At 42.9% G+C, this 144,179-nt stretch overlaps 6 protein-coding genes across 9 annotated transcripts; all 6 read right to left on the bottom strand.

Moving 5' to 3' along the window:
- Nucleotides 1-1,077: 1,077 nt before the first annotated feature.
- Nucleotides 1,078-26,416, bottom strand: klhl24a (kelch-like family member 24a). 2 transcript variants are annotated; one of them, XR_014600829.1, is made up of 9 exons: nucleotides 26,179-26,416; nucleotides 24,202-24,319; nucleotides 23,242-24,086; nucleotides 20,614-20,798; nucleotides 15,438-15,556; nucleotides 7,744-7,932; nucleotides 5,498-5,686; nucleotides 4,134-4,656; nucleotides 1,078-4,095 (listed from the first exon to the last, which is right to left on the bottom strand). XR_014600829.1 is itself a non-coding variant. In XM_084058171.1 (8 exons), the coding sequence occupies exons 2-8, from the start codon at nucleotides 24,274-24,276 to the stop codon at nucleotides 4,456-4,458; spliced, it is 1,803 nt and encodes a 600-aa protein (XP_083914297.1). In that variant the 5' UTR covers nucleotides 24,277-24,319; nucleotides 26,179-26,416; the 3' UTR covers nucleotides 1,078-4,455. The 2 variants fall into 2 exon arrangements, 1 of the variants encoding a protein (XP_083914297.1); XM_084058171.1 differs by having other exon boundaries at nucleotides 1,078-4,656.
- Nucleotides 26,417-27,613: 1,197 nt separating this feature from the next.
- Nucleotides 27,614-30,083, bottom strand: LOC311044984 (putative G-protein coupled receptor 148; the record flags this gene model as incomplete). The annotated part of the gene is made up of 4 exons (XM_084056793.1): nucleotides 27,614-28,015; nucleotides 28,887-29,049; nucleotides 29,451-29,711; nucleotides 29,815-30,083. 4 exons carry the CDS (start codon nucleotides 30,081-30,083, stop codon nucleotides 27,614-27,616), a joined length of 1,095 nt encoding a protein of 364 aa, XP_083912919.1.
- Nucleotides 30,084-34,138: 4,055 nt separating this feature from the next.
- On the bottom strand, nucleotides 34,139-35,587 carry LOC311045266 (putative G-protein coupled receptor 148; the record flags this gene model as incomplete). Its single annotated transcript, XM_084057074.1, has 1 exon — nucleotides 34,139-35,587. The coding sequence occupies one exon, from the start codon at nucleotides 35,585-35,587 to the stop codon at nucleotides 34,553-34,555; it is 1,035 nt and encodes a 344-aa protein (XP_083913200.1). The 3' UTR covers nucleotides 34,139-34,552.
- A 1,784-nt stretch (nucleotides 35,588-37,371) lies between these two features.
- On the bottom strand, nucleotides 37,372-41,278 carry mterf4 (mitochondrial transcription termination factor 4). The gene is made up of 4 exons (XM_084057073.1): nucleotides 41,160-41,278; nucleotides 38,979-39,411; nucleotides 38,687-38,871; nucleotides 37,372-37,776 (listed from the first exon to the last, which is right to left on the bottom strand). The coding sequence occupies exons 1-4, from the start codon at nucleotides 41,184-41,186 to the stop codon at nucleotides 37,384-37,386; spliced, it is 1,038 nt and encodes a 345-aa protein (XP_083913199.1). The 5' UTR covers nucleotides 41,187-41,278; the 3' UTR covers nucleotides 37,372-37,383.
- Nucleotides 41,279-42,125: 847 nt separating this feature from the next.
- Nucleotides 42,126-68,375, bottom strand: pask (PAS domain containing serine/threonine kinase). 2 transcript variants are annotated; one of them, XM_084057176.1, is made up of 22 exons: nucleotides 68,291-68,375; nucleotides 63,307-63,500; nucleotides 62,683-62,897; nucleotides 61,816-61,986; nucleotides 61,153-61,290; nucleotides 60,724-60,858; nucleotides 60,234-60,408; nucleotides 59,070-59,251; nucleotides 57,832-57,928; nucleotides 57,615-57,716; nucleotides 56,818-56,998; nucleotides 54,897-55,084; nucleotides 54,128-54,251; nucleotides 53,271-53,806; nucleotides 52,761-52,891; nucleotides 49,997-50,164; nucleotides 49,750-49,875; nucleotides 49,225-49,359; nucleotides 47,167-47,366; nucleotides 46,243-46,376; nucleotides 45,649-45,807; nucleotides 42,126-42,987 (listed from the first exon to the last, which is right to left on the bottom strand). In XM_084057176.1, the coding sequence occupies exons 2-22, from the start codon at nucleotides 63,494-63,496 to the stop codon at nucleotides 42,815-42,817; spliced, it is 3,660 nt and encodes a 1,219-aa protein (XP_083913302.1). In that variant the 5' UTR covers nucleotides 63,497-63,500; nucleotides 68,291-68,375; the 3' UTR covers nucleotides 42,126-42,814. The 2 variants fall into 2 exon arrangements, with proteins under 2 accessions (XP_083913302.1, XP_083913303.1); XM_084057177.1 differs by having other exon boundaries at nucleotides 45,655-45,807.
- Nucleotides 68,376-70,469: 2,094 nt separating this feature from the next.
- Nucleotides 70,470-140,202, bottom strand: kcnab1b (potassium voltage-gated channel subfamily A regulatory beta subunit 1b; the record flags this gene model as incomplete). 2 transcript variants are annotated; one of them, XM_084058537.1, is made up of 14 exons in its annotated part: nucleotides 70,470-70,604; nucleotides 71,034-71,122; nucleotides 74,518-74,638; nucleotides 74,736-74,830; nucleotides 74,916-75,036; nucleotides 75,521-75,606; nucleotides 82,860-82,946; nucleotides 87,404-87,447; nucleotides 91,470-91,514; nucleotides 93,346-93,390; nucleotides 94,827-94,906; nucleotides 96,288-96,325; nucleotides 99,645-99,688; nucleotides 140,177-140,202. In XM_084058537.1, 14 exons carry the CDS (start codon nucleotides 140,185-140,187, stop codon nucleotides 70,503-70,505), a joined length of 1,008 nt encoding a protein of 335 aa, XP_083914663.1. In that variant the 3' UTR covers nucleotides 70,470-70,502. The 2 variants fall into 2 exon arrangements, with proteins under 2 accessions (XP_083914663.1, XP_083914662.1); XM_084058536.1 differs by lacking the exon at nucleotides 140,177-140,202 and adding an exon at nucleotides 114,926-115,149.
- Between the last annotated feature and the right edge of the window lie 3,977 nt (nucleotides 140,203-144,179).

The raw sequence follows: 144,179 nt of genomic DNA, 5'->3' as shown, positions 1-144,179 counted from the left end.
CAAACCACAGACTGATTAGTGCCGAACTTCTAGTGTTGTGCATGCTACCAGTAGGACGACATGGAAATGAATCCTGAATATATTTTTTTACTTTATTTTATTCTAGTAGTCAATGGAAGTTGTGCTGACTTTGACCAAATATGGAGATGACTGATGTCAATCATGTCATAATACTGATGCCATATATGACTCGGGTATAGACGGGACGTATAACATCCCGAAGCCACACCATTATTAGACCTAGTTTCTCTAGTTGTACATACATGTGTATTATCCCCTTAACTTTCATTTAATCACAAAACTATCACATCAACAGATACTGTTTATTGCAAAAGTAATATGTCATAGTCCCACAATTGTAGAAAGAAAGCATGCTGTTGTATTATTGTTCATTGTTGATCTGCTGGTAAGCAGCTGTAGGATGAGAGGGATAAACGTAGAATGACTGTTCAGGTTGTGCTGCATCTTTTGCAGTAACAAGTGCTGATGGTGGCACCTCCTCACTCTTCATGTGCTTTTACGTCCAATTTCTGTACAGCTGTTTGTGCTTTGTGCATAAAGAGATTGTGATTGAAAGACTTGGAATTAATTTCTTCATCAATTGGCATCAAGTTAAGGTGAAGGATTCTTAAGATTCCATCACCGTAAATAGGTCTCATAACACCACATGCAATTAATGTGGTGATTTGAGGCCTATGGGTGTAAAGCGACGCACGTGGAGCCAAATGTCTTTTTAATTTATCACTTTGCCCCACTGATTTCAAAGTAATATTGTATTTCACTGTACAGTACATGGGGTTTGCATTTCCTGCTTCTAAACCATGATGTGGACACCTGCCAACCTACCACCTAATAATCAACACGAACACGCTGCTAATGATAACATAGTGCATAATTCTTGGGAATTCCACTGGCATCTCTTCTTTCAGCCCTAGGCTAAGAAAAAAGGCAATCAAGGTGAACTCAGTCAGACATACGGTAAACAGAGGATAGTACAGTAGAGACTAGATAACTATCTAGAGTGATTTAACTGTTTAATATATACCTCTGACCAATAGGCAATAGACAGTGAACACATTTTGGCATAAAGAGAACTTTTTATTGATGCTTCGTAGGTCAGCCATTACATTTAGACATACTGCCACACTTTTTCTCTGTGAGCTAAAGACAATAATCAAAGGAGAAAGAGACGTTAAAAATATTGCATCACGTAAATCTTTCTCATAATGTAGGTTATTATCAAAAATACGGACACTGTGTTCTGTCTTAGTTTATTCTGTTATGAAGGCACATTGAGGCATCATCCCCAAAAGGGCAACTGAACACCTCTGTCACGCATGCAAGTAAAATATTTAATCAATGGAGTTTCAATATAGTCACCTTTGAGATTGGATCTTAAACCACTTTGGATTAACACATTTTCATACTCCTCCTCAATTACATTTCCAAGTTTACCCAATCTGCAGCCTGAGACATCACATACAAGGCAAGACCACTTAAAACATGGCAAACATTCAAAAAACCCATCAATCAGCAACACACATCATCCCAAAAGTCACCACAACAAGAACAGAACGTAAAAACAAATTAAACAATGTATGAAAACCGCTAATATTAAAAATCAATAAATCATAACTGTTACAAAAAGGACACAGTTCATGTCCTGTATAGAGTAAATACTCAATGAAGTCAGAGACGCACACACACTCACACACACACACTCAACCTCGCTCTCTCTCTCTCTTTAACTTCCTCTTGCCCGTCAGCCTCCGCCGGTTGTCTGTCTAAAGCACTGGCTCTCAAACTTTTGTTGATACGTAATAGGCCACGGACCCTCATTTGATTACATTTTGTCTCTGGGATTCCTATCTGAGATGATAGATTGACGATAATCATATTATGACTTAGTTCTGACTTAGTATGACTTAATTCCTGTGTCTAATAGGGGAGATAACAGTGGAAAATGTCAAAGGTATATGATTAGAATAGTCATTTTCATTAAGTAAATTATATTGTTGAAATGGCATCTTGTAAATAAAATATAAATGACAGCAAACTTCTCCCTACTTTGCGGGGAACCCCTAGGATCCCCTTAAGAACCCCTGGGTGTCCCGGGGCCCTACTTTGAGAAACACTGCTCTAAAGTTATCCCAAGTATGGAAGTGGCAGGGAATGTGGGTGGCCTGTGGCCTGTGGGGTTCTATAAAGTTTCAACATTTCAGGTATCGCAATACACTGAGCCACTCCACAAAAAATGTCTGGAACTTAAACGTTTGTTATACTGTAAACTGATATGCTGCCAGCGTCTTTGCCAATCATGGTTGACTAAATTGTTCTTTAAGCCTAGTGTTGCACAACACTTTTTTTGCTGAAGCATGCATTAGCCTTTAGGCTTTGTATTGTACTTTACACTCACAAACAAAAAACACTAACCCACTATCCTTAAACCAAAAACTAAATATTTAAATTCTCCCACTCTGTCCCACTGTTGTTCTCTTGAGAGCTATTTTTGTTATTCAGACAGTAACCAGCGGGAGGTGCTGATAGCTCCTTTCCTCTCATTCACATACGTCACATGAAAGCAAAGAACATTTACTGATGCAGTAAAAAAAGTAAATCAAAATCATATTTACATTGTCAAAATTCTATTTAACAGGATTCTGTCAAAGTGCACAACTGGGGCTCTTGGTTACAAAATAACGACCAAAAACAAACAAATCAATTTAAATACATATATTGAATAAAGAAACAAAAGGTTTCAAAATTACCATATTCACAGCAATATCTCTAGTCTATCAACACCAATAGTAGTAAAACGTTACTTTTACTGCTCAGGATCCAAATGGTTCAGATCCCCTCTACCGCACAACACTCAAGCATCCTATGAGAGGTATAGCACAGGATGTCACCTTCGCTGAATGATACTAATTTATACCTGGAGGTGGCATTGATTTTTGATACAAGGACTTGTAGGCATTGTGTAGCAGAGTAGCCCTGCCCGTAAGCCCAGAAGCCTAATATCTCCCTTTGGTCAGGGAGATAATCCCCTTTGGATGAGTGGTAGATGTTTGGTTTCCCATGTGGGAGACCTGGGCTCATATTCAGGTGGTCAAAATGACACGAGGCAGAGTGATAGTAGCGAACCATTTTATGTGCTACATAAACTACTTAATGCTACAACTAGTTGATAAACCTCGGTGGCGATAATGTGTCCAGACGGAACAGTGAAAGTCACATACATACTGTACATGCATGCACACCATTTATTCAGAGAAGACTTCGAAGTTTGATCTGCAAAGGCTTCTGTTGTCTACAAATCACCCATTACACCCAGTACACCAAAGTACAAGTCCAAAATACACTCACTAAAAGTACTTACATTATAATAAATCATCCAAATGTAAAAAACAAACAAAAACAAGTATAATTTAAGATATAAAAAAAGTATGTGTGTAATGATGATAAGAAAAATAATGATAATATAGCATCATACAGATTAAAGGGAGGTTCGACTGTGAATTCTAAAGCTTCAGGGGCTGACACAGCGGAAAAAGTAATAACAGAAACGGACACGAGAGGTGGAACAAGGTGATAAAGTGACATGGGGAAACAGGAAGTGAGAGGGAAGACCAAATAGGAAAAGGAAGCAGAGAAAGAAAAGTTATCTATTAGGTCCGGAGCACAGCCAGGGAGCGAGACTAACGGAAAACATAAGAGAATCTGTGGCTACCTTCCAATACTGTGATACAGCCTCCTTTCTTTATCTCCTTTTCCCTCGCCACTGAGGTTCAGAAACACCTCAGCCTGTTGACACAAGGCATTTCAAGTATCATGGAAAGGAAATCAAGGAATAGAGGATGTTTCAAAATCCTGAATATTTCCTACCAATTTTATGGAAGTAGCATGGAGCTCCAATGTACATGACAGGTGGAGTGCAGGAGGTACAGAGGTAGGAAACGTAGATACTGATAAAAATAAAACGTTCTCTCTCTGACCCCATTAGTGCATGATTCTGCAAGATGCGCGACAATTTAAACTTGTCAAAGATCGAGATCTTAGATTGACTTCATATGACACAGTAATGTGGGTAAAGCGCTATGTTTACTTTCAACATGCAGTCCATTACAGATGACGGATAACCAGCTTCCACAGAACTTTGGTAAAGCAGGTTCTGCTGAAACCTGCTTTATCACACCACCACCACAAAGAATGCTTCCACATGAAGCTGAAAGGAAATAAAAGATCTGAATAGTTACTAAATGGGCCTCTTCTACAGAATTGCGTTGGTGTATGCGTGCTTATCTGCACAACCGTATGCGTGTGTGTGTGTGTGTGTGTGTTTGTGTGTGCGCAAGTGCGCGTGCGTGTGTTGCAGAGCTTGACCTTAAAAGAGCGCTTAAGTTAATTTACAAATGCACGTGCGCATGTGACTGTGCGTGTGTCTGTTTATCGTGGTCAGGGCTTGTGGAACTTCTCGTTGTAGCGGTGTATGGTGACACAGCCATGGTAGGAGATGGGTCGGGGCATGGCTGCCACCCCTGTGATGATGCCTGTGGCGGGGTCGTAACACAGGATAGTGTCAGAGGCTTCGCCATTCTCCCCTCGCCCACCAAGAATGAAGATTTTCCCATTACACACAGACATGCCACAGCTCTCCTGCAAGGAGTGAGAGATGGAGGGACACACAGGGGAAGAAGAGGAGATACCTTAAACTCTTTACCTGTCATTGACGAGATTTCTCGTTTTTCTCCGCATGGCTCAGCCAGCCGTCGACGAGATTGACGAGATTTTTGAAAAAATTAAAAATTAAAAAAAAATATATATACATTATTATTATTTTATTTTTTACATTTTTTTGTTTATCACAAAGGAAGCAGGAGATAACGCGATGCGAAGATTTTCTGCTCCATTCACTTCAATGTTAAAAAATAAACGGAGACAAAATTCACATGTTACCTATTTTTGCAATGTTATTCTCTGGCAGGGAAGGGGTAGATTGTGTATATACTCTGGCAGTTAAAGAGATAATGGTGGCTGTAGCATAAATTGTATAATTTAGACATTTAGCTCTTATCCAGAGCACAGAACACTAAAGAGTAAGATCTGAGTAAGTGGCATGAACCCTAGTCAAACAACAACAGGCTAAGTTGTCAAGTAAATAGCCCCGTCCTTAGCATCTGTGAACAAGGAAACATCTATTTAAATAAACCACATAGCAGATGTGAACAAGAAAACAGCATAAATCGACTGTAACTAAACAACATAATTGTACATAATTATGTGAGCAAGTAACCAACATAACATACATCTGTAGATAACATGACCTAGCATATATCTAAATAGGCAACAAGTACTGAAAGAAATAAGGAGTGCTAGGGGATGAGTTGGAGTCTGAAGAGGTACAAACAAGGATTCTATTACTGTGTTACGCATGAATCAAGTAGCAGTAGACGGATGAGAGTGTAATGTGCGTTAGTGCATGTGTGTGTTTTGTTACCTGTTTGCTGAAAGTGTGCACCACATGCATCCAGTAGTCCTCCATGGGGTCGTAGCAGAATATTGACTTGGTGAGTCCGCCGGAAACATAGACCATGCTGTTCAGGGACACCGCGGTGATGCAGCGCCTAGCGATGGGAATGTTGGCTCTGAGCAACCAAGTATTTGTCTCTGGATCATAGCACTGGACCTGTAATGAAAGCATTGACTTTTGTTAAAATAAAATAAAAGAATAAAAATAACATGCAGTATATTTATGAATGCACACACAAGGTTGATAATATCATGTGACCAGCACACCTGCAACTGTTACCTAGCTAGTCTACCACTTAGCAAGACTACTTCTGGGATATTGGGCCCTGACAAATATTAAGCTTTGAGTTTCATGTCTGCTGTCTAGTTTAGTGTTCTGTCTGAGTCTATGTTTTGCAGTGTACACAGTCAAATCCTTAGTGTCCACTTAACTCAGAAAAGTGGACACATGGAACCAAATGGACCCTTACAGATACATTTGGTTTCATTAGTACACTCTTCTTAGTCAAATCAACACTGTGGTTATTATTGCGTACTTTGCTGGTAATTTTTTTTTTTTACAGTATATTAGGTCATGACTGCAACTCATGCCAAAGCAAATTCTTTGTCTGCAGTCTGCACCCTTCAATGTCAACGCTGTGGTAGTGATGGAATGCCTAGTACTCTCATATCTGATTCTGTGGTTTGACTCTTGCTTTATACACACGACATGGGCTTGCATTTAACCTGCTTCATTCTGTCCCTTTAGTTCCTACAACTGTGTCACTCATAACCGTAGCTAAGGTGAACATCACAAATGTCATTGATTTGGGTATCATTGATTTTGGGTATATGCTAATCGCCAATGGTAGTCTGTGGAGATAAGAGCCAGACAGAGGACATATAGAGACAGATATAATAACAACATCAGGCAGCAAGACACTGCTGCCTTTGTTATCCTGGCCCGCCTGCCATTGTGTATGTGTGTGTGTGTGTGTGTTTGTGTGTAAATGTGCGTGTTCTCCAGAGAGCACAGACATACACAAACACAGACAAAAAGCTATTCCAGGAAAGAGAATGTTCCTTCTATTGCTTCTAAAGCTTTTGTTACAGCAGATCTTCTTATTGACTACCAGATAAGAAGATGAGATGTCTGGGTAATTAGAAGGTAATGACACCAGGGTATCCCATCTTCAAGCCTGTCTGTACTGCTATCAATCATTCGGTACAATGACACTGCTGGCAGCTCTTATGGTACAAACAAAGTTAAGCTGTCTCTACCGACCGTTCAATCTGCACCAACCGGTCCAAAATGTCCTGAACTAATAGCATAGAATTTACCACAGGAACTTGATTAGTAAACTGTGACACCAAAATTCCCTCCGGGGATCAATAAAGGTTTATTTGATCTTATATCAAAAACATTTCCAGCCTTTAACCTCTAAAAAGGCATTCTATTTACCTTTCTTTACCTCCCACTGGCATTCGTCACAAAAAACGTCACAGGCATTTGCCCCATCTAACTTGAAATACTGCTCAGTGCATAAATGATCATGGTGAATAAGTCGGTGAACAAGGACTGATGTGGTTTTACTCGGTCTACTTCATCTGAATAAAACAAACCAGCTATGATGTGGCTTGTTATGACATCAGGCTGTAGGGGACATTTGATGTGTATGGGCAGGGTTTTCAGTTTTGTGTGCATATGCATTTAGAATGACATGAATGTCAACTCCAAGGTCAAATTCATTTGACGACAGGTGTTTAAGTTCACACTGGAGCGTTACTGTCAGTCTGTTTCGTCCCTTTTTCTTCATTAGATAGATACAGTCATAATTCAACCTCTAAACCAGGGGTCTTCAACAGGGGGTCCGGGACCCCAAAAGGGTCCTCAGAGCTACTATCGGGGGTCCGCCAAATCTTTGTGTGATAGGATTTAGTTTTTTTTACATTAACCACTTGAACCCTAGAATTCCTTTTCTGAGGTGAACATTAGCCGAAAATAGCAGATCTACAAGCTCTCCGCGAGGCGTTGAGAGCTTGTAGATCTGCTATTTTTGGCAAAGAGGCTATAGGTGTAGAGGGAAAAAAGAGCAGACTAAGTTAAAAAAAAAACTGAAACACAATTTTATACAATATAGAGTAGGGGGTCCCTGCTTCATCTCTCTCTCAGCTAGGGGGTCATTGGCCTGAAAACGTTGAAGACCCCTGCTCTAAACTGTGGACCATGCCCACCTTGTCTGAGCAGGTGTTGTCGTCCGGTCCTCCCCCGATGACAAAGAGCTTGCCGGCACAGCTGCACACGGCTGGAGAGCTGACCGCCTCCTTCATGGGGGCTACTTCGGTCCAGCGGTTGGAGAAGGAGTCATAGCACTCCACGCTACTTAGACGACTCTGGCCGTCGTAGCCGCCGACCGCGTAGACCTGGAGAAAAACACAGACAGACACAGACGCAGACACATGAGGCTTAAAGGATGAGATGTGATTGACAGTGAAGCGTATCTTATAAGCGCTGATAAGCTTTTCTAATTAACCCATGTACGTTGAGAAACTACGCGTGAATCGCACACACGCAACTGTAGAATGCGGATGCATGCACATGCGTGTTGTTGGGGTATTTGTCACTGTACAGTTGCACATACGTGACATTTGTCCTCTGCCTTTAACCCATCCTAACTATTAGGAGCAGTGGGGAAGTGCCATAGACACAGGAAAAACATACACGTGCGCACCCACTTAGACATGGAAACAAATAGAAATGTACACAAAACGTCATGGTCTGCTGCTGAATGAGACATGTTTATTCAGGGCCTCTACTTTCTGTCTACATACAATGCTTTGCACTCTGGCAGCAGTAGAACCAGTCCATCTGGTGAGCGGCAGAGATGATGTGATGCTAATATCACAAATGCCGCCATGCGTCTCTTTACTAAGACCGATCTCGCAAACAAGAAACACTGGCCCGGATCTGATAAACTAGAACTTCAACTTTACTCTGACCTCACACACACGCACTCTACACAATGGCACCATAATCCTTTGATTTTATCACAGCATTCTGTCTTTGAAGTCTGACAACTTTTTATCACCCAGGGCCAGAGGGTCAGTAACCCGCTTAAAGACTTGTGCAGTGCATGCTAGGTGAAAGCTTGTTGACATAATGAGATGTTGTCACTATGGTTTCACAGTCCCCATATTCCCAAGGAAAGTTTGTGTTTTGAAAAAAATCATGTCAGGTATATCATCTTTTTATAGTCTGATATGTAAGTGTTCGGTGGCAGATTGTATGACGCTCTGTGAATGTTGTTGGATAGTGGCCAGGTGATGAACTCATAATCAGCGAGTGGGGAAAAACAACTACCGTCGCTCTGGAGAGGAAATGAGGGCAGGATCAGGAGGAAGAGGAAGAGACTTTTGAGATAAGATCTCTCATTTTAGAACTATTATATCTTTTAGTGAGTGAATAGTGTCACAGGTTGAACTTTTGAAATGAGTGTAGGGCATGATGACATACTGTACAGTAGGGCACCAGCTTGTGGTAGAATCTAGAATGCATGCAAAACACTACCTCAAGGCTGTTCATGTCTTTCCTCTACACCTCCTCTGTAAAGACAGATAAAAGCAGGGGCAACTGCCTGGAACACCTGGATATTTGCATAGGCACTGAGCCATTTTAGAAAAGTACCGTCTTTCTCAACTGAAAAGTAGAGAGGGGAAACTCCAGCAAGCCATGCGTTTCATGTTTGTTTGTCTTTATGCGCGCGCCAGCACTAAATATGGCTGACAGCTAGGAGTAAGACAAAAGCCCAAAGTTTATATATGATAACCACACTGTTATTAGCAGAACAATAGGATAGTAAACAATTTCGAGACAGACTACTTGGGTATTTAGATAGATACAGGCAAAGACTAAATCTGACAGCTGATTGTGTGTGTCTGCGTGAGAGATTGAGTGGAGTTAAGGCAGATTAAGAGTGTCTACTAAATGTCTAAAACGTAAATTGAGCAAGAGAGAGATGGGGTGGGGGGGCAAAATGGAAATTGAGAGAGAAGCACATGATTGTGCCGATGAGCCATGTCGTGCTTAAGACAAAGGGACACTTCTCTTCCCCGCTGTCCCTGACTCTCAGCTGAGGACACCAAGCACCCTGTTGTGACAGGAGACCAACACCCTCACAGAGGAAAGGGGAGTGTTGGATCACTTTTTCCTGTTTGTCAGCAACAGTCCGCAGCTCCGCACGCTGTCGTCAAATCACCCCCCACACACACACACGCTCTCGATACATGATAGCAGAGTATGGTACATCAATACAGCGGCATTCCACACAGGCATGACAACAATAGCACGTACTACGAAGGGACTTGAGGTAATGTGCTCATCACATAAACATCAGGCGTAGTGTGATGTATGACCTCTTTAGGGCAGATTTTTGCTACTAACAGTATATAAACACCTTCATTAAAAGCTGTGATGACGGCAAACTGATAAATGGTTTCATTAGCACACACGTGATCGCATAGAGTATATGCCTATTTATACAGACGCATGCTCAGAGTGAGAGAGGGTGACAGAGAGGCAATGAGAGAGAGAGAGAGAGAGAGAGAGACTGTGATAATGTAGCAAATGTCTGAGCACAGAATCATTCTAGGGAGAGCAACAAGTGGTGACCTATTTTATCTAATACGTACTCTCAGGACCAGTCCAACAGGACAACACTGAAGGCAGTGTGTGTGTGTGTGTGTGTGTGTGTGTGTGTGTGTGTACACATGGGCGTGTGTTTATATTTGCACAAAGATTTTTGCTGTGTCCCCGCATAATCGCTGCTGCCGGGCAGAAACCTATCTCCATATTTTACTACTTACTTCCGTCATACTACAGTGACACACAATAGAAGTGCTTTTTTTTGCTATTTTAGGATTTGAATCCTGAAAAGTAATAGTTTTGGACATATGAGGTTTCCACCCGACAGCAACATGCTAGAGTCTCTAGACACAGCAAGGCATGTTGTTTGCTTACATAGGAAGAATGTTGCACACAGTGCAATCCCTGAGGACTTAAATTCTGAGGATTTGGGGGTCCATTTGGGTCACGTTATACACTCTCAAGAGTTAAATTAAAAAGGAGAGTTTTACTGTATGCTGATGACTGATTTAAAGTATGCCTTTGCGTGTGTGTGAGTGTATGTGTGTGTGCATTTGTCTTGCTTGCTATGCGGGCTTGTTGACAACACTCAAGTTCAGTTCCTCATACCCTCAAGCAACTGGAACATGAAAAGAGGAAATTACATACTGCATCCGAAAATGAGTGACTGTAATCACTGGGGAGGGGGGGGGGGACAATAATAATGGATGTTTAACATTGTAGAGATCATTTCAAAATGAGATAAACAGATAGACTAGTTATGGGATTAACTAAGGGCATCACAAAGGATGTGAGACCTCTGAAAGGGACTTAGAAATCTAAGCTAACTGTTGGGAATCAACAAAACAAGGAGAGAGAGCGAGAGAGAGAGAGAGAGAGAGAGAGAGAGAGAGAGAGAGAGAGAGCAAGAAGGGGATTGTGGAGCAGGACGAGACGACTCTCATCCTGCTCCACAACATGTGCTTCAAAGGAAGTGGTCTGAGATGAAAGACTCTCATGGGATTTATGAGCTCTTCTTGGAATGTTTTTTATCCAAGAAAGTGTGTAAAATGTATGCATGAATGCGTGTGTGGGTGGTCTATGTTTGTGTGCGTGCTTGTGTGAGTGTGTGTGTGTGTGTGTGTGTGTGTGTGTGTGTGTGTGTGTGTGTGTGTGTGTGTGTGTGTGTGTGTGTGTGTGTGTGTACGTGTGTGTTTGCATGTGCGCGTGCATGTGAGTGTGTGTGTGTGTGTGTGTGTGTGTGAGAGAGAGAGGAAGCCATTTGCACTGAACCTTCGCCTGTGTCTGAGTGTCTAGTTCACAGACACTTAAATACGACCTAATGACAGGTCCGGTGTTGTTTGACAAGGGAATTAGCTACAGCGTTTTAGAGTATTTTTTGCCAGAAGCAGAAAAACAATCATTTGTTTTCTAGGGATAGAGAAGTGGACGGTCCACTATTCTTGGAAACTTATGTCACACCAGCAACATGTACACAAGTGTTTCCTTCGCTGAAGCCAGTCTGCTTTTAGGAGACACTTTGATTGCTTTTCCAACTAATGTTCAATTATTGCAAATGAGTGAGCTAAGTATCACATTAATCTGACCAGGTGTAGTTTCATTTTTTTTTTTAATCCTTCACTCAAGCGTGGGTTTAATGTCTGTCTTTTATAGTAACTGTGTGCCAGACCCGGCGCGTGTATGGATTTATGTATACATGCACGTGCATGTGTGTTTACCGTTTCAGTGGTTAAGGTAGATAAGCCTTCTGGGTGTTGTTTTGTAGAAGGCACGGTAATATAAGACCAATGCAGTCTGGCCACACACGGCTCTCTAGGAGCCAGAGGAATGTTTTCGCAATTGCTGCAAATCACAGCAAACCGCCTGTGTCGTGCCCTTACTGACTTCATCCCATATGGCACTGTTTCAGCCCCAAACCTTCCAAGAATGCCTGTAGTAGTTTGCATTCGTTCATTTGTGTATGTGTATTAGTGAGTGTGTCTCTGTCTCTGTAATGCGTGTGTCTGAGTTTGTGCGTAGGCGTGCCATCACGTTAGTGTGCCATGCATGCCAGCATGTGTGTTTGAGACGTCGACTGCTGGTTTGCCTGGTTTTGTTCGCCTAAGTGAGCGGTGCGTGCGTTAGGCCTGGCTCATCTCCAATGCACCGCCTGCTTTGCCTGAGACAATAGAAGCCTGTCCCTCTCTACACATTAATACTCAGATAATTACGCTTTAGGAGGTATGTGTGACACGCATTAGCAATGGTCAATGTGTTTGTTTTGCGTTATGATGGCGCTGACAACTGGATTGCCCCTGCGGGATCAATGAAGTTGTGTGTGACTGTGTCTCTGTGTCTGTCCTCCTCACTCAAATGTTTGTATTCAAGTAAGACTGGTGGACCTTGTGACACATATAGTGTGTGTGTGTGTGTGTGTGTGTGTGTGTGTGTGTGTGTGTGTGTGTGTGTGTGTGTGTGTGTGTGTGTGTGTGTGTGTGTGTGTGTGTGTGTGTGTGTGTGTGTGTGTGTGTGTGTGTGTGTGTGTGTGTGTGTGTGTGTTTATAGCTGCATTAGAAGCCTGTGTAGCTATGTAAGGCTTCTGCAGGGTATGTATTCTTGCGATGGATGAAGCATGATATGGGTCAGTAGACTGGGAGGTGTGAGGTGTTGGCACACATCCATAGAACTCCAAATGCCCTCCAGAAAGCATGTCCACCCAGCAAAGTACTAGATTCATGCACACTATAGAACTGGGATCACTGTCAGATCAGAAAACAGAAAATGTGACTTAATAGTGACTTAGTAATTGAAATGTGGTGGTTGAATAAGCATTCCTGTTCAGAGGTAATGTACAGGGCATCCAGGTTAATAAGCACCAAACAAATGACTGCTTTTTCTGAGCGGAATTAGTGGGAAATCGGGAATTAGTTCAAAGTCCACTTGAATTTAACTTCCATTTGTAAAGGAATCTAATAATTGCATCAGCTCCACTGTTTCACTAACTGACTCATTGAATGTTGTGCTTAATTTGAAACTAGTCTTGTGGATCCGGGTTGAGGGATTAGATGAGCTGGCCTGATAGTGTCCAAACCCTGGGGCAACACATGAACATTACAGTTACTTGGAATACAATAAGACACATGGTGCCAAATATGACGGTGGAATCTAGTACTGCAGCTTCCTGGTTTTCGTTTGTCAATGCGAGTGATGAGTGACTTATGTCTATATTTGACGGTCAGCACACCTACAGTACACTACTGTCAAACATGACTATAAATCTTAGCCGGTATGTGTGACATGCATTAGCAATGGTCAATGTTTGTTTTGCATTATGATGGCGCTGACAAGTGGAATTCCCCTGCAGGATCAATAAAGTTGTGTGTGTGTCTGTGTCTCTGTGTCTGTCTGTCTGTCTGTCTATGAATTGAATACCAAGGCCCTCATTGGAAACAAGTCCGCAAGGACTTTTATGAACGGACCTGTTAGACAAAGTATTTTAAATGTAAATGTGTTGTTTTACATTCTTTTGCCTAATAAAATATTCAATCAATCAATGTCTGTCCATCTATCTAACAATAGAGAATAAATGCTGTGCTATGAACATCAAATGATTGTTCAAAATGCACTTTTTGTTGATAGTGCACACTTCACTCCTCACTCAAATGTTTGTATTCAAGTAAGACTAGTGGACCTCGTGACACATATTGTGTGTGTGTGTGTGTGTGTGTGTGTGTGTGTGTGTGTGTGTGTGTGTGTGTGTGTGTGTGTGTGTGTGTGTGTGTGTGTGTGTGTGTGTGTGTGTGTGTGTGTGTGTGTGTGTGTGTGTATATAGCTGCATTAGAAGCCTGTGTAGCTACGGTATGTAAGGCTTCTGCAGGGTATGAAAGAGTATTCTTGCAATGGAAGAGAGAGAGAGATGAAGCATGATATGGGTCAGTGGACTGGGAGGTGTGAGGTGTTGGCACACATCCATAGAACTCCCAATGCCCTCCAGTAAGTATGTCCACCCAGCAAAATACTAGATGCTATAGATAGACTCATGCACACTATTGAACTGGGATCAATGTCGGGTGACAACAAAAAATGTGACTTAATAGCGACTTAGTAATCGAAATGTGGTGGTTGAATAAGCATTCCTGTTCAGAGGTAATGTACAGGGCGTCCGGAATAATAAGTACCAAACAAATGACTGCTTTTTCTGTGTGGAATTAGTGGGAAATCGGGAATTAGTTCAAAGTCCACTTGAATTTAACTTCCATTTGTAATGGAAGTTAATAATTGCATCAGCTCCACTGTTTCACTAACTGACTCATTGAATGTTGTGCTTAATTTGAAACTAGTCTTGTGGATCAGGGTTGCGGGATTAGATGAGCTGGCCTGATAGTGTCCAAACCCTGGGGCAACACGTGAACATTACAGTTACTTGGAAGACACACGGCGCCTTTCAACAAAAGGCATAGTCAAATATGACGATGGAATCTAGTACTGTAGCTTCCTGGTTTTCATTCGTTAATGCGAGTGATGAGTGACTAATGTCTGTATTTGACAGCCAGCACACCTACACTACATTTACTGTCAATCGTGACAGCGTAAATCTTTGGTGTCTTCAGAAACTATGTCCACATAATACAGACAGGAATGTGTGTTACAGAAGGACCTAAGTCAAACAGATGTCATTGGAGACGCTATAAGAAAAAATAAATGTGCATGTAATTCTAGAAACTTCCTGATGGTGTAAATTACTGAGTATAATATCTGGGTTGAGGTATTACGAAACAAAAAGGTAATGCATGAAATTTCACACTGCCTGCATTGTTAATGTCTGTAATACCTTTGGATTACTTCCCTTGAAGCTGTTGGCAGAGAACTCATCTGTTTATTCTATCCTATTTGTCCACATTGTGAGGGTCCTTTACCAGTTAAAGCACATGGACACCATATTGGAATTGTATAGTGTGAGTGATTGGAATTAAACAAATTGACAGATAAACACTTAGAAAGAGGGTTAAGGCATTTATAGAGACACATGGAATTAAAGAAATATAGATGCTGTCCATGAGACAGATAGATGGACATCTAGACAGAGAGACCAGACATATAGGTACTGTCCATGAGACAGATATGATATAAAGACTGCTAGATGGACAAGAGACTGACAGGAATCAGTGGAGGACTGAGTTCTCTCCTCAGTCTGAGGGAGAGCTAAGACACTCGAAACGTCACCTGCTAATCTGCTAATCTATTAAATGAACTATGGGATCCAGTCAGTGTGCGGACTCTGTTTTTTCGTTCTGAGTTCTCTCCTCACCTTGCCCAGTAGGACAGCCATCTTGTGTCTCCAGCGACCCTTGTTGAGAGAAGCAACTCTGATCCACAGGTTGAGCTGGGAGTTGTACATCCACACATCTCTGCTGTTGATACGACCACCTACAACACAACACAACACATACATTTCACATATTTGAAACATTCATGGTGTCATCATTGGCACCAGGTGCTTTTTAATGGGTAACTCCCATTTTTCCAAATAATTTGGTTATGAGTCCATCTGAGCCCAGTTTGAATCAAAAGGCAGGAACATCACAAACATTCCTGATATTAAGAACATTACACAATAACACAACATATCACCGTTTTAATCAATGGAATAAATGTCATTACCACAATGAGGAACTCCAATTCTCCAGTCAACCTCATTAAAATAATGAATAAATAGTTGAGTTAATGCTTGGCTGGTAATGGCGGATTATGCATTAAATGACAAGGTCATGCGACTTTTTTTGCTAACTAGATCACATTTGACAGCTGTCTTCTTTGACTTTTGACCAAAGCTAGTTGCCCTGTGTTAGCCTGATGATCAAAGTGTCCCTCATTCACTCTGGCTAAATACAGCTCAGAGCAGAGGCTCAGAAGCTCAGAGAAAGACACAGCTGCCAGTGGGCTCTTTATTCACTCAAGTCTAGTTTATACTTTGTTGGTTAACAGTGTGGCTTGCCGAAAAAAACAGATTGAAATAAATGTAACTATCCATTTAGCTCCATTTAGTTATTGTGGGCAAGCCACAATGTCGTGCAAGTGTAAATTAGGCTACAAATACTCATAAGCAAGCATAACCCTAACCTTAACAACAACCACAACTAACTCCATCCTTGACCCTTAAACTAACCCTAACCCCTCCTCTTAACCATAAACTTAATTCTTTACTCCTAACCTGAATCTTTTACTAATAGTAAAGCTATCTGTAAAACATCTTTACATAAAACACACACACAGACACACGCACGCACGCACGCACGCGCACACACACACACACACACACACACACACACACACACACACACACACACACACACACACACACACACACACACACACACACACACACACACACACACACACACGCGCACACACACACACACGCACGCACACGCACACACACACTCCTTTGTTAAAGTCAAAACAGCAGTTAGTGTATTTCCTCCTCTCTATCTATAGTCAAACAAGTACAGGAAGTGCTTATTGCCGATATCAACAGTAAGCAGTCAGAAAACCAGGTTAAAGTTTGACCCAGTCACATTTTGAACAAGTCCTAACAGAGCACCTCTTTCACTACCTGCTCCTCCACCACCCCCCCCCCCCCCTCTCTCTCTCTCCGCCTGCCTGTTGATCTTCCACAGACTGCATTAAAGGGCGATCTCTCTAAAAACAAAAGGGTAGTGCTGAACACATTCAGCTTTCTAACAGGGCCTGCTGGAAGACATGACAAAGATATAGGCTCAACATAAAAAAAATAAGAACCAGGAAAAAGGAAAGTATGGTCAGTCGCATGGGAAACTTATGTGTCTTTTCAGACAGAGGGAAAACACTATGTTATCTGCCAAAGGATATCACAAGTCTAGTACAGTATCATCTGGAAAACTGTCGAAAATAAAGTATCTGCAGCAGACGTACTGGCTTCTACCCAAGAAAAAGTTCAGGAGAGGTTGTAAACTCAGGAGAAGAGAGAAGCTTAAGCCTGATTTATACTTCGTTGCACGGCGGTGTCAGGCAACAAAGTATAAATCAAGCGTGTACAGTTGTACAGTGTCTGTAGTCACAAGCACCACATGCACACATACATGTTTATGTGTGTGTGTGTGTGCTGTGTGTGGTTAACAAGACTCATAGCCCATAAACAATAATGTCTGCAACAAGCCGCGTTATTTCACACAGAGACAATAATTGAATCATGGTGGTACCAGTTCATAAATATTGAAAATTAATATCAAATGTCGTGCCTTCAAATTACGCCTCTCCCTTTAAACTCCGATACCCTCCAGACAGAGAGGCATTTCTGATGCGACAAATAAACAACTTCATCATCTAGAAGATGGACTGATGAGTTCGTAAAGAAATCTAATGAAATCAGTTAATCCATCACACCGCAGCTTTGTGCTATTTAGATTGGGTGTTTTCTTCTAACTTACAAGTGGGTGGCTTTATGAAGCAATAGCCACGACATTAGGAAGGCCTACCCGTGAAAACAAAGGTGTCTGGTTCTCTTTTGTATCTCCATTGCATTATAAGATAATTAACTTACAAACGCAACAGGTGTGCAGACAAACAGGCGTGTGTTCCATCCTGACAATCACAGCAAAACACAGTGAATAGCATCTGTCTCATCCTCCTATCAAATGTCATCCTTCTTTCATGCTCACCCGTGTTACGGTTAAAGTGACTGCTGGCAAGTGGCTACCTGAGTTAAACTCAGGTAGTGTTATGTAGGGTAACAGAAGGAAAAGACACACTAGATCATAGAGGAAAAATATCTGATACATACTGTATTTGTTGTACCCTGGAAATACCTGTACGCTTTATTTTTCAAATATTGTGGCCCCTCAAAATGTATTTCTTCTCATACAGGAATGACAGGAATTTTGCTTATGCTTTTGTGAAGATTTGCATAACTCTTCAGAGTCCTATGAAGCTATGAATGCTTGTTAAAAAGCAACAATGCTTATTATCGCCCCCCCCCTCATTGCGAGATGGTTCTCAGAAACAGTTGTGTTCCTCTTGAGAAGATTACTTATCTTCTGAGAAATGGGTTTGACAATTATTTTAAGATTTGGCAACCTTATTTGGATTATATGGAAACGTTGTCCCAACCTGTATCAGAGAGCTATCTCAGTCTAGATCTATTATTTCTTGAAGCTACTTAATGTCTATACAGTAGATTTGTCTCTTCTTGTCGTTCCTTTTCTTTTCTTTTTTGTACCTTTATTTTTGATTATGTTTTATGTCTTACCAGTCGCCATCACTGTTATTGACAGTTAAGCGGGTTGTTAAGGGGAACTGTTCCACAGCCATCTCAGAATCGAACTCTGCCTACATTCCATCATGTTGTGTCCTGGGTGTCACACTGATTGCGGTTTTCACAGATTGCTGACATTTGCTATTGATAGCAATTATCGACCTACTCCCCTGCTGCAAAATCTGTTGTGGTTGTTGGGGTACAGAATTTGTCACTGTACATTTTGCAAATACATGAAATTCGTCCTCTACATTCAGCCATCCTAACTGAAGTAGTTTGAGGAAGCAACAAGAGACGTCATGCCACCTGTGATTCTAGATTGTACGTACTGTATGCCACTGTGTGACGTTATGTGAGCACACGTGCCGCTGCTCTGCGAGCTTATGATACATTATCCACTAACATTTGATTAAGTATAGTAGAGTCGAATAGCACACTACCATTCCATGCTTCGACAACAAAACATGATACCAAAGATATATAAACGTATCCCCCTCCCATCTCTATTTGAATTACGACCCAACGCCTCTGCTGCCGCAAATAAATACCACAATCGCCCTAATGAGGGGCTTAAGTGTCAAGCTGCTACAATCCCCTTTCTGGTGTGAAATGTGATGTGGTTGATGGTGTTGCTGACAGTGCTTTGTTTGTATTGTGCAGCATGGATGTGGGAGAGACAGTGGTGTTTGGGGGTCCCACTCCCATGGCAGACAGTGGAAGGATTTCATATCCCCCCCAAACCCACCCACCCAACCCACCTCCCCTCTGAGGATGATCCTATTTCAGACCACAGTTAACTGCAGCTGTGCTGTAGGCTGGAGGGCTGCCAAGTTATGCACGCCAGCCTCCAGAGCCAGAAAGATTTTGGGGAGTCTGAGACAGTGAGTGTGTGAGAGAAACAGAGAGAAGTAGGTGAAGGATAAAAAAACAGGAAAGTGAAGAAGTGGAATTGGGACAGGTAAGGGGGAAAAAATAGGGAGCAATGAAAAAGATGGACTGTCATAAAGCAATTAAGAGGGAGGGAGACGGAGCAAGAAATGTTGACTTTTCCATGTACTGCTTGCAAGGTGATTGATAGCACACACGTGAGGACCTGGAAGGGAACAGGAAGACATAAACACTACAGTCTCACACTTAAGGGGAGAACACACAGTCTCTCCCCCAGGCTCTCTCTCCATCCCTCTCTCCCTCCCTTCCTCAGTCTCTCTTATTTTTCTTTGTTCAAAGTGAAGCAAGTTTGAACAGGAACAATCCTTGCCAGCACATCAGGCTCCTGTAAAGCAAACCCCTCTCCCCTCTTTGTTTTCAATGTAACTGAACCATATAGAACTGTGTTCACATATGAAACATAAATCAATCACTCGTGAATTTCGTAGACACAGCCTTCTTTATATAAAAAGGACTAGTATGCACAGTAAAATCCTCAGTGTTCATTTAACTCTGAGAGTGTAAAAATGGATAAAGATTGACTTCACAGGTCCTTATGGACCATGTCTTACAGTGGGTAAACTTAGATGGAAGAGAGAAAATCTGTGCTTTGGGGTGCTTGTAATGAACATCATATGTTATTAGTTGGATATATGACGTGATGCTGTTGTCATGTTTAATCTACTCCCTCTAGAGAGGTTTGCGCCATACTTGGCCTACAAACAATTCCCACAATGCAACAGTCAGGCCCAAGGGCCAGAAAAGCTGTGCAATATCCCATATTTAGGTTCATTTTTAATTAGGCCCAACCTACAACGGCTGATTCAGAAGAGGAAAAAAAACACACACAAGATCCTAGAAAGCTATGAAGTGTAACTTATATGGAAGGCGGGAGATCCTGCGTGTTGGGCCAATAGGATCAGAGAGAAGGAGTGAGCTCGCCAATAAGGTCCACCATTGGCGGTGAGCCTGGAGAGTGCATCCAGATGCTGCGCTCACATTTTCCTTTGACTCAGACGGGGTAAAATAACAGGGCAACCGGCCATCTTATTACAGCCTTTCCTGTGGTTCCACCGAAGTGCAAATGGTTGCACAGGCAGAGGGAAGAACCATGTCCCCTAAGACTTTAATTGAAAGCTTTTATAGGGATGAGACAAACGACACTTCAGCTTAGAGAAGCGTGACATACATGGGAAATGACATTTGCAAAACAGCGTGTCAATTCTGCCTCATACAAAAACAAATAAAAAGTCCTGCATTGGCTTACCTGAGACCAGAATGTCATTGCGCAGGGCGCACACGGCATACTCTGACTTTGTGAACTCAGGCAGCTTGGCCAGTGACTTCCATTCTCCTGTGACTGGGTCGTAACACTCAGTGTAGGGCAGGTTGAAGCCCCCCACCCGCTCACAGCCTCCAACCACCACAATCACCTCAGAGAAGCCTGTCGACCTACAGAGAGAGAGAGAGTGACAGAGATACACAAGAGTAAATATTACATAACGGGAAAGAGAAACAAAACAAAACCCCCCCAAAAAGCGATGACAAGATGAATTACAAAGGCATCACACCACAGGAATGTACACATTACAACCATGACATCTCAACAAGTTACTCAACACAACAATCAGTATGAAAAACATATGCTTAGCATTGTACAATAGACTGGAAAATATCACGGCGCATATATCAACACGCAGAGGGAAAGGTGTAATCAAGGAATCCCAGGGAGTTGTTTCAGGGCAGGTTCAGATTGGTGCACACAGGCATAATTCTACTTATCTCAAGGCAAGGTTACCTCAGATCATAATAGATCATAATAATAGTATCGTTACAGGGTACAAAAATAAACATGCGTGGCACTGGATGGAATCTCCATTACCCAGGCTTTGCTTTCCCATTTCCATGGCCGTTCAAATACATGCCATGGTCTTACAGTAACTTCCTAAAAAGGTCAGAGTGCTAGCACACTGTGCAGAAACAACTAAAAGTATCATACCAGTGGTTCCCAAACAGTGGGTCGGGACCCATTTTTATGGGTCGCGACTCGCAATTAAATATCCCTTATTTCAAATGTATATATATTTTTAAAAATGGAGAAGTAGTGCAAATAGCAGATCTACAAGCTCACAAGCTTTTGCAGTGGCTATATCAGGTACACAGTAGGTTAAACACAGGTTGGGCATTGTTAGGGTATCACATACAGTAATTGAATAGATAGAGTACCCCAGGTGTGTTCAGGTGTGTGAACGTGTACTGTACACTATGCCTGTCTGCATCTCACATTGAGAAAAAGAGGCCCGAGTGAGCCTCTTAGACCCTGTGGTGTGTGTGTGTGTGTGTGTGTGTGTGTGTGTGTGTGTGTGTGTGTGTGTGTGTGTGTGTGTGTGTGTGTGTGGGGGGGGGGGGTTGTTCCAAGAAAAGATGGGCCCTGGCGGAGCAGAAATTGCAGAGAAACATATAAGTCATCTGTTTGTGTGGAGCAGGAGGATCAAGCCCCTGGGGTAAGAAATGCAGTGTCTGCTCTGGTGCCTGTTTGGCTGGATCTGATCAGATCTGCCTGGATACTGACACAATACGCCTGAGCCACACGTCACACACACGCACACACACACACTGTATGTCTAACCGACACCATGCACTGTTCCCGCTTTAACCCTTACAAGGGGGGCCGGGATGGAACGACAGCTGTGCTGTTGTCAGCTTAACATGGCGGGGAACCATAAGCCTCGTGCTACCGTACACTGTGTCTTACCCATTGGATTTGAATCAACTATAACACACTATATAACATAGGGTAGACTCACACACTAGGCTCTAAATAAAAGACAGGGTGGTGTAAGCGAACAGGCGAGCAATACGTCAGCAAGGGTGAGTGACACTTCTGGTACGACAACAAGACTGAACGTTTCATGATTGCTGTTCTTGCAACATGGTATTTTTCCCCCCCCCTGTAAACCAGGCTGTGTATGAACAAGCCTTGCCTCCCGCCTCGTGATCCATTTTCATTTCAAAATAGCCAGGCTGTTAAACAAATCTGAGTCAATGATAGCTTTGTTTGTTCAACACACAATAACTGTCTTTTTTACTTTCTACATCTCTCACGCACGCACGCACACACGTGCGCACGTGCATGCACGCACACTACGCACACAGACAACTTTAGTTTACACATCAACCAAAAACATTTCAAAGGTTATTGAGTTTTTATGAACATGTTGAAACTTCAAACCACATGCTATGCAGAATAACACGACACAGCGTTGGCTGGGAAACATGCTTTCTTATCTCTCTCTGATCTGTCTTCACAGTGGCAGACCTAAAGGCCTACTCAAAAGCCTGATGGAAAAGTAAAGGTCTATGGTGTTTTATTTTTCCTGGCCAGCTAGTTACTTTACTATTATCCTGTTGTTGGGTGACTAGGGTTCACACCATTTACTCCAATCTTGCACTTTGTAAGATGCTCTGCATATGAGCGTCTGCTAAATGTAAATTGTGTGGTTTAATTAATAACATTTTAGTTACGGTTAGGCACCGTTTGTGTGGTTAGGATTAGGCATGGGATTGGTATGGGTCTGCCATTCACCAATGTGGTGCACTGAGAGCAGTGCATCTTTTTTTTTATGCCTTTATTGATAGTACAGTAGGTAGACAGGAAACGTGGAGAGATGGGGTGTAACACGCAGCAAAGGCTGTCGGGATCGGAACTCGAACCTGCGACACGCTGTCAGGCTACATAGGTGCCTAGGCGGGCCGAGGGCAGTGCATCTTGCTCCAAAACAAAACTAGAGAAGCGTCCCCTTTAAAGTTGCCGTTGCTTGATTACAGCTAACCTGTGTCTCAGAACTCTCTTAAGGCCATTTTGGTTCTGCCTCCTACATATAGTGAACCTTACCTGCGTGGGCGTGTTCTGGGTGACATCATTTCATTGCCCAGCACGTGGTAGCGCCGGGCCTCGTGTAGCAGCTGGTAGCACTCTGGAGCATTCTGGATGATCTGGTCTCCCTCCACGGTCTGGACAAAGTAGTTGGGATGCAGCAGGGGCAAGCGGACGTGATGCAGCAGTTCCTTGAGCATGGGCTTCCTCTGCTCCATGGCGTGGTACACCCAGCGCATCACCGACTCAAACACTACTTCCTCCTTCAAAATGGCCAGCTCGTCACTGCAGATGTACTCTTCCAGCTCGTCCATGCGCAGGTCCAGAAACTCCTCGTGCTGAGCCACCTCCGAGAAGTTGGCGAGGCCATAGCTGCGGCAGCGGCTAGCCAGCAGCTTCAGGGCATGGGCGTCTGCGAAGCGCTGGATGCCCAGGCAGTTGCAGGGGTCCAGTTGGTCCTCCAGGAATTTGGCGCAGGCGTCACGCAACGTAGTGATCTGGAAGAGGCTGGAGGTCTCGAAGAGGAACTGGACGTTGTCACAGGTGATCTTGGCACGCCCAGTGTAGACGTAACTGAGGAAGGAGTCCATGGCCTCGGCCAAGATGCCGTTGATTTCCACAAGCATCTCGCGGCTCTCGCGGTGGTCATTGCAGAACATGGCGCGGAAGTAGGAGGAGCAGGCGGACAGCACCGCGCGGTGGCAGGGGAACTCGCGGCCCTGCACGCTGATGACCACGTCAGTGAATAGGCGGGTGTCGCGGAACTCGTTGAACACCTGCAAGATGGCCTCTGAGTGGGAGGAGCCAGAGGAGAAGTCAAAGACATCCTGGCTGGCTAAAGCTTTGGGGTCCACCTCAAACACCTTTGGAAAGAAGCAAAACGTGTTTTAAAAGATGAATTCTGTGACATTATTAATTGTGGCAGTCACTGGCATGTTTTTTTCTGTGTGTGTAAAAAGTTGCGTTTTGTAGGATCACCTTGCGTTTGACAGCAGGAGAGTCTCTGGTCCCAGAATCCTCCCTGTTCAACCGCCTACCCAGGATCAGCACCATAGCTACAGCCTCTAATGTGGACCTTCTCTATGCCTTAGGGGACCTGGGGATGGACAGCAGACAACACAATGCTATTGTCAAGAACAATGCATCTTCAAAATAATACTGTGGCATTAATTAACGTGTCATTAACAAATTGAATTATACATTTTAATATGTTATATATTTATAATAAAGGTGGAAGAAAACAAGTCACATGAACAGTTGCCAAGCAAGCCCCTGGGGTAGTGCTAAAGTGTCTAAATAATGGCACTTTCAAGGGGAACAAGAAACTTGAGCAGCTAACAAATCTGCCGAACACTTCCTCCGGCTGCTGTGCAACAGTTGTGTCCTGCGGCACAATACACTGGTTGAGAGTGATGATGACAAAGAGAGGCTGGCGGGAGAGGGATTGTGCAATGGTTGTGAGGCAGGCCGACCTACATGTCAGTCAAGTTTGTTTTTATAGCAGAGCTGGGGGAAGGAGGGCCAGCCAGTCGTGTTTTGAACAATGAACTTTGAGGCCAGCTCCACAGATTACCTTTACACAACTGTTCTGAAATAAACAAACCCGTAACACAAGCTATATTTAGGGCCCGGCCCTGAAGAGATGGGGTGTTTATTTTTGGACATCTACTTTAACATGTTTTATAAACGCTCTCCTAACATCAGATTTGCGTCTTTACGCTTGGTTGAGACTATTGAAACTAAAGTAAAGTTTGGAAACTTACACTTGTGAGTATAACTTGCTTCTGCAACATCAAGATCAGTTATCACTGTGGGCCTCTACACAGTCACATGTGGCCTGCTGTAAAAGTCTCTTACACACAAGTCTGGCTGTTGATCAGCTGAGGTCATTTTATTTTTGCATTGTTTTGACTTGCCTCAGTAGTAGTAGCAAACTCGCACTACGACAACGCACACACACCTTGAAATCAACTATAAAGGACAGGTTTTGCCATAGGTCTCTGACGCATGACTTATTTCCCTCAGATAATGTCAACAAACACCACATGTTATGCTTTCTACTCAACACCTGGCCCTAACCAATGAACCATAGACAGATAGACTGAGAAAAAGCAAGCTAAGTAAATAGGCATGGCAGGCAAGGCAAGTTTATTTCAACATGGCAATTCAATGTGCTTTACATAAAACATTAGAAGCAAAAGAAACACATTATAAAAGGATATTGGAATTCAGTAAAAAGTTAAGAATATCAAATAAGACAAAGTGAGAATAAAATATATATAAAGGCAGCTGCCCAGAGTTAACATCGAACACCTATAGACAGGAAATAAGAAAATAAATGGCACATAAAATGTTGTAGTTTTTTTAATGTTTTGTAATATGTTTTTTTTTGTAGATCCCAGTAAGACTAGCTGATTGCCATGGCATCAGCTAATGGGGATCCTTTTCAAATAAACATAATAAACCACCATTAATTAGACAAATGTATTTTTCGGTAATGATCAAGTTCAAGTTCAAGTTTATTATGTCCAAACTGGGCAATTTATGTTACAGCAGATAATAAGAAACTCCAAAACACAGTAAACATACATACACAAGACATAAACATAGACATGATAAAAGACTAAAAAGACATTTGGCTGATTAATCAAGAGCAATCTACTGCTCTGTTTAGGCCAGCTAGATAGATCAGATACCTGAAATCAGAAAAACACTAGGTAGGTTATACTGTAGGTATACAGGCTACAGCAGGTTATCAGACAAAGGAAACATGCCAGCCTCAGGTTGACCGACCGTTATTGGCAGTGTACACAAAAACAACAAAGGGAAGTCGTAGTGGTGTATAATATATTTGGAATAATCTTATTCTCTACAAACGGGGATGATAAAGCATTGAAATTCTCAAACATACATAGAACTATGTCACGATTTAGCATTCAGGACCAATAAATGTACCTGATCCAGAAGTTTCTAGGTGAAGCTTCCTCTTCAGTCTGAAGCGCAGTAAACAAAGAGTGGTGAAAAAAATAAAAGTGTATCCTCCTGGAAATGTCAATAAACGATATTATCCAATGTGTGCCATCGAAGAGTGGAGAGGAAACACAGCAGGTTGTTTTCTAAGTCCCAGACATAGTGACTTGGTTGTGTGGTGGTAAAAGACAATAGAACTCTAACTATCTGTCAACATAAAACCCATATATAAGTCAGTTGAGTGCAGAAAAAACATCCCAGTCTACCGAGTCAGCTGGAGGTGGTGGTGCATTGTGGGTAATGTATTTCATTTGGAAGTGCTGTCCCATAATTATGGGTGGCAAAAAAACACCACTTCCCAAAACTACCTGGATCTCCACGTGGCTGTGCTTTGTTTGCAAACAAAACTCAACCAAAAGTTTCAACAAGAACGATTGAGCAATACCTTTCTCAGAGAAACATACTGTTTTTCACTGGATCAGCCTTTATTCGAACAGATTTACAACTTTAGAGGCAACATTGCATCTTTTGCCAGTGTTGTTTTAAACAAACATAACATTTGATAAGAAAACATAATACATAACACAAGTTATCAGAAACAGGCATGCAGTAATAGGCTACACGTATAGGCTACATATATAGGCCTATTTATATAAAATAGCTCTTTACTGGCCCAATAGCATAATCAGGTAGGCTATAGAATCCATGAGGTTCTATCCGAGTTGAACAAAGAGATTTTTTTCCAGGTATAATATGATATGAGCCATGTGCATATGGCATGTTGGAACATGATATGCACTTTTTCCCCCCGGTGAGGATGGAGGGAGGCGGGGCCTAAATTAAACAACATGGCAATATCCTTATAATCTTGCACAATATTCCAGAGCAGAAACGTAGTTCTTAGAAAGTGCTTAAGGCCTTTATCTTTCACCCACTTCTTGAGCCTAGGTTTTACAGTGTTTATTTTATCAATGGTGACAAAATAATCGGTCCCCTATATGCAACATTACATTACCCTCTAGTGGTAAAGGATGGTTACAGCAAAAGTATAACCTCGATACCTCATAATCACAAAAACAAAAACAAGACAAAAAAAACTAATCATGGCCAGTAAATGGATAACATATAACCAGGGTGCATCGGCTTGTGATGGACATTTTTGTCAAATCTCTTTTTGCTATGGACATAGAACATGAGCGGTCAGCCGGTCACTAATATTACTAGAAGCACATAGACCTATAGCCCTAAATGTACACTAATAGACTTCAAATGTGCCATGATGTCTATGCCAGTGTACTACACATAAAAAATTATAGTATTTCTGTATTAATTAAAAAAGTGTCCATATTCTAAAGAAAACCTGGACACTGAAAAGTCAGCCACTGGCTGAATACATGCATTAATGCAGCATAGTTCAAGTCTATTCCGTGTTCACAGGAGTGACTGCTGCCTGCTTCTTCAGACCGTAAAAGCTGAGCACGGCCCCTCGCAGCTCCCTGTATCTCAAGCTGTACATGATAGGAGCCAGGACCTTGGGCAGCATCACCAGCACGTTGCACACAACCAGGGACACCCACAGGTCAGCCTGCGGATTCAGGGCACCCTGGTGGCTGTAGAGCAGCAGCTCAATGGCCAGAACCAGCATGGGACAGAAGGACAGGAAGAGGTGAAGATAGTGCATGAGGAAGGTGCCTTTGGCCCGGGACGATCGTTCACCTCTCCAGACACGGGCCATGCGCGTGCGCCAGTGCAGGACCACGTAACCAACGAAGACCAGTAGTAGGATCAACATAATACCCGCCACGGTCAGAAGCATAGATATCTAGTGTGTATATGGAATAGACAATAGAGTGTGATTGGTCAGTATAGGAATTTATCAACTATTGTGCATGAAACATTACAGTCAAAATTAATACAGTACAGTAGAACAGAGGCCTTTCACTGAATGCTTAGAATGTCCATTCATTTATGTTGGAAGAAACAACAGTTGCAATGTGCAAAACAACTGGTATGTGTTGAAATATTAGTTAACAACATAAATGTAATAATGTGGTGTCTGATTACTGGATCTTGTGAATAAGTCACAGTGCAATAGTAATGTATGCTTTAGCAAACGTTTTTACCTACCCTACCACAGCACATAAATTGGCCTTTTCTTTTGAAAGTGGTTACGATGGTTTCAGGCAGCCATACTGGAAGTAAAAGAGCTATACAAACATTCTGTGCATGGCCGCTATAGCAGCAACACACAAGGTTCCAAAAGACAATGATACTTTTAGAAAATCAACACAGTGAAATAAAGTGCAATATGTTTTCACTTTGGCCAGTATAGGCCTATATGCAATTAAGTAGCCATTTAGAGCCAGTGCACCAAGTTTGTGGTTTTCTTTAAAAGAAACTGTATACTTTTAACCACTTAAGCCCTATAAACATCATACAACGAATTGCAAAAATAGCCTCACAATGCATTTTTGTTTTGAAGATTTTGGCCTATAATGACATGCCCAAATAGCCAGGTAAAAAGTGGTTAATACTATCTCTAGCATCATTACTGTATCTATTCGATGTGTAAGCCAAATTCCTTGTACTATATGTGCAAACCCCACTTGGCCGGTGAAGGGATTTCCGATTGCGAGAAATGGTCAAATGGCAAACTCTAGCTCAAGTGATATTCTGATTGTCAAGTGATGCACCTGCATGGGTGTTGAGTGGCTGACTGTGAGAACCAGGAGCAGAGGCAGAGAGCAAATATGGAGGGAGCAAGGTGCAGTAGCGTTGTACCACATGAACACCCCCACAGAGCCTGCTGGAAAGACCACCGACACTGCCCAGATCACCACCACTGCTCTCTTGGTCCTACAGAAAGAGAGTGAGTGAGTGAGTGTGCGTATGAGAGAAAAACAGAGAGAAGGGATATACATACACAATAGACAAAAATAAATAGAATTATAGAATTGAGTTTGGATAGGAACATAATAAAATGTAATCTGATAAATGTTTCCCCTCATTGGATCAAATTGGTATTCTGACCTGAAAAGCTGGAAAGACAGGGAAACCCTGTTAAGTGAACAAACTCAATAGCACGGATTACTATCTTAAACAATATCCCTTACACCACCTTTGAGAAAAGAAATCTGAACAGAAAGACTGATACGGTATTCGATAACAGAGCAAAAGTGATGACAAACAGAGAGGGTTAAATGGATAATGAAAAACACTGAAAGCCAACATAAAGCCTTGGTTGCAAGCAGCAGTACCTGGATACGGGCCAAAGGGCAAAGTAGCGCAGCGGGACCAGCACTGCCACAGTGGTGTCTAGCACCATGGCCTGGGTACTGAGGATCCCAGAGCTGTACACCGCCCCCAGCAGGAAGAGCACGGTTGCACAGGCCCAGTCGGACATCAATACCCCTGCTGTGTTCAGACAGGTACTCAGCACGTACCCAGACACAAAGAGCAGGTCACCAAACAAGGCATTGGCCAAAAGGAGATAACGTGTCTCCTGGCGCATCTGGGGCCTTGAACAATGCCATAAAACATAATAAATGTTTTGAATAAATATGACATACTTCCTTGTTTATTTCCAGGCTAAAATGTGTTTGTGGAGTAACTGTGACTCACCTGGTTAGGATCTTGGCCAGGATGACAGGACTAACCAAGCAGACTGCCAGGAAACCTAAGATGGGACCCAACTGCAGTAACCTGGAGTGTGCCGGTGGCAGGAAGACATGCCATTCCTTGGTGAAGAGCTCAACCTGCCTCAAGAAAAGATCAGTGCCGTTGAACAGACGGATATGTCTCTGAAGCTGTCTCTCAGCACGGCCAGAGCTGTTGTACCAGCTGCCAAAGGCACACAGCACAGACTGAACAAGGTCCTTTTCACTCGTCATCACTGTAAGCCAGCCTCAATCTTCTCACCTCAATCCATCCACCTTCCCTTCCTAGTAAGGCTGTTAAGCAAACCAATTGTGCATTTTATGATAGAAGCATGAAACTTTCAGGATATCATCTACATACCCCAAGGTTTGATTTCAGACATGGAAGCACTTTCAGATTGACCTCTGGTGCCCTTGAGCGGTCATTGACCTCAGAATTGCATTTTTGCCACTTTTTGCCCCATTATTCTCCATTACAATAATATATGTGCTTGTTAAAATGACTTTTTTGTTCTAATAAATGAAAAATGAAACCTAATAGTCACTCTACAGAAGTGGTGGTTACTACTATTATGATAGTTCTGTTATGACATTGTTATGACATTCAAAACATCTAGGAGAGAGAGAGCAGCAGTAAAATAAAGAAAAACAACATTGGTAAGAAAGTGCTAATGCATTCAAAGTGCAATATAGGTACAATGCTATTCAAAGGTGCTATTCATCTCATTTTGGTTTTGGTTTTGGGGGCAGTATATGGTGAGCGTTCAGGGTTCTGATGGTTTGGGGGAAGAAACTTTTGGACCGCGTACTGGTGCTTGTCCCGATGCTCTTAAACCTCCTACCAGATGGCAGGAGTTCAAGGATATGGTGGGAGATATGGTACTATTTCTGTCAGAAACCTGTCTACCAGTGACATCGATGGGGAATCCAAGCTAATATAAACGGCAGGCTTTATATTCCTGGAAAGTTTGCATGCTATAATAGAAGCCATTGTTCTCGCATTAATAAAAAATGAAATTAAAGAATTGAAATCTTGTTTGAAATGACCAAACCTGCCTACTGATGATGTCACTGGTAAGCAACTGTCCACAGCCCTCCACTGAGACACAGACAAAAATGGTACCATAATGAGCATGAGTGAGTACACTTAGAATCATAATCTCACACTCAATGGTCTTTTTCACTCTCTTCATCATCTCTCTCCTTATTCCCTCCAGCCTCCTCATCTTTGTTGTCTTCATCTTAGACCATGGCAAAATTCAGACTTCTGCTTCAGTAATGCTGCTCAAGTGGTCAGACATGAGGTCGGGGGGTACTTAGGGATTAAGGGTCTTGCTTATATACACCCGACACATTGTCAGGGCTGGGAATCGAACTTGGGACCATCTGTTTCCCAGGTGGCCTCTCTACTCATTCAGATATGGCCCTCCTTCTTGTGAATGGGTTGTAGTGGACCTCACCTCCTTCACAATTACATACATAGTCAGTCTTACAGAATGGTATCTGCAGTTTATTTCGCTGCGTGCCTTCAATGCTCTGTAGCTGCAGCTGGAGCCATTGCCAGGGAGTAAACAGCGGGCATGACAGCCCCTCCTTTAGCAACCTCCTACCCGAATGTAGTGATGTCTCTTTCTTCTGCAAGTGGCTCGCTCTGATCTGCAGCCTTCCACAAAATGACCTGCAGATGAACATGCAGTATACTGTGTGCAGAATCATATTCGTATGTCAATATAATGCGAAGAAGAACTCTGCACTGGTATCTTTTAGGTCACTGTGCGTGGCATCAAGTTCCCCAAGCACTGTATTGAGACTAGTCATTTCTACAAGTACTTTAAGCATATACCTGGCCCTTCTCACAGGATAGGAGACAGTATCACATCCTAACAGGTTCTTGGAGGAGGACAACCACAAGCATCCGATAAGCACAGTGTATTTTGTCCAGGATTTACCATTGAGAATGAAGCCACCGCAAGCAATGCTTTTATCCCAGAAATGTTCATCAATGTTCCACTGCAACCAAGGAATGACATCGGAGTGCCAGTAGGCATCATGCCGGGATGGATGATGGTAAATGGACTGCATTTAAACAGTGCCTATAGTCTTCCTGACTCTTCAAAGAACTTTACAATGTACTTCATATTCACCCATACATTCACACACCGATGGTAGAGGAAACATACAATACCCTTACCTGCTCATTGGGATCAGTGTCTTGCTCAAAGACAGGAGGAGCCAGGGATGGAACCTGGAACCTTCGGATTCCAAGAGGCTGCTCTACCTTATGAGCCACCCCGCATGATGCCAGACTTATGTCGCACTTCCAGTCACTCAAATGGATTATACATGTCATGACATAGAGCTTGAGGTCCAGTGTGGGGTTCATACTTAATGGCAAAGATCTTCAGTGATTTCTCAAGGTGTACAAGGGTTGTGAGCACAGGATCCGGGTGAGAAGGTGGAGAATCGATACATGGACATGCATCCAGATAAATTGCTTTTTTTTTTGGCAAGAGATTAATTTCTGGTCTTTCAAAAATAGACTTAGTCTCTTAGAGCACCTTTCTAAATTGGCTACAAGCTAAAACATGACTATTTCCTGGTTTGGGGCCTATTTCATTGGTTCTCAAAGTGGGGTCCGGGGACCCCCAGGGGTCCTTGAGGGAGTTCCAGGGGGTCCCCAGCTAAATGATAGATTAGGCACCAAATGGACCCTTATGGGTCTGTAACTCTGAGAGTGTACAAATGGAACCAAATGGACCCTAACGGGTCCATTTGGTTCCATTTGTACACTCTCAGAGTTAAATTGACATAGATTTTACAATATAAATTGCAGTCCAAGTGCTAGAAATGCCATTACATGGGGGTCTGTAGCCCTAATGCATGTCAAACTGGGGGTCCTTGAAATTAAAATGGTTGAGAATCACTGCTAGAGCCGTTAAAAAAATTCTCTTATGGGGGTCCCTGGCATATCTTTTGAAATGGGGGTCCGCGGGCTAATAAGTGTCAATTTGGGGGTCCTTGACATGAAAAAGTTTGAGAACCACTGGCCTATTTATTACATACTTTATGCAAATTGTGCAAATGAGGAAAGGTTGCATGACTTCACCATGATAATAGATGCATTTCTGGCCATCACAAACATGGACTTTGACTCTTAAGTCACCTTATAAGTTAACTGGATGCAAAATGTTAGTCATTTCCAGGTAATTAGCTCATTAAGCGATTCATTTGCTGATTATGCCTTATTACTCAAACTCAAACTTTAGATGACATTTTAATCATAAAGGTTTACAGAAAACAACATTTCTGGGTTTAACATGGGCCTTATGGGGGTTTCCAACATGGTTTGACAGCCCGAAATGTGTACAGCCTCTGACAAGTTTCAGAGGTCAATTCAGAAATGCTTCCACGTCTGAAAACAAACTTCATGATATATAGAAACACTGTATGGAGTGTCATGCTTCTTTCATAAAATGCACAATACCTTCCATATGAGATCTGCCCCCTGAACGCTCACCATATACTGCCCCCAAAACCAAAACCAACATGAGATGAATAGCACCTTTGAATAGCATTGTACCAATATTGCACTTTGAATGCATTAGCACTTTCTTAACAATGTTGTTTTTCTTTATGTTGCTGCTGCTCTCTCACTAATAGATGTTTTTAATGTCATTACAATGTCATAACAGAACTATCGTAATAGTAATAATCACCATTTCTGTAGAGTGACTATTAGCTTTCATTTTTCATGTATTAGAACAAAACAGTCATTTTAACAAGCATATATATTATTGTAATGGAGAATAATGGGGCAAAAAGCGGCAAAAATGCAATTCTGAGGTCAATGACCGCTCAAGGTCACCAGAGGTCAATCTAAAAGTGCTTCCACGTCTGAAATCAAACCTTGAGGTATGTAGATGATATCCTGAAAGTGTCATGCTTCTATCATAAAATGCACAATACCTTCCATATAATGAGCTTAACAGCTGTACTATCCTGGCTGGACTGACACTGGCTGAGAGGACCTTGTTTTTCCTAGCGCCTCAGACCGTCAAATCGATTAGCCATTTGATAACGGTATCCCTGGACACCTAGTTTTAGGCAAACAAGGCTTTGGGGCATATGGAGTGAAGTGCTTTGAGATGGTGGTCATAAAAGTGGGCCAAAGTGCTTTTACATGGCCTTTTACCTAACAATGATAATTTTTTATGGCTTCTTTTTTTTTTTAATCTGAAATATCCTGTGTACAGAACATCCCAAAAAACGAAATAAACTTGGACTACAGCAACGTTTTGCAGAGTTTTAATTAGGGTTGTTTAGTACTAACAGGTCCTTCAAAACTAATACAAGAAAACTACTGTACAGGCCTCCACAAAACACCATACAAAACACTGAATGAAGAAACAAGGATCAAGGGATAGTTACCAGAAATGGTTCCACTACAGGCAAAATACTTCAATATACGTCATGTTGAACGAAAATGCCACATCACACAATAAAGGATTTGAGGTGAACCAATCCAAACCACAAATGCAGAACAGTTTTCACATTACTTCTTACAGTGAAATGCAGAGAATATACACACAAAATAAATACATGACACCAAGAGCTGGATTTTATTAGTGAGGTTTAACGTGTCTTTCCATCAATAGTTTCATAGATGTGTGTATGACTGACACACAAAAGGTAGAGTTCCGCGTCTAAGCCACAGTGGTCTGACTGAGTCTTCTGCCACGGTGCAACTGCTGCAGCAGCGTGTCGGAGATCTCCCTGTACCTCAGTCCAAACAAGTAGGGAGCGCAGGCCCGGGGCAGCAGCATGAAAACACACATGTTGCTCGTGCTGATCCACACTCGGAGATCATGACCTATCCTATCGTTGTGCAACAGGAAGAGCTCCACCGTGAAGACCATCCCGGGGCAAAAGTAGAGCAGGAGCAGGACCCCGTGAGCCAGTAATGTGACACGGGCTCGGGAATAGCGGTTCTGCCAGATGCCTTGGGTCTTGGTCACCATGTAGAGGCGGATGTAGCAGTACAGGATGAGAGTGGTGCAGATGATCGCTCCGACGGAGAAGTAGACGTGCAACCTCACCATTTCTCCCCCCTCTGTGAAGCCGAGGGAGATGAGGGCCAGGCACAAGGCCATCTTGGCGGGCGCGTCCTCCCCCCTCCTTACCTCCGTCACGATCGCTAGGGAGACCGGGTACACAGCCGACAGCACCCACATCCCTACCAGGATGCGGTGGGTGCGGGCGGGCGGGAGGAGGTCGCGGTAGTGGAGAGGCCAGCGCACCGCCGCGTAGGTATCCATCACCATGAGGGTGACGGTGAAAATGGCGGCGCAGTAGGCGGTGACAGTGGCCGCCGTGAGCACCTCGCAGAATTGCCGCGGCATCTGTGCTCCCAGGTTGTTGCAGTACACAGTGATCAGGTTGAGAATGAGGAAGAATGTGTCCGCCACCAGGGTGTTGGCCAGCAGCAGGTAGCGGGTCTCTTGGCGCAGGGCACGGGACAGATAGATGCACACCAGAAGGACAGGGTTGGCGATCAACGTTGCCAGCGTGATGACAGTGGCAGGAATCATGAAGTACCCCAGGTGCAAATCCTGCACAAGCTCAACCCATTCCTCTGTGAGGTTGACCATAATATTATTCATGACAGCAGTCATCTGGTCTTGCTGGTCCGGGAGAGAGGAGGGAGCCGCAAGGCAGTTTTGTATGTCAAGAGATGTCATTTACTTCTCTGATGGCTTCCTGCAGATGGAAAAACGAATTTGAAATAATGTTTTCATCAGCAATTAAATGTACAATACACAAGCTCCAGAACTTGAAAGGCCCACTAATATTTGCTTATGGTTAGGCAGTAGTGGTTACATTAAACGAAAAAATTAAAAGTCAATTTAAATTTGGAAGGCCAGGCAACTTAATTAACTCATGTGAGTGGCCAAACATAGTTGTACACCTGATGGAGATTCATCACTCAGAGCACACAAATAGACATTATTAAAATCTACAGCATGTGTACTTTCATTAGTCCATCATGATATATGCTGTTTAAAGTGTAGACAGAACAAACATGTCGTCCATTACTTATCCATTACTAACTGGGCCAAAGACACATGCATAAAAGAAAACTGCTGTTAGGATAATTAGTCTCTCCACACCCAACCTAGTAGAGCTAAATGATAAAGCCTTTGCACGCCTTGCAATCTCAAAAGTGCAGGACATCGCACACCTATTCAATCACCAACATACCCTAATGCCTTTCGGACGCTAGTACTGAACACAGAGGCGCAGAAAAAGCTTTGGGAAAAGCCTGATACCCGCAGTCATAGTCGCCTGAAACAACAGGCCTCGCTGAATAGGTCTGTGTTTGTACTGCTGTTTGTCATTTTATGTTGTTATTGTTTTATTGCCGCGTGCTGCTGTATGAACGGTTGTCTGATATGCAAAGTGATGTGGAAAGGAATTTCCACAAAGTCTAAAGTCTAAAACATTAATTAAACATCTCCAGCCTGACTTTTAATAAGCCCTTATCCAGATAAGTATATACAGTACATCTATTAATTAAACTAATTTTGCATTATTCAAATGAACAAGCAAATTAACTGCAGCAAAAACAAACTGAACTTTGTTCCATTTTTGTAATTAAAAATAAAAAGTACATTACAATATATACATTTAAATGGAAGATTAAATTATGCAGGTTAGAGGATGAAAATATCTTTCACTGGACATAAAATCACACTAAGATCTAAGGGGTGCCATCAAATTACAAAAACCAAGGTTAAACCCTAAGTTATAAGTCAATTTTGGCTGGGCAACAATACAAACTACCACGATGTTACCACAGTCTATACAATAACTCATTTCCTTCCATGTTCGAATCCTCTTCCCACATTGCACAGGTACACCTATTGACAACATTATTGATTTACATTAGGTAATGTTTGGTTGAAATCATTTCCCCTCAACACAAATAGAGCGTGGCTTTTCTTACCTGTCGTCCAGAGCACAGACATGTGAGAGCTGCTGATCCATTAGACATAGTGCTTCAATAAATCAATGGCTTCTCTGTATGACTTTGGTCGACCACTAGCCTTATCTGCTGATGTAGTCCCTGTTGACTCAGAGATAATGCAGGGATGTAGAAAGCTACGGCCACTTAGATGTCACATAGAAACAGGGTGGCGCTTTAAAGCACTTAGCTCTTCACATTCTGCGCTGTGGGAAAAAAATATACCTAAAACAGAAATTTAAACACCAGACATTGTTGCCATGCCATCCCACGTGGACATGCTCCTAAGTATCCATGCTGGCCTGTTAACTGTATATGGAGTTGTTTACATAATCTAAACAACTCCATATACAGGATTGGAATTTGTGGTAGCAACTACTGATGAAACTAAACAGTTCAAACTGTTTAAATATATTTCTTTATTCCTTTTAGTGTTAATATACCGTTATGAAATACATATATTAACTTTATACTGTTATGAAAATGTCCCATTTCTTTCAATACCCCATGTCCTCATTTCTTTCTCTTTTTCAAGTATCCACTCCTCCCTCCCCCTTCTTCCTCCTCTTCCTCCTCCTCATCATCATCATCACTACCACTACCAGCGTCCATGTCCATCTCCTGCTGCTCTTCTTCCTGCCATTCTCTGACCATCAGCTTCCTAAACACGTCGTACTCTTCGGCTGTCGCCTTAGCGACATCCTCAAGGTAGGTGTCCTGGTCAACTGCGAGGATGTCGCTGAATTTGGGGTTTAGGATGAGGGTCTGTCCTTTCTTGTCTGGAGTCTGGTACAGGCCCCTACGCTCCAAAAAACTGTGGCGACAGCGCACCTCCTCCAGACTGAACCGAAACAGCTTCGACTTCACCATCTCCTTCTGTGCGACGCCCATGCGGAAGTAGACATACTGCAGAAAGATATGAGGAGGAGTGTGTTAATGTACAGTGCATCGTTAAAACCTAAGTGTCCAAAATGAAAGCAGCACATGAAAGAGAAACACTGATATAGTGGAATAAACGTAATTCCTGTTTAACATATATTTTTGGCATTTTATGCTTTAACTAGCAGAGTGCATTGAACCAGGAAACTGAGGACAGAAACAGCATTATGGCCAGTGCACTTGACCCACCAGGCACCCTGGAACATACTTATTTCCACAGCATATTTCAACCAAAATCATGTATAATTTCACTCTCCGTTCATCCCCTTATAATCTGTAACAATAGAGACATATCAGCATTGGTTCATAAATTAATGTGATAACGGATAAGTCATATCAGCCAGCTCACACGCATAGGTGTGAGCAATCTAACATGACCATAAAAAAACGTTACTGTATTTCATAATAATGTGTGTATGTAAAAACAAGTCATATTTCTTTCAATCCTGATCTAGAAGGAAAGTTAAAATATTAAGTTAATGTTTAGTCAGATTTAGAGGAAGTCTTCAACTTGGTGGGATAACATGGAACCAGTGATCTAGACAAGAACACATCCCTCATTGTTTGAACAGTATTTGATGTAATTGTTTTAATGATTTATTTTTTCATTGACTGCATTATTATCTCTTGTTATGTATGTATCTATTATGTCTTTATTCTGTTTTATTGTGCTATTTTCTGCTTGTTTTCAAGTGTATTGTGATGGTTTCAAGCAATTAAATCAAATCAAAATCAAAGACTGAATGCAACAGCTTCAATTCAAATACATTGCTTTATGTCATTTCGTTAAATATAGTAATGACAAAAAAGAAAAAGGGGAAACAAAAGAAATAAGAATGCTGCTGCCATTTATCCCCCGTTAGTTCGTGAAACTGACCTGGAACTTGTACTCAAGCTGACCCAGGTCCTCGTGTACCACAGACGGACTGTCTCTGAGGATGTTTGTGGCCTGCTCGCCAGTAAACAGGCACTTCTCTCTGAAGAACAACACCACGCATTTGACCCTCTTTGCTGTCAGCGTCAGGATCTGGGGGTAATAGGATACCACTCTCTGGAGACTGCCTGAATGGTGTAAAGGAAGATAATGCTGTGATGTTGACCTGCAAGATGTGTTGCAAATACAGTCTGTCTGGGTTATAAAATTACACAAAGATTGTGATTGCACCTACCTTCAACTAAGCCTAATTTCCGTAGGTTCGCTATGCGCTGCTTAAAGTGGGAGTCCTTGAGGCGGTAAAGTTCTGGACATTTCTCAAGGACCTTCAGGACAGTTTCAGAGTTGAGGCCCAAGAGTAAGAGAGCTGACAGCGCTGTGAGGGCATGTTCTGCAGCATTCTGTCCCCTGGCATTGGACACAGCATCATAGACCTGTTCTGCCTGGGTGTCCGTAAAACCCATGTCAATTAAAGACTGCAGTGACAGCTCTGTGACCGGCTGCCCAGGTAACAGAGATAGCTCTTGGTTGTTGTGTAACGACTGCAGGGTTCCCTGGTTAGGAGAGGAAATGAGTCTGCAGCAGACAAGTTGTGGTACATGACATATCCCAAATCCATTCCGACGGAAGAGTTGGGGTGTGGTCTTTCTCAGGGTCCATCCAAGAACCTGCAACATAGATAGATAGAACAAATGGACAGTGGTGGAATAAGTACTAAGATATTTTACTTAAAGGGCAAGACCACTTTGGTAGAGGTTTGGGTTGTGTAGTTGAAAAAGAATAAAGTCTGCACACTGGTGGTTGCGAAAAGCTCCAGAGTTTTATTGCTCGTCAACGTTTCGGCCTGTTCAGGCCTTCATCAGGACATATATATGATATATGTCCTGATGAAGGCCTGAACAGGCGGAAACGTTGACGAGCAATAAAACTCTGGAGCTTTTCGCAACCACCAGTGTGCAGACTTTATTCTTTTTCATTTATACTTTGTTTGTCTAAGCACCTGGACTTGGGATGTGCGTGCACTACCTTCTTCATTGGGTTGTGTAGTTACCTTGCCATGATGCAACTCCAAAGGTGGGCAAGATATCAAAAATAATTGCTCCATTGATTAGAAATTGATAATTCAAAATATGCTCCTCATTGACTTACATTGTACGGTAAAACAGCTCTCAAAGTCACTCTTTTAGCACATAAACGAACACAAACAAAGTTGATTCAGACAATATAGAACATCACCAAACCCAGTACTGTTTTTTTTTTTTTATAAAAATGTCAACTTCCTGTTGATTTTGACATTTTTAATAAGTAGAAAACCTGGACTGGATCTGCGGATCCGGATCCAGATCTTTAAATGGTAAAATCAACAGGAAGTTGACATTTTTATTTAAAAAACAAACAGTACTGGGTTTGGTGATGCTCTATATTGTCTGAATCAGCTATGTTTGGGTTCATTTATGGGCTAAAAGAGTGACTTTGAGAGCCGTTTTACCGTACAATGTAAGTCTATGAGGAGCATATTTTGAATTATCAATTTCTAATCAATGGGGCAATTATTTTTGATTTCTTGCCCACCTTTGGAGTTACATCATGGCAAGATAACTACACAACCCAAACCTCTACCAAAGTGGTCTTACCCTTTAAGTAAAAGTAGCAATAGCACAATGTAAAAATACTGTGTTACAAGTACAAGGACTGTGTTCAAAATGTTACTTGAGTACAAGTACAAAAGTATTGGCATCAAAATACTTAAAATGCCAAAAGTACTAAAATGTTTGAATAGCAGATCTACAAGCTCGCATTGCGACGCGTTCTGAGGTTGAATTTCGGCTATTTTCAAATAGACTATTTATAAAATAGGGCTCAAGTGGATAATGTATGTTTTATAATATAATAATTTATTTCTGCAAAATAACCAACTCAAGTTTTCAAATAAAGGTAGTGGAGTAAAAGTACATTTGCCTCTGAGATGCAGTGGGGTGGAAGCAAAAGTATTGAAAATTGGAAACACTCCAGTAAAGTAAAAATACCTCAACATTGTACTTAAGTACAGTACTTGAATACATGTACTTAAGTTACTTTTACACCACTGCAAATCGACACATTAGCCTACTAGTAATTTACGACCCAAGCCTCTCTAATAGCAAAGTCATTACATTGTTTTGGATAGCCAGTAGAGAAAAAAATAGTCATTGTTGTGGATTGAGACATTGTAAGTGTAAAAGGTACAAGGTAAACGCAGAGATGTAATGTTAGCAACTGAATATCAAGGTTATTGCGGTAGGTTGCGTGCTGACTTACTAAAACAAAACGTCTGTGCGATATTCAGAAAACACGTGCTTGATACGATGGGAAACCTCTGTTCTGATAACAACAAATAAACCACAAAATGAAGATTTAAAACAAATAGTTCACTGACCTGTCGTAAAGGAACAGCAACACTCATGGTTGTCCGTCTAGGAAATACGTCCCTCTTTCAACAAGGCATAACGTGGCCAACGTTCCGGTATTAAAGGGTGCAGTGTTTTTATTTTGTGCTCGAGTTAAGTTAAAAAGTGTTTCCAGTAAGATATTTCCATAGAGGTATAATATAACGGATATTTCACTTTCACAAAAAAAATTAAGAAACAACTCTATGGTGACCACCCGCTTATATGTTGCTTGCGTCTCTACCACCACGCAATGACAGTCATGCAATGACGTCTCGCTGACGTAATTCCATGTCAGATAATTGTAACAGTGGACAAAATGCATGTTTATGAGAGAAAAATTTGGAAAAACAAAACAAAGTAAGAAAGCAAACCTTTTAATTTCAAGGACCCTCATAACTCTCAGAAGAACCCATTTGGGTTCCTGGACACTTCGGTCAGGGCCGGCCCTAGGATTTTCGTGGCCCTAAGCAAGATTTTTTGGGGTGGCCCCCCCCAAACACCCCCATTATAAAATCATTGTCATTTTTTATTGCATACTAAAATAATAACGCTAGTTGTTGGATAGGAGATACATGACATAATTACAATATGAAAGTAAAAATTAAAACAAAAACAAAAAAAAAAAAAACTTGATGGAGATAATCATAATATGCTTTAAACTTTTAAAATGGCACCAAAACATAAATAAGTCACTTACCTTTCAATTTGTTAAGAAACTAATATTTGTATTTCCTAGAAATGTGAACATCCTTCTTAGTGGAAAACATCACTAACACAAACACAAAGTGTTAGTGAGGTGCCCTCAAAAAATCATGTTGGGGCCTTATTGTCATTATAAAGTATGCCTAATTCTACTACTGGTGTCTACATTTTTAAGTTATATTTTTGAAATGGAAAAATATGAGTCAACTCTGGGACAAGATCGAAACGAGAGGGTTGAGTTAAATTTGTGATAAAATATTTATTTGTGTATAGTAGAATAAATAGATAAAATATTGTAAATATATTTTCAACTTTGACTAATTTTAATAAACACAAATAAAACAAAAACACATTGTATTAAAAATGTAAGATTAAAAAGTATGTTAAGTCAACTTCAGACAAAGAAAAAATGATTAACATATTGACTCAAAAAGCATGACAAAAAAAGAAAAGCAATGCTGCTGGGTCAAGATGTTCTTGCATCATTGTACAGCCCTCAGTGATAATCAATAAATACACATTCCAAGGACATACAATGCTGTACATTAAGCTTCATCTTTACGTTTGGCAACAAGTCCTGTAGTCTTCAATCGCTGTTTTCAGTGCACGATGTCGTGCACTGAAAATAGAAAATCTACAAGCTCACAATGAATCACGATGCGACGCATTGTTAAGCTTGTAAATCTTGCTATTTTTGGCATGACAAACGACAGATTTTCCCTGTTGATGTTGATCATCTCGCCAAGACTCTTTGTACAGCAAAAAGAATATATGCAAGCTTGTCGATTGGCTATTTTCAGCGAGTGACACCATCGTACGACAGGCTTCAATGTTGGATAGACGAAACAAACAAACTCAGTGCAAATTCATTGAAGGGAAACCAGGAGAGGATGCGGTCACCACAGAATGTACATTTGCTGTTTTTGTAATTCCAGTCACTTCAGTCGTCACAGAGGTATTTCCGGAGCTCAGTTTCGAGAGCCTCCATGGACATCTTCTTCTCGTCCTCGTCTTGCTCATCATCATCGTCAGGAAGAGTCTCGTCACCGGCGTCTGGAAACAGGCCCTGCCCCAGGCTTCCTTTAGTGTTTACCTCTTGGTACTGTGGTGAAACTGTTGAGAAGCAAAAGCTTTAAGCAGAGAAACGACAAATTTGACACACAGCTCATGCTGCCACAGCATGACACCAGGAAACACCGCCTATGGCCATGGATGCGAACTGCCTATTCCCATGCAAGGGGGCGGGGCTGGCAGGGCTGGAAGAGAGTCAGCGCACTGAAGTCAAGGCACTAAGGCACAGACTACTGTGTTGTTGACGGACAAGGATGCATGCTTATGAGAAACAAACAACACAAATAAAACATTACATGACAAAACAGTTGCGTGCATTAACGCAAGATGAGGATAAAGGAAACATTCAGTCTAAATCAGTGGCGTTCCCAGAAATTACATTTAAGGCAGGCGAGATTTTTTTTCTCTACTCGGGGAAAAAATCTCGGCGGAAACAAGTTAACAACGCAACACTGACTACAAAACTGAAAAACGTTAATAAAAACAATATGCAAGTATAATCAATCAATCAATTATTCAGCAGTGGTCTCTTCATGTAGTAGTTTAATGGTTCAAGCTGCTCTCATACTCAGAGCCCCTTTTATGCCTGGTGAGTACAGGTGATGGCCCAGAGACCCCCACACCTGGCACTCCTGGCACCCCATGAAGATAAAGGCAAACATTTGCATCACTATAGTATAGGCGACGTCGCTCTGCTGTTTGGATACGGTAGTGATTAGCTGCCTGCCTGCCCGCGTGAATGGACGAGGTCCGACGGCCACTATTCTCTTTGGATTTTTTTCACTGCCTGTTTTTCAGTCTTTTACTTTATTTTCTAGGGGAGGCTAGATTTTAGTTGGGCAGGCGGCTGCCTGCCCTGCCTCTATGGTGGGTACGCCACTGGTCTAAATGTCCAGCTTGCTAATTCTCACCTACTACTACTACTTTTGTATTAGAAACTTTACATTTCTCTAAATATTATCAGTGCATCAGTGAAGTCATTATTCAGTCCGACTTCACTGTAGCCTATAGTAGCCATAAATGATATTCGTACTTAGGCTGTCCTGAAAGTTTATAATATTTAGAGAAATTTAAAGTTTCAAATACAAAAGTAGTAGTAGTAGGCGAGAATTAGCAAGCTGGACATTTAGACTGAATGTTTCCTTTATCCTCATCTTGCGCTAATGCATTATTATTATTATTTTTGTTGTTTCTCATAAGCGTGCATCCGTTGTCCGTCAACAACACAGTAGTCTGTGCCTTGACTTCAGTGCGCTGACTCTCTCCCAGCACCGCCAGCCCTGCCCCCTTGCATAAACAATATGGGAATAGGCAGTTCGCGCCATGGATGCCCAAAATGCCAGGTAAATGAAAGAGCAAGTGTAACTTTTGAGCAGTAAAGTTGATAGCTGAAAATCTACGCAAGTAAAATATATTTATTTTAGTTATGCCATCATCATTCTTGTGAAGCATTTTTGTTCTCATTGGTGAAGTATTTATTTTATAATGCTCACCATTTCCATTTAGCCAAATGAGGCATAGACCATCGCCACATTTGAAAATGCACACAAGCACCTCCACCACATCATTCAACTGCACACTTAATATCTTAGCAACGATAGCTATAGATTGGACAGGATAGATTGGACAGATGCCATTATTAGAGTATATGGGTGCGTTGCACCAACAAGGATGAAATTAAATAGAGTTTAGGGCTAAGCTAAGATTTGTTGATGCAAGTTTAATTGTAATGGCTTCTCAATTTAGTTTTAAAACTTGAATGAACAAACCTTGGATTAATGATGAATTCATTATTATTTTTTGTCCCGAGCATACTTGATTGAGGATAATTGTTTAAAACTAGAGTTTCGGGGGCTACGCCCCCCTCAACCCCAGCCGCGCACGGGGCCCAGCGGAAATCAGCGGGGCCCAGCCGAAATCGCCGGAGTAAAACTGTCCAAAAGAAAAAAAAAAAAAACATTTTGGGGAAAAATGTTAATATTTATTTTTTACTTGGTGGTCCGCCGACCCCCTGTGAGTGTTGGGACCCCCGGGGACCCCCCTGGAACATGGCGGCCCCCTTCGGCGGTTGTGTGTATCGCGACGCATTGAGAGCTTGTAGATCGGCTATGTTCAATCGATTGCAACCTTTATTGTGAAGGAACGACCGGAAGTGCTAAGCTATTCAATTCCGTGTGACATAACACTCTGAATCCGTCGGGCGGCCCGGCGATCTTGGTGAGCATGCGCAGTGCTGATGCAACTTACATACAGACAGACAAACATTCTGGCGCATGACTGCGCATGACTGTAGATTCCAATTGTAAGGTAGATAGTTTCTTTATTATGTATCAGTTTGAATTTTATGTCTAGAGAGATGAGACAGAGAAATTCAGACTTTAAATTATTTGAGAAGCATTTAATGCTCGAGTTCATGGCCCAATACAAAGCAGTAATTGAGGATAAAAAGATACATGACTACCAGTAGTTATTGCATAGTTGGAACAGCAAAATTCCTCTTACTTTGATGTTTGATCCTATCTTCAGTTCTTGTGAAATATAAATCTAAATTACACCCAGGTTTAAATTTAATTTAGGTTAGATTTAATGCATGCTTAAAATGTTGCGCAACAAGATTAACATAAAAAAATGTGATTTAAACTGGTTTAGTAATTAATCCTTGTTTGTGCAACCACTTTACTTGCTTTTGACTGTAGTACTCACCAACACCAACGTGGCTCCGTCTGTCACGAACCACCTCGTTCCAGCTGTACTCTGCCAGGGAGATAGGCTGGCTGATCCAGGACTGAAGCAGCAGCTGATCCAGAGTCATCCTCTGGCTGGGGTTGGCCTCCATCAGGCCCGACAACACAATATTCAACTCTGGGAGAACAGAGAATGGCAGAAAATACAGAGTAGTTAGAAAAACATTTGTATGCCTTAAGTAGTTACACTATACAATACCCACAAGCACCACTTTGTTACTAGACTACTGAGCAGTGGGCACTCGTGTCTGAAGTGGGCCCCTACCATATACTGTTTAGTGTATATTAGCATGCTGCTGCTATGCCTGTACTGAAATGAGGACAGAAAACACTACAACACGTTCTTATCCCCTCCTCAGGTTCTAAAAAGTTCCCTGGAGCCCAGCTTGAACACAGCGTAGGACACACAAATATGAAATAACAACCACACATTAACATCCACAGTGACAGAAAAAGCTTCATGTTTTCCTACCAAAGTGGTTATTTATTTAGTAGAATTTGTAAGCTTCATGTTTTCCTACCAAAGTGGTTATTTATTTAGTAGAATTTGTACCTGCAGACACAGGGAACGGGGGCTTCATTTTGGCTACCAGGATCTCTTGCACGCCACAGAAGGGGTTCTCACTGAACAGTAGTGTGAACAGCAACACCCCCAGAGACCACATCTCCAGCTGTGGACCCTCGTAGCTACACAGGAGGAGAAATGCAAACAACTAATGGGTGAAATACGCAAATGATCAAATGTACAATAGTGCTTGAAAGATAAGCACAGTTCTTTCGGTTAAATAATTCAACACATCAGACATATTGTTTGTTTAACTATTCAGCATCATAGACATCCTCCATACGACATAAATATTGAATATTACTGGCAATTCTTACATTACTGCACATATCTAGCATCTGCAAGTCCCATGGCTCTTGTTTATAGTACCAATGAAAAAAAATGAAAAGAAATACAGTACAATGTTCAGTATAAGCTCTGTAAATTTGATTTTAATATCCAAAGCATTGAGCATGAAATGAATAAACGGTTTAGGGGAACCACTTGCCTATCAGAGCAAACAGAGACAAACAGCTCATCCTTCCTTCATAAATTTCGAATTATTGCCTCATTATTGTGTTGCAGTGTGTAGTAGTGAGAAAAAAACTAAACAACAAGTCAAATGGGTTTCATTTGAAAATGCATTCGATTTAAAAACTGGTTATGCAAAGGAGATGTATGTACACAGATGTATGAAAAAACATACCATTCAAGCCATTTTATACTTTGTGAAAAAAAAGAAGTAGTGAAAACAGCCAATCTAGGCACTCACAGGTTGAAATTGGTTACGCTTTTTTGAGACCTTTCACCTATAATGCCAGATGTCCAAAATAGCGATGCCAAGGACAAAGTGGTTAATGAACTGGGTGTATCGTGTGTGTGTGTGTCTGTGTCTGTCTGTGTGTGTGTGTGTGTGTGTGTGTGTACACGCACGGGTTTCCTCGCAGCACCTCCGGGGAGCAGTACTCTAGCGTGCCACAGAAGTTGTGGAACAGCTTCCCTGGAGCTAGCAGGGCAGCAGAGCCAAAATCTATCAGCTGGATGTGGAAGCACTTGTCAATGATGATGTTCTCATCTTTAATGTCCCTGTGAAGGATGTTCCTGTTCCTCAGGTGGAACACAGCAGCCACCACCTGACAGAGGGAATAAACAATCATGAGATGAATAAAAGAAATGTATGCATTAAAAAAAAGACACTTGATCAAATGGAACACTCCATACTATTTCCTTGACTGCAAATCTACATATTGACCTAATAAATACAACATTGCACAACAACTTGGGCTGTGGCAGATCTAGACTTTAAACAAGCAGCAAGCTTGACAATTCAATTCTATCTTTATTGCAGACTCAAGGTCCATATCACATACTAAATGACAAAAATACAAACAATAAAAAAATAAAATAATAATCAGTCCAACCTAAAGCCAGTCCAAATAATTCTCACAGGCTGTTGCGCCAATGTCTCCACATCATGGAAGAGAACCGATTAGAACTCTTCCCAGGGTTGATTATATCACAATAACACAGTTCTCAGACTCTTCTAAACGACACATGCATTTGTACATTCAGTTTCTTAAAAGAGCTTGACAGGTAGGCACCCCCAAGTTAACAAACAGCTGCCTGGTGCTGTGCCATCTTTGTACCCTCAGCAGCAACCGCAAAGCATCATTGTATGCAACCTGACACTTTTTGTGTGGCTCCGAAAGGCTCCCCTCCACAGACACAACTACAAAACCTAGACCCTTGTAACCTGTGCTCCCAGGCCTCCCACTTTTTCCATGTCTGAGTACTCGCCAATACAGAGACGAGTATTAGTATTTCACATTGCTATTTGCATGGCAATGACCAGGAATTTTCCCAGGGCCCATGATAAACCTTTTTTCAAGGTATTATGTTTGATAAATAGGTATGTGCATTTTTGTGACAAGCCATGCACTGTGAGTTCTTCCTTGGCCAGGACCAACCTTTCCACCAGGTTTTGTGCAAATCCTTTGGAAACGTGGGGCTGTCCCTTTGGGTTATGGGAATGATATCTCTTGTAAACACAGCTCTTTACAAAGTTGTTTTTACAGGTGACACGTGGCAGAATGCTACTCGTACACCTTAAAATAGTCATGTTGGACCTTACCCTTTAAATAGGGCTGGGCAATTAATATTATATCAACATTGTGATATAAGGCTAGATATCGTCAGAGATCTTGGATATCGTAATATTGTTTTATGGCATAGGTGTTTGCTATTCCTGGTTTTAATGGTTGCATTATAGTAAAGTCACAATTGATGTCATTTTCTGAACTTATGACTGTTCTAGCTGTTCCATTAATTGTGTTTACCCACTTAATTATTATATTATGTCCATATCATGTCCATATCACCCAGCCCTACATATAGAGACTGAAGTCCTGACGTCACTCATCCCCTGGGTCACAGAAGTAATTTCTCTATGGAGAACAACATTGGGTCATTTTCTAAAGTTAAAGTTAGCATTTGCTCGTCGTCAGTTGATGCTTCATAGCCATACGGGTCAAACCGCCATGCTCATTTGTTTATTTTTGGAACACAGTTCTTATATGATGCGATATTAAAACACATCTATGGGAATTCGGAATGGGGGGAAAAATAATTGACCTAGGTAGGATGCGTAAATTACATCAGACTTCGGTGCTCTATAGCATACGAAGGTAACATTCAGCAGAAATCTCAATGCATTGACACTTGGATTTTTTTGTGTGAGACATGAACAAATATTTTTAGTTTTGGTGAATAGCTGTCAAATTAAAAAACTTGATTAAATCCTTGATATTCCATGACTTGGACAACACATTGACTAAATTAGTCAATTTAACCTATCTGGAATAGACTTTTAAAAATTGACATTCCAGAGTTCCACAACCCGTGGGAACTCCAGAGACATGATAGAGGGATCAGAAAGGGCATGAGCTGGATTTGAACACATGATATGGGACTTTGGTCAACATCTCCTAGTACCTGTCTGAAGATGTAGCTGGCCAGGGGCTCATCTAGCCTTGGCTGCTTGTCTATGAACTCAAAGAGGTCCAGACCGTCTCCGTGTTTCTCCATCACCATCTGGAAGTAGTTGCCATTCTCAAACACCTCCAGCACCTGGTGACATGGAGACATGCATGTATGCGAGCAAAAAACTTAAATCCAATGACAATCAGAATTCTCTTTATTTTTCAGCATGTGGGTTTCTTATTGCATTTGTAAAGATGTGCCAGTCTGCCAGATGCGATCACAGAGCATTTGAGTGTGATCACAGATCGTGTACTGAGAGAAAGGACGTTGATAAGACTAAGATAAGATATCATTTATTGTACCACAAGGGAAATTTGTATTGGGCTCCAAGCCACTGGATTACACAACACACTTGTCAACAAGATAACAATGCACATGCATAATATTAGTACATAGACAACAGGCAACGCTCATTTATGAAAAACTGTTGTGAATTCAATACGGTAACTCCTATTTGGAACAGCATCAAGTGGTTACCTTGACAACGTTGTGGTGCTGTACTCGCGTCAGTATAGCGATCTCTTGGCTCACATGTCCTAGCATGGGGTCATCCACCCAGCAGTCATCAACTATACTGGCCTTCTTGATGAACTTCACCACCACCTACAAACGGGATACATCGTCCTCATGAAGCAAAGTAACAAAAATGTTCCACATACTCAAGTTATTTTTCAGTAGCTGGTACAGTAGCTCTTTACCCCTAAACTGTATCTGCGGTCTTTACCTCTAGTCCGTCACAGCGCCTCGATGCCTTCCAGACGAAGCCAAAGGCTCCTTTACCAACTGCTTGCAGAGGCTGGTACTCTTCTTCAAACTGGCCGTCACAGGCTCTGGACTGGTCCAGATCCAGGGTTGAGCGGAGAGCCTCCCCATGAATGGACTCACCAATCCTCTACAAAGTAGAAGACAAAAAGTGAATCTCAGGATCTAAATTAGAATGGCGTGGCTCCAATGTGGATCAAGGACTTCATGGGCCCACCTGTGATGTCGGTTATCTATGATATCAGTCATCTAGGACATATCCATATGATGTATGACTCCAAATTCGCGTTTCAGCCTGATCAGAACGTCATTGACTTCCATTATAACTGGATATTATTAAATATTTCAAATGATAAAACGTGAGAAAAAGAAATTAGTGGAGGTACTTCTGTGGCCTACTGAAGAAATGTGGCACTCATCGGTTCAGCGGTTTTCAAGATCAAATCCAGTTTCGCCAAGCAGCGATATTTATGCACCTCTCCTGTTCCCAAGTTGGTTTCTTGGATTGTAGATCGGCTACTTTCGCACATTAATTCTACATAAGCTGGTAGATCGGCTATTTTCACCAGTCGGCGTATGGATACAGTGGAAATGTTCGGATACAATAACATGCCGTGGAGCAACAAGGTGAGGTCACAGATCAAGGCAGGCCTCAAGCAGGCCTCTATGAGGAGGAAGGAGTTGTGAGTGACGTAGAAGGAGAAGAAATAACTGCAGCCTAAACATCGGACGCCAGAGGTAGCCAGAGGAGAAGCTGGGAAAGTAAAGAAGACACGAGTCGACAGAGTTAAGCGAAGCACAGAGTTACGCTGATAAGTGTTTAGAATAGCTCTCTCGTATACCATTATTAATTCTTGTGTGTGTGAAACATAAATTGAGCTATTCAATGACTAATGTGATGTATTATTGTGATCTGCTTTGATTGTTTGTGTTATGTGTATTGTCACTAGTTATAGATGTAATGCATGTCTAGTTGAAACTAAATTAAGTTGAAGTTAGAAGCACTAATAAGATGTTCCCATTTGTAATAGTAAACAACAGATAACCGTCAGATCTGAATGTTTAACCATAGCTACGGTGTTAACTGTGTAAGCTGAGTTTTGTTGGGGAAGCCGTGTTATTGCAAACAATGGTAGGGATTCCCAAACATTGTTAGAGAGTCAAACTGCCTGAAGAGGCTGTGGAATTCAAAACATGTCGTGTCCGACATCACCCAGCAGTAGCGAGATCAAAGTTAACTGTAACCTTTAACAATGAGATCATGTGTAAGTTTGAAGCTTTGAAGGTTCAAGGCCATAGACAGGTGCAAGGCCATGGGGTTTGCGTCATAGTAACCTTGAACATTTTCAACTTCACATTTGACACAGTGACTTGACCCAACTTCACATTTGACCCAGTGACTTGGAGGTCAAGAGACTGGGGGCAGAAAGCCGTTTTGAGATGATGTAATGGTTAGTGAGGATGATTAAGAGGCAGGTGATAGGTAGAAGGAATTACTTTTGACAAGGTCATCAGGGGTAATACAAGTGCTGCACAACAGGTGCGTGAGAGGATTCCAACCCCAAGGAGGGACGGGGCACTCCTGCCCCAAGGAGGATGAGTCTTTGCGAGGAGAGTCAGGAGACATCTACTGCCATACTTAGAATACTTGCAGGTTCAGCTCAAATTTCTGGCATTGTCCATCTTTTAGCTTGAATAGCCGTGCGTCTCTGGTAATATTCATGAGTATGACTTATTGTGTCATACTTAGGATATTTTCAGGTTCAGAATCAGCTGAAAATTGTGGCATCTTCCGTCTTTTGGCTTGAATAGCTGTCTGGCAATATTCACATAAAGTATAGCTTGTCAACAGTTTAAGAATATGTGCTCCATCAGGAGTAAATGACCCAAAGTCGGCCAAACCTCCTTTGAAAAAGATTAATGGAACCACCAGCTCTATCAGACTATTCAGGCCTGAATAGCAGGAGGCTGTCAAGGTCGAGAAGGGCTTGCAAACCCTTTATCCACCTATTTAAAATGATATTATGTTATCAAGAATCAGACTGGTAGGGATATTACTTTTCATTTGTAATGACTATTATACTGTCTGATCTTTACTCTGTATCGCAAACCCCTTAAATAAATATTTTAAATACATTTTAAATATTTTTTTCTGCATTTAAAGAGAAGTCTGAATAGTGTTCTATTCTGTCACAATGGATTTTCTCCATTATTCATTGTTCTCCTGGTTATACTGTAAAACAATATTGTGTAGCTTGTGTATAAACCTCACCGGTTACCTTGACCACAAATACCTCCTATGAGTTGAAAATATACTTGTTTCATAATATTTTATGAGACAACCAACAACTAATCCAAAAGAAAAAATCAGTAAATTGTGGTATCTAAAGACAATCCTATTTACGGGTGTAGTATTGTTTTAAGATTGAAAGGGGGGGAACCATGAAACATGTATAAAAACGGGATATGTGGCTGTAGCAATCTCATCAAATGTTGTCATGAGGCCCATCATGCCCTGTAGTAATAGCGGTAAAGAGTATGGACATAGATGGATTACCTGTTGCACAGAGGGTCTCATCAAAGTTCCCAAGAAGGGAATCTTGTGTCGGATAACATCAGACATACAGACAGACGCTCCTTCTAGCAGAGCCACGCCGTAAAAAGGGTTAAAGCGATAAGGAAATATGCTCTCATCTTGTTTCCATGACTTGATGCCCACCACCAACCTCTCCTAGACTTGCCCCGGATACATCATGCAGAGAGGTCTGCACCAGGCTCTGGCCAGGCCTGCTCAACCATACACAGAACGCAGCAGTGCCGTCAAGGAGGTCGGCCCGGAGTACGTCACACAGCACGTCTAAAGACCGCACATGATACAAGAGGTCAGAAAAAAAATGACATATACAAATCTAATCAAATCTAGGGCTGCAACTATCAATTATCTTCTTAATGGTGTCGCAAAATAAACAGATGTACAAGCTCAAGCTGTGAACTTGTAGATCGGTTATTTTCACTATTTTTGAGATTGTTAAACTTTTCGGCCTATGACATTCCCAAAATAGGGATAGATAGAATATTAATCCATCCATTATTTTCTTTAATTATTGATCAATTAATCCATCCATTATTTTCTTTAATTATTGATCAATTAGTTCGATTAGCTGTTGCAGCCTTAATCATGTCATGTTCATCAGACAATATCATTGACAGTTACTGACTGCTGCTGTAGAACAGACCTATTCTGGTGCCATCCCTGTGGTATGCATTTCCATCATATTGGCCCTCCAGAATCCGCTTATCCTCCAATGACGAGGTGTTCCCCTTTTGTTTCTTTGGAGTGGACGTGGCAGGAGCTTCTGTCAGAACCTGCTCGACGGCGTCTGTCGGCGCGCACGGCATCTCGTTGAGCTGCCCAATGTGAATTGACGAGATAGCTCCCCACTGTCCCTTCTCCCCCTCTTGTTCCTGTAACGGAACGCTTGTGGTTTCTGCCGGAGCGTTCCGGACAGGCTCTGCCTCCTGGACGGAATAGACCGGGTACGGGGAGGGGGTGCGCAGCAGCTCCGTCGTGTTGCAGGACGCCAGAGAGCGTTCGCCGCCATCGCTGGCCTCCGCTCCTCCAGCGCCGTTCTGCAGCTCCACACTGCCACTCAGGTCCAGGTCTGCCATGGCTCGGGTCACCAGGTCGCCATCGGTGTTGAGGTCCAGGAAGCAGCTGGCGGAGTCGTCCCGGCCGTGCCCGGCAAACTTCTCACAAAAGCCTGAGGAAGACCTGGGAGAACAGTCCGGTTGTATACAGATTATACTGGGGAACACTGAAGTAGGGGTGCAAGAGTTAATTAGTTAATTAGCTTTCAAACTGTTGTGCAACAAAGTATAAAATAAGGCTTAATTGTAAAAATGTGTAAAAAAAATAAATATATATATATTATTCAATCAATCAAAAAATTAACTGATAGAAATAGTCGCTAAAGAAATTATCGATAGCTGCAGCCCTACACTGAAGAGGGACAAGATGCCAAGAACCACACCACGGCCAACTAGTTGAACCAAATGTCCTGCACACACGTATTTATCTCAGCATCTTACTCACCTGCTCTCCATGGAGATGACCTCAAAGCTGGAGACCTGGAGGACAGAGAGGTCGGCTCTGTGCTCGTCTTTGCCGGGACAGGAAGATGTACCACCCGGCCTAGCCTGGCCATGTCCAGCCTGGTCTGAAGGACAACAAAACACTCCAGATGGTTTCATAATACAGACTGATCTTTAACTCCTTTTGAAGACCAGGAGACTCGAGCCCAGATTTTCTGGAAAAGGGCCCAAACAATACATCGGCTGGCTGATATTGGCCTATCACAGATACAGTATATTGATACCTGCGTATAAGTTGTCCAATATGAGTCTATATGAATTTTAACAGAACATAATACAGAAAAAGATGTTGGCATTTTTTTTAAATGTCTCTTAAGTTATTATTTTATGTATTTATTAATAATGATAGTATCTTCCTCAATGGGTTGCGTAATCTTCTGCTTAGCAACATTTTATGTTGAATGGAAGCAGAATGCAAATGCTGGGATGTAAAATTAAGTGTGTTGGGGTTTGGGGGATAGTGGATACAATCTCCCTGAAAGGCCTTCAGAGATCACTAGACAAGACTGGCGATTTTGGCAATTTTGTTTAAATTATTTTATATTGACAATAACCCAATTGTTTTAATAAACATGCTTTTGAATACAGTTTGTTAAATTAATTGGAATAATATCAGTCACACACACACACTAGTCTATTTAAAGTGCTTAACTATACTTGCGGCAATTCCTATATAGGTGTATCTGGAAAACCTTACAACCTTGTCATACCTGGAAGAGGGTGACCATTTCTCTGAGCCTGTTCTGGAGGATTAGCGGTGTTCAGGCAGAGGAAATCTCCCTCTGGTGGCTCTACCAGGAAGAAAGTCTGTAAGAGGGCCTGGGTGGAGTCTCCATCTTCCAGCTGCCAGGTAGACATGTGGCCTGCTCCCTCCACTAGCTCTGTAGTGTCATCAGCCCTGGAACAATAAAATAAGATTACCATACTTTCAAAACATGTCACTTAACAGATGTTAACTTCTTCTTTGATGCATACATATAGGCTACCGATATATTATTCACAGATAAACTGTGGGAAATATTATTATTATTGTGATAATGGAAATTCACACAGCCAATAATATGGCACTTTATAAGGGTTGGTTTGACAAGTTATGTAAACAAGTACTATGAGCTTAGAAGTGCATACAGCACAACCAACTGCTTTGTCCTCACTGCATGTAAGGTACAGTATAGCCCCTAACACATCAACATCCAGCCAAGGGATTCCGCTAGACCAGTTCAGTCTGGGCACCACCCCACTGAGATGAATTGTTTAGAGAATTAAAGTATGTCAAATAATTATTATTATTATGAGTTAAGCTCCGCCACAAGGTCGGTCCAGGTACTGATTTATGTGTAAAACATTTTTTTATAGGCCTATCCCTGTCTTGTTTCATTTCTTGAGTTATTTTGATCCAGTCTTTGCATCTCCCAGTCCTCTTCCGTCCATCACATGCATGTCTTACAAAAGGTGATCGATCGCAAGTTCCAGACCTGCAGGTCCTGGGAGTTCCTGACTGCATATCGCCTAACTTTTAACTATTCACCCACACACCCCAGAATGGACCTAATCATGACACCAGCAACATTTTTTATTCATTATTTTCTTAAATAATCCTTTGATTATGTTCTGGCCTACCATCTAATGGCTTCGAAAAATTTGCCCAGGGGCCATACTTGCCGACCCCAGCACTACAGGTTAATATATCTTTAATTGAACACATTTTTAACAGTGACTAATCAATCGTTGATGAATCATTAGCATCCCCATAATAGACCCAGTTCTTTATTTTGAGCTTTTACTCATCAAGCAAAGCATTTGGTCACATTATGGTTTTGCCCTTATATTAATACTAGATTTTCAAATCCAGTCCTATAATATTGCGCTGATCAAAGTAATGGTAACAGGGTTACAGCCATTTGAAATGTTGGGCACTGCTGTAACACAAGTGGCCCCTGGCCAGTTTGGTGTGGATTGGATCAACAGAGTGCCTGTGGCATCCAGGGGCCTCCGGGGGCCCCTGATGTGGCCCCTGGGGGCACACGTTTGGTGGGGATCGGACCAACGGTGCGCCTTGCAAGTCTGCATGTTATGTCTGCGACGTCCACAGTCGGTCAGCCTGCCCCCCCATCCTCTAGACGAGTTTAATAGAACTAGAGGTTTGTATAAACTATACAAAAAATTGTTCCTACATTCCATGTCTAAAAAGGTATTTTTTCTTATTGTGATTGTTAACATTAGGGATGTACATGAGACAGACACACACACACACACACAGACAGGGCGAAAACATATGGAAACGCAATCGAAAACACGTAATCTCCGTCCCCAGCCTTTGGCCTGGCGGATTAGGCCGACCCTAAAATTAGGTACTGCAGTTAGCCTTTGGATGGCAGTATAGCCCATCCAAGATTAAATAAAAAATGTTACACGTATTTTTTTGGGGTTTTCTGCCTTTATTTATAGTACACAGTGGAGATTGACAGGAAACGGGGAGAGAGACGGGGAGTGACAGGTGTCAGGCTGCATTAGAGCCTATATGTGGTACGCACCCGGACCGCTAGGCCAGCGGGTCGGGTGCCTCTGACCCATCTCAACTAACAACAAGATGTATAAGAGTGTAGTAGATACATAATGACCTCTACTTACATAGCCACGGGTGAGGAGGCTACAGCGGGTGGGTACAGCGTGGACGGAGCACTGCTCTGTATCTCTAGCCTGGAGCTGGTTCCAGTGAAGATCTTGCCTCGTCCTTTAGAGGTTCTGTCCAGCCCTGCCTGCTGCACCATGGCCATGTCTCCAGCTACCAGTGAGGAACACTCTGGGAAATCTAGAGGAAAAAGGAATGTTTAAAGAGGTTCAAACCCATAAACAGTAGAAATATACAAGGACAAAGGGCTAATACATCCTATAATGACCCTGAAATCAGAAATTGCTGTACTAGTTCCGATTATACTTTCCAGGTAAAAACATTTAATGTAAATTTGTACTACCGTGGCAATATACTTTAAAAACAACATCACGATATCCGTGGGTTGATTATGTCTCGCTACTGTCCAGGATTTATTTGGGCGGCCATAGCTATGGGTAGACAGCCCACCTGGGAAGCAGAAGGGGTCCCTGGTTCAATTCCCGGCCCCAGCAATGTGTTGAGGTGTCCCCGAGCAAGGCACTTAACTCCTAACCCCTGCCCCTCCCCTCCACGCTCATTTGAGAAGCACTCAGCTGGGTGAAGCTGAAAATTGAATTTCCCCCATGCAACAATTTGACATTGTAGCTCCATATACATACAGACAGACAAGCGTGTACATTTTTATCTCACTGAATTTATCAGATTGGAGACAACACAATACATTTTCCCCAGCACTAGCAGGACTGAATTCAGAAGTAGACACATTATACCAATACTTGTTTTCTGAGGAAGAAACTATAAAATGTAAGCAGACCTCTCCTATCCTGGGGCTTGTCTCTCTCTGGGAGTGTGTGACAGGGATGGCTGATGGGGCTTCCAGCAGCCGTGTCAGGCCCACCTGGAAATCTGCAGGGGTCTGAGAAAGTAATCCAGTCAGTACTACCTTTTCTCTTTCAGACTAAATAACTTACAAATCAAAGCAGTTCCAACAATGAAACACTAGCAGAATGCCCAATATGAAACATACTGACCTGTAATGCCCTCCAACCCAGGAGAGGGAAGGTTACTGCCACTTCTTTCCAAGTCATTCATCGTTGTATAAAAACCAGGCATCAGGAAAGTGACTGACTGAGGACACAAGCAGAGTATTTATGATTCCAGCTGAGAAGCAAATTTTAAGTGGACTTATCAAATGCTGCACAAAATATCAGAATTAGGCATGTTTCCTTGGCCATGCCTCAACTGACTGGATGCGCTTCATGAGTGTGTACTGTGTAGCTACAGAGACACGCTACAACCATCGGGAAAAGGAAAAGTTGCCACATCATTATTTATTCGACAGAATGACATAATACCTTTATCCACCAGCTCCATTTCCATTGAGCGGTTCTAAAGTGATACGTCATAACTGTGGATAAATGCAATTCAGGTCGAGACAACAGACACTCAACAAGCTAACCCAGTGGTTCTCAAAGTGGGGTCCAGGGACCCCCAGGGGTCCTTGGGGGGGTTCCAGGGGCTCTGCAGCAAAAGTTGCTAATACTGCATCGCAATCATTTTAACCACTTTATCCATTTATACGTTGGCTATTCAAAAATAGCAGATCTACAAGCTCACAGCGCGTCACACTGCGAGCTTGTACATCTGCTATTTTGGGGTCCCGACCGTCCATGGCACAAAATATTTTCATATGGGGAATCATTTTAGGGGTCCTTTGACATGAAAAGTTTGAGAACCACTGTGCTAACCTGTATCCTGAAAAGCTAAAGCCTAGTTTATACTATGTAAGGTAAGCCATGGCTTAGGGCTGGGCGATATGATTTCAAAACCATATCATGATTATTTAAAACTTTTGCCTCGATTAAGATTAATGAACAATTATTTTGGGAAAAGAAAGTGAAAATATGTTCGCCTTTTGTGTACGCCACCATTGCACAAAGTATAATACAGGGTTAATCAGACTAATCAATTATAAACAATATTAGAACTTTTTCATGTTCCCGTTGATATACAAGACATTTTTATAAAAACTTGCTTCTTGATTATTGGTTCTAAATATCGGTTTTGATATATTTTTGGTTAATTCCTCAGCCCTACTATGGCTCTGGGCATTTACTATATTCAACACAGCAGCTCACTGACAAGCGTCCTGTGGCTATGGCAACGGTGAGAGCCTGTTAGACACTTCAGGAGGTATGAGCCAAGTGGCTCATAGCCTGTGAAACGTTCCAAATTGCGTCAATGAAAAAAAATTTGGCTCGCAGCTAACCTTTCCCAGCAGCTCCTCCTTGCTGTAGCCAAACAGGCTGAGGGCCAAGTGGTCGTGAACGCTGCGAATAGAGCCGTCAGGGTGGAGGACAAGGAGGCCGCACAGAGGAGCATAAACCCACACTGTACCCGAATACACCAGAGCAGAGCCTGAAGAGAGCAGAACGCTGTCCTCTTTGACTTCTAAGGGACACACACAAACACACACGTGTAGTGGATTTAACATATTCACACAGTGGCCATTTTGCTCTTACAAAGTCTGACGGGTGTGGAATTTCCCGCAGTGACTTGACATGATGACATTGCAAAATCATTACTTTAATATACAGAAGCTATTGGGTCACAAAGCTCGAAACACTAAAAAAAATCTAGCTACTTGCACAATTATTGATTCATGCCAACTTCTGCAGATAAGAGCCTTCGCCAACGATGGCTTTAGCAGCAACTAGAAATTTGCTTTATATAACACTCTAGGGGTGCCTCAATTGAATTGATCGCAATCGGCAGATATTCTGTATATGAGATCGGAGAATTCCGATAATGGTTTCCAGTCAGATTTTTACTAAATTATCTCTCTCACAAACACTCTCTGGTCATTGTACTGTAGCAATAAAACTCATGCCATGTGAGCTTGTTAACATAATGATAACGTAAGCCAACCTATTGAAGGACAAATAAAAGAAAACAGATAACCTATGGTTTCACTCTGGGAGTCAAGTTGATAGATGAACATGTAAGTGGAAACTGAATCTACGGATATAATAGGCTACTAATCAGCCTTTAGATTGTGGTAACTACCTATCCATCTCGCCAAATCCTGTTGCGCTACTTAGGACGCACGTACATAGTTTTGTTTCCATAATGATCCAAGTAAATATTGTGGAAGAAAAAAATAAAATGTGGATGTTTTAAACACAACTCAATTTGTTGGATGAAATGTATTTAATTGAAAACTGTTAGGCCTATAATACTGCTATAGCTGATGGTATAACAAAAACAAAAAAACATTGCTATCAGCAGTGTACCATAGGCGATTGGCATCGGCGTACAAAATAAAAACGTTATTGCGGCATCTAATATACCCATTTCTTCAGAATAACATGATTGAACATACTGTATTATAATGTTTTGCAGGCTTTGAAAATACAACATTATCTTATCTTACCAGAGGACATAGGAGTCTCATCTAACACAGGAGTCTCATCTAAGTATGAGCAGCTAGTCCCGTTGTTCACCTGCTGCTGAGACCTCCCACAAACTACTGCCCCCTGTAGTTTGATACACAGGGGGTTCAAGGTACCTCCTCTTCCTTGACTGTGCACTTTCTGAATCCGTAGCATCTAGTAGGAGGGACATTAGAGTTGGAGGCAAACAGTGAAAACATACTTAATTAAGCTTGAAAGTCTGTTTTAGGAGAATATCAGAAACCTGAATAGGGGAACAACTACTGATGACACTGCTTAACCGGTAGTTCAGTGCTACAGGAAGTTCCGATAAGTAGGCTGAACAACACGTGGCCCTGTACTTCCTTAAACAATTTTAGCAGTTAGCTATTTTCCAGGCTTTATGTCCTTGTGAGATGGAGATAAAATTGGGAATGAGGTTAGGGGGAACATAGGGAAGGCTTGATGCTTATGAGTATGAGGTGTGCTTACTTTGGGCAAGGCGTGGCTGTGAAGGTGGATTTGTAAGGAGGGCATTAGCTCCATAATAGAAACTCCTTTTAACTCCCCAGCATGAAGGTATCCATGGAGATTGGCAAACGCGGTGTCGCAGGTGAGAATACCTCCCTGGAAACAACAGAAGTCAGCTTGGGTTACAATATATCTGCGGGATAAACATATCTTGCAATTATTTCGCTAAATATTGTGCAGGGTGACCACATGTGCATTTTCCACCAAGTTACATTTAAGACATTTTGATAGAGATTAAAATGACATATGAGACCAACGTCATCACCACAATTAGATCAATTTCATCAGTAAAATAAACATAAATGGGGGACCGTGGACTAATGCATATCAAACTGGGGTTCCTTGAAATAAAAAAAAGGTTGAATCACTGCTATAACGCTGTGTACTTACATCTTGTGAAAAGGAGACATAAGTTGATACTCTCTCCACGTGTTCTATCAGGACAAGGCAGTGTTGGGCCCCATTCTGTGATGGCTTGCAGTTCCAAACTGACACTGGCATCTCTCCAGACAGAGTCACAGCATCCAGCTACAGGAAACATGGAACAACAAACACTCTCACTCTCCATTCTTTTTTGGCATCTGTTGTTGTTTTGTATCCTTTATTCGATTTTTTGTGTCAGTGTAATGGCGCAATAGAAAATGCTTTCTGTCCCCCAGGGCTCTATACTAGGTCCATTAATATTTCCCTCAACAACTTCCCACAACAAATCTCTTTCCTGAAAATAGCCTACAAGCTCACAACGCGTCGAGTTGTGAGCTTGTAGATCTGCTTTTTTGTCGAATGTTCACCTCCAGAATAGGGACGCTAGGGTTCAAGTGGTTAAAATGTGTCTGAATTATCCCATCATGGGCAGTGTTGGGAGTGGCCAGCCAGACATGAAAATGAATTATTCATTCATTCACCAACATGTATGGACACCATTTATATTCAGTGACTGAGATGTACACATCTGAATATAAAAGTGTTTAGTGATATCTAAATGATTAATTTGGGGGAGAAACCTAAGAGCTCAATGAACTGCGAAACATTAAAAAAAGAAAAGAATCATACCACTTTTCCAGACACATGTACAATCGTCCCGTCTGGCTGCAGGCACTCTTCTGCCAAAGATTCTTCCGGGAACTGGTTGGTTTTCTTCAGAACAAAGGGCAGTGTTTTTCCAAACAACTCATCAGCAGAGCACTCAAACAGTTTGCAGGCCTGCTCATTAGCATCCACGATCTGTGAAAAAATAAATAAATACACATTTTCAGGAGAAAAACACTGATAACTGTACTAATTCAAGAATCAACAGGGGCTTGTTTGTCATACAGGTACAAGCAGCAAAAAGTTGGTTCTGCAACAATAATACTGATTAACAAACTAAAAATAAAAACAAGAAAATCATAGATAAGGATTTTTTTTTTATACATGAAGAATAGGTATGATAATTGACAGTGTGTTTCCTTATGGAGGTTCTATAGTTACAGTACAACAATAGTGCATGTCATGAGTTGACTAGTCTCGCGTAGCCAGACAACTATTCCACAATCTCTGAATGCTATACAGAGTCTGGAACAACAACTCCCAAAATCCAATAGAGGAAGCTGGCACTTCCGTTCACGAAAATATATTTTAAAATATCTTTACATTTTATTATTTTATTTCCATTTCTGCTAAGCAGCAAGCTAAATATACTTAGATGATTTGTATTTATATTAGGATAAATTTGCGCGACTGTAAAGACGAAACGGAAGTGGGGAGGAGGCTTCATATCCGGTTTATATTCTAATCATGATCAGAGCTTCCGAGTCCCAGACTGTATGACCGGAAACATTTGAAAATTGTGGGAGGCAACAGTCTGGCCACGCGAGACTATGAGTTGACTGACTGAATAACAGCACAGTGCAGCCCTGTATGCAAGCACACATACATTACCTCTTGGGTTTCAAGGTCTAAAGTCAGGATAGCCTTTTTTGGGTTGAGCACAGATGGGAGTGCAACATTTCCAGAGGTTAGCTGGCTGAACAGGCTTTCCTCCATCTCTGACGGGGTGGGCGGCCGAGGCAGGGATGCAGTGTGTGAGGCTGGATGGAGGCTGGACATTTGGATGTTTCGTGCCGCTACGGAACTGTATGTGTCCAAATAGTCACCTATTGAGACAATTTGGTGGCATGCTTTGTTTAAGCTACCTGAGAGTACCTCAATCCACACAGTAATATCCTCAGTGTTGATTTAGCCATTTGTACACTATCCTAGAGCAGTGGGGTCCTTGAAGGGCTTCCAGGGGTCCCCAGCAAAATTATTGATAGTTAGGAGGAACCAAATGGACCCTTATGAGGATGTAACTCTGAGAGTAAATATACCAAACTGGGGGTCCTAGAGTGTACAAATATAAGCAAATGGATGTAAGGGTCCATTTGTTTACATTTGTGACACTGGACACTCAAGAGTTAAATTAAACACAGGATTCTACTGTGCAGCATGCAGTTAACTTGTGCTGTTTTTTTTGGGACAAAATGACCAGGCTGTGTTATACTGACCGTAAAACTTTACACTGACCTGCTATGAAGCCAGAATAAGATCCCAACGCCAGCGGGTTTTTCCTGTGGACTGGACGTCGAGCGCAGGGATAGGATTTATTCAGGTCAAAGTCATCTTCAGGAAGGAATTGGGAGGAGAGGTCATGGACCACACAAACTGTGTCTCTACCGTCCATCCGCCACCTGGCCACTGCTCCAAAATGAGACATTGTGCTGCAACATAATAATTACAACTGATGAAAAAGAATGCATGATGCATGCGATAGATATAGCTACTGTATACTATTATAAGTTAATGCTGTAATCTTATTTTAAGTGGTTTGAGGTGGACTCCCTAGTCCCTATTGAGAAATTTGAGTCAGGTGGTTCTCAAAGTGGGGTCCAAGGACACCCAGGGCAGGGGTCCTAGGTTCCAGGGGTCCCCAGAAAAATTAGGTTAATAATATACATCGGCTATTTGAAAATAGTAGATCTCTCTGCCAACTTCACACCTTGAACACTTGAGTTAAGTTAGACCTAACCTCAGCAGACTTTCCACGGCGTAGGAAAGCCTGGTATTCCTTCTAAACTGAGCCGTGTGAAAAATAAAAAAAACTATCATGTTCCGGTGGTGGGTTCCAGTTGGCGTCGCATTGTTTTTGTTCCCCACATAATGCGAATCAATTAGTTTAGTCTCGCTACGAGTTAGAATATAAGATGAACATACCAAACCATTATTATACCAAACGAAACGATTATACCAATTTAAACCCAATTTTAAACTTGGGGAATCATTGTGGAGGTGCACGGCACCGGAGGTTCCGGTCGTGGGTTCCAGCCGCCTGATGACGTAGTTATTTCTGTCCAGACCGGATCAGAAACCCAAACATTTTTTTGATCCCAGGCTAAGTCAGACCTACAAAAGGTGGAAGTCAATGCCTCTGTAGACTGAGAGAACGAGAGCAATCCATGGTCTCGAAGGGCGGATCCAAACCCAGGCGCCCGGAGCAGCCGCGTCCTCCGATTGCTTCACCAATCTATGTCCCCGCCCCCCCCCCACCCCCGGTCTGTGCACGGAGCAGGCTGACGTCACCAAATTTAGAGCGACGCCCCTCTGCACTCTGGTTGGTTAGGAGTTAACAAGGTCCTAAGACCATCGTTCCTGCACCGTTCGCCCAGGCTTTTTTCTTTTGAAACAAAAAAAAAGGGTGGGATTCCGAGGCTAATGCCTCTGTCACTGATATGTAGAATTTATGTGGTAAAAATGAACACTTTGCCCAGATCTTTTATTTTTCAATGTATCCCTTTGTTCTGGCCTAACAATTTTTCAAATCAATAGACCAAATAGTTTCTAACTTCATATGGGATGGGAAGGCACCCAGGGCGAGAAAATCATTACTTCAAGATAAGGCTGAACGATTAATCGTTTTCAAACCGAAATCGCGATTTGAAACCACGCGATTAGCTAATCGCAAAGGCTGCGATTTTTTTATTTTTTATTTTATCATAATAAATAATTTTAATATTAATATTAATCCCAGAGCACCCGCGGGACTTGTCTCCTTCTCTCCAGAGTGGCTGCCTCTCTCTACAGGGAGCGAGAGGGCAGGCCTACAAAAGTATTGGTATCAAAATGTACTTAAAGTACCAAAAGTACTTATGTTTGAAAATAGCAGATCTACAAGCTCACAACACATCGCATCGCGGCGAGTTGTGAGCTTGTAGATCGGCTATTTTCAAATTACCTATGTATAAAATAGGGCTAAAGTGGTTAATGTAGGTTTTATAATATTATAATTTATATCTGCAAAGTAACTAGTCACTAAAGTTCTCAAATAATTGTAGTGGAGTAAAAGTACAATATTTGCCTCTGAGATGTAGTGGAGTAGGAGTTAAAGTATTGGAAATTAGAAATACTCAAGTGAAGTATAAATACCTCAAAATTGTACTTAAGTACAGTACTTAAGTAAATGTACTTGGTTACTTTCCACCACTGCGTTATGTATTCTGAGTTTTTCACTTCCAAGGAGTAGTAGTAATACAATGTACAGTAGGAGAGGACTTTGGCTTGTGAGACAAAAAAGTGTTACATTTTAGTTGAATGTTAATCTACATAAACTAAATGCTGGATATCAGTAAATATGCTTCTGGAGCCATAAGTGAAAGACCTACTTATTTCACTGCTGTGAATTGTTTACACAAAATGGTAATTATTTGTTTAATTTTATTTTTATTTTTATTTATTGAACTTCATTTCAGAAAAAGCTTCTCTTCTTGAGCCATACGTTAATGACTTAACAAGTTCAATGTTGGGTTGTTTACAAAAATAAGCTATTTCTATTCCAGCTAAATGTTTGAATATATAAATGGGGAAAAAAGTACTTGGAAGATACATGTTGGAAGCAATGAAGCAATTCATATCTTTTAGTTCGCATCCTTATTTATTAGAATCTAGAACAGTAAATAAATGGTATGCCATTTGGTAATGTTCCATTACTTCCAATTACTTTTTAAACGTACACAGTGAATACTAAACTGAAGCTTGACTTTAAACAATTTTTTATGATTTTTTTTATTTTATTTTTTATTAAAAAATCGCAATCAAATCGCAATCGCAATATCGGTCAGAAAAATCGCAATTCGATTTTTTCCCAAAATCGTTCAGCCCTACTTCAAGAGTTCAAATTGAATGGCGGTCTTGCGTTCCCAAATTTTCTGTTTTACCACAAGTCAGCTCAAATTCACAAACTAACTTACTGGCTCCACTCCCCACAGTCATTATGGTGCAGGTTGGAGGCACAGCCATGTACCTCATCCTCCCTAATGTCACTACTACTCACATCCCCACTAGGATAGGATGGGTGGAGTCCTTCCTGACTGATCGGGTACAACATGTCAGGGTGAATAAAGCAATATCTCTCCCTATTACAGTACAACCAACACAGGGGCTCCGCAAAGGAGCGTGATCTCACAGGTATTGTTCACTCTGTACACAAGCGACTGTAGGAGTGACTCAGATAACACCTGTATTGTTAAATTTGCCGACAACACAGCTATTGTTGGTCTGATTGAGAATGATGAGATAAGCTACCGAAGAACAGTGGTCATCCACTGTTCTTCGGTAGCTTATCTCATCATTCTCTGTTTGCTGGTTGGTGCAAGAGTAACTTCCTTCAGTTGAATATTAAGAAAACTAAGGAGGTTATATTTGATTTTAGGACTAGTGCTCATGATGCACACCAGCAAATAGTCATTGATGGGGATGGGGTGGAGGGCTGTTGAGGAATACAAGTATTTGGGTACAACAATTGATTCCAAGCTGACATGGAATTCCAACACTGATGTCATCTATAAGAAAGGTCAGCAGAGGCTGCATTTTATGCGCAGACTGAGACAGTATGACGTGGAAAAAAGTGTAATGGTACTCTTCCATCGAGCCTTCGTGGAGAGTGCACTGACTTTCTGTTTTGTTTCCTGGTATGGCTCATTATCATTGGTTAATAAGAACAAATTCCATAAAATCATCAATGTATCCAGCAAGATAGCTGGGGTACGACATGAGAGTATGGCTGCAATGTATGAGACCCGGGTACTTAGGAAGGGGAGAGCTATTGCTAGGGATAGAACGCACCCGTTATACAGTCAATACCACTTTACCATCAGAACGACGGTACACAGTGCCAATGTTGCAGGCTAGGGCTTCAAGATCATTTGTCCCTACAAGCTAGGACTCCTGAACAAACAGGCCCCATCTCAGTTCTGTGCATAAAATGTAATGTGATGCCTCTTGAATCATGACTGGTGGCCTTTTCTAGCTTGTATGTATTTTGTATTAATTTCCGCAAGGACAAATAAAGTATCTATCTATCACTACCACTCAACCCGTCCACGTTAACAGTGAACCCAGTGGTGCGAGCCTGTTTCAATTTCGCTGTCTGTTGGGAGGACTTTCTGACTTTTAAACCCCATCAACAATCACTCATTTCGAAAATATATGACAAGCTTATGACCTTTGACCATCACCCTGTGGTTAAAGCCTGTGCAGCTTGGGAAGAGGAGCTGGGATCACAGCCCACAGATTTTACAGACCAGTGGGTGGGAGGAAGCAATACACAGAATACGATCAAGCACACCTTGTGCAAGACTAGAACTTATACAGTTTAAGGTATTATTACACAGCGTCTGATTGCAGTGAAACTTTGCACGCATAGTCGCACTACGTCGACCTGTCCCACTCATAGTTAAAAATAAGGGTCCCACTGTATTTGGTATTCCCTATTAAAAATATGAATACAAAGATATTGAACTAATGTGGGAACTATTTTAATATTTTTTAAACATTTTAACAACACAAATCTTCTAAATCAAAATAATTCTACATGGGGGTCCGCGGCCAAATACATTAGTGTGGGGGTCCGTCCTTGACGTTTGAGAAGAGAACCAATGGGTACACACAATCACCTAGGCTACTGGTTGCCAAGAACTAGTACTGCCTCAAGCTCATAAACGCCATCTCTCCCTTAGTCCCCTGCAGGATTCCGTCTTGATTTATGGGTTGTTTGCATGCATATAACTTTACGTCAGTGGTGGTAAAAGTACTCACATTTTTTACTTAAGTAAAACTATCAATACCGCAATGTAGAAATACTCCGTGTAAAAGTACGGAATTTAAAATGTACTTGAATAAAAAAGTACAAAAGTATTGGTATCAAAATATACTTAAAAGTAATACAGTACTCAAATATGCAGAATGTCCCATTTCACAAGTTTTCAACATGTATAAAAATCTTTTGAAAATAGCAGATCTGAGCTTGTGGATCGGCTATTTTCAAATAGCCGAAATATCTATCACTACGGCTCACAGACCTAGTTTATTTGCCATCCACCGTCTCGACGCTCCATGTTTGTTTGACGTCTCTCCAGCAACAGGCTGTGTTGTTATAGTTACTATATGTTTAAATGATAGAATAGGAGGCAGAAGATGATGCGAACCATTCAACCAGACCGATATATAGTTGACTTACCGAAAGATCAATAACAGGTCTGACGTCTTCTTTTCAACAGTAAACAAAGATCATTTACGTTCGTCCTGCAGCAGCAGCAGCAGCAGCAGCAACACCGCGGGTTTCAAGCGCGGGTCAAAAACCTTCAGGAAGCAACAGGAGCCAATCAATGAGTCGGGTTTTGAGGAGTTTCCTGTAAATTGTCCAATGAACGGTTATCTTATGATGACGTACAGAATGACGTTCAATCTGGAGTCAAGAAGAGTGGAAACTTGAATGTTATTATGCCACAATAACAATCAGTGTCTATACTCTATAGCTTTCTCTATATAATAATAATAATAATAATAATAATATGAATTTACAATTTATAAATATATAATAACTTTTTGTGTTGGCACAAATCAAAAGCCCATTTATTTTTCCCATAGAGATTTCAAAAAATATTTATATTAATTATTTTAAGCCTGGAACCTAAGCCATCCAGGCTCCTGGTGAATCATGACCATAAAACATTTGATTCTGAGAAAGAAATATATTTGAAAACCGCAAAACAAAGGGTATTTTTAAATATAGTTTATAGTATATATAATCAAATATAATTATTTTCATCGCAGAATCAAATGTTTTATGGTCATGATTCACCAGGAGCCTGGCTTAAAATAATTAATACAAATATTTTTCGATTTGTGGAACCACAACATGGCCGTCACTGCTATGCCCTGGCCTATTTATATCAGATTTAACTTGATCTTACTAACTGACCAACACATTTTACTTCGACCAGTGAATACAAATTCTATACATGATCCTGTTAACATGAGAAAACACCACACACGATAATTGTAGGGTATTTATTTGTATATACAAATATGATGCACAACACCAAAAATACATTTTGAAGACATTTCTTTTTCTTTTCAGTAACATTGCCCTATTACACAAATTGGCTTGGAGAAAGCAGTATCTTTATTAGCTTCATGGCTCTGTATTTTAAATCCACAGACCCACCCTTCGGAGTAGGCCTACTCTAGCCTGGAAACCAGACGAATCTGCCATTGCAAAAAAAAAACATTTGCCCTCGGCAGATTTGGTCTGGCACCGCTCAATTGTTATTGGATTTCACTCCCTCCGAGGTAGTGAGGGACCAATCAGGGCCCAGTATGCAATTTTTTTTTTTTTTTTGGGACCTTGGAAATGCAGGTTCCACACAGAGATATCACTGCGAAGATATTAGTCTGGCCATGCCAGGCTAGGCCTACTCACTTCCCCATGTTTGACTGTACAAATGTTCTTCTGAAGATACAGATTCAAGTTAAATGAATCTAAAATTATCACAACTGACAGAATGTCTGGCAGTTAACATTATGATACAGTTAAGGGGCACAGATTAACTGTTTTGATGCATGCTAGTGTTTTTAAAAACAAACTGCCTTTTTGCATTGCAAATGACAGATCATATGCTTATCCTGACAGCCGCTTATCAAATAAGGAAAAAATAGAACAGTCAATAATACAGCAATACATTTCTGTTTAGCTCTTGGTATTGTAGCAACACAATTGAGAGCATGAGCATGTTCAGTTCATACTGAAAATATTTATCACATTGACGAAGGAACAAGGGGAGGGTTTACACACAATCCAGTCTCCTGTTTCCAGGCACAATTACAGTAAATAAATACATTTTTATTACTTTTCACATAACACCTGGAAGCTATTCTCTGGCACACCAACCAATAGGATGCTTTGAATCCAAAGGCCTCAAAACAGATTGATATGTTTTAGTGTGTGTCTTAAGCCACAGGAACTTGTCCGTGCGACAGTCCATCAGTTTGTGTGTAGTAGCACAACCATCTCTGTGTGAGATTGTATTCACAACAGATAATGCAGCTTTTGCTGCCTTGGATGTAGACCAAGGTTACTGTTTGGAGCAGAAGAGAATTGCATACCAGTATTCTGATTGGCTGGATCTTCTAACATGTGGTTGGACTGGGTCCAATGTATGGCTGAGACAGCTGTAACATGCATGCTTTGTCAAAGCGCTCATTCTACAATAATGAGTACTGGTTGATCTTCGTACAGACAAGGAGCCAAGCAAAACAGTCACTATGCAGTCACACACTCAGTCATACGCACGTCGCACACACAAGCAAGGTTGGGCACAGACTTAATGTGCTATGGCTGTGAGGACTGAACTTTATGCTTCTTGGTCACAGTTCTCATAGGATCCATCTCAATGGTGATTCTTAGATTCTGAGTCCTTCTTACTGTGAGGACGATTGCCCAATATGTGATCCATTTCTGACGCAATGCTCGCTGTCATCTTTGGAATTACCTGTGATGTACACAAAAAAAGGGAAGAGCACACAAGTTTTCATCCCATCAGGCGTGTGACTGTTTACTCCTGCTGCTGATACCCTACATCTGGTTGGGCATTAGTTGTAATGGAGTGCTGTGTTGTAGGCAGAAAGGACACCCAAAGTAGTGCACTTGACCAAGGGTAGAGTTCTCTCTGTTGTGTGGGTTAAAGTCCCACATGTTGTAGTGTATAAAACCTCTTTTACAATATGATACTCCTGATGACTCTGATAGTGTGAGAGAAAAAGTTAAACGACAAATGCAGCCTGACATAATTTTGTCCATCTTATTTTTTATTTCTGTATGTAGAGCGACTTTGGGTAACAAGAAAAATGAATGAGATACTAATCTCAATCTAGACTTCTAGTCTTTCAAGTGTTGTGCAGTTATGAAATGTCCTTTGTACCTGTATGGCTCCCAGGTTCTCTGTGAGCTGGGTGGCATTAGAGGATCCCAGTAGCACTGAGCTCACTCCCTCGTTCCTCAGGCACCAAGCTACAATTCGTGAGCAAGAAATAAAGTTGGCGTTAGTAGCAGTATTTTCACCAGAGTGTAGTCTAAGCTCAGCTCAAAAGCCATTGTTTTGTTTTCAAGGTTCAAAGAAGGAAGCTACGGTATATTTCATGGGAATGCTAACGTGATGCTTTATTCTTAAGCTGCAGTCCCTGAGCTTGTGTCCCCAGCTACTTCAAAACATTGTGCTGCTAAACTTGTTTCTGTTTTGACTGGTATTCTTTTATTGGTCTTTCAAACTGTGTTAAGTACAAGGATGCTTTACATTTGCAGTTAAAATTCCTGTGCATAAAGAAGACGTGATTACAGGCCTGTTGCCTTAACAACTGTTGTAATGGAAGTATCTGGGCACTAAGCGAAGTATCTGTCCAGTGCTGTGCAAGATCCCAGTCAGTTTGTATGCAGGGCAAATAGGTTGGATGATGGATAATGTTGTATATCTCGATCTCCACTCCATCTTGCACAACTGTTCATCGACTATTATCTAAGCGTTTAAAGGGTCTACACCATGAATTTTAACTTTTTCTTCATTTTTGTGTGTTTTTGGTCTCCCCCACCTCTCTTCTGTTCCAACAAATACCCGACTTCGAGCATGCAGGCTTTCATAGGCTATCTGTGTTTTTTATGTAAATTGGTCTGAAAACAGTCCGTCAGATTTGTTCCCCCACCCTACGTCACGTCTGGGAACAATTCCTCCCGTTTTTCAGTTCTAACCAAAAAAAAAAAATCCAAAAAAAAAAAATAATATATTTTTTTTCATTTTTATTTTTTTTTAATTTTTTTCTTATTTTTTTTTTTTACTTTTTCCACACAGAACCAGGACATAACATGCATACAAACTGGCTCAATAGTGCCCCGTGCCAAACAGGACAATGTGGTATTGCAGGTGAAAGTGCTTTATAAGCCAGAGAGAAGTTAGTTGGAATGAGCATATCTGAGGCTTGATTTAGGCTCAAACCTTTTGAAAAACGTTTGAGGGACATAAACAATATGATATCAAATATTATTATTATTTTTTAAATTAATGGTGTAGCTCCTTTAATACAATCACACCCACACACCACAGGGCTACTGTACAGTTATGAAAACCTTTTGCATATGAGTTTCCATCACTCTCTAGGCTCTAGAGAGGACTTCGTATTGAGCAGAATACAAGTTGTCAATATCAACGATACAGTATTTTCAAACTCATTGGCCATTAGCAAAGGTGCCCCTCAAGGTTGTGTCCTGTCACCTCTGCTTTGTTATACATGACACTCTGACACTGTAAAAAAATGTACAAGTGGCACCAATGGCCTCGTGGTTAAGGTGCATATCATAAGCTCTAATGCAGCCTGACAGCGAGTCGTGGGTTCGGGGGGCACATTTTAAAGGTCTCCTCTCATCCAGCCAACCGCCTATTCAATTATTTCCCTTCAGGTAAAATATTCTTTAATATCTCGCCTCCACAATAGCACTTACCCTGAAGCAATCCGCTATCCGCATCCTAAATGCAATGCTTCACCAGTTATGTAAATTGTAAACTACTTAAACACAGGCCTTTTAATCCATCCCTTAAGGGCATAGCATAGGACATAATATGGGATGGTGCAATACTATAATGTGGACAATCTTTTATGTATTGATTGAGTAGTTATTATGTTCTTGTTATCACTAAGCACACCAACATTCACAATCAACTGTAAAGTAGTTTTTTGGCAATATATTTTTGAATGTTGAAGGAACATTACACAAGATTGCCTTTTTTACTGTTATTATTGCCATGAGCATCACTGAACTAGCAATAACAGTAAAGAACACACTCTAAAATTATAACATTGTGACATGGTTACAAATTAAGGTGACCCTGTTTAATTAAAGTTATTTAACATTTGAAAAATACACATTTAATGGCAATGTTAGCGAGTTTGTTAAGTACTAGTTCCTTTTCCTTACATAGCAAAGATCCCAATATCCTTGCAAATCAACATTAACTAGAAAAAGTGCTCCTCGGAGCACAGGTCTCCGCCAGGTCAGGTAGGCTATTGTGGCCTCCTGGTGGCGCTATAATAGGTCAACGTGAAAAGGGGGCCATTTCTTCTTAGGCCTTGCACGACAATCGGACACTGACTGCATTCATGATTTGAGGCATTTTGTTAAAAACATGTGTTTCGCTAAATTAGACCTGTTGGTGGCGCTATAACAGGCCAATGTTAAAAGGGTGGCATTTGTTCCTCAACATAATGTGAATATGCATGCAAAGTTTGAGCGCAATTGGATGGTGCGTTCATGATTTGCGGAATTTTGTTCAAAACAAGCCAGTACTGCAAACTTTAGATGTCAATCTTAGCCAATCAGTATGGAATATGAAAAATCAAACACATCCGTCATGATCACATGACTATAGAGATCATGTGTACCGATTTGTGTGAAATTTGGATAAAATTGGAAGGAGTAATATAAAATGTGTTTTACATAAGTCGGCCTCCTGGTGGCGCTATAAAAGGCAGATGTGAAAAATGCAGGGCAAAGGTTTTTCCTTGACCTCTAGGGAGTTTGCATACAAAGTTTTACACAGATCGGTGCAATTATAGGTAAAAACACGAATCGGCCTGTTATAGCGCCATGAGGCTGATTTGAAAAAAATCCAATGGTAGTTCTTCCTCGGCCTAGTGGGAATGTGCGTGCAGAATTTCACGGAAATTGCATGCTGTGTTCATGATTTGAGGCATTTTGTTCAAAACGGAGCACTCCTGCAAACTTTGGAAGGCATTTTTAGCCAATCAGGATGGAATATGAGAAATCTGAAAGACCCGTTTCGTTTAATGACTATAGAGATGCTATGTACCGATTTGCAGGATTTTTGGACAAAATCTGTAGGAGTACAATCAAAAAATATGTTTTGCAGAAATCGGCCTCCTGGTGGCGCTATAAAAGGCCCATGAGAAAAATTTGGGGCAAAGGTCCTGAATTGGCATCCATGGAGTGTGTGTGCACAGTGGCGCTGTGATCAAGCCAACGGTGGCAGAGATTAGCTGGTCACAGACGGACGGACACACACACACACACACACACACACACACACGGACGGACGGACGGACGGACGGACGGACGGACGGGGTGGAAAACATACTCTCTCGCCATGCCTTTCGGCCTGGCGGAGACAACTAGACAGATAAGCATGTCAGTAACCATTGAAATGGGTTGATATATTTTATTTCCTAGTTTAAATTAATGGCATACAGATGCAGTGATGAGGCATATTTAATTTGAACATGGCTGAGATGTACTTTAACGTTATTTGAGCATGGCTGGAAAGCCTATTCCAGCCATGCACTTTGATTGGTATTTTCCATTATACAATGGGAGCGTATGTAGCATTGTACAATGTCTCTTACCTATGGCTAGCTGTGGCAGAGTGCAGCCCAGCTTCTCGGCGATGAGAGCTAGGTCCTTCAGTTTTGCCTGCTGTTTCGTGCCATCCTCGCTCACTACCTTATCCTTCAACCACTCGTAATGCTGAAGCAAATAGAACAGTAGTAGAAACACTGGAAATGGTGTGATCTCTATACAAGGTTGATACTTAGCAAACATTTATTAAAAAAGCTGTTTATACCTTCATCGATGCCCTGGAAGATTCTGGAATACCATTCTCATATTTCCCAGAGATGATTCCACTGGCCAAAGGTGACCAGGACACCACACCCACACCTGTGATTGGACAACAACAAATATGAGGAGGATATGCAAATATTTATTTACTTCTTCTTTCTTTTTTTTCTCAGATGCCACTTGCCTATCTTGTGATAAAGCTCTGGTAGCTGTGCCTCAACCTTGTCCCGATGGAAGAAGTGATACTCAGCCTGCTCACACACCGGAGGGATGAGATTGAACTGCCTGGCCACAGAGTACGCCTCCTGAACACGTGTGAAGGAGGAGAGAGGAGATGGGTGGAGGATGAGGATGAGAGAGAGGATGCGAGGATGGGTCCAGGAAAAATTTGAGAGACCTTTTCAAACTATACCGTAAAACCCTTATGGACCCTTGATTGCATTTGTACACTCTTCAGTGTTAAATTAAAGCTAAGGATTTCCCACAGATGATATTAGCATGTTTACTGTTGCGACATTTGACCTTAAAGTTTTGATGGGCATGTTATGGTAAATATAAAATAACCTCTACAAGCTACAAGCACTTCTCAACTCTAATTTATGCTTTGTCACATGATGTTGAAGACGTTGAACTGATTCTTGGCAGCAAAAGATTGTTGCAGTGCCAAAAGTTACACAGCCCAGCGATGCAACAACATGCTGCAGTCACAACAGTACAGCGTTGTACAGTGCTAGAACAGACTTAAATGTGCAGGAGAAGCACAAGGTGATTCTCTGCTCTGCTACTCACCATAATCTCCATGGAAGACCACCGTGATGTTCCCCAGTACATAGTCATGCCCTGGTTGATCAAATGTGTCATCGCCCTCACTATCTCTGTAAGGACAACAAACACCATGTTGCAGTTAGCTTCATTGTCAGAAAGTCAGCAGTGGGTGGCGCCACTAATCCTTTTATTTTGGCAGAGAGACTGTTCAATAATGCACCTGACTTAACCACTATATAGCCCTATACAGTATATTTCGTCGTATGACAAATAGCAAAAATAGGCACCAATAGCACCACAACGTATTGTGAGCTTGTAAATCTCTTATTTTAGCTATTTGTGATATATATACTGTATATTATTTTTTTGTATTTCTTTTTTGGAACACTTTGGAAAAGGAAAATTGCCCACCAGGGTTAATGTGGTTAAAGGGCGTTATTTACTTTGTCGTTTAGAGGTATACAGGCACAAGCAGACAACCACATATTATTGTTTTGTATTCTGCTCGTATTTTTCATCGGAAGAGATTGAGAGAGTTATGGACCTCTTCAGTTCAATTTAGGCTCATTACATTGTGATTGAAGACATTGGCCAGGATGAGAGGCTCGATTAGAGACTTAAGAAGAAGCCATTAAAAGCAGCCGGCCTGCAACTTTAGTGGTAAGAGGACAATTGAAACTAACATAATGGCATGAAATATGTTCTGCTTTTGTTCGGAAGAAAAGCACACTCTTTGTATAGATATAAAGTTATATGAACAACAGGTATTGATTGAGTCATATTATTCCATGTCCCAGAATGCTGCATGGAATCACCCTTAGTGGGTTGTTTTGCTTGTGCCTGTGGGTCAGCAGGGTAATTACTAGTGATGACTGGTAATAGCTGATTTTCAGCATGGGCACATTTTGTTTGCAGAGGTAGTGAAGTGTGAAAGCAGACCCTAAAGCCTAATTTGTGCTTTAAGCCTAATTTATACCGTGTGAGACAAACCCATAGCTCAGGGCTCATAGTGTATCTCTGTAAATGCCCAGAGCTATCAGCCATGAGCCATGGCTTGTCTCACACAGTATAGGGTAAATTAGGCTAAAGCCTAATTCAAAGCCAAATCTAATGGGCAATGGGTTTTAGGCTTAACTCACTGCCTTAAAGACACAAGATAACTGAAAAACGAATTTAACTAAATAACTGCAAAGTTCTTACCACCAATAATGTTGAGCAATCCAATATAACGATAAAAAGGATATGCACATCCCAAAACCAGAATGGATGGGTGCTTGCTTGGTCCAAAAATATCCAGTGACATAGAAACAGAAATATCTGCACACCAAATTTATAGCTCCCATTAAAAGGATTTTTAATTTGCAAAAGTGGCTTGGCTCGAAACATTTCAAAATGTGCAAATCAAAAATCCAAGGACATGTCCATAAACATCACACAGTTGAGTTAGCATTGTGATACGCATTTCATCCATGTGCTGTTTACACAAATCACCATTATGAAGTTGCCCTACGACAAGGTGAAAAGTACATTTACATGATTGCTTCACACCTGAATTGTCCTCATTATATGTGAGAATGAGAGCAGAAAGTAGAGATGAGCCCACAGCACTGTGATTAAAAATAGTGATTCACTATCATAGTCGGTTCTCTCTCCTTCTTTCTGTACTGAAAATGTGTGAGAAAGAGAGAGCAAGCAAGCCAGTGTGTGTAGGCGACACACGAGAGTGTTCCGAGAGAGAGCTGGAAGAAAGCGAGGGAGATCGAAGATTGGAAGTAAAAAGCGAAAGACAGCGAGCCAAGGCGGAACCTTGACACCCACGCCGCTTATCTGGAGGCCATGAACGTGGGACGAGGGGTTTATCTGAGGTGAGGCTCAGTGCTACCATAGCGCGGTCAATGACGTACTTTTGTAGGCGGAAGGAGGAAGTTATCATCTTTCCTTGGTTTCCTCCCAGATGTAAATAAAGAAATTACAGGTACAGTACTGTACATCACTTTCTTGGTCCGGCAATTCGAGGTGGCAGGCAGATTTGTCTGCACTGGCAGGTAACAGAGCCAGAAGTTTGACGGAATGCATTGAAGTCAATTTGAATAAACAATGAGAATGATTGCGACCTTTGTCAAATAATCGTTTTATGGAAAATAAAAGAAGACATCACAGTTTTGTGTGTGTGCGCGCACTGTTCTATCATATCTGTCATTTCTATCATATCTGTTCTATCATGTCTGTTCTATCATATCTATCATATCTGTCATGCCCCTGGTGTTAAAAGACCTTGAGTTTCTAACTGTGGCAGTATGGGCTGTCATCGCAAGACTGTCAAGTGTGTTGACAGGACAAGGGTTATTGACCCTCCTGTCTCGCGATGACAGCTCATACTGCCCAGTCAGATACGTACTCTGGGAGTACCAGAGAGACGGCGACCCGTGGTGGAGAGGGTTGGCAGCCCAAACCACTTCTTCCATGAGGAAGAAACAAAAGCTACAGGTTGAGGTGAAACCTGCAGGGACGGTTCAATCCATCAAGGCAGAGTGAGATGTTTGTGCCCAGCAGCAACGACGACGCAACGCACAGAAAATCCCCTACTTCTGGTCATACGAACGAGGAGCCGGGCCCGGAGGCAACCCACAGTGCCTCCTAGTGTTGCCAAGACCAGCTGCAACATCTCACCCAACCTGGCCTGGCATTGGCCGGACTGATGGTGTGGATTCACTCACATACTGCCACGTGTGAGCGGATCCGCGTTGTCGGTCTGGCTAGTGCCAGGCTAACCCTAACCCCTAATTAGCACTGTCTCTAACCCCCAAGAGACAGTGGGAGCATTACCATGCCACTTGAACACAGGCCGGGGTCTGATCAGCCTCGGTCGGGTTGCCTGGAGGAGGGTGTCTGTTGCAAGACCCAAAACACCCAGTGACTCCAGGTAACAACACTGATGATGTGTCCAAGTTTGTGTATCAGTTGATGTTTTATTAACTGTGCTCTTTTATTTTCCTGAACGGATTATTTGACAAAGGCCAAAATCAAAAATCAAAAATTGTATTTATTCATAAGCATGTCCACCCGGGAGCAAACTTCCGGTTCCAGTTTGCCTCCCAGTGCCTGCTATGTTGTCTTCTTTTTCATACCCTCCTTCGTACTCTCCTAGAGTAAAAAAGATAGGTCACACAGAACACTTTCTAGACACTCCTGGATGTTGTACACGCCAGGGGTTTTACACCTCTGCAGCCTACTAAAATAGAATACACTGCTATAGGCATTCTAAGAAATACAAGTTATTATTATTAATTGGGCCACACACACCACACACAAGGTGAAAAAGGCTCAGCAAAGCCTCTACTGCCTCCATCGTCCAGAAGAAATTCAGGGTGAGCCCCCGCATCCTGGCCATTCTATAATAGTACCATCAAGAGCATCTTGACAAGCAACATGCTCAACCGCAACAAACTACAGAGGGTGGTACGGATAGTAGGAGGTGAGTGCCCTCCCTCCAGGGACTACACAATAAACAGTGTGTAGCCAAGGCGAAGCAAATCATCAAGAACATTCATCACCCCAGCCAGGCAGGGCCAGGCAAGCGATACCGAAATATCAGAACGCATAAAAAGGCACAACAAAGAATTTCACCCACTTTTACACCCATAGTCATGTGATGGCACAAAAAAGTTGTTTACACACATGTTTTAAAAGCAATGACTGGAGGAGATCTGTACTCTGCACAGCACACCTTTCTAGTTGCATGATGCTATGGCTCGATGGTATACCCCTCCCAGAACCAGCTTCTTCCATGAAATGACAATTTATCATATATTTGGCCATGGATGAGGCTGTAGATACCTTTGAAACATGTCTCTCTCTGTGTGAATGCTTAAACACCAGTCTGTGTGTGTGTGTGTGTGTGTGTGTGTGTGTGTGTGTGTGTGTGTGTGTGTGTGTGTGTGTGTGTGTGTGTGTGTGTGTGTGTGTGTGTGTATCTGCGAGTGTTGTGTTGTGTTTATTGTGTGTAAACCCCCCAAGCTTTTGCTGTTATTTAGCATTCTGCCCAGGTGTTTGTGAACGTGCTGTCCTTGAGTGTCCCTCCCTCAACAGCCACTAAAAACTGTGGAACAAAGACTCTCCCTAACCTCTGGAGAAAGTTTAGTCAAGGCCCCTATGGGTACATTATTACAAATGGTCACAATTTATATATATGTATTTCTTTCTTCCATACTTTACCCTTTGTTGTATGACAGTGTCGCGCAAAAGTAGAGAAAATAGGCAATCTACAAAATCTGAATCTGTAAATAGTGGATTTTTCAGTATTTGTGGAAAATCTTGAAAAAAGTCTATTTTGTTCGCCTATGACATGCTCTAAATAGGGTTGAAAGGGGTTAAGTCTGTCTGTGGGTTTTATAAAAATGTAACCAATGAAAAGTATTAACGAGAGGCTCCGAGCTTTTGGCTAAATATTAAAGTACATTAAATCCATTGGAACACACATATCTTTTTCACTTTCCTGAAAAGTAACAGTTCTGGACACCAATCTACAGCAATTGCTTGACATTTGGACAGTGGCTGAAAGTCCCTTGGAAAAATGAATGTGTTGTATTTATCTAAAAGAACGAGTGCACTTCTTTGGTTAGAATACAGCCTATGTCAGGGACAGACACTTGTGTTGCTTTTTTCTTTGAGACATGCTACACGGAACACACATACATGCACTCATACCTGCATTGACTAGTTTAGATAAGAGGTTTGATATTGAGTGTGATGCTATATACTTTATAGGCTGGGGTCCCCAGGGCTCTATCCTTGGCCTACTCCTCTCTTTTCCTTCTAATTTACACCAAAACTCCTCAGCAAAAATACAAGCTCACAACACATCACACCACAACCCTATTTTTGTTCGCCCCCAGAATAGGTACGCTAGTGTTCATGTGGCTTCAATCAAGGTTGTCTCTGGTGTGAAAGGTGCAGGTTGAGTGTGTGGGTGCCATGTAGAGTTCATCGCCTTGTAACGCTTATACGTGACTTGCTTCACATAACGTGAGGCTCTCAAAGTGGGGTACAGCGTACCCTCAGGGTTCCGTGGGAGGGGTAACTCTGAGAGTTATGGGGGTCCGTGAAATTAGAAAGTTTGAGAACCACTGACGTAACGGATGTAGCCATTGTAGAGAGTGGAATTTTGACACGCTTGCTGCCCTTTCTCAGCTCTGGTACGTCTGCCATCTCAAAGAGAAAAATGGCCCACTAAATGCCACAGTGCACTGATGGAAGCAGGATGGATGCAGGGAGCTGGGACTTGTTCTCGTGCACGCAGTCCCCATTTCTGAGAGTTACTGACCTTCAGCAGCATGAGTTACATCAGCAGCCTTGCTCTGCTATTGTATAATGAGGAATGAACATGATGATTGTGAAGAGATTCTCAAGCTTAATACATTAGGCCAGTGGTTCTCAAACTTTTAAATTTCAAGGACCCCCATAACTCTGATCACAATTAATCACCACCATTTACATAGAAGCACAGGCCACAAGACTGGATGGTTGTGGCACCCACCCCGGGACAATCTGACAGTCACCGTTGCCACTGATGGTGGTGCCCACCCCGGGACCGTCTGCCAGTCAACGCTGCCCCTGATGGTGGTGCCCACCCCGGGGACCGTCTGCCAGTCACGGCTGCCACTGCTAGCTGCGACGGCTAGCGTCTGAAGTCGGTGAAGTGTGACTGATTGGCCTGCAGCTGTCCACTGGCTCGCACTGGGCCGCTGAAGGAGGGGCGAGTCTGTAAAAAAAAGCCTGTCTCTTCTTCAGCCATGTGCAGCCCTCCCCGATGGGAGGCTGGACGGACGGGGGCGATGGTACTATATGTGTCTGGAGCGAAGATGTCCGTATGAAATGACAGGCGGTGTTAAAAGTGCATCAGCAAAGAGAACGAGAAATCAGAAAGGCATGAGCGACAAAACAGTTTCCACCTCGCTACCATCAGACGGTTGAACAAGCGCTGAGCCCGCCGGTGGCCACGCTGTCCTGACGACACAGGATCAGGACCAAACACAGGATTCGTTTCTGTGTACATATATAACTGTATATGACTGTATACTACTCGGCCACGGTTTTTATATCTGGTTATTTCCAACTGCCTCATTGTATCGATATTTTCTTTCAACCATACCTTATGTACATACATATCTGTTATTACATCTGCTGTTATTTTAACCGACTCATTCCATTTCTATGTTAACCATTCTGTTTCTTTCCTTCTCTATCTCTTTCCACCTTTCTTGAAACTGCAATGATGGGCCTTGTAAGACAAAGAATGTCACCCATTTTTTTTTCTTTTTTACACCTGTACACCTGTGATGTGATGTGACAATAAAGCTGAATTGAGAGACGGATGGAGGTGAAACATAAAAAGTTGAGAGGGAGACAAACACAAACACACACACACACACGCGCACGCACACACACACACGCGCACGTGCGCACGCGCACGCGCACACGCACACGCACACGCACACACACACACACACACACACACACACACACACACACACACACACACACACACACACACACAGACAGCGTTGAGCATAAGAATAGAGAGCACAGTAGGGCTTATCTTCACTGATACACACTGAGGAAGGCTTGACGCCAAAACACGCCTGTGTATGCTGCCCGTGCCTTAGTAATGAATTAAAAGTACCAGAAGGACTTTGGAGTGCTGGCTATTATTTTCTTATTGTGAGTCTTCGTGAGCCGTGCACCCGGCAAATTGCGGTTATACAGACTGAGTGTGCTCATTTTTGTTTCTACTCGTCTTCATTGAGATCAGCCCAAAAATAAACCAGCACCCAGCTCCCCACACACACGCACACCCATGTCCCTGGGGGGCTCAATAATCCTGTTTCAGTAGAGCACAGAGGGCTGGGGAGGGAAGGGGAGCAGGCAACACACAGAGACTCTGAGGAAACTACTGATCCAGAGAGAGAGATAGAGAGAGAGAGAGAGAGAGAGAGAGAGAGAGAGAGAGAGAGAGAAAGCGGGAGATTGGCAGAAGCAGAAATAAAGGGAAATGAGGCACAACTTTCACATTTCAATTGAAGTGTGTCTTTCAACCTCGTCTTCCAGGGCCGGGGAGACGTGGGGGTTTCACACAGAAAGACACAGCCGGAGACAAAAGCGACAACAACAGAGCTGTATCTATGCTTTTGGTCTTAAGGCTAAGGTCAGTGGTCCCCTGAGGACAGCCCCGCAGGAATCTCTCACCTGCTCAGGTTACAGAACAACAACCGCAATGTCATCCATCCATATATCAATCCATTCATCTATCCATCCATCCATCCTCCACCACACCACACAGGCTCTAGTCAGACTGGTCACCCACCCTCCATGGGAGTGTTGCTGTCTTGTCGGTTGGCGAAGACCACGTCCACGTACTCCAGCTGCAGCCTCTGGAGGGAGCCCCTCAGACCTGGGAAGAATGAGAGAGAGACATGTTGTTTATGATGTTTATTTAGCAATCCCCTTATAGAAGCACGTACGGTAGATGTGCTTCTAGTCTTCTTGGGGTCCTGAACATCGAAGAATATACAGACATGCTAGAAAGTACAGGCCACATTAAGATATGAAGACAAGGCCTGGGCCGCAGCGTGGCGGTCCAGGCACCCTAGGCCTGACCGCGTGTCGCGGGTTCGAGTCCCGATCCCGGCGACCTTTGTTGCGTGTCACTCCCCATCTCTCTCCCCATTTCCTGTCAGTATACTGTCCTATAAATAAAGGCATAAAAGCCCCCAAAAAATCCCCCCCCAAAAAAGATATGTAAACAATCATGGAAGTAAAAGTAAAAGGCACATTAATATAAAGTGACTTCACAGATATAAACTGATACTAAAGCAGACTAAACAGATAAACGAACAAAATAATTTAACGTTGTTGAAATAACAAACAAACAATCGTAAACTTGAAAACAAACTCACAAAGCATCGCAACACAACGTGTTGAGAGCTTGTGTATCGGATATTATATAAAAAAAATCTATTTTGTATGGGGGTCCCTGGCACAAAATATTTTCAGATGGAGATCCGCAGCCAAATACATATTAATTTGGGGGGTTTGAGAACCACTGCTGCAGTTAATGTTTGTCCTGTATGAACAGCCTAGTGCCGGATGAGCCGCATTATTTTGAGCAAAGAGCAATTTTTTCAGATGGATGGAGGATGAGAGAGAGAGAGATGGGTTCGAACGAGTGAGAACGATGATAAGGGCAAAGAGAATACATCAATAATAAGAGAGTCGTCAGGAAGTACGAGCATCTGGAAACTGTTGCGTTTCTGAAGTACATCGCTGTGCACATCTGGGAATGTTGGTGCCGGTTGGAATGCTCATCAATAAATATGTATCATTTTCTCTTTTCGCTTGATGCATGTCTTGCTTTGATGAGTGCAGTGCATATGGATAACAAGTCACTGAGGTGGAACACTTGATCGACTGTGATGAAAAGTGGACAACATATTAGACACATGTTGCCTGTTCATCACTGAAATATGGCAATAATGTTACATATCGTTGCTATTGGGGGCAGAATTTGTATCTCCACATTTAATATTAATGTTTTTTCATAAATGAATGTCCTATTTGCAGTGACATGACGCAATGTGAGATTGTACAGCAGCTATTTTTTTGTTCTGAAAAAAAAATATGATTTTGAAAAATACTTCACCTATGCCCTCAATAGGGACGCCAGGTTGAAAGTTTATTAGTCTGTCTGTGTTTTTTATGAATATTTAAGCAAACAAGTGAATAGAGCACACACATCCAAAGTTAAAAACGCCAGGTGCTGGTCAGAGACAAATATTAAAAGAGAACAGCTACAAAGGTAGTTTTTTTTATTACCATCAAGGTGACATTTCAAGCCTTGTTAAAAATATTAACGAGCTTGTGACTAAATAATCATATATATTATTTTCCCCATTTCCTGCACCGTAGCGTTTTGGTCGTGCAAGGTTTCAACCGGACAGCGACAATATTAAACCTTATGGGTCTTAAAAGACAGATTATTTTAGGTCACTGTCAAAAATGGTCATGAGACTAAACTTTAATGGTATTATTTTCGCATGGGGAGTAAAATAAAAGTATTTTAGGGTCCAGAAGTGGTCATGAGAAACAGAAAAATCTTGAATAATTGTTTTCATATGGTTCCTTCCTTATCCTATTTCTATCTTCTAATACAAAGCTGACAACAGTAGCTTGTTAAGAAGCAAGGGAAATGCCATCTCTGTCACTTCAGCTTGATAAATTAATAAAAGTTGCCTGAATCCTTTAATCCTCCATTTCTGATCCTCCATTTTTGACATAATCAGCCTACACTTTGATCATGCCGAATTTCATATATCAGGTGCGCCAAATGCTTGGATGTCTAGATGTCATGGCAGTATTTAAATTTACAGGATCACAAAAATCCTGTTTGAATTAGTTAATTTTGTCTGTAAGTAAACACTGTGTTGACAAAGTAAGTGGCTGGGAACCAAACACCCCAGCAGGGAGGATGATAAATGAAGGGAAGGATCCGTAAACAACACCAAAGCCCTCATCTCTTGCTCGCTAGCTCTGCAGACAGAATCGCAAGGGCAGTGAAGTATGTTGTGAAGCGAAGGAGAGGGAGAGATGAACAGATATTGTCTGCTGAGAATGGGATGAGAATTTCCCCACAGGGTTCAATTTAAAGGTATCTCTATGTATCTACGTACTTATCTACCGGTATCTCTCTTATCGGTCTCCATTCCCATTCAGAGGAACGCAGGGAAGATGAAAGCTCAGCTCATGACACAAAGGGTTAAAAGACAAGGTACCCTGTGTGACTATTTGTGTCTCTGTAGTGCATAGTCAACATCATCACAGTTAAGGTAGGTTGGTACTGGTAGGTAGGTAGGCAGGCATGTAGGTAGTGGGCACATAGGTAGATAGGTAGGTACATAGGTTAGGTAGGTAGATACTTTATCAATCCTTCGTTTGGTTGCCAAAACAGAACAAAACATAGTATATACACGATACAAGATAGGATGACACAACGCACATAACAAGAAAAGGTTCATGCCTCTACTCTAGTGCCTAAAGAAATTAGACAAAAAAACAACCCTACATGAAAATCAATACATTTGTCAAAGACAATCACATCTCACAAGTCATTATTATGGAGCCAATGCTCCACTATTCATTATGCTGGATGGCAGCCGGAAGGAATGAGCGCCTAAAACCACTGCTGTGTCAGTTGTACCCCGTGCAACTGGTGGGTGGCAGATGACTTTGGCCCTTAAGCTTCTCTCGACTATGCATGTCCAAGGGACACCTTGCAGTTTCCTCTGTCTCGTGGATTAGTTTTACAGCTATCTGAACTACATCCAGCCTTGGAATCTTGTTTTTAAACAGAAAGTGTCTGTCTAGACTATGATGAATAATGTGGTCAAGGACAAGGCATTTCTTTGAACTGTGGATTTTCAACGACTCGCGTTAATGTCGATGGAATTTCCTTTGGGTTAGTTATAATCTCAGGCTACAGTAAATAGCACAAGCGATAGTATATCACATCACTATGTATTCATCACTGCATGGATGAGGGTTTAATATGTGTCATCCTAGATTGTAATCGGTGCATGCATCTCTCTAGTGCTGAGAAGAAATATATTGCGCTCTCCAAGGTCATATAATAAATATGAAATATTTCAGTACAGTATGAAAAATTAATTTTCCAATTTTTAAAACATTCCTCCTTCTTTCAACCAAGTAATGGAAAATATGTTGACAAAATCTACGGTACTTCCATCCTATATCAATCCATTACTTTTCCTTCAGCCAGTGTATCCTGAATTAATGACACAAGTTGCATGATTAGAATAAAGGAAGTTTTGAGAAAAATTAAATAGTACTGAACAGTACTGGAATATCAATGTTTGCTCCATAAATGTTGTGATGCGAAGCAGTACTTGCGTCCGCTGTAAAAAGGCTGGGAGCCGTCATGTTTTACTCGCTACACAGATTCTGTCAACAAGTGACACCTGGCCATGCACCAACAGTGAGATAATGTCAGCAGGGGTTTCTCTGAGCTAACAGCACACCCCGTTTATGAGTCTGTGGTGACACGTTGCCCACCAGTGGAGGGAGGGATGCTGTGCCCTACTCAATGTCATTTGTCATCCGGACAGAACACCTGGGATTAGCTAATTACCCATGACTCTCTCTCTCTGTCTCTGTGTGTGTGTGTGTGTGTGTGTGTGTGTGTGTGTGTCTCTCTCTCTCTCTCTCTCTCTCTCTCTCTCTCTCTCTCTCTCTCTCTCTCTCTCTCTCTCTCTCTCTCTCTCTCTCTCTCTCTCTCTCTCTCTCTCTCTCCCCCCCCCTCCCGCTGTACCTCTCTCTCTGCCCCTTTGTCCAAATGTTTTCTTTATGTTTCCTTCTTGTCTTTGGGGAAAAGTTAGAGAGGCTGTAGTGAATGTTAATCATGTGTGAGAGAGAGCTGAGTCATTGCTGAAGGTGCATTGCGCAGTGGGGAGGCAATGGATGGACTTGGCCAGGATATGTGCAAGTGTGTGCTGTCATTGTGAGTTTGTGCAAGGGCGAAGATAACAAGTGATGAAGGGCAGAGAAGAGAAGAAAAGAGAAGAGAAGAATAATGAACACTAAAACAAAACATAACAGACACATTTAAGCACATGAACCCTAGCATCCCTATTTTGGGCCTGCCAATAGGATTTAAGTCCAGATGCCTGGGCCTGAAGTGGGCCTAGTGTACTCCCAAGTTCAGCTGGCCGCAGGATAGAGAAAAATCCAATACAAGCCAGAGGGATAAGAGAGAGACAGGATTATGGGCACCAGGGCATGTGGTGATGGGGTGATGTGAAGGACAAAGCAAAGGGGGAGAGAATATAGATCTGTTACCTTCAATGATATGTTTTCTGTTGAGCCCACACTCTGTCTCTGCTCTGGAGGAAGAGGGGAAACAAATACACATACATTACATACTGTACATATCCAACACACACACGCGCACACACACACACACACACACACACACACACACACACACACACACACACACACACACACACACACACACACACACACACACACACACACACACACACACACACACACACACACACACACACACACACACACACACACACACCCCTCCGATTGAATATCAACATTAACCATAACCGATCTACCCCTTACCCTCTCTACCCTTTCCTTCGATGGTCAAGAGACTGGTTATAGGATCACGCTTCTTCCTAGCTGAGAAACATTGCCAGAAAAGAGTCATTTGCAGACCTTTACTCTGGCTCAGTAAAAATACAGTATCTCTCCATCTATACTGAAGAAGTCAACTGCTAGATTATTAATAATTCTAAGAAACGCTACCATGTTAAACCCATCTTTGATTCTCTTCACTGGTTGCCTGTGAGTTTCAGAATTGATTTTAAGAATTTGCTGATGACTTTTAAAGCCCTGGAGGGACAGGCTCCCAGTTAGATTTTAGATATGCTGGTCCCCTATGAGCCTGAGCGCTGCCTTCGATCCCTCTTGGTTGTTTCTAAAACCCACCTCATTACCTGGGAAGATCAGGCTTTTGCGGGCCTATGCAGCAAGGCTTTGGAACGCCCTGCCTGAGGATCTAAGGCTAGCAAAGTCAGTGTCATCTTTTAAATCACTCCTAAAAATGTGCTTTAATGGCACAGCTCGGTGCAGCGACAGAGATCACCCTCCCCGCCCATCTTCTCACCCATGAACAAGGCCAATCGGCTCTGTGCATAACTGTAGGCCCAGTCAAAGATGCTTTATTTAGTACCAGTAGGTGCAAAATGGTACACTATTACCCCCTTTTCCATGGAGCCGGGTCTGTTCTTTTTCCCCCTGCATAATTTAGAACCGGTTTGGAGGGTTTCCACTGAAAATAATTGGATCCCAACTCTAAAAGTTAGTTCAGAACTGGAACCAAAATATTATTGGTTAAATTATTGAAAGGCAGCGAAAAAGACAGTGCAGTGGTCTAGTTAGTTTGATAGTTAAAGCTGTGTCTTTGTTTGGTTGCACCATGTACAGTAAGATTAATATTAGTTCCACTGGGTTTAAGTCCACACTATAAGCAAGATATATATTGTTACAGAATATGTGTTGATTTCACATTACATGAACAGAATATAAACATCAATCAATCTTGGACAACGTTGTTGCCTACCGTTACTGCAAATTAGGGCTTCATATTTTATTAACAATCAATTGATAGAAGTTATTTGGGTCGGAGCTGTTTGGTTACATGGTGAGCACTCTGGATCATCAATAATTTACTGGGATAAAGCAGTGTCAATCACTGTATTGTTTTTCTTGTAACATTATTTTGTAGGTTACAACCTGTCAAACGTCACACAGTGATGTATTCTGGCTCTCGCAGAGACAAAGACAGTCTCCGCTAACAGTAATCCTCATCTCCGCTCGTGTAAAATGAAAGAGCGAGTATGTCATGTGTACACATTTCTAAGGGGTGTAATCTGTCATGTATGTGTTGCCGACGTGAAACAACAGCAACTCCTCATCATCCAAGTTATCCAAGCGTGTCTAAAACACATATTCTGTACATACTGTATATCCATTCATAACAGATTACAGCCTAAATATCTTACAATATTGGTTCTATTTCAAGTATGCGTGCAACGTTTATTTTGGGAAACTGTAACTGCCATAGACTATTTAATTTCCCCGCGAAATAAATAAATAAAGGTCTAGTAGTATGTATGCATCAACGCCCTCTGGCGCTGTCTGACATCAGATCTCATGAACGTCCTATGATTACTGTTGCTAGATCTTGTGAGAGTGTGTTGCTTGCAGGGACAGTGAAAGGTTGATAACAAAGTAGTAGATTTTCTCTTAATTTGTCCCTCTGAAAAATGCTATTTTAGTGGCAGAATGTCCGAAAGATGTGTGGCTTGTGAAGAATGGGTCCAATATTTAGTTCAGTGACCATGGGACCAAATAATCGGTCAGAAGCTACTGTATGCTCACATTCACTTCTCCCATGGAATTAATAGACTCACCCCCTACTTCTGGTCTCGGGGAAAGCACCTTCTACATGTACATCACACAGATACGGAAGATGGCGTGGCTTGCTTTTCTATTCTTTGTCTTGGTCCCAGTTTTCAGAAGGTGGCATACGCATTTCCCGTTCCAGTTCATTTTCCCATAGCTTCGTTTGATTGAAACAGGAAACGGGTATGCCATCACCTTCTGAAAACTGGGACTACAGTTATGCACATTGTGTTTGTTGGAACGACGGGCCCACGCAGCCAGAGTCACTGCGGCAATTCAAACCCCTAGTCTTCGCGGTGATGGACATGAACATTACCCCTACGCTACCCGAGCGCCCAGAAGGTGTCTCTTTAAACTACTGAACAGATGGGAGCACACGGCATCTTGTCTTTACGTTTGTCGGCTACACCCCAGACATAAAGTCTAGTTCAATTACTGGACCTCTTCCTTTCCTGGCTGTTTCTCTTTTCCCACTACCTTTATTTTTTCACTTTCCCACCCTCTGATCCGCTTGGTTGCCCGCCATTTGTCTTCTCCTCGCCTCAATCCCCCACCCCTGCCCTCCCTGTGCTCTCTGCCTGCTGAGTGTAATGGATCTTTGGACACAAAGCGACAGTAATATGGAGGCTGCCACCATACCTGGAGAAGCTGATTAAAGTATTCGGAAACAAAATACAAAGACTGCACCACAAAATGACACAACAAAGCCTAACATTTTGTTCCCTTTTTTACTTTTCATTTTTGATTATCGTTTTCTTATTTTTTCCCCCTAAGGATGATGTGTATTGGGAACATGAATGTGAAGATTGTTTTTGGTCATTTTCCATCTCCTTTTTTCCTTTTTCTGTATGGAAGGGTCATATACACATACATGGATGCATACAGGATATCTGTTGACAGCAAATTTGAAATGTATCAAGTGGTGTACACATTGTTTGTGTTCTGATGCAATAAAGTATAAAAAAAAGAAAACAGGCTGTCATTATTACATCTTCTAGCTGTGTATGTGCAAGAGAGAGAGAGAGAGAGAGAGAGAGAGAGAGAGAGAGAGAGAGAGAGAGAGAGAGAGAGAGAGAGAGAGAGAGAGAGAGAGAGAGAGATAAAGAAGGAGAGGGGGGGGCAGAATGACTCTATGTACACAGTAAAATCCTCAGTGTTAATGTATCTATTTGTAACTCAGAAAGCACACAAATGTAACCACACCGCGCTCTCTAAAAGTTAAATCACAGTGTGTGCATATCTGCGCGCTGACTCTGCACTCTGAAAGGCCTCTCAGGCAGGCGCTCCAGGTGAGCAGCTTGCGCTCAGCTGGTCGTTAATCAGTTTGCTTTAAAAGCATCTAGTGTGGAGATAAGAGGGTAACTTGTGGGTGATATTAAGCAGCAGTCGCACGCAGGCAGGACAGTTTCAGGTTAGATAGAAATATCCTATATCCATTCCCAGCCTGGCCCTGCCTGTGAGCCTGCTATACCGTACACCCAGTTAAAAGGCAAAGGGATGTCTTGCCACAGTCTGCGCAACGGCTACGAGAAGACATGTTTTATGCATCGGGCTGTGTTCTCTGTTCGACCGCCCTCTCACCCTCCAGACAGTTTGTTTGAGAAGGGGTGAGGGGTGGGGTGTGGGTGGGGGTGTGGGGTTCTTTTTGACAACAACCTCCAAAAATTAAGCTGTCCAGTCACCCCCTCCCAATCCGATTTCATGCTCAGTCCTTGGAGATGAGGATGTCAGAACACTGACACAAAAACGCGCAGGCTGAGCCGCTTACATCACACACACACACACACACACACACACACACACACACACACACACACACACACACACACACACACACACACACACACACACACACACACACACACACACACACACACACACACACACACACACACACACACACACACACACACACAATTACCTTCCTCCCCAGTAGAGCTTTGTGGTGATCACAAGGCTGGACCTCCTGAGTGAAGACAGACAGACAGACAGACATGTCACAAGGGCCAGTGAAAGAAAAACGACTTTACATAAACATTGCTCTCAGACAGCGCGGATGCGTGCACGTGCCAGTGCATGTACACGTGTTTATTTTTACACGATCGAGGATGATGGGATTGTCCTCCAGTGACCTCGTCCCAAAAGCCTGCAATCTAATGAAGAGCTCCGCCGGAGAGGCTGAATTAGAGCTTTGAGTCGTTTTTTTTTCAACACAGTAAGAAAGAAACAATATTCCCGTTTTTATGCTTTATTTGGATAGGAGCATATCATCGCTGTCGGGCAGAAACCTTGGATCTCCATATTTCATATTTTTATGTTTTTCATAAATTATCCATCCACCTTCATCCGCAAACCCGGAGTCGAGGTGCATACTGTAGGTAGAAGTTCCAACCTTCACTTTCCCGGGCAGTCTGGGTCTCATTAGCTACTTCTAACTGGGGGGTCCTGAGGCGTTCTAAGGCCAGTGTAGATATACAGTATGCAGGTCCTCTGCCCCGTGGGCTGCTTCCAGCTTTTCATAAATGAATGCCCTATTTTATACTTCACCATATGACAGTATGGAGCCTGTAGATCTGCAATTCTTTTTAAATGGAAACTTTCTGTGGGTTTTATTAATATTTAACATTTGAGAAGTATTCACAAGAGCTTGTGTCTAATTACCACATTGGATCCATTTGGAACACAGGTTCTTTGTTCCATTTCCTGAAAAGTAATGGTTTTGGACAAGCGGTAAAGGGTTTCCACCCGACAACAACAATTATGGTCAGTGAATTAACTATTGGAGCCACCAGGCACCCTTCTTTTTATTTATTTTTAATTACTGTTTTTAACAAGCTACTGTAGCTCCTCCGCAGCCAATTCTGCTTTTGCTTGAATGATCAATAATTCAGACCCATCCGAGGCAGAAGCTGCAGAGACATGTGCTAGACAGTGCAGGACTCTGAGGATCAAAGTACAGTGTGGCCGTACAATCATCTTTCTAGTGCGCTCGTGTGTGTGTGTGTGTATGTGTGCATGTGAGCAAGTATGCCTGTGGGTGAAGTTAATTATGGGACATGTGCATAAAAAGTACTCAAAGTTTTCAAAATGTTCCAAAATTCTCTGAATAGCTGATGTATCAGGCCTCAACTGATTAATGCAACTTTTTAATAATCATCTAAATCTGAAAAGTTTGCAGTAATAAAGTTTTCAAATAATTGTAGTAAAAGTAAAAAGTACAATATTTGCCTCTCAGATGTAGTGGTATAAATGATCGAACAATGTAAATGCTCAGGTAAATTCTACTTAAGTACAGTACTTGAGTAAATGTACTTAGTTACTTGTTTACACCACTGGCTGTACTGTAGGTCATACTGCAACTTGAACTCCAAACCGGGGAGCTGAGCCTGCTTTCCTCTGATCACCGTGGATACAGCAAGCAGATGTACACCATGGGTTGGAGATATCAGTGATGGGAAGGGAGATACAGCTGTGGGGCTTCTGTTAGCTTGGCGCTATGCTTGTTTACTAGCCCCAGGCAGAGATTGAAGAGATTATATGGATGCAAACATGACCTCTTGTCATGCATGCAAACACATAACACACGGATGAATATAAGCAGTAAGCTAAACACACTTACATGTACTCATATAGACATACACACGCACACTGGTGCTCATGTACGCACAAGTGCGCATGTACATATCCCCCAAACTTCGCCCACAGGCATACTTGCACCCATATGTGCGCGTGCACTGGAAAGATAATAATCCGAGGCACATTGAGGCTGTGGCACTTTCTTAACAGATTGCACTTACCTCCAGCACTTTTTCTTGATAATGTTCCCCAGGATTATCTCCGCTCTGTGAAAGAACAAAGGAGATTACATCTCAGGCTGTCCTTTCAGGGCGAGGAGAAGATTGCATGCTCCTTAACCGCTGTGGATCTACACCATGAATAACCCACTAAAAACCTCCACATAATCAAATAAAAAAAGAATGAATGACTTGTCTCATCTGTAATGCATGAGTTTCACTCTTTAACCTCGAAATTAACATTCACCTCCAGGGCAGGAATTTCATGGAGTTCATGAAAGCTAAGACCGCCGTTGCCCCTCAAAAAAATGATATGACCTAAATGATTCACCAACCACACTGCCACAAATGATTGTACCATTTTCTCCTCTGCCTCTTCCTGTCAATATGTCCCCCTTACTGTGGTGTAATCTAATGTGAATGTGAGTGACGTCACAGGGTTCACAGTTCATTACTGACGTATAACCCAGGAAGTGTCTGTATTGTTTGTATCATGCCCACAGGAAGCTAATAAAGCGGTGCTATTAAGACCAGTCATGTTCCCTCGTTCTTGTAGATATTATCAAGAAGAACCGCAACACAACACTTACTACTCATGCCCATCTTTAAATGAGTCCAGTGACTCTGATTAGTCCTGGGCTGAGCATGTGTGAACTTTTGACTCATTGATAATTTGTAAATACATCCTTCCTACAGTAGGCTATATTAAAATTGGCTAATTAGTCTAGTTTAGTCTAGCGGTTCGGATATACAGTTGTCCAGAACCGCCAATCCAACCAATATGTCCATGTATGGGCATTCCAATATGGGCATACACTGATGACATCAGGGATCTCCATAAATGGCCATGAAAGGGACAAGGACTGACAGATACAGATATCTTCATTATGGGCATAAAAGGGACACAGGTAGATGGGTACAACGGGTCGGGTACTCTGACAAACCCCCAGGTGTAGGTGTAAAGGCCGCGTAGTGGCCCGAACCTCTAGTGTATCTAAAAATAATAATGAATTAAATTACATTTTCATCTTAAAATAATTGTTTTGTTTGATGGACTTCCTGCACTGGCGTTTGGCTTTTGTGCCCTCAAAAAATGTACAACACCAAAGGCCAAGTGGCCTTGCCCCTAAAATGATGGAATTCCAGGCCTGTTCACCACCATCACACAAACCAAGACGTCATCATTCAATATGACGTGAAAAAGTGTGCAACGAGGCACAAAACCATGTGACCTGCCCGGGTGAATTAGGAGTGTGAAAATGGAGTGTGAAATGGTGAATCGAGCCACGGCCAGCGCTCGATTCACTTGTGTCTTCAGGTGAGTTACAGTAGTTTATGTAGCTCTGGTTTGGGGCTGAATAATGAGCAGCAGTGTTGTGGTCATCTCCTGGGACCGAGGCCCAGCGGATCAGCGGATCAGCCCAGTGCTGCTCCAGGGTCAGATGAGATTAGATGTTAGAGAACAGACGGGAGGCATTACTCACTTTCCCCTGGAGTAGACCTCCGCGGTGTCGAAGAGGTTGACCCCGCTCTCGTAGGCAATCGTCATCAGCTGCTCTGCCACCTGACAAAGAAGGAGGAGGTTTTATGCTACAGTACATACAGGCAAAGGTTTTATGCTACAGTACGTGCAGAAAGGTCACATATTCACATCCCCACAATTTCTTTAAACGCCTGACTGACTCGGATTCGAGTCCTGATCCCGATGACCTTTGCTGCGTGTCACCCCCCATCTCTCTCCCCATTTCCTGTCAGTCTACTATTCATGTATCAATAAAGACAGAAAAAGCCAAAAATATCTTTAAAAAGTGAAGAAAAAAGCGAACGTCCCACACTCGATAAACTGCTCTCCTGTCTTTTTTATTTATTTAACCAAAAGTGAACAACGTTTCGCCCATGTACAATAGGGCTTCATCAGGTTTAACCCAGGTTACACCTGATGATGCCCTAGCATTATCGTGTGCAGACATTACATTTTTTCCTCACAGAGCATGTTTCATACACGGTTGCATATAAAGCCACTGAGTGTACCTCAGTGCCTGACTGTACCTCGTGCTGTTAACATTTCTGTCTAATAAATTATTCAATAAATCAATCAATTGACCAATACTCACAAAGATATGAAGGAATGTGAATGAAAACCGTGAAGGCGTTTACAGCTATGGTGGCCACTTTGCGCTTATGTCATACTGGGGAGGTAAGATTAGGTCTTCAACCTAGTTATTGTGCCTGTAATTTATTTAAAGTTATTCATGGAGGGTATTGTTTGTCTGTCTCTATGTGTCTTCAGGCAATGTGCTGGGATGACAGTGACAAGCTGTTCCTTGATGACAATGGGTGGCACCTTGAAGGTGAGAGTAAAGGTCTTCTCACACGGGGGTTGATTGACACGCCTAGTAATTCACTTTGGATGAGATAGGAGCGGACATATAGGGAGGCACGGGCAATGTGTCTGTCACGTGCTTGTCTGAGGCACACACCTGCCCGCGACCACCAGTTGAGTTGAAGAGTGTTGAACTTTTTTCTACACAACGCGTAGAAACGCGTCTATTGACGAGGAGCTCCACATCCAAGTGAGTACGCAGGTCGCAGGCATTGTGTCCTGACCTACTGTAGGAACCACTTATCCTGGGAAAAATCGAACACCACGGAAACCAACCGCCCGCTGTGATCACTATGGTTTTCATTTTTCAATCAGCTGGCGATGCAAAATGAACCATAGTCATGATTAAAAAATTGCTACTATAGTTACAAAATAGCATCAAATGGGAGTTGAGGATGGGAATGAGAGGTCTTTCTGGCATCAAATAATGTTAATTCTTAGATATGGCGGTTTCATTTGATAGTCTTAAACCATGAAATAACGTGCATGCTTGAGTATTGTTCACAGCGATTGTTAAATTATTATTACTATTATTTTAATTTTTCATCATTCAGTGTCTTACCTCGTCCGAAATCTGACTTCCAAAGGTCACCCAGGTGCCTGTTGGGGGAGATGTCAAAGTCACACCACATGGAACATACTGGACCTTCAAATTGTACTCTCTCCCATCCACTCGCACCCCCACCGTGCCTAACAGAGCCAAGTTAGCCATGCATTAATGATGACTCATTTTAGCATGGGCACACGGCACAGCGCCCATTCCCCTACAACCATAGCCAAATGTCAGAGTTGAACGTTGGCAGGGAAGTTGCCCGAGGCTCAGAGAAAGCATTATCATAATCTTTTATCCCCCTTTCAGTCTAAGTCCTCCGAGGCCTGAACTCACTGATCATTGCTTTAAAGCAAACCCTAGGCAGAACCAAGCTAGGGCATTTTGAGAATAAATCTGGATGTGACTGACACTTCTGTCGTTCATGTTGCTTTTCATGCAGAGGTCATTATGTGTGTGTGTGTGTGTGTGTGTGTGTGTGTGTGTGTGTGTGTGTGTGTGTGTGTGTGTGTGTGTGTGTGTGTGTGTGTGTGTGGGGGGGTGTGTGTGTGGGGGGGTGTGCGTGCGTGCGTGCGTGTGCCCGAGTGCCTGAGTTGGTGTGGTATCATCAGCGTGTTTAATAGTGAAGGCAAAGCAATGGCCTATTTATTCTTCCTGTCCTCCACAGAGATCCAGAGTTAGTGTTTTTAATCCTGTTATCCCACAAATTACCTCCCAGTGGTCCTTTCAACAATTCAGAATTAATGTACACCTGATACCTCAGCAGCCATTTCTCCAATGGTATTATCTTTGCCAGGAGATCATGTTTTCAACACCTGTGTGTCAAATAGTCAATTACAATGGTCCTGTCCCTCTGGCTTAAGGGATGTACGGGTACTAGACATGTAAATATGCCACCACAAGGCCATGTTAGATTGTCCGTGCACAATCAACCTTAGTCCAAGCTGTCTTAAGTCTGTCTTTACTCTTTATCCCCTATGATGCAGTTTAGAGTGACGACTTTTGGTAACGCATGCACCTACACAATATGGGGGCTGCCTAGTAGTCCAACAGCACATTATAATGCGTGCGTTGGACCAATGGTACTTCGGAACAATGAGCCATCGGACTAATAGCCTGGCACCCACAATATAAATATAGTGCCATCTTGAAATCACAGACATGTACAGTTGCCAAATGTGCATGCTGGATTTGAAAATAACGTTTTGACCAGGACATTTGTACTGAATTTAATGTTAAATATGTATCAATGTGTGTGTCAACCTACATTATTTTTCAGCTTCTTATACAATTGACTGTCAGCTTGTGTAGCCGTAAAATCAATAACATTACAAAGCTTAATTCCTCTTGTGAAGGACTTGTAAAGCGATCGTAGGAGAGCAAAAACCCAACACTTACATTTCAAATCGCAACTTTTGATTGACTGTCTATACAAACATCAAACGTTTATTAGTTGGGAGGGTTGCAATGTATTAAACACTTGTTTGAGGAATTTTATGCTTCATTCGGATAGGTCAGTGTAGACCACAGACATTCGACAGCGGTCGATTCAAACCCGGGTCCTCATGCTCACAAGGAGCATTGGTCTGTCCACTAACTAGCTGACATTGTTTTCCTAATGATGACAACATGCCACACTACTGGTTGCACCGTAATGATGTAATGACATTCAACCCATTGCCTCATGCTTTTTCATACTTGCACACAACCCCAAAACGTTGTCATCGCATGCCCCAGACAGACAGAGAGATGGAGAAAGGCGTGCCTCCTGGTGGAGATTTTGCGCTCCACTGAGCTAGTTCTAGATTTGTTCTGTTCTTCAGCTGACAATGGCACATGTCTTTTCTGTTGGTTCTTGCCTCAAGGCAGTTGGGGCAGAGTGAACAAGTTTTGGTACTTACACATATGGCAGACAAATAAAGTAATACAAAATAAGAAAGAGTGCACGCATGCAAGTAATGCACACACACAAACACACAAAGCCTATTAGATAAATAAATCCTAGGAGAGCCACATGGGCACACAGTTTACTCTCTGGTGTGCGTTAGTTATGCGTGATAATTTAGCAAAGCTGTTTGTTGAATCCAGTACCACTGATTCAATATTAACAAGGGGGCAAGTTTGACAGTTTGTAAATATTTTACTGTAACGCCACCCTCCACACTTTTCAAGATGCACGAGTTGTAGATGGGGATCAAACAATGATGGAATCTGAAATATTCCTTTCCTCCGTTTACACCTCTGTGCACACCACACACACCAAGTACGTCTGGACAAAGTACTCACCACCAGTACTTGAGTCAAATTATAGATACTCCTGGTCAAATATTATTCAACTACAAGTTACAGTTGTTCAGTCACATTTGTACTTGAGTTAAAGTACTGCAGTACTTGCTTTTAAATATACTTAAGTATTCAAAAGTATTCAAAAACTTTACTTACCACTTCACCCATTCTATCTTCATATTAGCCCTCGACTCCTCACTAATGCTCATTATGATATGATACCATTTTTGTCTACTCTATCTGTGTCTCAGAAGAGGGCTGTGGACAGTTCAGAAACCTTCCTACCAGTGACTTCATTGGGGAATCCAAGCTTATAGAAACTGCAGGCTTTCTATTCCTGGAAAGTTAGCATGCTATAATAGAAGCCATTGTTCTCGCATTAATACAAAATTAAATTAAACATTTGATATCTTGTTTGAAGTGACCAGACCTGCCTACCGATGATGTCACTGGTAGGCGGGTTTCTGTATTGTCCACATCCCTCCTCTGAGACACAGTAGACACATTTTTTCCCATATTATATTTATATTATGAACATTAGTGAGGACCAATTATATGAAGATAGGTTGAAAATGGGCGAAGTGGTCTTTTAAAGGGATATTTCACTTTCAAACAAAAACAAAAAAAATATATATATATATTTTAATAAAATTAATGTAAAAGGTTATTGAAAAAACACGGCCCCTCACGTATTAGAAGGACAATATAAATCACCAGAATGACGAACATGTGTTTTCGATGAATCTATCATGGTTAAAATGGAGTTTGAAGTTACAATGGGTTTGTACAGGAAGGGGGCGTGTCTGATAAAATGAATATCTAATGTCTAAATACCGAATCAAGCAACTTAAAAACTGCCTGGGATGCTCACAAAAGCCTGAGCAGACATGTTTGAAAGTGAAATATATCCCTTTAAGTATAGTACTCAAGTAAATGTACTTAGTTACTGTCCACCACTGCCACAGACACACATGCAAGTCAGAAGTGAGAAACCTACGGGGCATTACAGCACCTATAGAGAGATGTGAGTGGAGGCACTTAATGGTTAGTGATTTGACAGTAATTCTACTTAATTGTACTCACCGAGTCCCAAACAGGAGACACGCAGCCCTGATTTCCCCAGGTTCCTGCAAGGAAATGCATGGAAACTTAATATGCTGATTGCATGAACAAAAATGTTAAATGGTCTGCATTTCTACAGCACCTTTATCCAAAGCAGTATTTCCCAAACTATGCATCGGGACCCAATTTTGGATCACGCAACCATGGGTTGTGAGTAAATATCTATAAACATATACGTATATGTTTTACGTTTCCTATATAAATACCAGGCGGAAGGCGTGGCCGAGACAGAACCACTGCCCCAAATTCTTCACATCGGCCTGTTATAGCGCCACCAGGAGGCCGATTTTTGCAAAACACATTTTTGGTTATTACTCCTACGGATTTTGTCCAAACATCACGTAAATCGGTGCACATTATCTCTATAGTCATGTGATCAAGATGGATCTATCCAATTTCTCATATTCCATTCCAATTGGCTATAATTGGCTTCCAAAGTTTGTGGGGGTGGCCGTTTCGCACAAAATGCCACACATCATGAATGCAGCGCCCGATTGCAGAAACTATTTTTTAAATCTCCTCAGGTGTGGCTACAACAGCCCACTTCACGTTTTGGCCTATAACTCTTGAACCGTAGGTTGTGCAACATCTTTTTCCCCTGGATTCCTTGGAATTTATAGGACCTGTTTGTGCCAGATTACATTTTCTGCCATAGTGTGTTTTTTTTCCAGAACACACTTTTTGCTACTAATCCTACAGACTTTTCTCTGGGGTCATGTGATCAAGATGCATGAGTTAGATTTTTCAGATCCCATTCCAAGTGGCTATATGACCACAGTTTGCGGGCCCTGGGTAGGCAACCGGTCCTCGCGGAGACCTGTTCTTTTCTAGTTATTATTTCTAAAGATTTTCAAACATAAAGAAAATAATTAACAGTAAAACAGTTTTCAAAAGAATTTCAGAAATTTAAAAGCAAATAAAAAACTTCCAGAAAAAACTACTGTTGAGAAAATAGAAGATCCACAAGCTCAAAACATTGTGAACTTGCAGATCAGCTATTTCTGATCAGCTATATCTCTCTAGTTTGGGTCCCGGGGAGACACTCAATATCTTCGTCTCGAGTTGAAAAGTTTGGGAATCGCCGATCCAAAGTGCGGCAATAGCTGAGTGGTTAGTGAGCCCGCCCTGGTTGTCCCAGATACGATTCCAGACCAGGCCAGCAATGTGTCGATGTGTGTCCCTGAGCAAGACTCTTGATCCCTAATTGCTTCCCGAGCGCCGCACAGTGGCTGCTCACTGCTCCTAATGACTATAGGATGGGTAATGGACACATTTCACGTATGTGCAAATATACAGTGACAAATAATGAATTACACCTTATTTTACATGAAGCAAGCAGGAGCCAGGGATCAAACTGGGAACCTTCCAGATCCAAGAGAGCTACAAAGTCACGTTGTTTTTCATGCTCCCAATGCCAAAGCTTTTTGTGCCCTTGCACACACTAAAGGTTTAGCTTATCCAGCAAATCCAAATGACATGTTACTTTCAGTGGTGGATAGAACGTGGGGTGGAACTCTAGCGACACAGACGCTACACACAGTATAATGACATTTCTAACATAGTGGAGCCAAAGTAAATATACGATCAAGAGTTAAAGAAAATCAATTGTAATTGTGGCACACAGCTCAGTCGCAGCTTTTCTCCTCCTGAGTGAAGCTCCTCATATTTGATTAGGGAGGGAGCGCATTCAATGTGAGGGTCACCTTTTGTTTTGCTGTACCAATCATGAATCAGAATTGTGAAATTACTGTCACAGGAAAGTTGACTTTAGCTCATCCATCACAGCCTCTGAATGGATTCTACCAGCCTCAGAATGCAAGGAGGGCCTCCAAAAGTCCTCTACAGACTCCCGAGAACATTTGGCTCATTTCTTGACGGGGGCAAAATCCTATTAACAGCGTGTTCTGTACTGGGAAGTTCAGCGCCCAACTTTGTTTTTTGGACAAGTGTAATCCCCTGTTTCTCCCATTATTCCTTCAATCCTCTTCAAGAGAGCCTTTAGCATCACCGCAGGAGCAGGAGGAGTGCTGGAGTTATTGTCTGTGCTATTAAACTGGGACAGTGCCATACACGCTCAGCCTTTGAGATTCTTACTTTTTGTGATTCTCCCTTTTGTCTCATGTTGTCTCACACACTTTCATCCTCTCTCTCACTCTCATTCACACGTCCTCTCATCTCTTTCCATCCTCCACACACAGCCCTGTGCTCATTAATTCCGCACTGTCGCTGTCGTCACCGCTGAGTATAGCTCTTTGCCAATTTATTCCACTCAAATGAAATTCTCAATTTTCACACACAGATTAGGATAAGCTGTAAAACGGTCAACTCTCGGAGGACTATGGTATAAAACTAGAAGTTCTAAAAACGAAATGAGTTTTGTGTTTTTTATTTCATTTATTTGTGCTTCACTGATTGGACAACAGTACCAAAGGGAGGGATGCAAGCAACACGAGGGTCTCTGCGGGACTGTTGCACAATGATGTTGTTTTTTTTAAAGTCTAACGACAACAATAATGAGAACACACTGCACGCCCTTCTCCGGCTATAGCTGAAGAAGGGAGCACAGTGTGGGTGCTCTGGTGTCTCTTCCATGACTGCTTGAGTCAATGAAAAGAAATTAGCATTGACAGGAAGACAGATAGGTGATGTCCCACAACATATCAGTGCATGTGGAGCTGGGTGCATCAGGCAGACAGATAGATGATGATGTCCCACGTCATATCGGCGCACGTGGCGCTGTGTGGAAGACATCAGGACATCAGGAAGACAGATGATGTCTCGCATCATATCGGTGCATGTGGAGCTGTGTGTGGAAGACATCAAGACATCAGGAAGACAGATGATGTCTTGCATCATATCGGTGCGTGTGGAGCTGTGTGGAAGACATCAGGACATCAGGAAGACAGATAGATGATGTCTCAGAGCATATCAGTGCATGTGGAGCTGTGTGCATCAGCAAGGCGAGAGCAGAAGTCACGTCTACCAGAGGAAAAAAAAGAAACAATTGGAGGAGAGACTACTGTGAAATTGAGACATATTTGTCCTGTAGAAAGACCAAGGTCTGTGCTGCACACAACTGCAGCACACATATACGTGCACTCGTGCACACACAGGCACACATGAACACACGCAAAATAATATGTCCTAATACATGCTCCTTGACACAAAAACCAGGGCCAAATTTATCCGCGGTGTGTTGTAGAAGCTCTATATTGCAGAGTATAACAAATGGGACAATAAAAATGCCAACAGTGCTTTTCTTACATGATTAATGACCCATGCCAGCCAAAATGCAGCCAGCCTAATCCACACGAGTGCTATCTCACAGTGCCAGTGCAGTTTGGCTGGCCAACAAGGGACTGTGCCATCACTCATCAAACCAGTGGCTTAAATCTTCCGATCGATACCTGATCGATTATGATGATTATTTGTCTTCTTCTCAAACAAGGATTTCTAAAGTTGTGGAATATAACCACATGGACCCTGAGTCCCTATTTTTGGCAAACTTTAACATTATATAACTTTTATACATTATACTTTTTTTTAAATATTTTTTATAATTTTATTTTTCTGAAATTGTGAAAAGAGACGATCAACAAACTCACAACGCATCACGATGCAATGCTTTGTGAGCTTGTAGATCGGCTATTTGTGTTACTTATTATCAAGTCATTATATAGGGCTTAAGTTGTTAATGTCAGGATACAACTAAGATGACAGATCTCTGCAGCCTATGATGTTGGATGAGAGGAGGGTGGAAATTATGTATTCCACTTCTCTGATGAATTATGGAGCCGCTAGACGGGGTCGTTGAGTTGTACAAGTGAGGAGGTTGTAGTTTAGAATTTTAATAGTGACCATCATCTGCACCAGACTGTGAAACTTTATGAGTGTGTAAGGTGTGTGCCTGTGAGGCATTATAGACTTGTGATTAGAGCTCTTGACGCACGCACGCACGCACACACACACACACACACACGGGGGTCAATTTGTAACTGTCAGAGTTAAATGAACTAGCAGATCCACAGCTGTGAGCTTGTAATCTTAAAAGAGAGAATTTGGGCATGTCATCCTTCAATGAATTCACAAAACCTGTGTCTGTGTGTCTGACTGTCCCGGGCACAACTCAGACGGCATCCGACCGGTCTCAAACTTGTTGTTGATGTGTGTGTGTGTGTCTCTCATATGACCTGGAGTTGAGCCCCACCGAATGGTATTTGATCGGACGAACGGTTTACGAGAAAAGAATCGCAAATATCTGTATCTGTCTGACAGCGGGGCTTAGGAGGACGCACTGATACTCCGGTGCCGTGTATCAGAGTAGCCTACACTATGAGCACAAGGGAATGAGTTGGGTGAGATGCTGGCGGCGCTTCTGAGTGTCAACGACAAAAGCATAGCTGACGCACGGATCAGAAACAGACCACGACTGCAGTAATTATAATTCTTTTGTCAAAAATAATAATCATTGATGTCATATATGCCCCAATGTCAAACAGCAATTACAACGACTACATCAGATAAAGAAATATTACAAAAAAATATGATGTATTCCCGAGTTGCACCATTCCCAATTCGCGTAGGCTTGCACCCTGAAGGGCGCCGGTCTAGTTTCTATAGTGACAGATAATTATACCCAATTATTGGTGCATAACAAGACCCAGTGCCTCCAGAGGCATCGGTTACCTATGCAAAGGCTACTGCAGCTTTTGGCAATTCCTTATCCAGTCTAGGCAGCTTGCTGTAATTCACTAATAGAGCCACAGGAGTTAACTGTAGGGCCAGCCTCAAGGTTCAAGCAGCTAAGGAAATGAAAAGGTTCATGAAATTAGAACAAATCACTGCAACGGATGTATCTCTCTGTCTCTCTCTCTTTCCCCCCTACACAGTCGAGGCAGATGGCTGCCCACCCTAGAGCCTGGTTCTACACGAGGTTTCTTCCAAATGCTTGTTCTATATCTAGTGTCTTGAGACAACTTGTCGTGAAATGGCACTATAATGAAATGAAATGTAACTGAATTGGAAAATTGCATAGCATATGTGCATGTGTGTGCATGCGGATTTGTGTGTTTGAGTGCATATTTGTGTTTGAGAATGACACGAGAGAGAGAGAGAGAGAGAGAGAGAGAGAGAGAGAGAGAGAGAGAGAGAGAGAGAGAGAGAGAGAGAGAGAGAGAGAGAGAGAGAGAGAGAGAGAGAGAGAGAGAGAGAGAGAGAGAGAGAGAGAGAGAGAGAGAGTGTGTGTGTGTGTGTGAGTGTGAGTGTGAGTGCGTGCGTGCGTGCGTGCGTGCGTGCGTGCGTGCGTTGCCTGTGTGTGTCCAAGAAATAATGGACAAAGGACAGGCTAAAATAGAGTCTTTGCATATAAAAAAGTATGTAAGCAAATGCAAGACATTGCCTCATGCTTGAATGGCACCCAAATTCAGCCTTGAAGTAAAATGACAAATGAGTCATCAACCTGTCATCACTTATGAGCATCCCATGTGCTGCTATGTACAGCTTCTTTTATTCTTAGTTTCTTGTTTCATCATCATTTCTCAAGTAGAAAAATCTAATCTTTCACATTTGATGTCATGTTGATGTCTTATTTTTAGAATTTCCTGGATATAACTTTTAGGATTCTCAAATCAATCATTTTAAATTAGTGTTTGAATTTGAATTGAGATTTAATTTGAGTTTATATTGTATTATTTTTGGTCTAACTACAGTAGTTAGACCCGGCAGGCGAATGCTATTAACTTACTGGTAGGATATAAAACCTTTAAAGTCCCGAGCTAAGTGCGCTCTACTGACAGCAGTTTAAAGAATCAAGGACGGGTGCAGACCCAAAGCAAACAGTCTTAAGAAACAGTCAGAACTCACAATAGTTTGACAAGTCTGTCAAATGGACTCATTTCGGCTCCTCAGGCCTTCATCAGCATTGATGAATTAAGGCCTGAGGAACCAAAACGCATCCGTTTGTCACACTGCTGCTGATGTAAATACTTTTGTAAGTGGGGACGGTTTATTAAGAAGGATATACAACCAACAGTGCAAATTCTGCAGTTCTCATTTAATATGAGAACTGACTAATACCAAAACATCACGTGTGGTGGCTGGGATGAAGGTATACGGCTACCGCTGTACCACTGGTGGCAACCATGCCATGGTTAATCAATCATTCAGTGGAAGGGGAAGTCTTATCATAGGACCTATGTGGGAGGACAGGAAATACTCAAGAATGGATGAAAATTAATCACTTTGACAAGCAGATGACGAGATTAGCTGTGAAATAAAAGCTGAGGAGTTGCAGGGGAAGGAATCCTCTGGAAGTGTTCCTGACACATATGCACGCACACACGCACGCACGCACGCACGCACGCACGCACGCACGCACGCACGCACACACGCACGCACGCACGCACGCACGCACATGCACAGATACACGCTCACAGGCGTGCATTGAAAGGAACAAGTGAATGAAAGGCAGATAGCGAGACAGACAGAGAATATTGGCAAGAGGTCTTTAGAGGTGCAGAGCAGAGAGAATCCAAACCCCAGTGGTCTAAGCAGATTAAACACCCAAGACAAAAAAGTCTTGATGACAGAATGAGAAATGTGAAATGACAGCTGCTGTGTGTGTGTGCTCAATTCCTAGAGGCTGCTTTTTGCATGACTGTTCTGAATTCATTTGTATGCAACCATACAAAACCCACACCGTAATAAGGGACACTATAGACAGAACAACAATAAATGACCCAGAAAATTAACATATTGTAAAATGCACATGGCAAATAATGATACCTGCACAAAACAAGACTAAAAGCCCCACTACATTTTCAGAATATATTTTGTGCAATGGAAAATGTGGGCCAAAGGGTGGTGCTAGGGGTGCCATGGAGTCACCGGAATTAGTAGGGTTCATCCTCCAGGGAGTTTTCGACATATCCTGAGTGGAACCAAAGTGTTGAACTGAATAACATCACTATCCTTGGAGCCTCTCTAGCAAGGCTAAAAATAAATCAAAAAACACTAATTGTGTTAAGCATTGTAAGAAAGCCAAGAAGCGTCATCTGGTGAATACGGTTGTTTTATTTGGGCACATGGGCACAATTATGCTTGTGAAGCGTTCTGGAAGGCTATTTGAATAATAATAATAGTGAACTATCCTTGGATCTGGATTTTGGCTGCTTACTGCACAAAAGTAAAGAAAGAAAAAAGTGAGTGTTGGTCAAATCACAGATGGAATATTGGTGTATTTTTAGGTAGAGACAGATGGTGGAAAAGCACACCTGAAACCCCATGGGTTGGTCCTGTTTTGGGAACAACATGTGGACAGACCTGTGGTGCTGTACATTGATTCAGTATGCTGTCAAATTGGAGATGATGTTTTATGTTTGCAGTGCAGCCCAGTGGGATCTAATGCACCAGGACTTGTCACAGAGGATCAAGATGAACTTCCTCTAGGAGGTATATATCAATTCAGGGCAATGGTTTCTAACACTTTTGTTCAAGATTGTAACTGCTTTATTACATGTTTTAGGTTTTTTTTGTGATTTCTGAGTCTTCTGATTCATGTAATGTAATTATTGCTGTATATGAATGAATGATGACTCTATTGTGTTTTGTATTGTATCTCGGCTACATTGAAAATGAGGGCCTGCCCCTCAACTGCACTCCGAGCTTATATGCCTCTTTAAATTTGATTAACCACTTAAGCCTGATTTATAATAGCTGATCCACAAGCTCACAAACACGTCGCAATGCAATGGGTTGTGAGCTTATGAATTGGCTACTTTCAGAAATAAATTTCACCTACTGTATAATGACATGCCTGAAATAGGGATGCAAGGATGAAAGTGGTCTGCCTTGCTGAATCATTTTCTCCTCACATTCAATGCACATCACAATATTCCATTTCAGTTTTATCACTCTCAGTAAGTGGTCCTCTCTTCTGACCATTAAATCAGCTGAATGAGAGAAGCCAAAATTGCATCCCCAAAGTGGTGCGATTATACAACATGCATTTACAAGGAAGACTTCACTGAGTGCACTCCAACAAAAGTTCTGGCGTAACTTGCTTGAACTTGGTGTTTGTTTATCCGATGAATTGTGGCCAGGTTCCTGTTTTGCTGTTTGGGCTTAGCGGAGCCCCCTGCTCCGGGGCTCCTGGAATGTTGCACCTGGGTGTACATTATTAGATCCATGCATCACGGCAGCCTTGCCACCTGACAGACTCGTAACTGTAGTAAATGGTGTGGGGCGCACAGATCCATTTCATGGAGGGGAGATGAAGGCTTTCCATGTGTAATAGGAAAAGTGGGAAATGACAATAAATCAGAGGGCCGTTGGACGGACGGACGGACGGACGGACGGACGGACGGACGGACGGACGGACGCAACGCACGCGCGCGCGCGCGCGCGCACGCACGCACGCACGCACGCACACACACACACACACACACACACACACACACACACACACACACACACACACACACACACACACACACACACACACACACACACACACACACACACACACACACACACACACACACACACACACACACACACACACACACACACAGAAAGTGACAGCTATGATAATATTGATTTACGCTTCAGAGTGCCAGCAGCAGCATGACTGTAGGCCGACAGACGACCAAGGCACATCAGTCCCCATCTGGCTGTCAAAACACACTGGCTCCTGTGGACAGCTTAATGTTCCTCTAATGCTGGTGAGAATGCTCACTGAATCATGCTTGTTAACGGCTATCATTTACCCTGTACAACAACATTTATACACTGCATACTTACACTTAGTTACACAGTACACTGATACTTGCGATCACGAAAAATGGAGATTGCACTGGTGACTCAGAACGATTAAGAAAGAGCCTTTTTCCGGGATGGAGGGGCGGGGGCATACCTGCTGCTATGTGCATGCACCTTATGTTTAACCTCATGTACATGCTGTACCAGATGGATATGTTTTGTGTATAGTTACATTTTTCTTTATAGCTAATGGCTATAATGGCCTATAATGGTTTAAGACGGTGACTTTGTGTTTATACCAGAAGAGCATGTGCTGCTTGAAACATCACTCCTCTGATTAGTGGAAGTATTCGCCTAAGGGAAGAAAATCGTTTTAGGGCGTTTGATTAAAAACAAGAAGTTAGGATAAGAGGTTCATTCACAAACATGAGAATGACAGTCGCTCTGGGGCTGTTTCTGCCAAATCCAATAAATGGAGCTGTAATGTAATTGTATACACTTGTTTGCTGTATGAAATGCGTTGTGACTGGGGGAAATATCTGGATATTGTTTGGATTGGTTAAGATCCCCATTAGCTATCGTTGCTACTGTATGACTTATTATTTACTGTAATGACAGTAAATACTGTTACTGTATGACTGTTATTAGATACTTTAACGAGTAATGACAGTACTGTCTGTTACTGTATGACTGTTATTAGATACTGTAACGAGTAATGACAGTACTGTCTGTTACTGTATGACTGTTATTAGATACTGTAACGAGTAATGACAGTACTGTCTGTTACTGTATAACTGTTTTAGTTACTGTAATGACACCATTACTGTGTTAATTATGTGATGTGGTGTGTGGAAAAGACTAAACATGAAATAAAAACAAGCTTGACACTAACAAAGTGGAAACATGTTAAGAGGTAGAGGTATATTGGATACTCACTGGGAACTGAGGCCCCATGATCTTTAAGTATTGCTTTAAGGTTGACTAGCTTCTAAAGCAGCATTTATTTGTGTGGTTGCAGGGGCAACAGGCTGGGCAACCTATATGTACTTGTCCCACTTTATTTATTCTTTCTAGATAAACTTTATTTTGTCCCACTACTCCTCCCACACTTTTCATCGGGAATCGTGTGCATCCATTTTGCTAAGAGATACGTTGAATAGTTTAATTGATATTAATTTATTAGTGAATTAATTTTCCCGATTGACTTATAATGGGAAATGCGAAAACTCCCATTCAAGTATTTTTCTCTCGGAAACCGTAAGGGCTAAGGATACACCACTTGGAGGGGAGGTTCATAGTCCAGTGCCCTAATTTTGAAAAAATAATTACACCTTCCAGCGTATTACTCGATTCCCGGCGGTCGCAACCTGGGACTCGCGACACTTGCAATTTCCCAGAATTGCAAATATTCTAGTTTATTTTATTTTCCTTCCTTTGGCTAGAAGCCGAAGAAAAAAAAAGACACTTGTTACACCGCCGAGTAGGTCTGCCAGAGTAGAACACGTCCAATTTTCTCTCTCTCTCTCTCTCTCTCTCTCTCTCTCTCTCTCTCTCTCTCTCTCTCTCTCTCTCTCTCTCTCTCTCTCTCTCTCTCTCTCTCTCTCTCTCTCTCTCTCTCTCTCTCTCTCTCTCTCTCTCTCTCTCTCTCTCTCTCTCTCTCTCTCTCTCTCTCGCCCCTTGTCCACACATGTTTAAGGCGGGAATGTTGCCCCTTCATTCTGCCTGGCTGCTCTTTATAAAAAGTGGAACATTGTTGTGACGCCTTTGACCTGGCAGCGGAGGCAGTCATAGAGCCTAATTGACATCTGTTTAAACGGCTCAGCCCTCAAGGCAGGACAGGGTTGGATAAGGTTGGCGCAACATTCTACCTCGTCCCGGGAAATAAAACCATTAAATAAATGCATAGGCTACAACTGTAAATGTATAGAATACACCACCAACAACAGCTGTTAAACTGCATAGTGTAACACAAGGCTGTTGTTTTCTTCACGCCTCTGATTGCTGAACGCCGGCATGTCATGACTCATGTAAAAGCACACACGGAGGCGGCTTTGTTTGGTTCGTTACGCCTCTAATGCGGGATCTCTCCTTCTCTCTGTTGACCCATGATAAGGTGCTATGCAACAAACCAACAGAAGGGATTTTAACATGCCCATATATGCAGTGCAGCGCTGAACTAACCAAGCGGAACTTTGCCTAAGAGCTTTATACTTTGTTTCATGACGAACAGCGAAAATAGCCAATCTTACAAGCTCAAAGCATTGTGAGCTTGTAGATTTATATAAAAAAAAAAAAAGTTTTCTCCCCAATTCAGTCGTTATGTCAATTGATTCCTCCCCACACACATTTCTGTGTGTTTTCACTCCTGTTGTATCCTACTGGCTCACCTGCCAGTGAGGAACCCCCACCGGGAGGACGTAGAGCCCAACACTACCCGCAGACAGGTGCCGTCCCAGCCCTTAAGTGTGCGTATAGTGACAAATATCACCCTCCCCACCCGATTTCCCTCCCCGGAACACGGGCCAATTGCGTTCGTATAGACGCTCGACAAAGCCAGATGCGCCGCGGTGGATTCAAAGCCACATGACTCCGCTGTGGTGAGAAGAAAAAGAAAAGGAAGAAGAAGGAAAGATACTTGCATAAAGCCAACTAAGTATCTGGAGCCCTATCAACACGGTGTGATTCAGTGATTCCCTTTTGAAATGATATCACAGACAGGAAGAGAGAAAAACAACCAACTCGTACTTAAATTAGAACTTAACTGTTTCCGCATCTCCATGACAACTGTAAATGAAGCTTATGATTGTATTACTAACATCTGTCTTCCAGCTCCGCACACTCTATCTTCTGCCTCAAGATCTACGCCTTCAGATGTTCTCTTCCCTGTGGCTTAGGAACAGCTTTACTGCCACTATCACACAATCTCACACACACACGCACGCATTCACTCATGCACATTCGCACACACACACACACACGCACGCACACGCACACACACACACACACACACACACACACACACACACACACACACACACACACACACACACACACACACACACACACAGACACACACACACACACACACACACACACATACACACACACACACACACGCGGGTGCCCACACATACGCACACACACGCGCACGCGTGCCCACACATACGCACAGTCGCCCACACACACACACACACACACACACACACACACACACACACACACACACACACACACACACACACACACACACACACACACACACACACACACACACACACACACACACACACACACACATGCACACTTGCGCACGCATAAATACATTCACAAAGGTTACGCATGCACACAGAAACATGCACAAGCAAAATAACAGCGCTCACTTTTATTTGTGAGGGAAACTCCGACTTGTAAAGATGTCAAAAATATGTACTACTCTGGTGGGATGTTGTCTGTTAAAGTCAAATATCCAGTCAGATCAAGTGTGCAAAGAAGCACAAGACCGAGGGAGAGAGAGGCATACAGTAAAACCAGAAGGTGCTATGGTATCATATAATATTTATGTGATTATGTGCCGAGGAAGAATACTCGAGGATTTACCAGGGCTTTGACAGCTTTACAAAACCACCTCCACCTGTTTACAAGGATCTGAATGGAGAAACAGATCCTTACTTAATTACTTAAAGCCCCTTTCCCTCTGGTATGTAAATCCACTGGTAATGTTCCATATTTAGATACATTTCAGTATGGTTTCCAAGTCAACCACATTACTGAAACCGCCTTACTAAAAGTAAGGATTGCTACTGGCACAAGTAGTGTCTGTCTTCTCCTGCTAGATCTGAGCGGTTCATTTGACATGAATGACCTGAGTATTTTAATTGATAAACTTAAGAAATGTGTAGGTCTCTCTGAGACCTAATGATTTGCACTTTTATCTCCCTGTAGAGAAAATAACGTGTATAGTTAATTATAATGCATGTAGATATGTTTTTAAAGAATTCTGTGAATCTCTGAACAGTAGCATTGTTTTTGTGAAGCAGTTTATACGTAAATTATAACTATTTTGGCAGTGGCCAGCATTAGGCTTTGCTCTAAAAGGACAAAGACATTTTTTAAATCCTCACCAATGAAAAGAAAACTACTGCACAAAAAACAATGGTGTAAGTCAGAGAAAATAAATTGTTTTACATGCATACCGGTAGATTATCAACTACAATGCAACTTTCACAACAGCTTGGCATTTCCTGCTTTAACATAGACAGTGACAGTGATATGTGCAGTGGCAGGTGACATTTTCATTTGGAAAACTAAATAAAAGTTCATCCCAACTACACCCTGGCAAATGTTCTGTTTGTCCCAAATACATACGGTATTTTATCGTTCCCAAATATTGAGTGTTCCGTGCTTTATGCACCTCTCGTGCTAGCACGACTGTAGCCGTTAGAGTCATCTAACGTGGGAACAGACACTGTACGGAACTCCTACATACTGTAAATGAGGCCACTGTGTGAATGACTATCCACTACCATTGCTGGTTATGTTTTGTCTATTGTCTATTTTGTATTGTTATGGATTCCATGTGGAAATGGGATTAATTACTAAAGGGAGCTGCATTGAAAAGAAGATATACAGCATTTTGCATTGAGCTGCTTACTGAGAAATCTACTGTAAGTGCCTCGCTATAGGCATGTACAGTACAGATTGGAGCTATCAGGCTTGTGAACAGATTGAGATTAGCCACTCCAATGTTGTTATGGAAACTAGACTAGGGATGCTGTGACAAGAGGACACTTTTAATACATTTAGAAGATCTGCATCCACTCTGCTCATATTATGCTAATTGCATCCTTTCTGAGAGCTGGCATATCACCACCCCTTTCTCTTTCTTTGTTTACTTTTCTCCTCCTTCACAGAGCACGGTGGCGTCTACTGTGCCTCTCTGGTGAGTTAGCAACAAGGCGCAGGCTGCTATTTTGTTCCTGTGTTCTGGGTTACGAGCCAACTCTGTCAGATGCGATAGCTGTTTGCCTCATTAGAACTCCGAGTCATATAGAACACAACTTGAACGATATCTCCACAATGATGCAGCGATGGAGTTTGTATGCAGGACTAGTACAGAGCGTATCCACCTGTTTCTCCGGCTATTTGGAGCACACTGACCTATCGGCCTAATTATCAATGACATTTATAGGATGGTGGGATCATGGGCTCGTGGTTTCAAAATACCCGCCTCCTGCCTGGAGCACAAAGCCACCCCCTCAACTGCCATTGTGCCACAGCTTCAATGTGCTCACAAAACTCTGCATCGACACTGAATGCTATCAATGCATTGAATGGGAGATTATCATGTTTTGTCAGACCATTGAATGGGCGAGTAGGCGACGAGTAGGCGATATACTGTACTGACCTACCCACGATTTATCAGACCATTCATTGGGCATAATCAGGAGCTACTAACCTACTCGGAGGCGGAGCAGTCCCCACAACAGGATTTACGATTCTGTACCTATCGGTACATAACTCCAATGGCGCTGAGTAGGTTCAATGGTCTGATAGAAGGTGATAATGTCCCATTCAATGCATTGATAGCATCCGAATGGGGTGGCATCGAGCATTGACAACACAGTAATTGCTAAATGAGATCTCTTCAATTACTAAATGTCATCTAATACAGAAAAACGAAGTCACGCACACACATACATTATATGAAAATGTTAAACCTACATGCTTTCTACCTTGTGTTGACATTTAAATGCAATTATATTGCTTCAGAGTTGATATAGTCATTTAAGAATTGCTACAGTGCGATTAGATTATTTGTATAATGCCCGTGAACCATTTAATTATTAGACGTTACAGTTTGATAGCTTATCTAACAATTAAGAATTGTATGTCTTTCTCACATGAAATCCAAACAGGAAAAAACATGCGGTTAACTTTGTGGAAGGAAATTGTGCTACATTCCGACGGCCATTATCTGTGATGCACGCACGCACGCACGCACGCACGCACGCACGCACCTTATGAGTATAATCTATCTTTGGGTCCTAAACATTGTTGCAAAATGTGCCCCCCCTGCAAGGTTTGTCTGGAGCCACCACTGCTTAAATGGTTCACAGAATGCATACAAACAAAAGCGAGGCACACCAGCAGCACACTGTTTTCAGCCAACTATCTCACCACACTGTCGGGAAATCCCAGCAGTACTATACCATTCTGCTGTTCCTCATTGACAGTAATGTCAGTATGATTAACAAAATGCTATTTTCTGGTTGTCTTTGTGTATGTAATAATAAATAAAATGTAACGATCACCCTCAGCACCCTCAGCTGTGATAATCTCTTTCTCTCTCTCTCACACACACACGCACGCACACTCACACGCACACGCACACACAGTATATTCACACAGGAAAGTGGGAATCCTAACCCCATCTACACATATAAGCATTCTTACATACAATCCACAATGGGGTGTTGTCTACATACCGATACTTCATGCCTGTGAGCTTGCCAGTCGACTCCTTCAGATTGTGGTGGTAACGGTGGGTGAAGGAGCCCAAACTTCGCGCGATCAAGGCCACAGTGCGGAAGCGTGCCCGCGCCTTGCTGGCGCTGGAGTTGGGGCTAGTGGCGTTTTGCTTGCTGTGCTCGCCATTGGGGCGAGGTGCCCTCAGCCCCCCCTGGTCCGAGCACGCAAATGACACTTGCATGACTGCCCGGGGGTTAGAGAGAGAGAGAGAGAGAGAGAGAGAGAAAGCAAGAGAGAGAGCGAGAGAGGCTACCAAAGCTGAAAAAGGTTTTGAAACACAGTATTTTGTTTAGTTCTGTGACACAGGGTTGTTTTGTTGTCCTCGGATGCTTCGGCGTCACACTTGTAGTATCTGGCTTTCTGAATCAGTCCGGTCTATATGGTGGAGGTGGTGCAGCTCGACGTAGAGGTCAAGGGTGAGACCAGGGTGTCAGATAGCCGGGGGGGGGGGGGTTCCTGCCGTTTGGTGGAAAGAGGACGCACTGTACATTGACAGCCTTGGGCGGTGTACTACTGAACTCTGGACCGCTGAGATCTGGTCGGCCGGAGGGGGGGGGGGGGGGGGGGATGGATGGTTTTGTGAGCGGCGGCTGGCGAGTAAAGCAGGTGAGGTGGAGGGGATCCCACGCAGCTCTGACGCTACCTGAGAGAGAGAGAGAGAGGATGATGGGACAGGAGGTCCTGCATGAGAGATTAGCTCATCAGCCCCCCCCACCACTCTCGCCTAGAGCTGACAGTGGAACGAATGAGAAATGTGTTTGATTTTTCCTGAATGAATGGATGTGTGTGTGCGTGCGCACGTGTGTGTGTGTGTGTGTGTGTGTGTGTGCGTGTGTGTGTGTGTGTGTGTGTGTGTGTGTGTGTGTGTGTGTGTGTGTGTGTGTGTGTGTGTGTGTGTGTGTGTGTGTGTGTGTGTGTGTGTGTGTGTGTGTGTGTGTGTGTGTGTGTGTGTGTGTGTGTGTGTGTGTGTGTGTGTGTACTGTGTGTGTACTGTGTGTGTGAGACCCATGAAAAATCCCCATGCCATCCAAGGATTAGAGACATTAAAAAGAATCTACGAAACCCATGCTCTGTATCTCTCTCTCTCCCTCCCTCTTCCATCAACTCTTTCCCCCCTCCATCCTCTTGCATCCCTTCTCCAACTCTCCTCTCTTCTCTCTCTCTCTTCACCTTCCCGCCTTCAGCATGTGTCATTTACTTCAGCTTAACGTCCACTGCTTAGAGCTGTGTGCTTCTCCAGCCCTCCTCCTGGCAACATAGAATCAGTATAATTCTCTGTCTGTCTGTCTGTCTGTCTGTCTGTCTGTCTGTCTGTCTGTCTCCTCATCAGTCTGTCTGTCTCCTCTCCCTCTCTCCCTCTATCTGTCTCTTTCACATGAACCTTTTCCCATACATTTCTGGGCTTTGTTCCTAAGACTTGCTTCCCGTCAAAGGTTAGCCACTTGCTTATCTCTCTTTTTAATAGACAGTATATTTGCAAATTATCTGCTTATCTGGTAGCTTTCTTTTCAGGCACCGGAGGTGTGTTGTGGCAGAGGGAGATTTGCGTGTGCATGTGCGTGTGCGTGTGTGCGTGTGTGTGTGTGTGTGTGTGTGTGTGTGTGTGTGTGTGTGTGTGAGAAACTATTCATTGTCCTTCAACTATGGCTAAGCCCTTTCGTCAAACACCTGAAGTGAGTGCGATAACACTGCACAGCACTGCATGTGCACAACTAGACACACACACACACACACACACACACACACACACACACACACACACACACACACACACACACACACACACACACACACACACACACACACACACACACACACACACACACACACACACACACACACACACACACACACACACACACACACCTGGAGGGGAGGTAATAACTGTACAAGCCACTGTCCACACAAACACAGGTAGAAAAGGACACACACGCACACAAGCTGCTATTCAGTTCTGCATTCTGGGTTACAGCCCACTCTGTCATGATGAGAGAGTTCTGTTTACTGTGCTCGGCCTCGTTACAACTCCCACACACAGACACATGTTCGTACACACACACACACACACACACACACACACACACACACACACACACACACACACACACACACACACACACACACACACGCGCACATGCACATGCACATGCACATGCACATGCACACGCACATGCAATCACATACATAGAATGCAGAGAGACAGTGTAGGGCTTCAAGAAACTAGGATCTAGGAAAAAACTAGGAACTAGAAACTAGGAACAGGTAAACCAAGAACCTAGCATCAGTCAACACCAGGGAAGGAATTTCAGGGAGGCCACGAAGGCCATGGCTGTCGTTGCCCCTCAGTTTGGCCTTGTGCCCCTGTAAAAATGGCATGCCCTGAGGCCATAGTGGCCTTAATGCCCCAGCTGACTGTACCACTTGCTCCTCTTTCTGTCTCTTTCTTGTCTTTTGTTGAGATCCTGAATTCTTAACTCCCCTGAGTCCCCATCTTTAAACCAATCCACTTTGATTGGTGCAGGGCTGAGCATGGATTAGATTGTAAATATTTTTATTTATTTATTTCACTGCATATAGTCTACATATTACATTTAAAATCCTTCCTTCCTTCCTTCCATAACCCTTAAATCCAATTAATTATTTCAATTGACTAAAATCTTGCTTCATTTGATGGCCTTCCTGCCCTGGCATTTGGCCTTTGTGCCCTAATGTATGGACAGTAAAGAAGAATGTGAATGTGCAACCATGGGACATGACATCATAGAAAAACATACTGTAGTCTTGCAGGTACAGACTTCATAAATAACAAGCCATATCTTCTCAGGCTAATGACTGCATATGTCTGACTATCTGTCCATTCAGCACACACAACCACCCACACAAATAGGTATAGGTTCCATTCAACACACACACACGCACGCAAACACACACGTGTGCACGTACACACACAAGCACGCACACACACACACACACACACACACACACACACACACACACACACACACACACACACACACACACACACACACACACACACACACACACACACACACACACACACACACACACACACACACAGGGGAACCCCCCCCCCCACACACACACACACACACGCACACGCACACGCACACGCACACGCACACGCACACGCACACGCACACGCACACACAGGCATGCATATACACAGGCATGGATTCATGCACACACATGCATACACACAAACAAACACATGCATTACTGATGCGCGGGTTGTTACATACAGTGAATTGGTCACACTCTGAGAAAGTGAGAAAGCGTGGACGAGGCGAGTGGAGCTCCCTGGCTGATCTGTGACCTCCCGAAACTTCAAGGTGAGGCGATCAACATCACACAGCAAAGCACGAGTCCCGCCAACACTCGCATCCCGAGAAGAAATGCCGCTTGTTTCCACTATACAGCTCCCGGTAACGACGGACAAATCTCCAACGCGGATAAATGTTGTCTAGAAGTCTTGGAGAGACGGCGAAGTGGGACAAGTCGCTGTCCCCCGCACGTCAGTGGAAGAAGAAGCACCGTCTGAGGAGGAGGACACCCTGGAATGACATCGGACGAGCGGAGACGAGAGGGAACAGAGAAGAGGATGCATGGTACCTCGTTCCAGAGGAGGAGGAGGAGGAGGACAGATGCACAATATGAGCGGGAGAGAGAAAGAAAGAGAGATACAGCGGGGAGAGAGAGAGAGAGAGAGGAGCAACGTGTGGCTTGAGATAGGAGAGCGAGCGAGGGAGTGGAGTGAATGAAGGAAAGAGAGTGTTCTGTGTGTGTGTGGGTGTGTGTGTGTGTGTGTGTGTGTGTGTGTGTGTGTGTGTGTGTGTGTGTGTGTGTGTGTGTGTGTGTGTGTGTGTGTGTGTGTGTGTGTGCAGGCTACTGGCTCTAAGAGACGCACTGAACGAACTGCAGTGTTTTACACTACTGCACCTCAGAGAGAGAGAGAGAGAGAGAGAGAGAGAGAGAGAGAGAGAGAGAGAGAGAGAGAGAGAGAGAGAGAGAGAGAGAGAATGATAGATAAAGTATGAGAGGGAGAGAGAGAGAGAATGATAGATAAAGTATGAGAGGGAGAGAGAGAGAGAATGATAGATAAAGTATGAGAGGGAGAGAGAGAGAGAATGATAGATAAAGTATGAGAGGGAGAGAGAGAGAGAATGATAGATAAAGTATGAGAGGGATAGATGGAGGAAGAGAGACATAACCACTTAAACCCCATATGGTTAAGTGGAGTCCCTCAGGGCTCGATGCTAGTACCTTTTCAGTTTTCTGTTATTGTACAATACAGATGCTGCAGGGTTTAAGTGGTTAAACTGTGAATGTGTGTCTGCATGCGTGCATACATGCCCGGTATATGCAGGAAATACAGCATGCGTCTGTGCACACGTGTGTGCATGTTGAACGTTTGTGTGCCCGTCTGCAAGATATAACATTAAAAAGTGTGACCGAGGCAGGAGAAAAAGTCAGTGTTGCTGTGTTTATTGAGTTGACAGAAGTGGCCTCCGAGGGTTTATTTAGACACGGCTGTTCACATGTAACCTACATACACAATGTGCACGCTTCATTTCACCAGCTTGGCTCTTTCAACTATTATTGTCGACAAATGTAGCCAATTTGACCTGTAAGGGTCCATTTGGTTACATTTGTAGACTCACAGAGTTACAAATGGTTAAATCAACACTCCACATTTTACTGCATACCTCCCTCTCCCACTTTGTCTGCATTTACTTTCAAGAATGAATGAAGGGCTTCTTCATTTTAATGTCATCATGCCACCTAAATGGCCCATCCCATGTGACGCATTATATCACTCACTGTCAAAGAAATGTGTGCTGGGTAAGGCAACGACAGACAAGGATGTGTTCATTACACCAAATTATTACAAATTACTTTGAAATGATAGGTAATCAATAAATAACTTAACAGCAACAATAAGCAGTGCTCCACAATGGATTCAGACTGCAGAATTCAATGGCGTTTGAAAATAGCCTAAAGTTGTTCTGAACCCGTTTTGCCCCAGCACCCCGGTGCCCCAGAGAAGACGCTGTGGAGACCAGCACATGGATTAAATAACGTGTAAGCCTGGCAACGCTCAGACGGGCGCTGGCATTGCTGTCCTTCTCCCCTGCCGGGCGATAATGTGACGATTCAGGACTTCACGGTTCAGTGCACGTCAGCGAACCCCGGGGCCACCCACCGCCCGGTCTTATTTATATCCTTATGAAGTCAGTTGATAACGGCAGGCGGTTATAGAAGACAATTGTGTGTGTGTGTGTGTGTGTGTGTGTGTGTGTGTGTGTGTGTGTGTGTGTGTGTGTGTGTGTGTGTGTGTGTGTGTGTGTGTGTGTGTGTGTGTGTGTGTGTGTGTGTGTGTGTGTGTGTGTGTATATCTCTGTGTGTGCGTGCATGTGTCTCCCATAATTTTTGATGCAGAGGGTGGTTTCTGGGTGAATGGTTGCATGAATGTCGGGGGGTCCTTTGGTGGTGGTTGGGCTAAATAGCTGTATCTGCCAGTCAGCTGTGGCATGATGTGTGTCTGCAGTACTGCGTGTCACATGCCATTTGGCATGTGACATTTTGCACTGGATGTCCACTTACTATACTGTGCATTAAACCACATCTGGGATGAATATTTGGCAAAATTTGCTGATCTACGAGCTTGAACGTTGGAGATTTGGTGTAGAGGGCAAAAGAATCATACAAAGGACAGAGCCTTGGGGACCCGGTCAACTAAGCATAGGGTTTTAAGTGGTTAAACATATTCAGTTTCTGAGGGATTCTGCAGTTTGTCTTTTGCAGTTATATTTTATATTGGAGCATGTAGGCCACAGTGCAGACTACATTCCAGCACCATACGTCAAGCACTGATGCCATTTCCATACTAGCCTCTCTGCTGCAGCCCGCTGTCAACAATGCCCTGGCTTGGTTTGATCACATTGTTCTGCGAACGCCTCAGAGAGGGACTTGCAGAGTTGGAGGAGGATACAAATACTTTTCTAATGTCACCAGCCCCTCCGAGGCTCAAAGTTTCACTCCCTGTCGAACCCATTTAAAAGTGTGTCAGTCAAATGTGTCAACTAGAAGTGTTACGTGGCACGATGGGATCCCTAATGGGCAATAATACCTTAATTGCTCCATTAAGAATTTATAATTGAGTTGCAGAACATAGAATGTTGCTGAGACAAAGGCAAAGTCCCTGTACAGGAAGTACAGTAATATTTTAGACTTTTTATTCAGACAAATTCTAAGCAATCTCTGTTTTACGTGTTACAGTAGCTACGGACGTACGCTTGCCAACACACCCACGATGTCATGACTCTTTGTCTGCTCCTGTAGAGATTTTCTCTGGGGCTCGGGAGCTTTACGGCCGCGGGGGAAGCTGCATGTGTCGATGTGGTCTGCATACTAACTGCCACCCACACCGTAAAGTACTGGTTGTGGGTGAAAGAGCGGTAGGGTTGATCTTTTTGGGGCGGCATCTTTATGCTGTATTTAGAGAGGAGAGTAGAAAAAGGGTCATGCAGTCTGTGCATGTCTGCCCTATGCCTTCTATGCATTTTCCAAATTATGGACTCCTCCACTGCAATATGGATATCTATGGACATCTATGATGTCATAAGTCATATGACGTCCACATATGGACATACTTGACTGCGTGCGGAAATATGGAGATAACTGACATCATTGATTATGTCAGAGCGCTGCAGCGCCCAAATATGGATGCAAGATCGTAAACAAGAACAAATGACATAAATGTCAATTATGACTGTGATAACAGTCCCTCGACCTCCATGGGAGGCGTTTTTTTCGCGCCCAAGCCGGCCGGGGAGCGACTGACAGACTCAGGTTGGGCACCGTTGTGCCAGCTCGTCAGCCCGGCTCCAACGAGCCACCCTCCGTCCCGGTACGACCCACACCACTTTAAGCCGAAAAGCGTAGATCTACAAGCACCGGCCAGCGAAAGCCACCTGTGTCTGCTCTGAGCAGCGCTGTGGCTGGCCAGAGCATGGGAACTTGGGAAGTGATAACAAACCAATCATCAAAAAGTACTGCGAAAGGCCCACCTTTTGAAGGAACGCCCTTTCTTCGCGAAGGAACGCCCTTTTTCAGGCGTCTAAATGTAGGACTGGTTACCCCAGTCAAAACGAAACGTGAAAACCTAGGAATAGAAACCTCTGAGCCGAAGATAACCCTGCAGAGGAAGAAGAAGAGCAATCGTTCAAGCATAGCGACATGGCAACAGACTGCATTAATTTGCTTCACAAACTCACCTGAACATCGATAACAGTGTTCTGACTGTAGTAATTGCGAATGCCAACACACATACAGTATTGATCCAAACACATTCTATCCTACAGAGAGTGTTGAGAGGTGAGAAACAGGGCAAGAGAAGAGGAGAGACACGCAAGACATGATACGAGTTGGATTCAAATGCTTGCAACTCACAAGGGGCATGTGGTCAGTAACTGGCTGAGCCACCAGGCAGGCACCCAGAGGTGAGGTTCATTAACCAAATTAATAGGTGAACATTTGCCGATAACAGACGATACACAAGCTCATAGCCCGCCGCAATGTGACACGTTGTGAGCTTAGATTGACTATTTTCAGCTTTGGTGATGAGGGAAAAGAAAGGGGACGAAGCATAGACCCCTCTGGTACCCCTTGTCAATGACATACATAGGGTTTAAGTTATGATTTCCATTGTTTGGAATCTCTTTCAACAGTAATAAGTACCCTTCTAGAAAAACAAATGTTTACCCATGCTCTGAATAAATCGTCTGCACACTTCCTCTGCAGGGCACAGAGGGTTCCTCACTAATAATAGTCACTGCCATGCAAATAAGGGCCTCTGTGACACCTCGGTGATGTTGTGTCCCATGATTACAGCCTTGCTCGACAAAACTATTCAGAAGACTCTTCAGTATATACAGTACTAAGGCGTGACTCATGGTTGCGTGCGGGTGTCACACGCCAAAAATAGCCAATCCACTTGTAGATCTGCTATTTTCGGTGCACATTGGGACACAACTAACCATAAATCATAGCTTGCGACCCCCTTCCTGCTGATGATGGAGACATTGGCATGATGCAGGGGGGACCTCCTCAACATGCTGTCATGTGACGCCGCTGTTAGTTTAATCCCTCTCTCCACTTGTCCACATCTTTTTGTCTCTGAATCCCTGTCTTTATATGCCATCCATTCGTCCATCTTCCCTCAGCTCTCGCTCTCTCTCTCTCTCACTCTCTTTCTCTTTCTACCCTCCATAATAAATCCCCAATCTACGTCTCCGCAGCTGCGTTCAATTCCTGCTGCTGTGGATTACCCCGCAAGCACAAGTCATTATCATGCGCTGCATGTACGACGCCACAGAGGAGGAATTGAGTGTTTAATCAGCCCTAAAGAGTGTTGCATTGACTCCATGTCGGCATAACGGCTAGAGTTATTAAACACTACAGATTTCACCCCAGGCCAGCACACATTCGTATGAAATACTGATGAATAGGCCAAGAAGGCATTGTTTCGCAGGAGGAGGGGTTTCTGGGTTCAGTGGAGGTATGGAGCCTGTGTTAAATACTTTCTTAAGATGAAATGAACCCATTCTGTGACTTCAGTCCCATTCTAAAAACGGCTTCCGAAAACGGCCCAAAATAATTAATAATGATACTATGTTGCTATATTTCCTCTCTGTCGGGTGGAAACCTGACAGAGACGTCCAAAACTGTGACTTTTCTGGATTCAAATAAAACAATAGTAAAAGTAGTAGATCTACAAGCTCAAAATGCTTGTAGATCTGCTGCTTCTGATGTTTTGGTGTGACACTGTAGTATGATCAGGTAGGCCATTAATTTAAAAAAAACACAAAAAGTTAGAATATGGAGATTAGAGGTTTCTGCCCGACAACAGCGATATATAATAGCAACAAGTAAAATGACACAGAGGCGTTCCCAGCTTGAAAGGTACAACAACATATAGGTGTAACAGGTCTAAATGGGTTAAGGCATTTTTTAAACTTAAGCAGTGCAGTGGAAAAGACAGGAAGGAGATGGGCAAGGGAGGTGGTGGGGGGACATGCTACAGTTCTTTGTCGTTTTGAGTCGTGAGGCACTCACTATGGGAAACAGCGCCATCTGGCGATGCAACAGAGCTACACAATACGCTCCCGGGGCCCATTTCATTGGGCTAGAGGGTATGTCACGTAACCGGCTGTCCCTTCCCCTTTCCGGAAGGACATATAAGGGCTGGTCGTGACGTAGTACTTCCTCTTCAGTTCCTCTGTTCGCAGATGTTACAAGGCTACACGCTTGTTAAAAACTGAATTCTACATTTATTCGACAATTACTACACTTCAGGACCCAAAGTGAGAAACCAGCTTTAGCCCTAAAAGCGGAGACTAGGATAAGTCACCCACGGGTTTTCTCGCTCGACTAAACTCCAGGAAACTAACTTTATTCTACCTCGTGGTGAGCCGGTGTTAGCCCTTAGATGCCTCTGAGCCTAGCCGCTAGCTGTTACTAGCTTCGGCTACCTCCACAGCGCTAACCCCCTTTCCCGCTGAGCTAACTCCCCGAACAGAGCTGTTAGCCTAGCTTTTTGTGAGCCGACGTTAGCTTAAAGCTGTTCTTAGCCTAGCCGCTAACTTACTAGCTTAGCTGTTTGGCTACTTCCACAGCGCTAACCCCCTATCCGTTGAGCTAACTCCCCGAATAGAGCTGTTAGCCTAGCTTTTTGTCGCTCTTTTCCACGATACTCGAACTGTGTTGCTTGTCTCGTCCGGCTCTCGGTGAGGCTGCTTCGTCACAGATACGGCCTGTGCCGGTAGTTCTAGTGGACACCAGCGGCTCTCGCTCTGTCCCCCCGAAACTAGCGGAGACTAGGATAAGTCACCCACGGGTTTTCTCGCTCGACTAAACTCCAGGAAACTAACTTTATTCTACCTCGTGGTGAGCCGGTGTTAGCCCTTAGCTGCCTCTGAGCCTAGCCGCTAGCTGTTACTAGCTTCGGCTACCTCCACAGCGCTAACCCCCTTTCCCGCTGAGCTAACTCCCCGAACAGAGCTGTTAGCCTAGCTTTTTGTGAGCCGACGTTAGCTTAAAGCTGTTCTTAGCCTAGCCGCTAACTTACTAGCTTAGCTGTTTGGCTACTTCCACAGCGCTAACCCCCTATCCGTTGAGCTAACTCCCCGAATAGAGCTGTTAGCCTAGCTTTTTGTCGCTCTTTTCCACGATACTCGAACTGTGTTGCTTGTCTCGTCCGGCTCTCGGTGAGGCTGCTTCGTCACAGATACGGCCTGTGCCGGTAGTTTTAGTGGACACCAGCGGCTCTCGCTCTGTCCCCCCGAAACCCTCCCGCGATACTCGAACTGTGTTGCTTGTCTCGCCCGGCTCTCGGTGAGGCTGCTTCGTCACAGATACGGCCTGGCTTTAACCAGCTTAACTGTTTCGGCTACAGCCGCAGCTGCTTCTTTCACCACGCGATGGCTCGCTACGGTCAGGCCAGGGCCTGTACGGGGAACGCCGAAGGTGCTAGCGGTGCTCGCCCAGCACCACCGCGACACTCCCGCCTCCCTACCCCAACTCCAGCTGCCACGAGCGGTGGCCCGCGGTAAGCTAGCCCGACCCCCTTCGTGAGCGGAGTTTTGATTGATTGATGTACTTTATTTAGTAAGACATGAGAACAACAGTACATGGAAGTACAAATTCACAATACAAGGTCTACTAAACTGGAAGACTCATAAAAGCACAGAGCTTGTTTCAAATGAGTTCCCCATGCACACAAATCATGATGACATATAAGAGACAGACAGATATACACAACTACTATAGAATGTCATACAATCAGTTTACAGGTTACTGGTATGAAGAGTGAGAAATATGTACAAAAGGAGAAGGAGAGAGGGGGGGGGGGGGGTAGGGGGGTAGGTTAGGTTAGGACTTAGACAGGGGCCATTTTCCAATTGCGGCCTCCTGAAGGTGTATCTTTAGGGCTGTTTTGAAAGAGAGTAGGGTTTTACACTCCTTTACTCCTTTTGGTAGGGCGTTCCACATTTTTGATGAATAGCATGAGAACGAGTTACTTCCCTTTGTTGAGCCAAAAAAGGGTTGGACAAGGTTTGTGGAGCTGCCTCTGGTATTGTGATCGTGGACATCATTAACATTTTGGAAGTATTTTGACAAATACAGGGGGATCCCAATGTTGTGATATATCTTGAAGACCAGGCCCATAGCAAGTTGCTGTACTCTGTCCGCAACCCTAAGCCATCCAATCCTATCAAAATGATCAGGGGTTAGATGGATTTTGTAGTTGAGGCCAAGAAGTAGCCTTACAAGTTTGTTTTGGGATGTTTGGAGCCTTGTTTTTAAGGCCTTGGTGGTGTTGTGATACCATGAAGTACATGCATAATCGTAATGACCTTGTATGAGGGCCACTGCAAGAGTCTTCAGAGTCTTCTTACTGACTTTACGATCAATACTCCGCAAATAGCGTGTTTTTTTGTGGACCGTTTTGATCGTTTTTTCAGTATTTTTGTCACCAGAGAGGTCAGCCTCCAAGATAGAGCCCAGGTAGGTAATTTCGTTTTTTCTTTTGATGATATCATCACCCGCTTTGATCGTGAAGCTCTCTGCCTTTCTGAGGTTAGGAGTGGACCCAAAGAGGATGCATTCCGTTTTGCCCAGGTGTAATGAGAGCTTGTTGTCGGAGAGCCAGATGCAGATCTTGTTGAGTTCAGAGCTGAGAGTTTTCTCAACCTGCAGCCTGTCCCTGTCCGAGACTAGCAGGGCCGAGTCATCTGCGAACAGGAACAGGTTGCAGTCGCAGGCTGACGACATGTCATTCACATATATCAGGAACAGTAAGGGTCCTAGTATACTTCCTTGGGGAACACCACAAGTCACTGGGAGGGGGGGGGACTGGGTGCCGTTTACTTCCACCACTTGCTCCCTCCCTTCCAGGTAGGATCTCATCCAGTACACTGACGTGTCATCAAAACCTATTGCTCTGAGCTTATTGATCATAATCGGGTGATTAACGGTGTCAAAAGCCTTCTGGAGGTCCAGCATGACCATGCCGCAATATTTGCCCTTTTCAATCTCTTGTTTGATAGAGTCGTTCAAATAGAGAAGGCATGTGTCAGTGGAGTGGTTTGTTCTGAAGCCAGATTGGAATTTGTAGATTAAATTTTTCTCGGCAAGATACTTGTCGACCTGTTCATAGACTATTTTTTCCATGACTTTCGAGATGGAGCTTAGAATAGAAATAGGGCGGTAGTTGCCAGGGTCTAATTGGTTTCCTTTTTTGAACAGAGGGGTCACCCTTGCTTTTTTGAAGTCGTTGGGGACCTGTCCCTGTGTGGTGGAGAGGTTGAATATGTGGGTAATGATTGGAGCAATGGAGGCGGCTGAGTCTTTTAGAAATTTGGGGGGGATATTGTCGAGGCCTGTGGCTCTGTGTTGATGAAGAGCACTCAATTTTTTAAACACCTCTTCTGTTTTCACAGGGGAGAGTTTAAAGTCATCTTTGCAAACACCCTGTTTTTCGTAAAATGAGACAACATACTCCTCACCATATCTCCCAGAGTGTGGAGGAAGTTTTTCAACCAAATCTGAGGCTACGGTCGTGAAGAATATGTTGAGGATTTTACTCACTTCGTGTTTGGATGAAATGAGAGTGTCATTCACCTTGAGGCTTAAGTTTGAAAGCCTGGTTTTCAATTTTTTGCTGCAGCCTAGGAGGTTCTTGAGTAGCCTCCAAAGCTCTCGTGTTTTTTTTTTATTTTCCTCAATCTTGTCATCGAGGTAGCTTTTTTCTGCTAACAGGAGCATGCTATTTACCTTGTTTCTTAGCTTGTTTTTTTCCTTTTCAAGTTTAGCTACGTGGGATTCGAGACCTTTGTTAAAACATTTGGCTAGTTTGATCCTACTTTTATGAAGCTCAGAACACTTTTTGTCTCTGACTTTCATGGCAGTAAGGATGTCCGAATTCATCCATGGTACCGAGCGGGTTTTGACCCTGATGGTTTTCATGGGAGCCACACTGTCCAAAATTTGAATGAATTTGGTTTTGAAACAAAGCCAGGATTCGTCTACCTGTGTGCTGTTTAGAACGTCGGACCAATCCTGTTCCTCCAGTCTGTGATCTAAGTCCTCACTCTTATAATTTTTGAGGTCTCTGATTGTGATTGTTTTGTGGTAACCGGTCTTAGGTTTACGTTTCTTTCTGGTGCAGAAGATCATGTTGTGATCAGATATGCCACAGGTGGAAACACCACTATTTAGGATTTTTTCCTTGTCCGTTGTTAGAATGAGATCTATGGTAGTTTGAGAGGAAACACACAGCCTTGTGGGCTGAGTGATCAGCTGGTGGAGTGAATGCCGATCACAACACGCCTTGAATGACTTATACACTGACGCTTCCTTGCGGAGTATGTCAGTGTTAAAATCACCAAGAAGAATCGTCTCCGCATGGTCCACTTTAGCTAAGCATTCATCAAGTCTATCATAGAAATCAGTCTGGTTAGGAGGTCTGTATATGGTACCGACTAGCACAGGTTTGGCATGTTTAAAAATGATCTCGACCCACACAGCTTCAATGTTTTCATCCATCAGGTCTTCCCGAAGGATGCAGACATTGTCAGTATGAACATACATGCAAACACCACCCCCGTTTCTGTTCCTATCTTTCCTGAAGAGTTTGTAGTTTTCAATCTCAATCACAGAATCAGTTATCGCTTGATCAAGTTTTGTTTCAGAGAAAGTTAAAATGTCAACCTTACCATCATAAAACATCTGCTTGATTTGTGTTAGCTTGTCTCCTGCTAGAGAATTCACATTAAGATGTATCATGTGCAAGCCAACGCCAAACGATTTGATAATTTTTTCAATGGATAGGTGTTTATCCACTGAGAGATGTTTAGGAGCAGTCTCGGGGGGGGAGGGGGGTGTAGTGTCCATCAAAGCCATTGTTCCGTCGTGGGCAGCCAGCAGTGGGGGTTGGGGGGGGTTGGGGGATTGGGGAGGGTTGGGGGGTTGGGGGGGGATGGGGCGCGGAGGTCCCAGCACGGCCTCTGCTAATGGTCCCATCACGGTCTCTGCTGGGACCCTGGCCCTGGAGCGAACCGTAGGTTTGTAGCGGTGCATCAAGGTCTCTGCTCCGGTGAAAACAGCTAGGTGACTCCTTGGTTCCACGTTCTCGGCTACGCTGCATCTCCCGGTTGATCGCCGTTGTGCGTCGGTGCAAGCGTCCTCGTCGACGGCTGCGGTGGATACGACGTCGGTGTTTAGGTTGATCATTTGGGTTGATTCGCCTAGTCGAGTTGGTGGGAAGCCGTTGGTGTTGTCGTCGAGGCTAGCTTCGGTAGCAACGTTGGCTAGGCTAGCTCCGGTGCTCCGGAAGTTCTTTGTTCCAGCATGGCTTTGTTGTTGTTTTGCCCCGTTGCTTGTGGCAACGTTTGCCGCTAGCCTGTTGGTTTCCGCTGTGAGCCGAGCGGATTGCCTTGTGGTCACAGGGCCAGGGTTAACTTCAACGTCTCCGGAAAGTAGTAGAATTAAACAGAAGTACGTCTTCCGATTACATCTACCATTCAGGGGTTTGTTTCTTCGCTTCGGGTTGGCTGTGAGAGTCGAGTGGATCGCCGTGGTTCCATAACCTGGGTGTTTTTTCTCGGTTCCAGTAGTTAGGTAGAAGTCATTGTGTGATTCTACCTTTTCTGTCTCGTATAATTCCATATCCTTCTGGTGTATAATCCATGCGGAGTTGAGGTGTAAATCCATAATCCACAGGATGAGGATAAGGAAAGGTATGCGAGGACGCAGGACGCGAGAGCGATCATCGATGCGACCACCCATGTCGACTGCCGGAAGCAACGCGACGTTGACCGCCCTGTTCCTCCCAGTGTCTACAGAGCAGAAGCAGGGTAGTTTTTTGCACATTCTGTGAGGTCAGTACAAAATATAATGCCTGTTTTTTGTGCCAATAAAATTTGTTACAAAGAACCAAACCTTTGCATTATTCAAACCATGTCGACATGAGTCCACAATGCTAGGAAAATGGTCGGTGCTCGTCCTCCTACACTGTCGGATACAACATGTTATGCATATCAACGTCAGTATATTGTGGTACTTAATGCTTATCATTGTGCCAATATGTCTGTCACACTTGTCACATATTGCATTTCCAAATGCGGCTGGGATACGATATAATGCCTTCATGTCAATATATTGTTTTTATTGCCTGTTTTTGTGCTATTATGGTTGTTCTTTCACCACACCCTGCATGGTTCAGACACTATCTGAAATAAACCCATAGTGATTGGACGGAACCGGTTTCTCGGCCTTCCAAACACTGACGGGATACGAAGTATAATGCGTTTATCCATTATTTTTATATAATGTTCGCCATTATGCCAATGTGTTTGCTACACTGAATTGAATAACTCTGAACTAAGCCCTTAATGATTGGACGGAACCGGTTTCTCGGCCTTCCAAACACTGACGGGATACGAAGTATAATGCGTTTCTCCATTATTTTTATATAATGTTCGCCATTATGCCAATGTGTTTGCTACACTGAATTGAATAACTCCAGTGCAGATGGGAAAACCAGTCTCCAGCCTCCACAGCCAAACAGAGGAGCATGTCGCACTTACTGTAAGATCTGTGAAGAAATACCCTGTGTTTGTGGTTTTACATGCGTTGAAAAGTACAAAACCTTGTCTTATTCCAACTCCGCCTGTGTGCCAGGGAGAACGAGGACCGTTCTCGATGGTCTGCCTTTGGGCCCACAGTATCCGAAGAACCCCTCGTCGGTTTTTCAGATACGTGTGGGACGAGCAATCTGACCCCCCCCATGAGCCCATAGTATTTGGTAAAGCCGGTTCTCGTTTTTCCAAATACGTGTGGGACAGAAACACTGCATGTACTGACTCCATTGAAGGTAACAATAAAACCAGTTGTAGAATCATTTGTAAGAACGGTACCACCCCTGTCCGCCAGAGGGCGCCTTTGCACCTTGGCACAGGGGTCACGCCCGTTTTTACAACCGATTCCACCATCTTGGAGAGGGCGCCAAAACGTCAACCCACTAGCTCGCTGTCTAGCGAAATGGAAAGCTTGCGACCCGTCTCATTGGGTGCTGCGCACCATACAGAAGGGTTACAAGTTACAGTTTTGCATGAAACCCCCGATGTCAGACAAAGTGATTTTCTCCAGCGTGACGGGCGCAGCGGCAGTTACGTTACGAGAGGAGGTTCTCTCTCTCTCCTAAACAATGGCGCAATAGGAGAGTTCTCCCCAGATCGGAAACGCCTGGGTTTTTACTCAAAGTTTTTCCTGGTTAAGAAAAAGGGGGGGGGGGGTGTACGTCCCATACTGGACCTGAGAGGTCTCAATAAATTTCTAACGAAATTCAATTTTCGCATGCTGACGAACGCAGCGTTACTACGCACGGTGCGTCAGGGCGACGGATGGACCAGCATAGACTTAAAGGATGCGTGTTTCCACATTCCCGTCTACCCGGTGCACAGGAAATTTCTGCTGTTGTTTTCACCTAGCGGCTACCTAGCCTCGCTTACGACAACACTGTGTTGCTTAATGCAGCAGGTACGTCAGTGTTACACTGGTTTTTCTGTACTGGTCAGGCTCAGTACAGCAGTAACACACTGTGGTTGTACCGGTCAGCTCCCCTGGACAACAACGTGATTTTCCACGTACCTTTACATGCCTCCTATGTCAGACACAGGATGTTCCTCTCATGCGGAGAGGTAATGCAGCCATGTCTCTGAGAGAGAGGGACTCTCTCTACTGGGCAAGGGCATCTTCAGAAAACCGTCTACGAATTGGAACCTAGAGGTTACTTAGGTAACCCCGTTTTTTTCCCAGTTTTTGGTACAACTGGTTTTCGTGTGTTTTCTGGCCAAAGAAGGAGGGGGGAGGCTATGGGACCCTTTCTGGATGAAGGGGTCTCATCAAGTCTCTTACGAAATTCAGGTTTTCGTATGCTGATGACCGTGGCGCTCCTGCGCACGTTCGGTCAGGGGGACAGGTGGACCAACGTAGCCCTGAGGCGCGATTACTGTCGGTTTTTCACTGTCGGTTTCTAGAAGGAGCGTTTTGGTTCCGTCCCAGCAGTCCTCCCTTATAGGGTTCTCACTGGACTCGACCACGCTCGCAGCACGTCTGTCTCAGGAGTGATTGGACGGCTTCCTGTCCTGTGTGAGGCCTTTCCACGTAGGAAAGACAGTCACTTACAGGCTGTGCGTGCAGGTGGCGGGTCTCATGACTTCAGCCATACACCTGACCTGCCTAAGTAGGCTATTTTGGGACCTTTCAGGGGTGGATGCGGGCTCTCAGGATCCCGCCTACCGTGGACCCTCGACAAGGTCTGGTGTCTCCACTTGCATGGATTCGCTTAGGCTGTGCTCACGCGCACCCTTTCTGTCAGAAGGCGCCAGGGGAGGTGCTGTGATCTCACGGACGGCTGTCACGACGGACGCCAGCCTGATTTGGACCAGGTTCGATCGACCACAGGTCGATTTGTTTGCCTCAACAGAGAACGCGAAGTGCTCTCGCTTTTTCTCGGTGAAGGCAGCGGACTTTTCGTTGGGACTGGACGCGTTGGCTCACAGCTGGCCGAGGGAACTGCTTTATGCATTCCTGCCGCTGGAGTTGTTCCGCCCGACGTTGGAAAAGGTCAGGCCCCAGGGCCTGACTGTACTGCCAGTTGCTCCAGGTTGGGGCGTGTGGGGATCGGAGATAACTTCTCTGCTCCACGCCGAACCCGGGTCCCTTCCTCCGATCGCGGACCTGCTGACGCAGGTGGGGACCGAGATCAACCACCCCAGCCCCTGGGACCTAGATCTGTGGCTCTGGCCTGTGTGAGGGCCAACCTAGATTCGTGTGGTCTGCCCCCTGACGTGGTGGTTACCATCCAGAGGGCGAGGGCCGTTTTCTACTAGGGCTGCCTATTAGTGTTTAACACCGGGATTCCCGGGATGCGGGAATCCCGGGAATTCGGGTTTTTTTACCATCCCGGGAATTCACTTCGGTTCCCGGGCTTCCCGTTTTTTTTTTTCTTGTTAGAAATGAATACTAATTAGTAGAAAGCCCTATCTACAGCGTGGAGGAATTACTATTATAATTAGGAAAGTTACTTGCCGCGTTGCCGACCAGGGCAGGGTCCCATCGTCCCGTTGTGAACCAATATGGGACGCACTGAATGAATGTAACAGTAATGAACAAAATAAAACACAAGTGGCCGTGATGCCCCATGCCTGCCCTGCACATGTGCGCACGCTGATTTCACTGTTTCCTCTGCTGTCATTATGGTAGACACCAGTTGACTAGTTCAGATTCAACATCATCAAGTGAAACGCTGCATAAACAGTAGCCTAGGTGGGTTTGATCGAGCCTATATTCCAGCTTAAAATGCACACAAGCCAAGCAATGCTTTTGATAGAGAGAGAGGACAGACCGGAGAGCTGAAGAGAGAGAGAGCGAGAGAGCGAGAGAGAGCGAGAGGGAGGGAGAGGGAGGGAGAGGGGGGGAGAGAGAGAGAGAGAGAGAGAGAGAGAGAGAGAGAGAGAGAGAGAGAGAGAGAGAGTGTGTATTAGACCGATGTGGTCCGATTTTTTTATCATCATTAATGTAGCCTACCCTACCTACACTTGCATGTGAGAACGTTCAAACTACCATTGTACTACTACCCAGTAGAACAAGTGAACTGCACAACAGCTGTCTGTCTCATTGATTGTCAGTGCTGGCAGCGCATGCATGTGCACATCAAAATCACACTACAAAACCCCACATTTGATCAACAACAAAATATAGATTAATAGACAACATACAGCCAACATCCCAAAATGGAGTCTTATAATATCCAGCAAGTAGCCTAATATAAATTAATAACTGCAAACAAATGACAAGTTTAGGCTATCAAATCAATATCCTACAAAAGTAGAGAAAAGCTGTGACCTCACCGGCGCTCTGATGGACAATAAATACATATTCCTTTTGCAAATTCTGTTGTCAATAATGATACAAATGGAACGTTTATTTCAGCAGCTAGAGTTTGACATTGTTGGAGTGCGTTTTGAGCGCAGCTCCTCGTTAAGTTAATTGTCTTCACCCGCTGCGCAACAGGGCAGATCTCCGCAGGCTATTATATTTATATATTATATTTATATGATTTTAAAAAATCTAATTAAGTCATTATTAGTGCAAGTTCATAGGTGGACACAATAGGGACATTTGGGCACCTCGTGTAAAATTGTCTATTTAAGTATCTACATATAAATGCATTTATTGGGCACTTTTTTTTTTTTTTACCCTTTAACGGGAATTCCCGGGAAGCCCGGGAAAATGTCTGAAAATTCCCGGGAATTAAAATTAGCTATTTCCCGGAAAATGTTAAACCCTACTGCCTATGACGTCAAATGGAATATTTTCGTGTCATGGTGCCAGGGGCAGTCACCAGTGGTGGTGGCTTTTCGGGCCCCGGTACGCGGCTTCCTTTTTCTCTTGCAGAGCAAGCTGAATCAGGGTTTGACCTTCTCGACGGTCATGGTGTACTTGGATGCCATCTCCGTCTGCCACGAAGGTTTTCGAAGGCGGGACGGTTGGCGATCGTCACCTGGTACGGCGGTTCTTGGGCGGGGCCAGACGGACCAGGCCGGGTAACAGGCCTCTGTTTCCGGCTTGGAATCTGGCGGTGGTGCTGAATGCACTCTGCCTTCCCCCCGTTTGAACGTCTCGAGACTGGGAGCCTCAAGGTGTTGAGTCTGAAAACAGTCTTTTTGGTGACCCTGGCTATGGCCAAGAGGGTCGGTGACCTGCATGCACTCCCGGTGAGTTCGGAGTGCTTGAGGTGCTCTGGGGATAGCAGACGGGTTCTGCTGACGCCAAACTTGGCGTTCGTTACCAAGACCGGGGGGGTTGCACCGGCTCCGGTCGGATTGGTTGCGTTTCATCCACCTCCTTTCGCTTCGGCGGTGGATGAGCGGTCACTTTGTTTCTGTCCAGTGAGGGCTTTGAGGCTCTACTGTCAGGTGACGGCGCCTGGTAGGTCGTAAACACGATTGTTTATCACCTACGGCTGGGGTGACCAGCGGAAAGCGATGGCCAAGTCAACGCTTTCCAGGTGGATAGTTGAGGCCGTAAGGCTCACCTATACTAGTAGTGGGGCCCCAGTACCTGTTGGATTGGGGGCGCACTCGACTAGGGGATTGGCTGCTTCCTGGGCCCTCTCTAGAGAGGTTTTCGGTCCAGGAGATTTGCAGGGCTGCTAACTGGTCGTCTCCTTCGACCTTTGCAGCTTTCTACAGCCTGGACATGGCGGCTTCCTCGGTGACGCACGCAGTCCTTGGCGTGGCAGCCTCATCTACTTGAGGTGCCTTTCTCCCCCTGATGTGATCCCGTGGGGCTAACAATCTGTTGGGTCCTAGGGAGCAGGGGGGCCCTGTTCCCTTACTAGGAGGTTAGTAGGTGACGAGCCTTGTCTTCTATTAGCTGAATGGGGAAGACTTCGGTCTGTCGGGGTTTTCGTTTATCTCATCCCTTGTGCCGTGTCCAGGCCCGGTGGGCCTGGGCGTCCCTGAAGCGGGGGCCCGCCGTGTGCGGGTCCCTGAGCCAGTAGGGGACGTGCGTTTTTTTCTGGGGATACAATGTTTTTAACGCTTCCGGGGGGTTTATAGATCCCATAGTGAGTGCCTCACGACTCAAAACGACAAAGAACTAGAGGTTACGTAGGTAACCCCGGTTCTTTTAGTTTAGGAGTGAGGCACTCACCAAACACCCCTTTGTTTCGCCACTGCGAACAGAGGACCTGTGGTAAGAGGAAGTACTACGTCATGACCAGCCCTTATATGTCCTTCCGGAAAGGGGAAGGGACAGCCGGTTACGTGACATACCCTCTAGCCCAATGAAATGGGCCCCGGGAGCGTATTGTGTAGCTCTGTTGCATCGCCAGATGGCGCTGTTTCCCATAGTGAGTGCCTCACTCCTAAACTAAAAGAACCGGGGTTACCTACGTAACCTCTAGTTCCTCAGCTCTTTAAAGGGCCATACATCAGTGTCTGTTCACAGTTTAAAGGACCATCCATCATTGTCTTTTCACAGATTCCGTCATAAACATTTTCCCATTAATGGCTTTATTTTTAGACTCAGCGTTTGTTTTTTGTCGGAGTTATTAAAACATTACCGAACTTACCTGAGGGACTCTCTCTCCCTCTATATATAATTACGGTAAATAAATAATGTACATTTATATTTCGCTCACAAATCATAATTTTCACCAGGGAATTGTTTGCTAGACTTTTCAAATCAATACAAACGTTACAATGCATTAAACCACAACGATAACAAAACGTTTTCCTAGGACCTGAGCTCCTAGGGTACGAGCTGTCTAGAAGCGGGTCTGTGAGTGTGTATGTGAATGTTTGTTTGTGTGTGTGTGTGTGTGTGTGTGTGTGTGTGTGTGTGTGTGTGTGTGTGTGTGTGTGTGTGTGTGTGTGTGTGTGTGTGTGTGTGTGTGTGTGTGTGTGTGTGTGTGTGTGTGGCTAATCTCACAAAGTAACCGATGGACCGATCAGCACCAAATTTCTTATCCATGCTGCCAGAAGGCCAAGAAAGAAACTCCCCTGCCGTCATCATGCTGACATCATCATTTAGATACATCATAGACCGGCCAGATCCACATAGAAGCCACGACATCTTGTTGTTTATTGTTATTATGCTATCGTTATTATGGTATTTCTGCTTTATTTGTGATAGTGACAATGGGAGACAGGAAAGGCAGGAGAGGGGATGACATGCAGCAAAGAAACTCTTAGTTTGGGTTTGAGCCTGGTACTGTATGTGTAGTATATTGTTACTCTCTGTATATCCATATTTTAACTTTTTTTTTTTTTTAAGCCCTACTTTATCATACATGAGTGTCACGCAAAAATAGCCAATCTGCTATTTTTGCCACTTTTGGGTTTTATAAATATGTAACCAATGAAAAGTATTAACAAGAGCTTGTGATTAATAACTACATTGGATCCATTGGAACACAGGTTATTCTTTCCATTTCCAGAAAAGTTTTGGACATACACGGTTTCTACGGGCAACCCATCAATAACATAACTTTGACAAAATAGAACAGTGCAGTCATAGCATGTTGTATTACCTATCTCAAGAAGTAGATTTTCACACAGGACTGAAATGAATGGAATCCAATGGCTCCCTTGAAAACCAAACAAGCCACAGCATGCTTTGGAAAATGCTCAGCAGTAGTGTCAAGTATACTGTGAGTCATAGTCAAAGCCGGGCTAAACACGCCAGACCACATCCATCATCTGCTCCTCCCGATCATCATCATCATCCTCACCATCCTCACAATCCACATAACTGTCACCCGCCATCACACTGTCAATTTCTACCCAATAATCCTAATTAATAATAATACAAATAACCAATAATATATTATCAGTGTCAAATACGGACACCATTGCCACGAATTACCATAAAATCACAGTCAGCTTCATTATCGAGCATAACAGTGGCATAACAGTTCCACATATAGAAATCCCATTCATGTTTCCCATGGAGATTTCTGAAAATATTTATATTACTTATTGTAAGCAGCCATTTTGTGGTTCCACAGATAGAAAACCCATTCATCTCCACCATGGATATTTCCCAAAATATTTTTGTCAATTATTTTAGGCCTGGAACCAAGCCATCAGGCTCCTGGTGAATCGTGACCATAAATATTTGAAAAACGTAAAAAGGGTATTTATTTAATATCGTATATAATTAATAATTCAAATATTTTTGGACAAAAAATGAAATGTTGATGATTCACCAGGAGCCTGGGTGGCTTGGTTCCAGGCCTAAAATAATTGACATAAATATTTTGGAAAATATCCATGGTGGAAATGAATGGGCTTTCTATCTGTGGAACCACAAAATGGCTGCCACTGCTATGCTCTATATGATCATCACTCTTGCATAATCACAGCTGTCTCCAGCTAAATGCCACATAGGTCTACCATCAGATCCAACAGATGTAGTGTGACGCTGTTGAATGTTGACATTTTCATCATGACAGCTCCATACATAGTGACCCTATATGCCTTTCCCATCAGCATTATGTAAGGTCTTAATGGTACTTAGGGGAATACAAGAGGCGAGCAGAAAACATTGTATGTTCATGACAGCAGAGCAGTTAGGGAGCTGTTACTGAACATGTTGGGCGCCAAAACACTGCTCATAGAGTCACTATTGATAGGACTGATGTTCTTTGTGCCAGCAGCAAACATAAGCCACGGGACAATTTACTTCCTGCCAAACGTTGGAAATCTATAGGCTGCGTGACAGCTTTATATTAAAAATGATCAATAAATAAAATGTATGCCGGCTAACAGGGGCTCACAAGAGTTATGTGTGCACCGTCGGGTGAGTTTACGATCGAGAATTATTATTCAACGTGCCGCACCACTAAACGACATTAAAGACCACTTAGAGAATACGAGGGAATCAGGGATCATATCATATATATGGAAAACTGGATAGACTGTAACAGATAATGCTATTAGACCAGTTATGAATTAAATTAGTGTCACAATTGTCAAGCTTGCCACACAAAATGATCTGTAATAAATGTATATAATAGCTACCGCCATTGACAACAGATATCTAGGAACACCATTAGCATAATATTGAGCATTTGGCGCCACAAAAACAAATAGGTCCGACGTTAGTGGCCTTTGATTCTTCTTCTGACATCAGCGATAAGCTCTCATGGATTAATAATAATAATAGTAATCAGAATGATAATAATAATAATACTACTACTACTAATAATAATAACAACAACATTATTATTATTAGCATCATTACTTTGATGCACAATAATGAATGAAGAGAATTAATGAGTACTGTACGGCTACTGTGAGCACATTCATAACGTATGTTTAGTCTAATTTTAGGTTGGTTATTATCCATCACACACATGCACAATACCACACAATGCTACACTGACAGAACACGCATATGCTTACACACACACACACACACACACACACACACACACACACACACACACACACACACACACACACACACACACACACACACACACACACACACACACACACACACACACACACACACACACACACACACACACACACACACACACGAAGATGTGCAGCTAATAAGCAGACTGACCTTTTGGGGTAAAAGAAAACAGCTAGCCAACTCCACTTCCAGGTGCTTTTCACACTAAGAACGGTTGTCTAAACAGTAACTCTCTTATTAGCACCATTAACAGGTCAAGTATTCTCTTACTTCATCCATATGTATCGCTTACTCCCATCAGCATAAGTATCACTTTAGCCTACTGGTATCAGCACGAGTTGCACCTATCAGCTACTTAAATGACCTTAAGTGCCAAAATCACCTAAGACAAAACAGTGAGCACAATACAAATCCTTGGTGTTAATTATAACTTCTAAGAGTGCACAAATGGAACCAAATGGACCCGTAAGGGCACACGCACACAGGTCCATTTTGGACAAGTGGACAAAAGGTCCATTTGGTTTCATTTGTACACTCTTCGGAGTTAAATTAACACTAAGGATTTTACTGTGCGTCTCCTGTGGCTTGATGTGTCTTTCACAAATCTAATTGTGGTTGGTAATGAGAGCTGGATCACACTGTGCTAAGGAGTCTCCCTGATTGGAAGATGAAAAGGGCATTAAGTATTTAATAGCATAGGAAACCTGCTGCACCAAGTTAAAGTTTAATCCATTTAATTCCCATGCCCATGATACAAATCACCATTACCCAGACTGTTTACACTGGCACGGTATTAGGACTCAGTTCAAACTCAGTTCAGAACCGGGTAAAATCATTAAGCTCTAAAGTCTGAACATTATTTAGTGGCCAAAATGTGCACTCTTCAAATGCCAACTTGTAAATCCTCTTGTCAGTAACATCATGCACAAGCTACAATATCTGTATTTTACATAGTTCTATTCCCATAATACAGATTGCAAAATGTGCTAAATTGCACACACACTATCCATGCTGTACACAACACAATATACTGTAGAATGCAGTCCAGAGCACTATGGATATGGAACAGTCATCTGAATAAATCAAAATAATTTAAAAATGTAAACACACGTTTTCCTAATCCATCTTACCTGTAGACCATGTTGGTACTAGACTGGCCTGATCCCTGTAGAGAAAGCCCATGAAAATGGAGAAACTCCTCCAAACGCAGCTGCTCGAGGGCTCTGCTGGCTCCTATGGCCCTTGGAGGGCAACTGGTGGTGGGGGACACCCTGGGTCCAGCCCCTTGCCTCACAGAGCCGGGGCAGTGGTCCAACCTCTGCCCCCTAAGCCTGGGTATAGGGATCTCAGTGCATGCTGCTTTCAGATACATGCTCGGATCATTCCTTTAGCACAGACACTCACACTGTGCACACGTTCTTTAACTTGTACTGTGAAACCAGCCCAAAAACATCCCCTTCTATGTGCTAGCTTAGCGATGGAATGCTGATTTCATGCGGGGCTATACAGAGGATATCCATGTCTGTTTAGTGGAGAGTTTGACATCATCCCTGAATCCACCAAAGCAACTGTGTAGGGCTAATATCTGTGCAGAAACGGCGTCACATAAACTTCACATGTAGCTCTACAAAGCCAGGTTTGGTAGATATAGCACATTCGGCAGGCTCACACAGAAAGAAATAAGCAGGCTATTGTCTGTGTTCTCAAAAGAGATTCCAACAGAACACAACAGTATATGACTGTGCGCTATACCTATGATGTCAAGCTTTATTCTTAGATGACTGACATATTAGGTGACAAAAGCAGCTATTGTTTCAGGCCTCTTGCTGAGCTCTTGGGGGCTCCAGTGAGACAAGCCTGCTCATCTGCAACGTAAGCCTGAGCAAAGCCAGTGCATATTTCGGACGGAGTCAGAGTACGAACTCTGCTCAACTTGATCCTTCCTGCCTGTTGACACTGTCCCACACACAGCAGGACACAGAATACACACACACACACACACACACACACACACACACACACACACACACACACACACACACACACACACACACACACACACACACACACACACACACACACACACACACACACACACACACACACACACACACACAATAAGCCGGCTTGGAAAGGAATTTACAACACGTTCGACTTTTTCCGATGCATAGAATCGGAGGCGCAATGCCAAAAATAAATGCTAAATGCTACTTTCATTGTTTGTTGAATTGCACAGTCCAGGAAACATGGAGGAGTTTCCATAATTAAAAATCAAAGGGTGTCTGCAACGCCCATCAGCGCTGGCCCATTTAGCACACCATAATATTCTACATTTCCAGCGCAATGGTGGAGATATTTACAATTACAGAGTTGCAATGTCAGTCCTAAGGATGAATACTGTCCCAAGGCTTCCACTTGGGATACATTCTAGAAGACAATGGGAATTTAAAAAAAGTAGCAGACCTACATGCTCACATGTCACTTCGCAACGTGTTTTGTGCTTGTAGATCTGCAATTTTGAACATTTTTGAAAATTTCGGAACATATAAATATGAATATTTGTGAGAATGTTCGTCTATAATGGCATGGACAAAATTAGGACGCCAGTGGTTAAAACTACACCATTACCAGTGGACTCCCAGTAAAATGCATAGATCAGGTCTTCTTGCAGCTGGCCAGTGTTGGAGGTATAACACCACAGAGGAGGTTCTGGGAATTTCACGTGCTTCAACTGTAAAGTAGTCATGGTCATGCTGGACCTCCAAAAGGCATTTGACACTGTAATCACTCTATACTGATTGATAAGTTGAAGGCAATCAGTTTTGATAGTGCGTCAGTGAACTGGATGAAATCCTATCTGCAGGGTGGTGGAGGTGAATGGAACCCTGTCCTCCCCTCCCAGTAAGCTGCGGCGTTCCTCAAGGAAGCATACTAGGACCTATTGTTCCTAATATGTTAACAACATGACATCAGCATGATGTGCCTGCAATTTGTTCTTGTTCGCGGATGACTCTGCACTCCTGGTCTCGGGCAAGGACAAATTGCAGGTTGAAAAAGCCCTTAGCTCTGAACTCGCTGATAAGAAACTATCATTACACCTGGGTAAAACTTAATCTATTCTTTTTGGGTCCAGAATTAACCTCTGCAAGGCCAAAGACTTCATGGTCAAAGTGGGTGACAATGTTATCACAAGGAAAGAAGAATTTACCTACCTGGGTTGTATTTTAGAGGACAATCTTTACAGTGAAAAAATTGCAACAAAAGGCATCAGGAAAGTCAACAAAGGAACAAGATTTTTGAGCAGGATCTCCTCGTTGGTCATGTAGGAATACACTGAGGACACTAGCTGGAGCACTTATCCAATGTCATTTTGACTATGCATGCACCTCATGGTACTCTAGCACCACAAAGGCATTAAAAACAAAGCTTCAGACCTCTCAAAACAAACTGGTCAGGTTACTACTTGGCCTCACACCTAGAACTCACCTAACCCCTGCTCATTATACTAGGGTGGGGTGGCTCAGCGTAGATGACAGAGTACAGCAACTTGCAATGAGCCTGGTCTTCAAGATACTCAAGAGTACAGGGATACCCCTGTCAAACTACTTCAATAACGGCACAACACCAGAGGGGGCTTCACTGATCTCATTCAACCCAGATTCGCAAGAACAAAAAAGAAATGTGACTCCTTCCTTACCCTCCTTCAAAACAACCATAAAAGAGCACCTGTCTGCAATTTTTAACTGGTCTATAGAAAAGTCTCCTAAGCTTAATACCAGATATGACCCCCCCCCATCTGTTTACTGGACAGCTACTAGTGTTGATGAAACAAGCCCTTAGGGCTTTTGTGTTATCCTTTTAGCATCATTGTATAATCGTACCACAGTACTATTTGCAAACTGTTAATAAAGTATTCAATCAATCAATCAAAAGGGCAGAGGTTAATAAAAAATATAGTTGATATAATATTGTTGGACTAACTACAGCCCCTGATCCTGCAGTATGCATTTTACTGTAGGTATATTATACTGTCTCGATTTCCATGTATTTCTTCTAAAGAAATAAATAAAGGAATCGCTTTTAACAAGAGATATTTATGAGATGGAAACTACTCCCCTAAGATCGATGATTGGCAAATTTGGCTTAATGACAAACACTGCCCAATATGAAACGTTGATTTATACTAATAGACAGAGGTTTTGTAAATGAGAGAAGAAAAAAACAGAGGTCGTGGACAGATTGGTGCTCTCAGAGAGTGCAGTGAGCACCATCTAGTGTTGGAATTGGAGTTTTACACTCTTGAAAGTCTATGGAATTTCTTTTTGGGCCATTAACCACCTCTAATCTTAGTAAAAATTAAGTTAACTGTACTTGGACCCCTTTTTCAGTTAACACCAAATCTCTTTGGCAAAAACAGCCGTTGTTACAAGTGTTGTGAGCTTGCCTTGTAGATCTGCTATTTTTGGCGAATGTTTCCCCCAGAATAGGCATGCAGCATGCTGGTGTTCAAGTGGGGTTTCAAGACACAGAGGCTGTTTTTATTGACATCCAGAGCAAACTCTCTCAGAGCAAACTGCACCAATAAATAAACCAATAGGTGTGCAACAGTTAATTGATTTAATCAATTCAAAAAAAAAATCCGGTAATCGATCATTTAATAAAGTAATCAATTAATAATCGATCCTATGTTGGGCATGTCATTATAGGTGAGAAGTTGTAAAAATAGAAATAAAAATAGTTTAAATAACAGATCGAAACGCGTGTAGATCTGCAATATTCGCTATTTTTGCACAACACCGTTGTGTAACGAAGAATAAAATAGGGCTTAAGTGGTTAATCAATCCGTTTATATATAAAAATAAGTAATAATATTTATATATTAAAAAACAGCTTCTCTGTTATTTGATTAATCGGGAAAGTCATCAATAGAATACGCTAAGAAAATAATTGATAGACGCAGCCCTATTAACAAACAAATAATTCAGATGGATTCATAGAACTGCAGATAAATCAGCTCACCTCATTTAGATTAATTGGACTATGACTCATTTGTGATTACATTAGTGATGTACTTGTTATCTTCCTGCCAGAGTTACAAACACAAGTCACCTTATTGTTGGAAGATGCTTTTTC

Source organism: Gymnoscopelus microlampas (genome assembly GCF_963454915.1).
Source record: "Gymnoscopelus microlampas genome assembly, chromosome: 5".
Classification (NCBI taxonomy): Eukaryota; Metazoa; Chordata; class Actinopteri; order Myctophiformes; family Myctophidae; genus Gymnoscopelus; species Gymnoscopelus microlampas.
This window is presented reverse-complemented; position numbering and strand designations above follow the sequence as displayed.

Bases quoted from the DNA above. Each gene is read 5' to 3' on its own strand.
- pask (XM_084057176.1), bottom strand. From the start codon at position 63,496: ATGTCTCATTTTGGAGCAGTGGCCAGGTGGCGGATGGACGGTAGAGAC. The intron at 60,859-61,152 runs GTAAGTACACAG...TGTTGTTTCCAG, and splicing joins ATGTCTCCTTTTCACAAGAT to GGAGGTATTCTCACCTGCGA. The intron at 55,085-56,817 runs GTAAGTAGAGGT...TTATTGTTCCAG, and splicing joins GCCTCCTCACCCGTGGCTAT to GGCTGATGACACTACAGAGC.
- klhl24a (XM_084058171.1), bottom strand. From the start codon at position 24,276: ATGGTGCTGATCCTGGGTAGGCGGTTGAACAGGGAGGATTCTGGGACC. The intron at 20,799-23,241 runs GTAAGGTTCACT...CTCTCTCTGTAG, and splicing joins CCCAGAACACGCCCACGCAG to GTCGACAGGCTTCTCTGAGG. The intron at 15,557-20,613 runs GTAAGCCAATGC...GTTGTGTTGTAG, and splicing joins CAATGACATTCTGGTCTCAG to GTGGTCGTATCAACAGCAGA.
- mterf4 (XM_084057073.1), bottom strand. From the start codon at position 41,186: ATGAGTGTTGCTGTTCCTTTACGACAG. The intron at 39,412-41,159 runs GTCAGTGAACTA...TCTATGTTGCAG, and splicing joins TTGCTGTTCCTTTACGACAG to GTTCTTGGATGGACCCTGAG. The intron at 38,872-38,978 runs GTAGGTGCAATC...TACACCATTCAG, and splicing joins GAAATTAGGCTTAGTTGAAG to GCAGTCTCCAGAGAGTGGTA.